The 144,179-nt window shown below is 40.1% G+C and overlaps 2 protein-coding genes across 14 annotated transcripts; one reads left to right on the top strand and one right to left on the bottom strand.

The window, feature by feature from the left end:
• Nucleotides 1-59,671: 59,671 nt before the first annotated feature.
• On the bottom strand, nt 59,672-67,511 carry Anapc13 (anaphase promoting complex subunit 13). 4 transcript variants are annotated; one of them, XM_046431426.2, is made up of 3 exons: nt 67,373-67,511; nt 63,963-64,088; nt 59,672-59,852 (listed from the first exon to the last, which is right to left on the bottom strand). In XM_046431426.2, the coding sequence occupies exons 2-3, from the start codon at nt 64,059-64,061 to the stop codon at nt 59,727-59,729; spliced, it is 225 nt and encodes a 74-aa protein (XP_046287382.1). In that variant the 5' UTR covers nt 64,062-64,088; nt 67,373-67,511; the 3' UTR covers nt 59,672-59,726. The 4 variants fall into 4 exon arrangements, with proteins under 4 accessions (XP_046287382.1, XP_058430785.1, XP_046287384.1 ...); XM_058574802.1 differs by lacking the exon at nt 67,373-67,511 and adding an exon at nt 66,531-66,678; XM_046431428.2 differs by lacking the exon at nt 67,373-67,511 and adding an exon at nt 66,296-66,490.
• On the top strand, nt 67,477-120,136 carry Cep63 (centrosomal protein 63). Of its 10 annotated transcripts, none has more exons than XM_046431416.2 (16): nt 67,481-67,610; nt 70,616-70,653; nt 75,767-75,835; nt 76,940-77,117; nt 91,637-91,732; nt 92,539-92,661; nt 96,980-97,093; nt 104,904-105,137; nt 105,378-105,517; nt 106,258-106,395; nt 109,173-109,287; nt 110,990-111,187; nt 112,788-112,874; nt 116,690-116,892; nt 117,627-117,897; nt 119,758-120,136. In XM_046431416.2, exons 2-16 carry the CDS (start codon nt 70,625-70,627, stop codon nt 119,914-119,916), a joined length of 2,154 nt encoding a protein of 717 aa, XP_046287372.1. In that variant the 5' UTR covers nt 67,481-67,610; nt 70,616-70,624; the 3' UTR covers nt 119,917-120,136. The 10 variants fall into 10 exon arrangements, with proteins under 10 accessions (XP_046287375.1, XP_046287372.1, XP_046287379.1 ...); XM_046431418.2 differs by lacking the exon at nt 67,481-67,610 and adding an exon at nt 67,684-67,895; XM_046431417.2 differs by lacking the exon at nt 67,481-67,610 and adding an exon at nt 67,782-67,917.
• Nucleotides 120,137-144,179: the final 24,043 nt, after the last annotated feature.

Genomic DNA, 144,179 nt, shown 5'->3' with positions numbered 1-144,179 from the left:
AAATAACAAATAAATAAAAAGACAAATGAAATGGATAAATCCTTTACAAACTTAATCCTTCAATCAAAGGGAGAGAGAATAGGCAAAAAACACGATTAGGAATGAGAAAGGAAACATAACTGCAAATGAAATTAGAATATTTGTAAAGAATACTAAACTCAAAAACTTAAAATGACTGATTCTCTACAAATATGAACTTTGGAAATTGGTCCTAGAAGAAATAGAACATTTGAAAGGAATCATTACCACAAATGACTGCAAAGGTGATGAAAGGTCTCCTGATATCAGATGGGTTAATATCTGAGTTTTCTTCTGACCTTTAAAGAAAATCAGGGGAAAAGATGGGATTTTTCTGATTAATCAAGTTAGCTATATGAGTGAGGTTCTGCTGCTATAATGCTGCATAGCAACTCAGAGCCAAACTAAATTTCAATGGCCTTCATGACAAGCTGGGGATCAGCTTTGGGTTGACAGGATTGGTTAAGATTGCCTGAAGGCTGTGTGTTGCTATGGGTGGGGGTTTGTTCTGTCCACATTTGCTACAATTCGGATCTTGAATGAACAGTCCCAAAGCAACAGAGCCAAGTGACCATGAACTCAAATCTCTGAAGCCATTAGACAAAATAAACCTTTCCCCTTTATAAGGTGATTATCTCAGGTGTTTTGTCATAGTGACAGAAAGTCAATCAACTCAACATGTCTTCTCTAGGGAAATGGATGCCACTGGATTAGGACAACAATGTAAAAAGTCAAGCCAAGCCTGAGTGAATGTGATATCTGATATGTTTGCTCACATTTCACTGGCCAAAGTAACTTACATGACCCAGAGTAAGTGGAATGGGGGCATATACTCCATCCTCAGTGAAGCCGTAGCAAGGCAGGGGTGGTGTGTGGAGTAATGAAGGAATTATAACTGTGCACAGATAATTGTATTTACTAACCTTTTAACTTGTATACCAAACTTTTTAATATAAATGCAAAACCCTAAAAATAATTAGCAAATAATAAAATATTCTCTACCTTGAACTGACTGATGGTTTCACAGTTCACTTATGATTTGTGTTTTTTCTGTGTTATATTCTTCCATTAAAAGCCTAAAAATGTATGCAAGAAAATTAAATGCAATTCCAGATAACCCACAGGTACCCTCAGACTTGTGAGCAAGAAAGACAATTTATGTTTTTTTGAAGTCATTTTTTTTGGCACTGGGGTTGAACTCGAGGGTACTCAAACACTGAGTCCTACCTCAGCCCCATTTTGTATTTATTTAGAGACAGGGTCTCACTGAATTGCTTAGCGCCTCGACATTGCTGAATCTGGCTTTGAACTTGCAATCCTCCTGCCTCAGCTTCCCCAGCTGCTGGGATTACAGGTGTGCGCCATCATGCCCTGCTCTAAAGTCACTTTATTTTTATTTATATTTATTTTTTGGTGGTGCTGGGGATTGAACCCCAGGGCCTTGTGCATGCAAGGCAAGCACTCTACCAATTGAGCTATATCCCCAGCCCTAAAGTCACTTTATTTTTTAATGGCTTGCTAAAAAGTAAGCTTCATGAGGTTAAAGACTTTGTACTTTTCATTCACTACTACGGATCTAAACAATGCCTATAACACAGTAAGCTGTGTATAAATATTTGTTTCTATTAAATAAAAAGATACCAAGCTGGGGATATAGCTCAGTTGGTAGAGGGCTTGCCTCCCATGCACAAGGCCATGGGTTCAATCCTCAGTTCCACCAAAAAAATAAATAGATAAAATTTAAAAAAATATTTATTTATTTTCATTTTATATATATATATATATATATATATATATATATATATACACACACACACACACAATGAAAATAAATAAATAAATAAAAAGATACCAAGTAGATCCCAGTAAAATATTAATAATAATAGCAACAACAACAGCAATAAAAATGTATTTTGAACAAGTAGATTTTTTTCTAGGAATAAATATCAGGAACTCCATTCAACATAATTTGCTAAATTTTTTTTAAGAGAGAGAGAGAGAGAGAGAGAGAGAGAGAGAGAGAGAGAGAATTTTTTTTTAATATTTATTTTTTAGTTTTTGGCAGACACCACATATTTGTTTGTATGTGGTGCTGAGGATTGAACCCCGGCCGCACGCGTGCCAGGTGAGCGCGCTACGGCTTGAGCCACATCCCCAGCCCTGCTAAATTTTTTTAATTAATTTTTTTATTTATATATGACAGCAGAATGCATTACAATTCTTATTACACATATAGAGCACAATTTTTCATATCTCTGGTTGTATACAAAGTATATTCACACCAATTCGTGTCTTCATACCTGTACTTTGGATAATAATGATCATCACATTCCACCTTCATTCATAATCCCATGCCCCTTCCCATCCCCTTCCACCCTTCTGCCCTGTCTAGAGTTTGTCTATTCCTCCCATGCTCCCCCCCACCCCACTATGAATCAGTCTCCTTATATCAGAATTTGTTACATTTTTAAGTTAAAGGTGGAAAATCACGTGATTATATTAATAGATTGCTATGATTTGAATGTGGCCCCCTAAAGCTCATGGAAATCAGGATGGAGGATATTCAAAAGACTACTCATGGAACCACCATATGACCCAACTATATCACTCCTCAGTATTTATCTAAAGAATTAAAGTCAGGAGCTGGGTTTGTGTCTCAGTGGTAGAGCACTTGCCTAGCATGTGTGAGACACTGGGTTCGATTCTCAGTACCACATATAAATAAATAATAAAGGTCCATTGACAACTAAAAAAATATATAAAAAAAAGAAGTAAAGTCATCGCACTACAGTGATATACGCATATACCCATATTTACATCAGCACAATTCACAATAGTCAAACTATGGAACCAACCTAGGTGTCTATCAACAGATAAATGGATAAGAAAATGTGGTGTATATACACAATGGAGTTTTGCTCAGCTATAAAGAAAAATGAAATTATGTTATTTTTTGGAAAATGGATAGGACTTGAGACCATTCAGTTAAGCGAAATAAGCCAGACTCAGAAAGTCAAGAGTTGTATGTTTTTTTCTCATATAGAAACTAGAGAGGAAAAGGAAAAGAAAGGTGGGAGGGGGGAATCTCATGAAAATCAAAGGGAGACCAGTAGAGGAAAGAGACCAGGGGGTAAAAAGATGGGAGGGAGGAGGGGGGAAGTGCTGGAGAGCCATATTGGCCAAATTATATTGCTATATTATGTGCATGTACTAATATGTAACCATAATGCCAGATTCGTGGGACCCCAATAGACCTCCAGGAGCCGAATCCCATGCAGTCACACAAGAGTCTATTGCAAGCTCGAGCCTGGACTCACAACCGTTTCCGACGCAGCGGTCCCAGGGAGTGAGTCCTGGTCCTTTGTTCAGTGAGATTTTATAGGTTTTGGGGGGATACTCTATGTGTCACAACATCACACAGCAAATCATTCCATACTGCGGGAAAGTCAAACAACAACTCTTAACATTGATTAGCACATTCACTGGCGGGAACAAGTTGGGTAGGGGTGATGGGTTAGTACAAGAGGGGGATTCCTTTGAACTGATTGGTTTAGGCCACGAGGAGTGTATGTGCTAAACTACATGGTTTCCGAACATATTACCAACCACCATAAACTACTGGGGGGTCATCTGGCATCCCAGGTATTTTCCCTGTCTCATGCTGATTGGTAGTTGCTAGGGGGTTGCTATGGGTCCTCACCTAGCCTAACTGAGTCAGGGACACCTGGGGCAGCAGATCTCTCCTGTTATTTGCAGACAAACAACTCAGCAGAGTGGGTATGTGCCTAGGAGTGCTCTGTGGGTCTTCCCAAGGACAAGGGTCATGCCTCCTTCCTTGGACAGGCTTTGAGGTAGAAGCTGTTTTCAAAAATGGAGTCACATCAGTTTCTCATAACAATAGATCCTACCATTATGTACAACTATAATGCACCAATAAAAAATGTGGAAAGAGATAAATCTAAATAAATTGATTAATATTCTGAAGCCTATACTCTTTTTTTTGAACCAGGGATTGAACCCAGGGGTGTTTAACCACTGAGCCACATCCCCAGCCCTTTTAATTTTTTCGTTTGAGACAGGGTCTCCCTAAGTCACTTAGGGCCTTTCTGAATTATAGAGGCTGGCCTTGAACTTGCAATGCTCCTGCCTCAGCATCCCAAATTGCTGGGATTACAGGTGTACGTCACCATGTCCAGGCCCAAGTCTATGCTCTTTATCATATATGACTATTGAGGTCTGTACTTAGTTTATTTGTAAAATAATAATTATTGTTATTAATAAAAATAAATAATTTTTTACACAAATGGAATCAATAAATTTCCTAATTTTTTCTTGGGAACAAGAAAAAGTTCATGTGTTGGCATCTTAATTCCCAATGTGACAGGGTTGGCAGTGCTCACTGAAGGTGTTTGGGTGATAAGGGCTCCACTCTCATGAACAGATTGAGGCCATTCTCTCTGGAGTGGGTTATTTATTCCAGGAGTGGCTTTGTTTTGAAAGCAAGTCACACTTATTTGGCTTTTTCTTTCTCTTGATCTCTTGCCATGTGATCCCTTCGACCTTTGGGTCAGGTTATGATGTGGCATGAGGCCCTTAGCAGAAGCCAAGCAGATGCAGGTGCCAGGCTGATGGGCTTTCCAGCTTCCAGAACCTTCAGCCAAAATAAATCTCCTGTCTTCATAAATAACCCAGTTTGTTGTATTTTGTTATAGCAACACAAAACAGTCTCAGAGATGGATACTGCAGACTTGCATTTCTGAAAGAATATTCCACAGTGAAGCCAGGTGCAGTGGCACATGCCTGTGATCCAGTGGCTCTGGAGACTGAGACAGGATTGAGAGTTCAAAGCCAGCCTCAGCAACATCGAGGCACTAAGCAACTCAGTGAGACCCTTTCTCTAAATAAAATACAAAATAGGGCTGGGGATGGGGCTCAGTGGCCAGGTGCCCCTGAGTTCAATCCCCCTGGTACCCCCCCCCAAAAAAAAAGAAGAAGAAAGAAAGAAATATTCCACAGTGAAACACAAGTAGAGAGAAAACCACTGAAACATTAAAAAACATGAAAAAATCCAATAGCAAAGAGCATTCTAAATAGTGAAACACTGAAGTAATTTCAATTAAAATTAGGAAATTGGAAAAAATGACTGCCCTCACTACTTCTATCTAACTCAAAAAATGCAATGATGCAAACAAACAAACCAACCTAAGTAATTGCTATAAACATTGAGAAGGATAATTAAAACTTTTAATTTTCTGATTATATCATAGTTCACCCATAAAATCCAAAAGACTTTAGGGAAAAAATCCTGCTGCAATTAATAAGGTAATTTAGAAGGTGGCTTGAGAGACGATACATATCTCCAAATAGTGTCTTCCTATTTTAGCAATGAGCATCTAGAAATAGAAGTAGGAAAAGTTTTTTTCATTACTAGGATGGCAAAAGTTACATGGTGCCTAGAATAAATTGACAATGAAAACCACAGGATCTATTTGTAGAAAACTATGAAGTCATATTGAAAGACATAACATATTCACATTTGGAATGGCAATACCATAAGCCATTAATTCTCCCCAAATTAATATATACATGCGATGCATTAAATTTCCTCAGGAATATTTGAATAGGATTAAATGATTGTAGTGATTATAGATAATGTTAAAAATGCATAAAAACTGGCAAGAAAACTATACATAGGAAAAAATAGGAATAGACAAAGAGAAAAGTGAAAGAGAGTCAGGATAGCACACATTTGTAATCCCAAACACTCAGAAGCTGGGGAGGAGAATGGCAAGTTCAAGGTCACTCTGGCCAACCTAGTGAGACCTTGACTCAGAATAAAATATAAACAAGGCAGGGACTATAGCCCAGTAGTTGAGAACTCCTAGGTTCAATCCCCAGTAAATTGTAAAACTTTAGTGTGGTTAAAGATGATTCCAATGGCCGGGTGTGGTGGTGTATGCCTGTAATCCCAGCAGCTTGGGAGGCTGAGGCAGGAGGATAGCGGGTTCAAAGCCAGCCCAGCAACTTAGCAAGGCACTAAGCAACCTGTCTCTAAATAAAATAAAACAATAGGGCTGGGGATGTGGCTCAGTGGCTGAGCGCCCGAGTTCAATCCCCAGTACCAAAAAAAAAAAAAAAAAAAAGATGCTTCCAATGACAGATTCCGCCAATGTATTTGTAAAAAACTTTTATAATATATTTGCCAAAGGGTATTATATGCTACAAATTAATAAGATGACCCTGTGGGAAGAAAAATGGGCAGGAGATATGAAGGTGAAATTTAAAATGGCCAAGAAACCAAAGGTATTCAAATACTCCATCCGTTAAGAAAATGAAAATTCAACCTAAAAAGTGAAACATCACTTTTTGCTTATTTAACTAGCAAAACTTAAAGAGATATGGCACCATATGCTAGAGAAGCGTTTGGAAAGAATTACTCTCATGTTGTCCTGGAGGAAATTTGACTTGCTTCAATTTTTCTGGTATGTAGTCTATGAACTTCTATTGAAATAGCAATTCAGTTCCCCTTGGACCAGTAATCCCATTCCCAAGAATCCTTCTAGAAATTAAACCATGAATGTGTAAAAATATGCATGTGGTCATGTTTATAGCAGTTTGGATTAGCAAGGGCAAGAATCAGAATGGGTGTGAATGATAGATCAGTAGGGGGATGATTAGACAAACTGAGACACATCCACACTATGGTATATAGCGGTATGGGTAGCATCTAAAGATGAATTAGAACAATAGCAGTGGACTTGGAAGAATTTCTGAGGTATTTTTGAATGACTAAAGCAAAACGTGAGACAGTGTGTCCAAAAAAATCATTCTATTTTTTTGTGGAGCAGTGCCAGAGCTCCCGTATGTAAAAAATTTCTTTTTATTTTATTTTATTTTATTTTTTTAAAGAGAGAGAGAGAGAGAATTTTAATATTTATTTTTTTTTAGTTTTTGGCGGACACAACATCTTTGTTTGTATGTGGTGCTGAGGATCGAACCCGGGCCGCACGCATGCCAGGCGAGCGCACTACCACTTGAGCCACATCCCCAGCCTCAATGTAAAAAATTTCTTTAAAAAAAAAGAAAAATCCATCAATTTTTCAAGTAAACCAAAACAGGAAAAAAAAGAAAAACATAAATAAAGAAAACCCTTTGAATCCCTGTTAATAGTTAGAGGTGTTTATTTGTACTTAAGGTTCTTTCCGCCAAGTATCTGGACAGATAACCAAGCAGTTGAAGTCCAAGTTCATTTGCAGGTGCCTGAGTTTTTCTTGGTCTGACTCCTCTCATATCTGGAACAGTTAATCTAGACCAGTGTACTTAAAGCTTTCTCCCACCCCAACTCCTACTTTTTGACCTCAATGCCAAAATGGAAGTCCTTTGTAATGAAAAACTAGATACTAAGAAAGAAACTACATTTTTTACCACCAACAGGAAACTAAGTATACATTAAATAAATAGAAGAAATAATAATAAGTCTATGTTTTGGTATTCAATTCCAGCTCCTGTGCCAGCAGATGGTGTGGACCTACGGCATGCTCTTTGATAAAGGGAGTCTGGACAATCATTAGAAAAGTGTTCAAGGCCCCCCCTGCGCCAAACTGACTTTCTCCCCTACAATACTAAAGGATGGAAAGCCATTTGCAAAAGAAATAGTTTTTCTTTTTTTGCCACCGCCCAGCCCCTGCTGGCAGAGCACTTGGGCAGATACCTGCTCGAGTCTAATCCTTATCTCTCTAGTTGGTCAACCACCTCCCGGAAAGGTGTGTTACCTCCTGTCAGGTCAAACATCTGGATGGTGACATGTTCTCTGCCACACCAAGGCTGGCTCTTCCTGAAAATGCTAAGTTCTCTTTAGACATTTTGAAGGAACCAAACCAGGCAATGCCACTTGGTTCTATTCTCGGCTGGCTGTGGAAAATATGTCCTTCCTCCTTTCTTTGAACTCCCTTAGAAAAATGATCTCACTTATAAGACAGTTAAAATAGGTGTCCCGGGGACAACATGAAATATGAAAGGTCCAGGGGAAGAGAAAACTGTCCATCAAGAAGCCATTTAAAGTGCTTTGTCTTCCTCTCAAGGCGGGGGAAGGAATGTAAGAATAGAACTCAGGGAAGTAAGAATTCCAAATGGAAGAGCGGGTGACGGGGGTAATCATAACGTGATGGGCGATTGCGGTTTTCCAGGAAGTGCCCAAATTACAGGGCAAATGTCATTTCCATGTTAGTTCCACCTGAGAAAAACAATGCAGGCATTTGACACCTGGACACATCTGGGCACCTCTTTCAAGATGAGGGCAGTTCTGTTGCATGGTCATCTTCCTTCAGCCCCTTGTCACCTGGTGTGAGGGTGGCCTTAGTCACTCATCTTTCCCTTCCCGTAGTGAAATGGCGCTGGTCACCAGTCTGTGCCTTCTCTCTGACTCCAAAGAGATGAAATGGTGGGAGCAAGTCAACGTGGACGAGGTCCTGGAGGACAGGCTGCCGTGAATAGCAGATCCTCATTCCCTCTCCTCCGTACAAAGGCGACCTTTCATTCCCTTGGAAAAACCCATCCCAGGGCCCTCACGAAGAAATGGTCGTCCCCAGGACTCCTGTTTACTTAGCTCTCGCCTGGGAGGCCAGGGCTGGCTAACATAAATGCCACCCTTTTAAAGCCACACTGACCTCAAGTTGGCAGTGGAGAAATAAGAGTTTGTGTGAGGGGCTCCTGCAGGGAAGGCCCATGGAATTTTCCTGCAGCCATTCTGACTGCAACCAGAGCCACTATTTCACACACGGTTGTTTTGATGTGGGGACAATTTGACTTAGCCTAAAACCCAACCATTAAACTTTAGGCTTAAAAAAAAAAAGAGCATGTACATAGAGAGAACCTTATCCTATTCCTGAGGCTCACTCCTGGAAAGGGTGAAAGTCAGGCATGGAGTAGGAGTTTTGAGAATCTGTTTTGTATATTAACTGATAGGCTTAAGAAACAGAATTCTTGGGGATGGGGATATATATAGCTCAGTTGGTAGAATGCTTGCCTCGTATGCACAAGGTCCTGGGTTCAATCCCCAGCACCCTAATGAAAAAACAAAACAACGACAAAAACAGAAACAATTCTTGCTGCGCCTGTAATCCCAGCAGCTCAGGAGGCTGAGGCAGGAGGATCCCAGCAGTACAAGATTGCTAAACGATTCATTGAGAATCTCTCTCTAAATAAAATACAAAATAGAGCTAGGGAGAGTCTGGGGTTCTGGCTCAGTAACAGAACGTTTGCCTCTCACATGTGAGGCACTGGGTTCGATCCTCAGCACCACATGAAAATAAATAATAGATATCCATGTAAATAAATAATTGTATCCATGTATAAATAAATAAAGATATTGTATCCATGTATAAATAAAAAAATATTAAAAATAGGGCTGGGGATGTGGCTCAGTGGTTGAGTGCCTGAATTCAATTCCCAGTACCAAAAAAGAAAGAAAGAAAGAAAGAAAGAAACAGAATTCTACATTTTGATGTAACCTGTCAACAGGCCATGAAGATGGTATCCAAATGGCCACATCAAAACATCCAGCCCTGGGCTGGGGCTGTAGCTCAGTGGCAGAACACTTTCCTAGCATGTGTGAGGCACTGGGTTTGATCCTCAGCACCACATAAAAATAAACAAATAAAATAAAGGCATTTTGTCCATCTACAACTACAAAATAAATAAATAAACAAACAAACAAAACCCAGGCATGCGCCACCGTGCCCAGCAACAATTACAATTTTATGCTTCCATATAACATGATGCAGCTATACTTATGACAACCAAAGATGCTCTCAGCCGCCATCAAAGTGAGGTTACAAAACATTCCCCTGATTCTGGTAGCCGTCTCTGGGCAATGATTGTGGGAAATGTTAGTTATTTCTGCCATTCAGTCCTTGTCCCATCTGATCATTTCGTAATCTTTAACCAAACCAAATTTTACAGGTAATTACCAACAGCAATCCTTACATAAAATAAAATGAGAAGAAGAATGGAGGAACACACACACACACACACACACACACAGAGCTATGGTACAAGCACAGCTGAACAGTCCTCATTTCCATAGCTGATGATGAGGTTGTACTTAATATGCAGTACTTCTCTCTTCTTTGATGAGCTGATGATTTCAGATGGCTGGCGTTCTGACTTTTTTTTTTCCTGGTTGCTGTAATTTTCCATGAACTTTTACTATTGAGCATAGGCATACTAATGGCACTCTAGAGAGTCCTCTGGATTCCACATGGGGAGCACTTCACCACCATTGTGTCCGATAACCCAGTCTCCCCTGGGTTCTCAGGATCAGTCATCCCCATCTGAAGAACAATCCCCCTTTGGTCCTGCTGGCTCAGTGGCACAGGACCCAGGTCGCAGTCCCACTGTTCATTTTGATGGAATCAGTGCTTATGCTCCCTGGTGAAGACATTCCCTCTTTGGGGGCTAAGACCTCCAAAGGATCAGAGCTCTAAGTTAATATGGGAAGCAACATTCCTGAGTAGGTTATTAGCTGTAATAGTGAGAGCAGCCACTCCCAATTCCACCCCTTGATTCCCAGATCTGTGTATCCTGGTTATGGGAAAAACAGCTTCATACATTGGTTGCTGAGTCAAAGCCTAGGTTGCATCTTGAAGGACACAACCCTGTCATTTAGGGTGTTGTCTCCCAATTGCAGTTGGAACTGGGTCTTCAGAAGGCTTTTCCACGGATCCATCAGGAATGTTGCTTCTGGGTTCTGGGGCATGTGGTTGCGTGTCTTTTGCTGTGAAATGGGTTTTTGCTATGCCTGCATTTCTCAAGAGGATGGGATAGAAAGGCTGAAGGGATGGGTGGGAGTCAGGAGGTCATGCCCCACTTCCAGAAAGAAGTCCACCCCACTACACCCCACATTTAAGGTCTTCTCCTCCCTCAGACAGGCCCTGCTTTCCAGCGCTGGCCTGTCTCTGTGCACTAACTAGCCTCCCTGTTAATTAGTTATCTGTGAACCCCTCCACTTTTAGGACCGTCTTCTCCTGGACCCTGCTGTCTCTGACTGTCTCCACCAACAGCAATCCTTACATAAAATAAAATGGGAAGAAGATTCCCAGATTGTGAGGGCCCCTCTCCTCCAGGGCAGCACATCTGAGGCTCTGCTGCGTCTTTCCAGCCAATGGGCCTCTCTTAAGCTCCAGAGCCCTGACCTGAACTATCCTCCAGAGTCTAGTTTCTGGAAGACTTGCGGCTGCCATTTGGATCTGGATGACCCCTGGGGAGACTGGACATCTAGTCACTTCAGGAAGGCTACTTGTAGCTCAGCATGGTTGTCCACGCTGAAAACCCCAGAGACTTGGGAGGCCAAGGTCGAGGATGGAGAGTTCAAGGCCATTCTGGGCAACTTAGCAAGACCCTGACTCAAAATAAAAAGAAACAAAAAGAACTGAGGATGTAGGTCAGTGGTAGAGTACCCCTGGGTTCAATCTCTGGTTCTAAAAAGAAGAACAAAAAGAAGAAAAAAAAGGGGGGGGATTTATTCTGGGCAGGGACAGAGCTGGCAGAGTGCCAACTATGTGAGTATGGGGTGTCCAATCTGGCTCTGCTTGCTGAAGATGAGGCCCATTGACCTGGCTGGGAGCTTGTCCCCATGGAGGGTGCCTTGTGTGGACGGAGAGGGGGAATGTCCACAGGCCAGGCTTGGAGCAGCATCTGACCTCCCACGGGGGTGTTCAGTGCTGGGTAACTGCCACAGCAGATGGTATTGGCTCAGCTCATGTGAACCCCAGAGCACAACGCAGGCCTCTGGACTCTGAGCAAAAATCCTGAGCTCATCAAGATGGTGAGGATGAGGCAAGGGTGAGGGGCAGCCAGGGTGCCAGCCTAGGTTGCACCCCCAGGGTGGGGGTGAGAGGGGAAGATGCCTTCACCTTGAGAACTCTAGCAAGGACAGTTTCTTCACACAGCCTTGTTGACAGGGGCCTTAGACACCAGGGACCCTGCTGAGGATATCCTTCCCTGCCACAAACCCTGACCTGAGGGGAGCCGTCAGACCCATTGGCAGAAGAATGTAGGAGGAAAGGGAGCTTGAAAGAAAAACGTAGAAGCCCGATGTGGTGGCACAAGCGCCTGCAATCCCTCCCAGCGGCTTGGGAGGCTGAAGTAGGAGGATCTCAAGTTCAAAGCCAGCCTCAGCAATTTAGTGAGGCCCTAAGCAACTCAGTGAGGCCCTGTCTCTTAATAAAATACCAAAAGGGGCTGGGGATGTGGTTCAGTGGTTAATTGCCCCTGGATTCAAACTCCAGTACCAAAAACAACAACAACAAAAAAAAAGTAGAAGCAACTCACTTCTGAAATGGAAAAGACAAACAGCCTTGTAAATAAAACCAAGAAGGGCTCTCAGCTCTTTATTCTGTCCAGTGCATGCATGGGAGAGACAGAGAACCGGAAAGGGAGGAAGGCACTACCTGTCGGGAGGCTGAGATGGGAGGATTGCAACCTGGGCAATGTAGCAAGACTCTCAGGAACTTTGTGAGGCCCTATCTCAAAATTAAAAATAAAAAAGGCTGGGGATGTGGTGGAGTACTCCCCCCACGCCCCGCCCTCCCACCTGCCTCCTTCAGTCAGTGATACTGCAACATAAATAAGTAAAAACAAGGGAAGAAAATTTAAGTCTAACCTGTGTTGTTTTTTTTTTTTTCACATGAAAATGTGTTCTCTGTCCCATTGTGCCCTCTCACTTAATCATGCAAAGCTCCAGGTGTGAGTTGCTTCTCCTGTCAAGTATTCAGGCTAGGAATGTGCTAATTAGCTCCTGCTCAGGGTTTCAAAGGAACACCTTACTTTATTCTGCAGTGCAGAGCCCAAACATCCTTCCTTCTTAGGGCAAAGCCTCCCCCTCTCCCTCTTCCTTCTGTGGAACTCGCATCTGGACCCTCTCAGGGCAAGGCACCTGTGACCTCTCCCACATACTTTTAGGCCTACTTTCCACAGCTCACCCTTTCACTGCCAGTGTGACTTCAGTTTCCCCCTCTGTGGGACGCAGGACTGGCTCAGATCAGCATTTCCCTGGGTACTATCCATGGACAATCCTATATGATGCTCTGGGGATAGTGATACTTTGGAGGAAGGGTTTTCAAGCTCCTGACACTTGTAGGAGCATCCTAGGTTGTGGGTTGCACACCCCACAGCCCAAAGCAGTGGCCACTCACCCTGTCTGGAACACACGGGTCCTTTCCCCCTGGGCCCCTCCAGGCAGCTTTAGGGGGAAGCTAGATTTGAAAGGCCTTCCCATTTTGAGTTGCCTGGGGTAGGAGGAAAACAAGACAGGGTTAGGAAAATGCCATCTTGGGGACGTGACAGATGGAACACACACTCTTTGACCCCAGACCTGGGGTCACTTCTCTGCCTGCACAGAGCTGCTCCTCCGGCTGCAGTGGCCCTGACTTCGCAGGCGGGGGGTTAAGTGGGCAGATCTGTCTGGACACATAGTCATGGTTCAGCCAACCTCAGCGATGAGCAAGCAGCTTTCCACTCTCAGGGGCTCAGCTGGGCCTTGCTCACGCCCTTGCTCAGTTTCCCCAAGGTTCCCCGGGGCAGTGAGACTCACAGTGAAGCTCAGCCTGTCCCATGGGGCTGCGGGGAGACCTGCCTGCCTGGTGGGTTTCCCTTCCTGTCAGGGTCACAGAGGGCCTCCACCAAAGAGGAGGGCTGGGGGTAGAGCTCAGTTGGTAGAGTTCTTGCCTTGCATGCACAAGGCCCTGGGTTCAATCCCCAGCACCACACACACACACACACACACACACAACCAAAGAGGAGCAGCCTGGTTAAAGTAGTCTCTCCCTCTCTGGGCAAGAGTTGCCGCCTCCAAGAAAGAGGTGACAAGCTAGGTGCATTGAGCCTCTGTAGTCCTAGCCCTCCAGAGGCTGAGGCAGGAGGATCAGTTAAGCCCAAGAGCTCAAGACCAGCCTGCAATATAGCAAGGCCCCATCTAAAAAAAAAAAAAAAAAAAGGGACAAATTAGCCATCTTGGTGAAGGAGAGAAAGTTCCCAGTGGCTGAGACTGAGGGCAGGACCGAGGTGCTGGCATGGAGATGGTGACCTCAGCCTTCCATGGATGCAGTACTGAGGCCTTGGAGCCCAGTTGGCACGGTGGCAGGAGACAGCGGGAGGTCTGGCTGGAGCATAGACTGAGTCATCTCAGCCGCCAGAGGCTGGGGTAGTCTCGCCTATGAGTGATGAGCAGCTTGACGGAGGACAACGTCACTGCCACGTCTGGAAGGTGAGTCAGGGGCCCACGGAATAAAAGTCTCTACATTCCTGGGAATGGCTTCCTTTTCCTGTGTTACCCCCAAGTGACCTCAAAGGAATGCCAGCTTTGGAATTGACAATTGCTATAGCAGAAGGAGCTGGCCCATGTGCTGGAGTGCAAAGGGCATGGTGGCCACTTCCAACCCCCAAACTCCCATGAGATGTCACAGAGTGATAAGCCCTCCCTCCCTCTCCCCATCCCATCAGGCCTGCATTCATCTTTCGCATACTTATTGAATACCTACTATGTGTCGGGCACCATGGGCTGGGGTCACAGTGATCACAGGACACACGATCCCTACTCTTAGGTGGGCGGACTCTACCCATTGACACAAACAATTACCTGCAACTTGCTATGAACTATGAACCAATAGTCCAGGGGCTCTGAAGGCATCTATCAGGGGACCCGTGGGACAGAGGGAGCTAGGGAGGGCTTCTCTGAAGAAGCACATGTATGAGGAGATGAACAGGGTGGAAAGTTCTCCAGGGAGGAGTGGACTATGCCAGGGTGCAGAGGGAGCGGAGAGCATCGTGAATTCATTTTCAGAAGCGGCACGGTGGGCGGGGCCAGGGAGAGTGGATGGGGTGAGGGGCACAGGACCCGGAATGAAAGCTGCACTGAGGGTTTGAGGTTAGCCCTCAAACATTTCATGGAAAACCTTTGATGTCCCCCCCGCCCAGGACCTCAGGAGGAAAGTTTTGAGATTCTGCTTGTGGAGCGCTTGGACTCGGATCTCCTAACCATCAGCTGTATTGACTGTACTGACTCAGGACATGGAGGCTCAGGACATGGAGGTTCTAAGAGTCTGGCTTCCAGGTATTGTCCCACTCAGGCCCTCTGCAGGGGATTGTGGGCAGGTGATTCAGTTTTCCTGTCTGTAAAACGGGTAGAATAAGTCTTGGATTAGTGTGTCGGGGGTTATAAATATTTACAATAATGGTGGGTAGAAGGGAGATTGTGCTTTTTAGTGGGCTACTCAGGCCCAGGTGGACACTGCTCATCTCTCCAAGCAAGCAAACCCTGGGATCACAGAAATATATTAGCCTTTCCACGGTGATAAAGCAAAAAATGCCAAAAAATGTCATCAAATAGCTCACAGATACTTTGATATTGTAGAAGGAGTCTGGGCTTTGGAGCCAGAAACACTTGAACCTATATTATGGATTTGTATAGCCTTGGGAAAGTCCCCTAAGCTCTCTGAGCCTCATTTCCTCATCTGTAGCCAGAGGACAATTGCAACAATCCACTTACTCAGCTGTTTGAAGGATCACAGATGGTGTTTGTAAGATGTTTGGTATAGTGGAAGTACTTGGAAGCTGTAGGAAAATATTCAAACCACCTGAGAGAGGTGGGCTTTCACCTGTGCTCTGAACAGGGCAAAGCCTCATCTTCCAGCAATGTCCTAGAGTAGTCTTTATCAGCCAACTTTTAGTACTGGGGAGTCCTGTCTTGTGTCTAACCTGCACGCCTTTCCTCATGGTAGCTGGAGCCCATCTCCCGGGCTCTGCCCTAAGTGGAGCATCTGAGAACACAGTGTAATGCCAAATTCGTGGGACCCCAGTAGACCTCCAGGAGCCGAATCCGATGCAGTCACAAAAGAGTCTTTATTGCAAGCTCGAGCCTGGACTCACAACCGTTCCCAACGTAGCAGTCCCAGGGAGTGAGTCCCGGTCCTTTGTCCAGTGAGATTTTATAGGTTTTTTTTTTTTTTTGGATACTCTATGTGTCACAACATCACACAGCAAATCATTCCATACCACGGGAAAGTCAAACAATAACTCTTAACATTGATTAGCACATTCACTGGAGAGAACAAGTTGGGTAGGGGTGATTGGTTAGTACAAGAGGGGGATTCGTTTGAACTGATTGGTTTAGGCCACGAGGGGAGTACTTGCTGAACTACATGGTTTCCCAACATGTTATCAACCACCATAAACTACTGGGGAGTCATCTGGCATCCCAGGTATTTTCTCTGTCTCATGCTGATTGGTGGTTGCTAGGGGGTTGCTAGGTCCTCACCTAGCCTAACTGAGTCAGGGACACCTGGCTCCCCAGATCTCTCCTGTCATTTGTAGACAAACAACTCAGCAGGATGGGTATGTGCTTAGGAGTGCTCTGTGGGTTTTTCCAAGGACAAGGGTCATGCCCCCTTCCTTAGGACAGGCTTTGCTCTGAGGTAGAGGCTGGTTTCTCAAAAATGGAGTCACAGCAGTTTCTCAACAGGAGAGATGGACTAAGCTCCAATACCTGTGGGAAGCCACCCATGAGCTACATGAGGGGTCTTTACTCCATACTGAGCCATGGAGACTTAGATTTCTTCTTTGAGAAGGATCCGACCTTTCCCGTGCATATCAGACCACCCAAGGCATGAGATCTCTCTCTGCTCTACTAGTGAGACAGCCCTAATAGCTCCAGAGTTGGGCGTAATCCACTGGGAACTGGACAGCCTACCCCCTATCTTATTTGGTAAAGAACATTTCATGGAAAACCTTTGATGTCCCCCCCCCATATAAATAAAGCAAGCGTGGGCTCCATCATCTGTCTCTCTTTCCAGTGTGGCAGCTCAGTCCCTAAGATCAGAGAGCCATCCACCCCACTCACCCCACTTTTAAAAAGTACTTCCTGTGTACTCTGTTTTTTTTGGGGGGGCATTTTCTCTTTATTAGTTTTTATTTTGCAGCCAGCCCACCTCATACAGAGGAACCCCAATTCCGTCGCCTGCATGGGATGTGGGTGAGAACCACCCACAGGGCTTCTCCCACCAACATCCACAGAAAAGTGGCCAGAAGACCTGGGACCTCAGTCCTCCTGGGACAGCATGAGCCGCCTGGCTTGATTGTGTCAGAAACACAGGTGCCAACAGCATCTTCCCCCATCACTGACTGGGGACCACGCACCAAGACCTATCCCCTTCGACACTGTACCTTCCTAGATGCAGGCAGAGAAGACCGTGAGGTGAGCAAGGGGCCAGGATGAGGAGGTGGGTGTCTGGTGCTGTAGACATGCACATGCACACAGGGGTCATGATGCATGTAATTAGGTAACACAAAGAGATGTGTGTGAGAGGCCAAATCCACAGCCACCAGGCACTGGGTACATGGTGAAGTTATTTAGTTTCTCCCCATCTCAGGTCTTTTTTTCTGTAAAATAGAGATATAAAGCCATGGAAATATTGTAAGGATTACATAAAAGGTACTTGGACACAGCCTGGCCCACCGTGGGCACTTGGAGTTTGTTTGCTAATGAACATCATTAGCCTGAAACCCTCACAGGACACTTACCAGGATACAGAAGCAAACACCAATCCGATGACTCAGCACAGCCCATCACAAGCACACATATGCCCAAATCTGACCACTGCAAAGTACAGGCACTCAAGCCGGGCCCAGCACCTGGCTGGGGGGGCTCATGTGCTGTGACCTTGGCCAGATTAGGCCTGCTCTATTTCAGTCAGTCTAACAAAGAGAATAAAATTGCTCTGCAAATCCTAATGGGCAGAATTTTTAAGATGGTGTTGTGGTTTAGATGTGAGGTGTCCCCCCAAAAGCTCATGGGGGAGACAATGCAAGAAAACTTAGATGTGAAAGGATTGGGTTATGAAAGCCTTAACTTAATCAGTGCATTGATCCTCTCATAGAGATTACTGGGTGGTACCTGGAGGCAGATTGGGTGTAGCTGGAGGAGGTGGGTCACTGGCACCATGTCTTTGGGTAAGGGTGATGTCCTGAGCTGGTTGCCTCCTCCACACCCTTCCGCCATCTCACCTAAGATCCAGAGCAAGGAGCCTGCCATCTGTGGACTGAGACCTCTGAAACCATGGACGCCAAAAATACCTTTTCTCTAAAGTTGTTCTTGACAGGTCTTTTGGTCTCAGCAGTGAAAAAGCTGATTAAAACAGATGGTGTGTGCAGAGAGGCCCTGGACAGGGAAAGGGGAATGGAACTGAAGGTTCAAAGCCTCTTTTTAAGCAGTCAGTCACTTTTAAGCTACCTAATGGCTGGTCCTGCATATGGCCCCCATTCCACCTGCTGAATAACCAACAGATGGTGCTTTGTTCCCAGTCTCTGATGTCACAAATACGTGGAGATGATCAAAGATAAGGGGCTGTGGTCCACATCTAAACTGGTCATGCTCGGAGGCAAGAGGGAAGAGATGTGGAACTCATTTGGAGCAGGAAATGAGAGCCAGCTGGCCAGGGAGAAGGGACGCACCCGGGGGCACTCCAAGATAGCATCATGGTGGACATGCTATTTACCCCTGATTTGAGCATTACACATTGTAAACTGGTAGGGAAGTGTCTCACTGTATCCTGACAATATGGTCAATGATGTGAATTTTTTAAAAGATAGTGTTGAGATGGGGAGGGAAGGCATAAAAATGTCTAGTTATAAAAAGAGCAGAAATATGAGCACAAACGTTCCCATTATCACCACCTGCTAAAAAAGACTAGAGGGTGGGTTTGGGACTCCTATAGCATTGGTCAGGCCTTGTGAAAATGGGTGGTGGGTAGAGGAAAAGCTGTGTTTGTCTGGTGATCAACCTGAAGCAGTGAGGGTTGTATCATGGACCTTCTCTAGGAACTTTCTCTGCAATTCATCCAGTTTTCGGTGGCCCCCACCCTGATTATTGGGAATGGCCCTGGGACAATTGGTCCCTATCACTTTTCTTTGCAGGATGAAACCTTCTCTACCTCTGTGATTAGCACTGGATGTCAGGGGAGATGAAAGGAGGGGATTGGGGAGCCTTTGAAGAAAAGGCGACCATCTGAATAGAGCAGGTGCAAGTGGGTAAGGCCAGAAGGTGGCAGACGGCTAGGAAAACAGAAAATGACAGATGGGCAGGTGCTGGGTCATTGTAAAAGGGATTTTCCCAGGTGAAACAAAGATTGCTGTTTTCTATTGAAGTTTGGGTTGAGCATGAGGATTTCATCACTCTTTATTAACTGCCTTTCAAACTTTGCCCACCAATGCCATAGGAATGTCTTTATGGCAGATGAGTTTGGGAAATAAGGTAAAACAGCTCTAACAACAGTTTTCCCAAAAATTTCCCCCAAAATTCCTTCGACACATTAAGGTGACCTGAACTGACCCGAAGATCTTTGTCTTCAGACCATCTGAGGCGGACATGTGGGTGTGTTTGTACTGCCCAGTCCACTGAGTTCTACAGAACCCAGGGAACAGGCTCTGTACTGCTCTTTTAAAATTAAAGAAATTCTGGCCCCTGTGGTTTGTGGCACATCCCACCTACCTCCAGGGACAGAGGGCCAGGAATGCTGAGCAGGCTGCCTGGAGACCTCAGCAAGGGGTGGGTAGTCAGGTGTCATGGAGTGGAAGAGACCCTTTCTTGTGGGGTGGGGGGTCAGGGGCTGGGTCGTACATGTTCAGGCCAGATTCACCTAAATCTGGATGTGAAATTAACAAAGGGAAAGAGAAAGACCTTAGGAAAGTCCTCTTCCTGGGTGAAATGGCTATTCATTCTGATATGATGCTAAGAAGTAAAACATTTTTATGGCATGAAAACAAAACAACCCCCCCCCCAAAAAAAAAAAACCATAAAAAACCAACAGCCAGGCGTGGTGGTGCACACCTGTAATCCTAACCACTCTGGCCTTACCTACTTGCACCTGTTCTATTCAGATGGTCACCTTTTCTTCAAAAGCTCCCCAATCCTCTTCTTTCATCTCCCCTGACACCCAGCCTCAGCAACTTAGCAAGGCCCTAAGCAACTTAGCAAGACCCTGTCTCTAAATAAAATATAAAAAGGGCTGGGGATGTGGCTCAGTGGTTGAGTGCCCCTAGTCCAATCCCTGATATCAAAAAAAAAAAAAAAAGCAAACAACCCTCCCCCCTCCAAAAACAAACAAACAAAAACAAACAAGCACACCCCAAACAGATCCCTTCAATGAGGCCCTCTCCTTTTAAAACACATTTCAGAAATCAGGGCTGTGAGTTTGCTGTCCCTGACTCTCCTTCCTCATCTCCACCCGGGGGGTCCCCAGTCCTGCAGCCCTGCTCTCTGCAGGCCTCACGAGGACCCAGAGGAGGGAAGCTGTGGGGGGAAGGGAAGGGAGCAGGAGGGTGACCATAAATGGACTCTGCCTTTCCCCATCCTAGTCAGAAAGCTGCTCCTGAGTTTCCCAAAACACCTGCAGCAGCATTGCCACTAGGGCCACAGAAACGCTGTTGTCACCAGGACACAGCATCAGGTAAAAGAAGGGAGGTGATTGAGAAATCAGAAATCTGGCTCTGAGTTTCAGAGTCCACCAGAGGAGAAAGGTGAGATAAGCAAATGAATATGTACCCAGAGAAAGTTCATAATGAAGGGGAAACATCAGTTTACTGGGCTATTTTAAAAAATAGAGCTTACTTTGCTAAAGTCTCCATATTTGGAAGACAGGTTTAGATTATAACCATATATCTATATGTACATTTTTGGTAAATTGTGTTTTTGTGCACAAAGTTCATACTTCATTTCACAATATCTAAGCTTTCTAGATGCTTGAGGTGACAGTGAATCATAAAAAGTAGTGCTAGTGAATTAGCCAACTTGTAAATATCTTTTTGTTATAATTGATAGAAAAGATGCATCTTGGACATGGAATTGTTTTATCTGTGGGCATTGTGTATCAGGACTTGTTCATTAGGCTGGCAGCAGAGGGGCACAGGGAAACACAGAAAGATGGAAGCAAGTGCTCAAAGATTTACATTTTGATGTAAGCCACTGGTGTGTGTGCATCTTCTGGCTGTACTATAGGAATATTTTAATTCACTGGGAACATGCATTATTGCTAATATTTTAGTAGTAGAAATCTGTTAATGAAACAAGCTTGGTGTATTCTGTTGCTGTTTCATTTTAAATTGAGCATTAAGGGAATGAATTGTTTTAGTTGTAACTCTGCCAATATGTCTATCTAGAGGCCTGTTGCCATTTCTGTCTTCAGTGAAATTTTTGTCCCCAAGAAAGGATAACAGATTGAGTTGGTGTAGTGTATTCTTGGTTATCAAAAAATACTCATGTAGCTTCGGGATTTTGAATTGGTGAATATTCATGATGTGTGGAAAAGCACACACCACAATCTCAATCACACAAAATGGGATATTGTGTATATATGCATACAACCTAGAGGGACACGTCCAACTAAGCTTCTTGTGACTGGATGACTTTGTTCTTTGCTTGTGTGTGTGTGTGTGTTTTTTTTTTCTGTAATGTACAATTTACTTTTAAAAAATAAAAATTATTTTAAAAACCAAAAAAATAAAAAATAAAAATAAAAAAATAAAAAATAGAGCTTAGTTTTAAAAAGAGATGCCTTCTGTGGAGTTTATCCTGCAGGGGTCATTTTTTTTAAATTTTTTTTATAATTTCTTTCACTGATGTCACTATCAATAGAAGACTTTAAAGGAGACTCCAAACCAGAGATTGACCACGATCATTCTCGTAGAAGCACTTCCTATTATGAAAGGGACAGGCTAGGAAGGCGTTCTGGGGTCTCCTACCTGGGACACAGGAAGAGATGCTGGTGGGGCGGGACTTACAGGTGAGAAAGGAAAAAGCTCAGGGAATAGGGTCATCAGAGAGCCAAGACCATTGGACGGGGTCTTCACTGTCACCTTCTGTCTTATTTTATTGAAGGAAGATTGCTACCCACTGGTGGATGGACCGGGGTGGGAAGTAATGCCTTCCTCAGCAACTCAGGTGGCTCAGAGGCTGGGAACTCTGTGCCAGGGACTCATGCATCAGATGGGGAAAGACACAGGAGAGAGTGTTTCTGAATCCTGGGGTGGAGGGAGGCAGCGATGACCTCCGTCTTTTGGAGCCACTGAATGCGCCCCTTCCTCAAATCTTGGCTAGCATGTCACGGCAGCTGGTGACCAAGCATTGGGCTCCTCAGGCTGTTGGGGAGGCGGGGTGAGGACCTCTGGGCTAATGTTCTCTCCTGGGGGTACCTGAAGCCACAAGTCCTTGGGGAACTGTAATGAACCAGAGAAAGACTCAGTAAGAGCGTCTAAGGAGGGTTGAGTCCAGAAAGGTGACTGAGCCCACGTTTGACTAAAGGCAGACTTTCCAAGGTTGATGGTTTCTTCCCACGCAGGCAGGACCTTGTACCGCATGGCATCCACCTGTCTGTCTGGCTTCTGGTTTAGAATGTGATGGTATATGAAAGACTTTGGTGTTGCCAAGTATTTAAAACCAGAAAATGGGGCTGGGGATGTGGCTCAAGTGGTAGCGCGCTTGCCTGGCATGCATGAGGCACTGGGTTTGATTCTCAGCACCACATAAAAATAAAATAAAGATGTTGTGTCCACCTAAAACACAAAAATAAACATTTTAAAAAATAAATAAAACCAGAAAATGTGTAGAACTAACTATCTCATTCAAGCATATCTCACACTGCCTGTGTCCAAACTGTGATGGAACTATTCTGGGCTCTCCAACATTCTAGTTGTGAGCCACCTGTGGCTATGGGGGTCTTGCAATGTGAATGAAGAACTGAAATTTTTGTATAATGCCATTTTTTTTGTGGACTTAAATGATACATAGCCAATTGTACCTAGCAGCTACCATGTTGGGCAACAGAGAGTTGAACTATTCCTTCTTCCAAAGTAGGAATTGTATTTTCTTTAAAAAATCCTTTGTATCTCAGATTCTTGTATAATGCCCATAAGTCGATATTCAGTGAATAAACAATGCATGACTGTGAGGATGCTCTGGGTATTTGCTGGAGAGGGGATGGAGGAAATCTGAAGGCAAGGGACTGTTCTAAGTAGGTTAACGGAGACTGCAAATGATCAGAGGTTGCTGGGCGGTGTGTCTGCAGTTTCATTCTCAAGAAGGAGGCCTAGGAGATTCTTCCTAGAAGAAGGCCTAGGAAGCCTGGCGTGATGACGCATGCCTGTAATCCCAATGGCTTGGGAGGCTGAGGCAGGAGGATCATAAGTTCAAAGCCAGCCTCAGCAAAAGCAAGGTGCTAAGCAACTCAGTGAGACTCCGTCTCTAAATGAAATACAAAATAGGGCTGAGGATGTGGCTCAGGGGTGGAGTGCCCCTGAGTTCAATCCCTGGTATCAAAAAAAAAAAAATGAAGGCGGCCTAGGAGATTCCTGCCATTCCAACCTTAGTTCCCTGTGTTTTTGACAAATGCGTAACCGCTCCTCAAATCAAGATATAGACCATTTCCATCACCACAAATATTTTCTTGTGCCCAGTGTGGGTTTCATGGATGTAACCTGTCTTCTCATACATGTTCAGAGGGCCCCGTGCTTGGTTTAATGCTATTACCACTGCTTTGACATTCTTTTTTGGGGAGGAGGGCAGGTACTGGGGATTGACCCCAGGGCACTTTACCACTGAGTTATATCCTTAACCCTTTTTTATTTTTTGTTTTGAGACAGGGTCTGGCTAAGTTGTTGTGGCTGGCTTTGAACTTGTAATCCTCCTGTCTCAGCCTCCCATACAACTGGGATTACAGGCCTGCGCCTCCGTGCCCAGCAATGCTTTGACGTTTTTAATGAGTTCTTAGCAAGGGACCTAGCATTTTCATTTTGTACTGGGCCCCACAAATTATGTAGCTGATACTTCTTGTACCCCTTAGCAGTTGACCTCCTTCCACCACCCCAGCCTTTGACAACTACCGATCTGCTTTTGTTACTATAGGTTAAACATCTTTTTTTTCTTTCTTTCTTTTGCAGTGATGGTGATGAACCCAGGGCCTTGAGCAAGCTAGGCAAGGGCTCCACCACTGAACTAGACCCCCCAGCAACCTCTCACCCATTTTTGAGATGAGTCTGTATTAGTCGCTCAGGCTGGCCTCAAACTTGTGATATTTATGCCTCAGTCTTCCAGGTAGTAGGAATTACAGGTATGCACCATCTCCCCAGCTCCAGTCCCCTTTTTTACAATTTCATATAAATGAAATCATAAAGTCTGTATTCCTTCATGTCTGGCTTCTTTTACTCAGAATAATGCTCTTGAGATTCATTTATTTGTATGTATGAGTGTGTGGTTAGCAATAGTCTATTCCTTTTTATTATTTAGTAGTATTCCACTATGTGGTACACCATGATGGGGTTATCCATTCATTTGTTGATGGACATTTGGGTTGCTTATAGTATTTATTGCTTCTAAATAAACTTGTCATAAGCTTTTGCATACAAGTGTTTGTGTGGATGCTGTTTCCATATCTTTGTGCAAATACCTGGGAATAGGTTTACTAAATTTTAAGATACATTGATTTATTTACTTCTCAGAAGTTGCAAAATTATTTCCCAAAGTGTTTGGATCACTTAACATTCCCTCAGCAGTGTCTGAGGGTTCCAGTTGTTCTGCCTTTTTTGCTAGCACTTTATGTTGTCTGTCTTAAATTTTAGCCATCCTAATGAGGAGGCTGTATACCTCATGATTTTACTTGACATTTCTCAGTTACTAAAGATGTTGAGTAACATTTCATGTGGTTTCCGTCATTTGTATATCTTCTTTTGTAGTGTCTGTTCAAATCTTTGCCCATATTTGTTTGTTTTCTTATTACTGAGTTCTTTATATAGTGTGGATACTAGTCTTTGGTCAGGTGTGTGTGTGTGTGCGTGTGTGTGTGTGAAACCAATATATGTTGTCCCATTCTGGCTTATCTTGGTCATTTTCTTAATAGTGTCTTTCAAAAAGTAGAAGTATTTTTTAACTTTGATGAAGTCTAATTTATTAATTTTATCATTAATATGTGCTTTTTGGTGTCTAAGATATTTTGCCAACTCCAAGGTTATAGATGTTGTATCAAATTTTGAAACACTTCAAACATTTCTTCAAGTATTTTTCTAACCTCTACCTTTTTATACATATGTTCAACCACTTGATATGTTTCTATAGCTCATAAACTCGATTAATTTTTTTTGCCTTTTTTTCCCCTTTTCATGTGTCAATTTGGAGAGTTTCTATTATGTTTTCAAATTCACTTGAATTCACTTGTTTTTTTTTTCTTCTGCATTATTTAAGTTGTAGGCAATTCTTCTAATTTTTTTTTCATTTTATATATCACATTTTTAATCCCGAGAGTTTCCATTTGTTCTTTTTATATATTCCCATTTTATAGCTATGTTAGCATATTTATAAGAGTGGTTTTAAATCCTTTTTTTGGCAAATCCAAAGTCTCTGTCTTTTATATTATGTTTCTCTTGACTGGTTTTTTTTTGTTTTTTGTTTTTTTTGGTACTGGGGATTGAACTGAGGGGCACTCGACCACTGAGCCACATCCCCAGCCCTATTTTGTATTTCATTTAGAGACAGGGTCTCACTGAGTTCCTTAGTGCCTTGCTTTTTGCGGAGGCTGGCTTTGAACTCTCGATCCTCCTGCCTCAGCTTCCCGAGCTGCTGGGATTACAGGTGTGTGCCACCATGCCCAGCTCTTGACTGTTTTTTTTTTTTTTCCTTTTTCTTCTAGTTATATGTCACATTTTCCTGCTTCCTTGAATGTCTTGTAGTTTTTATTGTGTTGGACATCATCAAAGTTACTTATTTGAGAGCTTTTTTTAGGTTCTGGCAGGAGAGCATAACTACCTGTATACCCTTGACTGAAGATTAGTTCTCCTTTAGAAGGGAGTATTTCCTTTTCCACCAAGCATTTGTCTTTGGGAGGACTGCACACCCACCAGCCAGACTAGCCCATAAACCCTGGAGATCAACGGGATGACAGATGTCACAGTCTGATGGCCCTCGCATCCAATTGTTGCCTATTTGATTGAATGACTTTCATTTTTAAAAAATTTGTTCTTTTTAGATATACATGACAGTAGAGTGTATTTTGACATATTATACATTCATGGAGTATAACTTATTCTAATTAGGACCCCATTCTTGTGGTTGTACATGATGTGGAGTTACATTTGTTGTGTATTCATATATGGACATAGGAAAATCATATCTGATTCAATCTACTGTCTTTCCTATTTCCATCCCTCCTTCCTTCCCTTCGTTCCCCTTTGTCTAATTCAGTGAACTTCTATTCTTCCCTCACCCACTGTTATTATGTGTTAGCATTCACATATCAGAGAGAACATTCGGCCTTTGGTTTTTTGGAATTGGCTTTTGCTTAGCATGATAGTCTCCAGTTCCATCCATTTACCGGCAAATGCCATAATTTCATTCTTCTTTAAGGTTGAGTAATATTCCGTAGTGTACATGTACCACATTTTCTTTATCCATTCATTTGTTGAATGTCACCAAGATGGTTCCATAGCTTAGCTACTGTGAATTGAGCTGCTACAAACACTGATGTGGTTGTGTCACTGTAGTATGCTGATTTAAGTCCTTTGGGTGTATATGGAGGAGTGGGATAACTGGGTCAAATGGTGGTTCTATTCCCAGTTTTCTAAGTAGTCTCCATACTGCTTTCCATAGTGGTTGCACCAATTTGCATTCCCATCAGCAATGTTTAAGTGAGCCTTTTCCCCCACATCCTCAACATTTATCGTTACTTATATTCTTGATAATTGCCATTCTGACCAGAGTGAGATGAAATCTCAGTGTAGTTTTAATTTGCATTTCTCTAATTGCTAGAGATGTTGAATTTTTAAAATATATTTGGTGACTAATCATATTTCTTCTTCTGCAAAGTGGCTGTTCAGTTCCTTTGCCCCATTTATTGATTGGGTTATTTTATTTTTTTTTATTTATTTTTTGGTGTTAAGCTTTTGAGTTCTTTGGGATGCTTGAGATGTAATGCTCTATCTGAGGTGCAGGTGGCAAAGATTTTCTCCCATTCTGTAGGCTCTCTCTTCACATTCTTGATTGTTTCCTTTGCTGTGAAGAAACTTTTTAGTTTGATACCATCCCATTTATTGATTTGACTTTACTTCTTATGCGTTAGGAGTCTTGTTGAGGAAGTCAGTTTCTATGCTGACATGATGGAGAGCTGGGCCTACATTTTCTTCTAGTAGGCACAGGGTCTCTGGTCTAATGCCTAGGTCCTTGATCCACTTTGAGTTGAGTTTTGTGCAGGGTGAGAGTTAGGGGTTAAATTTCATTCTGTTACATATGTATTTCCACCTTTCTCCCAGCACCATTTTTTCCAGTGTATGTTTATGGCACCTTTGTCTAGTATGAGATATCTGTATTTATATAGGTTTGTCTCTTGTGTCTTCTATTCTGTTCCTTTGGTCTTCTTGTCTGTTTTTGTGCCAATACCATGCTGTTTTTGTTACTGTAGCTCTGTAGTATAATTTAAACTCTGGTATTATGATGTCTCCTGTGAATCACTTTTATTTTTTATCTTAAAAGAGAACCAGCTTTCATTTTGACATGCATGTAAGAAACTTTGGATCAGCTCATTTTTTTCCCCCCAGTTTACTTTTAGGTTTAGCTAAGGTAGGTCTAGAGTAGCCTTTGCTACTTAGCTATTTTATTTAGTCTTCTAAGATGAAACACTTCTACAATCTCCACTGAGTCCCATGGGCATTCAATGACATCCCTTCTCTCTGACTGGATCTCTCCTATTCCACAGCCTATGTCAACTGTGAAGATGGTTCAGCACACAGACTCCAAGTGCATACAGATTCCAAGTACTTCTTTGCATAGATTTGTGGATTTTTCACTCTAAGTATTCACAGCTTAACTTTCAATAATACACTGGAGGGGAACTTGATGCAGATTCCTGGCTTTTTATCGACATAGTTTTATCTGTTCCATAAGCTCCAGCTTCTTTAGTCCCCTGAAACTCAGATCTCTGCTTAACTTGGCAAGACTGCAGGGGTGGGCTTCTCCCTCCCTCCCTCCCTCCCTCCCACCCTCCCTCCTTTCTTTCTCTCTCTCTCTCTTTTCTTTCTTTCTTTCTTTCTTTCTTTCTTTCTTTTCTTTTCTTTTCTTTTCTTTTCTTTTCCTTCTTCTTCTCTGCTACTATGTGAAAAGTAGCTCCTTGAAGAAATCCTGGCCAATTTAAGGATCAGTGTGTTGATTTCCTGACTCACCTTGACCATAGTCTTCCACTGTCCAGTATCTGGAATAACTGTTTCCTACATATTGATTGCTTTTCTCATCGTTTTAGAGCAGGATAACAAGTTTGGGAAAGATGGGCTTTAAAAGAGAACACCTGACAACAATGGTCATTCTAAATTGTTTTTACAGAGTCCCACACCAAGGACTCTATGGAGAGCTGGAAAGGACTTTGGAGAATCTGAGGTCTGGAGACTTGACAGTGGAAGCAGAGGTCCACGATGCCAGGGAAAGGATCACAACAGGAAATCGGACAGATCAGACTGGAACAATTGGGATTTCTGGCGTGTGGGCTGGGAATAGGATGGGAACAGTATTTGCCTATTTTTTTCTTAAACGAAACATGGTTTGCTTCTTATTGAAGCAGAAAACTCAATAGGAGATAAACTAGGGCCTCTTCTTAGAAGCGATGTCAACCTTGGCTAGATGAGAATCATCTATGGAGTTTTTATAAACCCTGATGCTTGGATTATACTGAAAAAAATAAACTAGACTGAGGGGCCAGGCCAGTCATTTGTATTTTAAAGCTCCTTGGGTCATCTCAGCTTGCCAACGAAGATGAGGACCCCCGTTCTGAGGTCCTCTATGGCCTGCCTGGGGACTATAGAGCTTTCTCCCTGAGGACCTGTGTCAGGTTCTCTGTGTATCTTACCTCCTTCCCCGAGCATCTTCTCACCCTGCCCTGTTCTCAGAAGGAGGCCCAGGTGACCCGACATTGAGGAAGGCCAGGCAGGAGGTGTTGTAGGGGGAAGAGGGGTGCATGGTTGCAGGAAGGGGAGGGTGGTGGGGACGGAGAGGGAATGCTGCAGAGGCCCAGGCTGGGGAGTCCCCATTGCCTTCTCTGTCTTCCTGCTCTCCCACTTCCTTCCTGCACCGCAGGCCCAAACACGTCTGGAGTTAGCCAGCTCAGCTGGGGACGGTCCAAGATCTCCTGCTCACATTTCCTGGCCACAATCCTCCTTTGGGGTGAAGAAAAGGTCCTGGAAGTCCCTTTCTATCTGTCAGGGATGCGTGGGCTTGTCTCCTGGGAACAGAGTCCACAGGTTTTCTGTGATGGAAAGTGCCACCGGCCACAGCTGACACTGTGCTGCTGACTTGCAGACTGACCCCAGGTGAAGATGCTTCTCTTCATCTTCCCCACCTGGAAAATGAGAGGATCGAACCCACGGCTTCCTGGACACCTCTGGGGTGTGTGTGTGTGTGTGTGTGTGTGTGCAGGCAGCAGGTATCCCTTTGAGTAGGGCTGCTGCAGTGGGCTTGGAGGACTCTTTTGTCCCCAGAAGCATGTGACATCTGGTGGATGTGGAGTCTGACCTCCCTCCTGAGCGAACCCAGCTATGACAGGTTGGAAATGGAGAAGGCTTTGGTAGCTGAGAAGATGGCAGATGGGTTGGTTGTAGCTGAGAAGATGGCGAAGGGTTCACAGTGCTCTTCTTTGCTTTTTTCCCCTAATGATGAGAAAAATGACCATTTCAAAAGGGTCGCGTTGGAGGCAGATGGCATGTTTTTTTTTTGGAAAGGTACCACTCAGCACTCCCCTGATGGTGTGGGAAGGGAAAGGACTGCCCTCCGTGGGCTCAGCATGTGCCATGGAGTTTCCTGGAGGCTGGGTGGGGTGAGGGTGGACAGCCGGATGGAGGAGGTCGGGGAGGAGCCTGTCGTGAGAGGATGTCTGGGAGCTGGGTGGACCTGGTATAGCAGGGGACTCTACAGTGTCCCGGAGGCTCTGTGAGGAGGTTCTTGGAGCAGCAGTGGGTGGGTAGGGGAATTTCTGTTTATGGACAGCAGGCCAAGTCCCCAGACTGGGCCCCAGAGCAGAGCCCAGTCTGTCACGAGCAGAGGTGTCCTCACAAGAACTCTGGGCAGCAGGGACAGTAGAAGAACCAGGGATAATCGTGGAGGCTGTCTGGGAGAGTGTTTGAGGCCTCCCTTTAGAGACCACATGGGATGGAGCCTGGAACCCTCTGGAAGCTTCTGAGAAGCAGACCTTCAGGGAGCTCAGCTTCTCTGAATTGGGATGGTGAGGGTTGGGGTAGAACAAGGAGTAGTTCTTCCTTTACAAGGAGGGCCGCTGAGGTCTGGGGCTTGGAAGCTGCTCTTCACTGTGCTTGGCCTGCAGCCCACAGAGGCTTTGCAAGGATCAGGGCAAAGGCAGATTACAAGAGCAAAGTGTGCAGGACCCAGTGCCTTCCCGGTGTGCTGCTGTGACTGTCATCATTGCTGAAGATCCAAAGGGGAATGCTTTCATGAACTGTGGCCTAATTGGCATTGAGCCTTTTATTGACTTCTGCTTGGTAACCAGGGTACTATGGTCCGGGCCCATCCCTAACATTTGTGGGGCTCAGGCCGAGAGTGCTGATGGAGGTCCATATTCTTTAACAGGATCAATTCAATTTACAACCAAATTTAAGAGCAATGTGTATGGGCTGGAGCCGCTGGCTCAGCGGTAGAGTGCTCACTTTGCATATGCGAGGCCCTGGGTTCGATCTTCAGCACCACATAAAAATACATAAATAAAATAAAGGTATTGTGTCCAACTACAACTAAAAAAATTTTTTTTTTTAAAAAGAGCAATGTGGCTTACTTACTATTGCAAAATATCACTTGGCCACCATATTCAAATGCAAAGAATATAGCACTAATGAATGAGAGCCTCTCAAAACACACACTGGAACAGAAAGAGAAACAAGAAGGTAGGTGCTTGGCAGGGTTGGGAGAGTCCATTCTGCTGGATAAGTTATGTAACTTATTCCACTCGTGCTATCAGTGTGGAAGGACTGGGCAAGTGCATTTGCTTTTTCTTGATTTAGACAGTTTTATCTCCAACTAAAAACACGGGTCCATTTCCAAACCGTCACCTTCCCAGCATTCACATAGGCACCTTCGTCTGGTTTCCTTGGTGCTAATCAAGAGGATGGATATTTCAGTTTTGCGTCTGTCATATGTGAGGTGCTTGAGAGCATGGGGCCCTTCTTGCCGGGTCATTATTATTTTATTTCATTTCCTCTTTGGACACTAGATACAGAAACGCTAGCTCAGCATATTCTTCAGTGCGTGACACAGTATGATCTTTGATATGTCCGAGGGCCTCTTAATAATGGATCTAGAATTCAGGATGAGATTTCGGAGCGATGAAGGGAACTATTCGATCAGACTAAATGTATTGCTACAATGATGTTCCTCGTCTATTTTGAGGAATGCAGCTTAAAACGAGTTTAAGTTAGTTTAGCTTAATATCTTGATTTTTCACGAAAGGTAATTTCTAGATCTTCTTTCTTTAACATCAGTTAATAACCTCTTGAAGATCAGAGGCATGAACATCATGGGGTGTAGATAAATGTTTGTAGAGACAGGTGTCTAGATTTTACATGAGGAGAATATAGGGAATTATATAGGTGTGCTATGGTTGGGATCCCTAACGCTCAGGTGCTGGGGGCTTTGTCCCCAGTGTGCTGGTGTTTGGGTGGCAGAATCATTAAGAGATGGGGCGCAGTGGAAGGTGCTCAGGTCACGGGGGCACTGACCTCAGAAGGGATTAATGTTGGTCTCACAGAGTGAATTAGATCTCCAAAGAGCAGGTTGATATAAAAAAAGTTAGCATGGCTCCTCCCTGGTCTCTTTCTTTCTGCCTTGCCATGTGATCTCTTTTGAATGAACTTCCACTATGGTGACACCATTCATCTGGCTCTCATCAGAGTGAAGCAAATGCTGGCACTGTGCTCTTGAACCGCTAGGACTATGAGCTAAATAAACTCCATTTCTTTAGAAAGTACCAGGGTTCAGGTATGTTGTTATAGTGACAGAAAACTGACTAAGACAAACTGCTAAACATGTAGGCAGGGCTGTCTATAAGTGATGAACAGGGGGTCCAGCTCAACCTACATCATCTTATCAACATTGCAGTCTTGTCCACTGAGGTGGTCCCTGGCAGTCAGTCCTTTTCTTTTTCCATGGTCAGCACTCTCTAGGTTGGGCTCACTGAGCTTCCAATCCCTGTGTTTCCTGCCCTCAGCTGTCCACTCAGCCATCGCTAGTGCTGCTGGAATCTTGTCAATGTTTCTCTTGTTTCTTCAACCTCACCCCTACTCACTTCTCAGAGGCCAGAGGCTGTGCTGCTGGACACCCTCAGCTTGGCGTAGGTCATGGTGATGGAGAAGACTGAGTGCATAAACACAAGTGGGCAGGTGTAGCAGCCATGGAAGTGTACCACTCTGCTCTCCCTCAGGAGGGCGCCAGTTAGCAAAAACTAATGAGCCCACAGCCTGCAGGATCTGCTCCCCCGTAGCCAATGGCTGCTTACAGCAGAGGTACCAGGGCCTGAGAGCTCCTGTCCTGTCCTGTGAAGGACTTCTCTAATGGGGGACCCTTGTTCTAGAGCTCCCTCTTGGATCGACAGAGATTTTCTTGGGGCTGCAATGCTTCGAGGCATTTTCTATCCATTCTTCCTTTTGCAGGTACAGTCTTGTGGTCAAGAAGGTTCTCCCGGCCTCCTCTTGCTCCTTCTTCCCCTCCTTCTTTCACCTCCACCTGGCCACCCCCCAGTAAAATCTGCACTTCTTATTCCATCTTGGTATCTGCTTCTTAAAGGATCTGGATACACACAACTTGTGGGAAAGTGTCAGATGCCTGTAATCCCAGCAACCTGGGAGGCCAAGGCAGGAGGATCTCAAGTTCAAGGCCAGACTCAGCATGGCTTGAGCAGGAAGTGGAATAAGACAAAGGTGTGGTCCCTTGGTGGCTGTGCTTCTCAGTCTGTAAAGAGTACAGCTAGCCTGGGAATCCATGCCCAGGGCTCATCTCCTTCCTTCAGCCATTCTTCACCCATGAGCCCCATCACTGGCAACAGGAAAACATGGAGGTGAGGTCTCTTTCCATTTGGCCTCTTTCCATTTTCTTACACTAAATTCACGACTGTTGTTAACCACTTGTACAAATATCTCTTCAATGTTTGTCTTCACCTCAAGAATATAAGTCCCATGAGTAAGAGGACCTTGTCTACCCAGGTCAAAGTTGATTCCCTGGAACTAAAATATGGTGTCTAAAACTTGACAGGTACTCAGTCTTAGGAGTTGGTGAATAATGAGCAAGGGAGAGAACATGCTGGACCACATTCTTATTCTCCCAGCAGCTATAAAAGCAAACCAAGAAATAAAAAAGCATTCCAACCATTCCGTGTTCCAGCCAGAAATATACTTCCCATGAGCCCTGTGGTCCCTGCCTTAGAGATGGCATTCCTGTACGCAGGATGATTTTTTCTCTTTTCACCGTAGGAAACCTGTTTCCACACCCCCTCACCCAGACTTCCCCAGCCCTATCTGTTTCCCCTAAATCCAGTTCTATCCATGTTGGGCAACATATTTATGGTGTCTGAGGTGGACTCCTAACTCCAGGAAAGCCTGTGAGATGACATTCCAAAGAGTATCCTCCCCTGTCTTCTTTTCATTTAAATAATTACAGGTTTCTTCCTGTCAGGTTCTGAAAGAACTTCCCCACGGGGCAAAGTCGTTTGGAAGGTGGTTCAAGCCCAACTTTAATGATACGCACTTGGAACTTAAAAGCCATCCTCTATCAATTATCTCAGGCACTGGGCAAGTTAGCAAGTTATTATTTGTCAATACTGGGAGGAAAAGCAATAGACATTACTGAGTCAAGTTCAACTCAGGATTTCAAGATTTGCTGGGCTTTCATAGATTGGAGCAGGCCACCCTTGGGCTGGTTGTCACTGAACCATGAGCCACAGCTTTCTGTTAATTAATTTAGTTTTTTTTTTTTTTTATTGGTGGTGCTGAGGATGGAACCCAGGGCCTTGGTCATGCTAGGCAGGCACTTTACCACCAAGCCACATTCCCAGCTCCCATTGCATGTTTAAAAAATTAGATTAGCTGTTCGTTGCAGAATATATTAGACGTGCTTACAAAGGGGGTTGGGCTCTGAATAAAATCCTGTGTTCCCTTCCTTGTTGGTTTCTTGAGGACACAGAGACCATTTAAGGGCAAGTTGCCAAACCAGGATGAATTTTCAACAAGAGTCTCTTTCTCCATCTCTGAGTTTCACTCATTTACTCATTTTCTGACTCCTCAAAAACATTATAGAAGAGTAAATTTTTCCAAGGTTATATATTCAATCAATTATCGATTCATTCACAAACACGCATGGCATACATCCCAAGTGCCATTTGAAGAACTGAGGATGTGACAATGGACAGAGCTTCTGTTTAATGAAGGAATGAGACAAGTATGATAAGTGACAAATAAATGGGAAAAATAATTTCTGACAGTGACGAGTTCCAGGAAGACAATAAGGCAGGAATGTGAATGTGGAGGATGGGTTCTTTTTGAGTGCAGACCTGGGTTGCTAATCCAGTTTGATAGTCAGGAAAGAACACGCCAAGGAAATATTTGAGCGAATGCCTGAGTAACACCAAGAATCCAGCCATGAAAAGAGGTAGGGGCAGAACTTTCTGGACAGCAGGATCCATCATTGTAAAAATTCCTCATTTATTAATGAGGTGAATTTGAGGAATCAAAAGAAGGTCCAAGTGACCGAAGTTCAAAGAACTGAGAGTGGGGAAAAGGACAAAGTCAAAGAAGGGACAGATGAAGAAAACTTTTCAGTTTATGGAATCACCTCTGCTCATTGTCCCTAGTGATTGTTTCTTCCGTTTTCTGTTGACTTTACATTCAGAAGCTTCATTCAGGATTCACACTTTCTACCCAGTTAAAGAATCTCAGATCTATGCCTGGAATCTTGAGGGCCACCATATTGGAATCTAGAATCTATTGAAATCTACTCTTTCCACCAAGGGGTGTTAACCATCTTCTGAATAAATTGGTTCCTTTGTTGGACACTTTAGTTATTAAAAAAAAAAAAAACACAACAGAGGGCTGGGGTTGCGGCTCAGTGACAGAGCGCTTGCCTCGATCATCCTCAGCACCACATAAAAATAAACAAAATACGAATATTATGTCTATGTATAACCAAAAAAATATTTTTTTAAAAAATTATTAGCTTATGGAGTTTATCTTCCAGTCTCATCCATCAAAATGATATTTGAAGAGAATCATGGTCTTAGCGTCTTCTCTTTCCCAGGACAACATCACCAGTTCCTAAGCTATTCTCCTTGGTCTCTAGATTCTTAGAAGGCCTCAGATACACTTGTATTAGTTAGAATTCTTTTGGTAAGAGATGATTGAAAGTCCAAAGTGAATTTCTATAAGCCAAAAAAGAAATACATTGGCTCATGTAATTGAAAAGTTCCAGGGAATCCTACAGAAGTCTTGATCCAGACGCGGGTTTCTCCGTGTCTTTTGTTCTTGCTTCGTTTGTGTTGGGTCCATTCTAGATTCCAATATGGTGGCCCTCAAGATTCCAGACTTGCATCAGAGTTTAACTGTGATGCTGTGATGAGTTCCAGGAAGACAATAAGATGGGAATGTGAATGTGGAGGATGGGCCCTGATGGTATTCCTACTGCTGGGGTTGGGAGAAGAGATTTACAGCATCAGGAACAGATATACTTAGCGTGGAAGAGAAGTGATTCCCTAATGGAAGAGTGGGGTACAGCTATTTGGAGAAAAAAACGAGCAAAACCTTTAGGAAGCCAAACAATAGCACTCTAAGTGAACCACACATTTGAAAGTGACCAGTATATCTCACTCACCTGCTCGGGGGTACAATCCAGGTCTATTTCTTCATGCAGTATTTTAATTTAAAGACTCCAACTCCCTGATCACAGCTCATCTTTTCTTTCTTTCTGGGTTCTACCCTGGAATCAAAGGAAGAACAAAGAAGTATCCAAAGCGTTCATTTACATTTATTTGTGGTTCATCTTTGGTGGAAACACTGCATGGTGTTTGGGGTGGAAATTGAACTTGGACCTGTTCTGGGACTATCCAGAGCCGATGGATGTCTCTAAGGTTCATGGAGGTTTTCAGTGTGGCTACTGGTATTGCTGCTGCAGGGTGTCACATCACTGCTCATGGGCAGAAACCTGTGACCACCTGTCACTGGGCCTTTTGTTTGGGTTGCTGCATCTGGCAGAGACAGGAGTTCCCCAGGTTGGGCTGGAGGTGGATTTCCTGCTCCGTCCCTTCCCCCATCTAGCACCATGGCTCAGCCACTGGGGTCCTAACAAAGCATAGCCCAGGCTCCTGGCATGTGTGTGAACAAATCTTTAAAGTTTGAGAGCTTTTTGAGGATGGAGGAGGATGACTCTTCTTGTACTCTGTTTAATGATTCACTCGTTAATGGTCTGAAGTTATCAAATGATTAACATTCTGTTAACTTTAAATGCGCCTTACCTCTCTACTTATTCACACAATTTACACAATCGTAAATCAAAACTTATTGACCTAAGTTTCTCCAATCGTTTTCCCATTATTGAAAATTATTTAATCTTCTAAACATTTATGATGTTCTAAAATTATGAATCTATCACATCAGGTTTTCTTAAATGCTTTAAATATTTTAAGAAACAAAACACCCCAAATATCACAGTGACTTTAAAGCTGATTATTCAATTTATATTGAAGCATTTGTGAAAGTACCAGCACCTGAATTTATTTTATCTGCTTTTTTCCTCATTTGTACTTTCATTCTAATTATCTCATTTAAGTTATTTTCCTAAAATTTCAGCCTCTAAAAGAAAAAAAAAAAGAGTGGCCAATATAGTGCAAAGTGAGCTGGGCGCAGTGGTGCACACCTTGTAATCCCAGTGGCTTGGGAGGTTGAGGCAGGAGGATCACGAGTTCAAGGCCAGCCTCAGCAAAGGCTAGGCGCTAAGCAACTCAGTGAGATCCTGTCTCTAAATAAAATACAAAATAGGGCTGGGGATGTGGCTCAGTGGTTGAGTGTCCCTGAGTTTAGTCCTCAATACCCCTCCCCCCCAAAAAAAAAAGATTGTGCAAAGTGAGCTGTGAATTCTCTCTCTCTCTCTCTGTGTGTGTGTGTGTGTGTGTGTGTTACAGGAGATTAAGCCAGTGCTTTACCACTGAGCTATATATCCAGATCGATTTATTTATTTATTTTAAAAAGATGTTCTTTTTAGAGACACATGACAGTAGAGTGTAGTTTGACATATTGCACATAGATAGAGTATAACTTATTCTAATTAGGATCCCATTCCTGTGGTTGTACATGAGGTTTTGATTTTGAAAAAGGATCATGCTGTGTTGCCCAGGCTGGCAACTCAGGATTTGAGAACCCATTGCCTCAGCCTCCCTGGGATCAAGGGCATGCCCAACCACACCTGGATGTGACCTGTGAATTCTTAAACAGGATTAGGAATCGGGCCACAAATCCCAGCCCCTGAGGGTCAGACTGAAGCTCTGTGATGATTGACTTTTGATTTGAATTCCCTGGAATTGAGGCTTATTTTTACTTTCTGAAGGAAGGTGTCTTTTTCCAGAAGTGACGGAGCCTGAAATAATTTTGCTCACTGGCTCACCTGATCCTCTGCTCTGCCCCCCACCCCCCACCACCCATTGTCTGATTGGGTTAGAATCCCTACAGATATGTCCTTATGGTAAACTCTGCCACCTGAGGGAAGAGGTCGAGTCTGGGCAGGGAGCATCACCTTCGGGACACTTGGTTCCATTGTTATATTGGAATCCACAGTGACCTCTTTGCAAATAGTCACTGTGAATGATCCTCAAGCCTGGTGAATTTCAGGTGGTGTCTGGTCCTGGTGAGCTGGTCCTGCTCTTGATATAGCAACTTCTTTTTTGTCCAGCTTTACTTGGCTTAATCACAGTTTCTGTTTTAAAAATTTGTACATAAACATCTGTTTAGTAAAAGTAGGGAAATAACCCCATGCGTGTTTGTGTATGCATCCGTATATGTGGCTGTGCATATGTGTGTGCATAGGTTCTCTCTCTTTCATAGCTGTTAAATCATTAAAAACACAATCCATTACATAACTTTCATTTTAAAAATTTGATGATTCTATTTGTGCACTCTATAGTAACTTTTTCTTGGGTATAATTTCATCCTGGCCTTTCACGAGTCCAAACTGATCCCATCAGCTGTATTTATCCCTTTGCATTTGGTGCTCAGAGTCACAGCTCCGCCCACTGTGCACCTGTCAAGCCAGCTCCTGTTCTCCCAGCACTACCTCCAACATCTGTGAAAGTATCCTTGCTTTCTGGCAGCAGCTAGAGGATGTTCTAGATCCTTCCTGATTTTCTTTTTTTAAGAGAGAGAGAGAGAATATTAATATATATATATATATATATATATATATATATATATATGTATATATATATATTTTTTTTTGTAGATGGACACAACACAATACCTTTATTTTTATGTGGTGCTGAGAATCGAACCCAGGTCCTGCCTGTCCTAGGCGAGCGCTCTACCGCTGAGGCACAATTCCAGCCCCCTGATTTATCCTCATTGTTCAGGATGGAAGTCTGGGCTCAGGGAATACATAGAAGATTTGGGAAATGGCAAAAATGTGGCTGTTATTTCATTTTTGGAAAAAAGTTTTTTTTTATTATTTTAAAGAATGTGCCTGTACTGGTTTTCCCAGTATGACATGTCATGTTATATTCTTGTCATAGTTCGTGTTCTCTTGTCATTGCCTGTGGTCTTGTCAGACACTAACTTGACAGGTTATAGCTCCTTTGGTTCAATCCTCCACCCACTGCCCCGTGACATAGGCCTGTGCCTGCAAGGACTAGACCAGGACATACACCAGCATCCCTCACACTGCAGAACTCCGACTCCCTCCCTCTTTGGCCAGTTAACCCACTGCAGAAACCAGGCTACAGGTCCCATCTCTACCCATCTACAATGAGGGCAGTTTGGTTTCTTGATTCTGCATCATTAGAAATGTGCTCCATAGACATGTCATCTTTTATTTTATTATCTAAAAAAAATGCCATGTTTGGTGTAAGTAATTTGGAAAAGTCATTAAGTTACATACAGAAAACAAGAACCAAGTATGTTTCTAGCTTTCTCTTTAGAGACTACCTGAAACAAAGGATGCCTCAGGCTGGGTGTGGTGGTGCATGCCCAGGATCCCAGTGAATGCAGAGGGTGAGGCAGGAGGATTGAGCAATTTAGCAAGGCCCTAAGCAACTCAGTGAGGCCCTGTCTCTAAATAAAATAGGAAAAAGGGCTGGAGATGTGGCTCAGTGGTTAAGTGCCCCTGGATTCAAACTCCAGTGCCAACAACAACAACAACAACAACAACAAAACACAGGGTGCCAGAAAATTCAGCTTCAAACCTGGTAAAGTCTGAATTATTTCACAACATTAATAGAGGATATATCTGGGGACTGGCACTGGAAGTGAGAGAGGAGAAACTTTTTTTTTTTAATATGCATTGTTTTTTTTTAGTTGTAGATGGACCCAATACTTTTTTAAAAATTATGTGTTTATTTTTATGTGGTGCTGGGAACGAACCCAGTGCCTCACGCGTACTAGGCAAGCACTGGGCCACAACCTTGAGCCACAACCTTGGCCCAAGAGAAGAGAAACTTTGATTCTTACTGTTTATATTTGTGTATTGTTGGAGTTTTTAAAACCAAGCATTTAACTTCCTTTGTAATAATAAATAATATAATTTTAAATACTTTAAATAATAAAAAAAAATAAACTACCTCCGTAAGCATGGTTAAAACACTTTGTGCTTCCTGTTAGTCTTATGTTTCCTCCTAGCACCTTTCTTTTTGCATATTCAGTGTCATAGCTGTACTTAATTCCCCCCCCACACACACATGCACTTTTTATTTTAACTTACATCATGTAGCAAGTGCTTTGTCATATTATCAAGTATTCTTGGGAAACACAGGACTTGTAACAGCTGCATGATATTTTATCATCAGGATGCCCCTTAATTTATTGGATCCTGCTATTGTTGACAAAAAAATATATTGTTTTAAATCTGGAAAGTACATGGAAAGATCATTTCTGGAAGAAAAAATGGCAGTCCAACGATACTAGTCATTTGTTCAAGTGTGGCCAGCTGGCCGGAGGCTTGGCTGGGCGGGAACCTCATTCTCCCCAGACCCAGGCTTGGGCTCTCTTGACTACTGCCACAATCTGCCTTCCGGGCCTCTGCAAGGGCACCTTTGGAATCCAACTGTAGGGCACTGCCTACATTCTTTCTAAATTACATTTTGTAATTTGGGGCACATTACTCCTGCCTGTCAAGATTTTTTTTTTTTTATCTTCTGCCATTAACCATTAGCTAATGAAAGACAACACAGCCAACGTGTCAGAAGTCGTGACTTTTTCCTCTATCAAGATGTGCATCCTAAATCATCTATGTGCCGAGGAAGGGGAAATGTCATAACTTTGATCAGATAATTCCAATTGTCACCAGCAATTACAGGGAAAGGTGCTAATTAGCAGATCTCAGTCCTTGGGTCTCAGGGATCCCCTGGGTTCTGACATTCTGTTATCAGCACTCCAGCAGGATGCCTGCTCTCTGCCCAAGGGCCGGTGCTCACAGGATGGAAGAGGAATAATTATTGGGTGGGGAAATGAAGGAGAGGAAGGAACTAGCACTTGTGGCTAACTCTGTGCCCGGCTCAGGGTGCCAGGGCACGGATGCCAGAGCTCTGTAGGAGGTGGATCTTGGAGAATAGGATTGATGTGTTTTTGAGAGAAAGCAGGAAGTTCAGGGGAATGTCCCTTTTACTTGGGTCATAGAACATCGTCTTGCCCTGAAGCTGTATTCAACTCTAAGCAGATATGGAGGAATTTTTATGATCACTCTCAAAAACTCGTTTATGGAGTTTTTTTTTCTTTTTAACCAATGAGTCTTTAACATCTGTGTCTGTCATCACTACAACCACTTTTTTTTTTGAGTCATCTAATGTCATTTTTTCCCAGAGTATGTCATGTTTGCCCCCACCTAAGTTATGTGAAGTATAATCCCCTTTAAAATCTGGTCTTTAAAAATATTGTGGCTCAGGTTTACTCTGCATTGACTTTTTTCATGTATGGACTTTCAGAAACTACCTCATTCCTATGGATGTGATAGGCAGGCACCAGAGAATGTGATGGTTTCTATTTATGGTGAATGTTAATCCATCCACCATATGGTAGTGTAAATTTCTAGTACAAATTCCATTTGCGTGATGTTACAGCTCATTCTTGGACGGCTATAATTGTGTAATTTATCATTGTGAAGAATGAACTTTGAAATGTAATAGTCCAGAGCTAAGATGGCCAGCAGCCTAAGTGTGTTTGGAGAGCACCTGTTTCCATGGGAACTAAATCTTTCAAGGAAGGCCCCTGGATCCCTGGCTGTGTGGGTGTGTGAGTCAAGCGTCCAGGTGATGCAGCCTGGGTTCCAAAGGCTCAGCTCAGACATGACTTGCCAGGTGCCATGGGCAGGTCCCCCAACCTCTTTGAGACTTGGCACTCTTCTCTACAAATTGAAGAAATCAGACTGGTTCTCTGGTTAGTAGAGTTTGAAGTATCAACGATCAGTAATGTATTAAAATGTGTTTTTTAAAAATTTTAGACTCACAGAGTTGGATAGGTAACTTCCCCTAATATTATACTTCACTAAGTTTCCCCTACATCTTGCAGAGGCATCGTGTATTTGTCAAAACTAAGAAATTCGTGCAGACTTTATTTGGATTTCACCAGTTTTTTTCATTAAGATCCTTTTTCTATTCCAGGATCTAAACCAAGGAACATTTAGTTATCCTGTCTCTTTAGTTTCCTTCAGTCTTTCTTTCCTTCCTTATTATGATCTCAATTAGTTTTAAAGAGTACTGGTCAGGTATATTGTAAAATGTCCCAATCGGAATTGGTGCAGAGGTGCATGCTTGTAATCCTTGCAACTCAGAAGGCTAAAGCAGGAGGCTTGCAAGTTTGAGGTCAGCCTCACTTAGTGAGTCCTTTAGCAAAACTTAGTGAGACCCCTATATCTGTCTCAAAAAAATAAAAAGGGTAGAGATACAGCACAGTGGTGAAGTGCCCCTGGGTACTAGAAGAAGAAGAAGGAGGAGGAGGAGGAGAAGGAAGAAAAGAAAAAAGTCCTAATTAGTATTTTTTTCTAAAAAAAAAAAAAGCAAACAAGTAAATAAAATTGGATTCTACGGTTGGAAAATTTTTATTTTGACAAGTAAAGAGTATGAGTAAATTCCCAGGATTGCACATGATAGAAAACATGTTCAAAGAGGAAATTTATTAGCTCATGTCAATAAAATGTCTAGAGGCAGTTGTGGGTTCAGGATGCCATTCGTGTTTTTGGCTTGGTTCTTATTTCTTCGAAACAGCTGGATCCTTGGATATGCATTCACCACAGAGTCACAAGATGGCAGCCAACAGCCCATAAGGCTGTATCCACCCTGGTGTGTGTGTGTGTGTGTGTGTGTGTGTACACATGCTTGCCTCTGTTTCCTTGGCCCAACTAAGCTTTCATTAGTTCTGGCTCAGCTGTTTGCCCAAACCCGAACCAAAGGGGAATGATGACCCCTTTTCTCCTGCGATGTTGCCCAGAGATATGGCTTCCATCCTGTTCCCGTGAAGGGAGCCAGCCCAGTGCTGGGAAGAATGCACGAGCCTTAAAGAGGACAAGAACCTGGATGCTGAATGCTGTCAGTCAGCTGCTGGACTAACCAGCCCTGGAGCTGGGTCATCACACAAAATAGCAATGTTCGTATTGTTTCAGCTACTTTTAGTTGGGCTTCATGTTACTTGCCACCAAAGCACTCTAAGGGATACAACAATATCATATTGCCCTTGTACCACATATTATACTGTTACTGTATACAGTTATTATACTGAGCCCGTTTCCTTGGCAGAGGCTTCTTTGTTGGGCATCTAGAATGGATGGCAGGACAGAGCGGAACTCCACAGATTCTGGTTCATGGATTTCATCCGACTGCTCGTTGAAAACTCCAGCTCTGCCCAGGCATTTTTGGAAGCGAGACTCTTCAGTTTCATGCAACATGGAACAACCGAGCAATAGTGCCACTCTTTCCAATTGCTTCTTCTCATGACAGAAGAAAGCCACGGGGGTGAGCCAGCAAGGGGACGTGAAGGGGTCTCACCCAGAATGTATGTGCCCAGGCTTCTGCTCAACAGTTCTGGGATTGTTCAGAAAGGGACACCCGTGCCTGGAGAACACTTTCTCAAAGACATGCATGTGGGCACCCTGGGCTGAGGTGATCTGGTCTCCATGGCCTCTTTCATCTTAGGCCAGTATTGCATGACGGACAGATTTGGTGATCCCCAGCAGTAGGGACCTTCCTCAGCCCAGTGACCAGCCTGTGGCTTCCCATCAAGGAGCAACTCTTATAAGGACTAAAGGAAAGACAATTTGAAAATACATTGCCTTCATCCCTCCTTACACCTGTCCACTCCCTTCTCCATGATGTATGTGATAGTTGGTGCTTATGCTTCCAACTTTTTAAAATGAAAACAGTCTTCTCCTCTATCCTTCCCTCCCACACACACTTTCTCACGAGCAGATACATACTTACACGAATATTCTCAGACCTCTTGCAGAACCACATATTTTGGGCATGTGCATAAAGCCATTTATAGGGATTTAATCATGAATCATAGACAGAAGATTCTCATTAGGCCTAAGCAGTGGCCTCTTGAAGCTTGTACAGTGCTTACAGCATCTCAAGGTGGGAAACTGAACCTCCTAAGGGAGACCTACATTCATAGCACACTCTCTGCATCTTAGTACTAAAAACTCAGAATCTCAAGCCCAATAATCTGATACAATAGCAGCATTCTGTTTAGGGCCTGGCAAATTGTGGGTTGTCAAAAAACATTTGTTGAGAAAATGAATGACACTCTCCCACCCTTGGGGTTTTCAGGATAAAAATGTACAAAGGAGGACTTTAGGGAAAAATCAGTTATTTCAGGATGACTACTAGCAAGTATTCCTGGATCGCTAAGTGCTGAAACAAATTGAAAAATTTTCCACAGTTAAACTTCAACAGGGCTGCGGACAATCGCTTGCCGATTTGCTATTTTTCTGTGACCCAAGTTGGGTCGTTAGTGTAAAATTGGCTCCACTTCTTGAACCAGTTTTTAGGGGTTGGTATTTGTCTTCTGCAGCCCACACAAAGCCCTCAGGGCCTGGGCACTCACACCACTACTTTTCCAAGGTCGCTCTTGGTCTCAAATTAGTTTTTACTGAAACTCTATCTTTATGTGGGTCAGGGCTTCCTTTTTCCTTAAAAAACGTTTCCCCCCCCCCCCCACCACCACCAATTTTAGAAACAAACAAGGACAGCATCAACAACAAAAAAAACCCCATCCTCCGGTTTCCAGAAATTCCTGCATTTCTTATTTCCGGTTGGCTTATTTAGAAGCTTTTTTTTTTTTTTTTGCTAATGAAGTTACAAGATGATTTCTTGAAATCACTGTATGCTTATATAACTTTGCTGATTTAAAACTATCTCCTTTGCTAAATTCTTAACCGTCAAGTCTCTTTCTCCCTCCAGAACAGTGGCTTCTTAACTATGGAGGGTCATGGTGGTGAAGTTGGAGTGGATTTTACACCAAGTTGATTGCAGGTTCAAAGAATGCCAATCCACTTTGCATTTTTGTTTTCATCCTCTGACCCCAAATTTAACAATCTTCTGCTTTGTAGCAGTTGTTACTACCTCCAATTTTGATCCTTTGGATTCACACTATATCTTCTAGATCAACTCTTAGACTCCAAGGCATGGACCTATGGACTTGTTTCTGGGCTCCTGGGACACCCTGTCAAGAAAAGCACCTTGTTGGGGCTGGGGATGTGGCTCAAGCGGTAGCGCGCTCGCCTGGCATGCGTGCGGCCCGGGTTCGATCCTCAGCACCACATACAAACAAAGATGTTGTGTCCGCCGAGAAATAAAAAAAAAATAAAATATAAAAAAAAAAAAAAGAAAAGCACCTTGTACCAGTGGCTGCAACTTGAGGTTCCAGTCCACTCTCTGCCCTGTCTCCCCATCTGCAGAACTAGGAGCCTCCAGGTTCCTTTAAGTCTCTTTCAAGTCCCAGACCCTGGTCTGTTCTGACATCCAAACAGATGATGCCTCCTTCACTAGGTTGTGGAGAAGAAAATTCTGAAGTCTATGCCTCTTTCTCTTAATATTTCTGCTAGTAACTGTGGGAAAAAAATTTCCTTCTATCACTATAGTCTTTCCCATTCATTCAAGGCTATGTCCCTGATATGGGGACACATGCCTAATTCTGCAGCCATGTGGATGTCGGCATTTGTGTGGTGATCAGTGTAGAATGTTTTGCTCTTCTTCAATCTCGGCTGCCTTATTATTCAGTTATTTCCTCCAGAGTAAAGATCGCAGGTCTGATGACATGTTTTGAGGAGGCCTCAGGCTTTACTTTTTCTTGGTACTCCCTGGCTCTCTGAATTTTCTTCACCCGCTCTGTGGCGTGGGGACCTGGCCACCTGGGCTGCAGGGCTGTGGCCAGGATGAATTGAGATGATGTTCTGAAGTCCTGTGTAGAGTGGCTGTCACAGTAAGTGACTCTGTAGCATTTTGTTGCAGGTCTGAGGACAGGGATTTGGGTCTTACTACAGAACACCCCCAGGATTGGTCTTAGACCCCCATGGAATCTTGGACGGATTGTGATGGACTATGAATAAATGAAGAAAATAAAATGATGATAGAAACTTCTAGAGGTTGCTTCCTGGGACTGGGTTGAGGTACTGGGCAGAGAGCACTTATTCAGAACTTTGAGGTTCTCTCCTTATACCTTCTCCTGTTTCCGAGGAGGTGGGGGGCGGTTAAAAAAGAAAAGAAAGAACTTTCCCCGAACTTTCCCATTCCTCCGTGGCCAGGCTGCAAAAGCTGAAATTCCATCCTGTGTTTGTTGTTGCCCTCAGGCCTGTTTCCATAGTTACCCGGATTCCAGGCACTGGCCCTGGGCCCACCACAACCCATCCCTCAAAGTCTCCCTGGCAGAGGAGAAGCGTTCCTTCTCCTTGTGACGTGTCAGAGCCAAGGGTGGGGGACTGCTCTCCTTCCCTCAAAGCCCCTGCCCCAGCCCCACTCACGAGGGACCTGCTTGGTCTAGGTGGTTCTGTTTGGTCTCATCTTGGAGGGTAAACACAATATCACAGTCTCTCTTACTTCTCCTGTCCTCATTGGAGCTGAGGAATTGCTTTCTTGTACCAAACATTACACCCTTGGAAAACACTCCAGATGGTTCTCATTAAAATTCCACTTTTTTTTTTCTCTCCCAGTTCCATTCTCCTCAAACTGTTATCTCAGAAGTCAATCCCAATGAATAGGGTCTTTCAGAGACCCTGATGTGGCCCTCCAGGTCCAAGTCCTCTTGCCAGTGGCCACCTGGTCCTTTGCAGGGCTGCTGGAGGGGGCAGTCCCATGAGATGCTTTCTGTGTACAGGAGAATTCAAACACACCTGGGGAACTTCAAGGGGCAGAAGTCCCTTCCTAAAGGGTCCTGGCCCTGATGGTGCCTGCAGAGGGACTGTCCCCAGGGTGTCAGTGCACATTATAGCCTCTGCAGGTACTGAAGACACTGGCTGCTGCTGGAGGAGGTACTTACTCCAAGAAGCTGGGTGGGGGTGGGGAGGAGGACTGCCATGCCTTTGGCCATAATTGCAGCTGAGCGAGCCACAGACTCTGCTCCCACATCTGGAAAAATCTGCTTGTGCAGGAAAAGCATGCGTGTCCCAGGATGCGTCTTTAATGTGCTTTTATTTTCAACTTCATATTATGAAAAGAGAGTTTTAATGCAGAAAGGTTGGAATAAGACACAGTGAATAGTTTTACCCAGCTACCTGGATTCAATAAGTGTCACATTTTTGTCATGTGTGCCTTCTCCCCCTGACACCTTTGTGTTTCTCTTTCTAGACTGATACTTGCATATCTTTTCTTAGGTATTTGAAAGTTGGAATCTTGCTTCTATAATGTCCTCTAAATATTTTATATATATATATATATATATATATATATATATGTGTGTGTGTGTGTGATAATATATATATCATTATACTATAATGCTGTTTTGTAATTTGCTTTCCACTTGGAAGTACATCTAAGATCTTTCCATACTATTACTAGCTCTGCCTCATTCTTTGATTACTGCAGAGTATTCCAAAGAATGGCTGTAGAATAATTAATTATACCCTCTTGATGAACATTTCAGCACTTTATTATTATTTTTCCATTACTCACAGTAGTGCAATTAATATCCTTGGGAAATATTTCCTTGAGGACATTGTACCAGTAATTCTCTTTGACAGAAATCTTGGAATGGAATTGCTGGGTTGGATGTGATACACATTTTACATTTGGGTAGATATTGCCAAATTGCTTTTTTTTTTTTTTTTTTTTGGTTTGTTTTTCTTTTTCCTTGGTACTGGGGATTGAACCCAGGGGCACTTTACCACTGATCTATATCCCCAGCCCTTTTTGTTTTATTTTGAGACAGGATCTCATGAAGTTCGTAGGCTGGCCTCAAACTTGTGATTCTCCTGCTCAGCCTCCTGAGCCACTGTAATTACAGGTGTGTGCCACCACGTTAGGCTCCAACTGCCCCTAAAAATGGCAGTTATGAGATATATTACCTCCAAAACAGCATTTTCTCTCACCCTCACCAATGCCAAATGTTTTCCCCTTTTTTAGGTGTTAACATTCTGATGAATGAGAAATAATAACATTGATGCTGTAATTTGCATTTCTTTGATTAGTAATAATGTGTCAGAATTTAGCTACAGATGACAGAAGCTACTCCAGTTTGTTTAAGTAGAAAGAAATTTACTGTAGGGACTTGTGTTTTTAAAATTTTGCCAGATGAGGTGGAATGGAGTCAGGTGCTGTGACACTTGCCTCTAATTCCAGCAACTAGGGAGGCTGAGGCAGGAGAATCACAAATTCAAGGCCAGCTTCAGCATCAGCAAAGCCCTAAGCAAAGTAAAAAAAATAAAGGGGCTGGGGATGTAGCTCAGTGGTAAAGCACCTCTGGGTTCTATCCCCAGTACAAAAAAAAAAAAAGTGGAATGGAAGATTCCAGGTCTGACTCCTAGAACTCCAGCTTAGAACTGATCCACCAAGAAAGCTCCTCCTCCCCAGCAGCAGGACCTGGAATCTGGGGAGGAAGCTGGGACCCAGTTATAGACTTGGCAGCCAGGAAGTCTCAGTCATACCTGGTTTCCAGAACCACAGTGTCTCAGCTGCAGAATGGTTTCCCACATCCTGTCCATGACACCCACAAAGCTGGAGACAAGCTAGACACTGAGATCATTGCTATTGTTGGTGGAGGGAAAAGAGCTAAACCAAAACACTAATCAAGGACCCTCTCAATCCTGTTTGCCAACAGAGTTGTAGACCTTTGGAGAGTACGTCTAACTAGAAGCCAGGTCGCACGCAAAAACTCAGCTCAAAGGGAACTTGGAAATTCTAGGCTTTGGCTTACCAGGCTCCAGCAGGCATCAAGGTCAAGTACAAGGTCAGCATGGAGCTTAGGAAGTCAGTCCGAAACCCAAACCATAATCATGTCTTTATGCTTTGAATCTTTTTTTTTGGCATGAACTTTCTGATTATCTCCATTGCCTATTTTTCTATTGGGTTATATTTTTTCTTGTTAATTGATAGAAATTTGCATGGGTTACTTGAAGAATAATGTTTTTGTTGTCTTCTATATATATATTACGATGACCTTCTATTTTAATTTTATATATTTTTTGTCATGTACAAATTTATAATTTATTTTTATACTTTTGGGTTTTGTAGCTTACTTAAGAATTCTTTTCTACCTGAATTTTCTAAAGCACTCAACTACTTTTTCTTATAACGTTCTTCTAAATTTTTTTATGGTTAATTCTTGAAACCATTTCTAATGTTTGGTGTGAGGTAGGGATCCAACTTTGTTTCCCACCACACAAATGGAAAACCATTCATCTCAGTACAACCAGGCAGTGTTTTTTTTTTTAACATATTTTAAATTTGGAAAATTTAAAAAATATATAGAATGATCTCTTTCCTTTTTCTGAAGCAAACACAGGATTAAACTTAGAAAAATGTTATTTCACTTTTTTTTTTTTGCTATCTAAAACCTTCAGAAAATAGGTGCTTGGCATTTCTCGCAGCACACATACAATATAATCCCTAATCACAAACTTTGACTGGGTTCCCTTCCCCTTGAGACCAAGGTTCAATTGCTGACTAGCTCTCTGCTCAGCACTCTGCCCCCCAAGTCCCCTCCCGGGTTTGTGCAATCTTACTTCCCTTTGCTTAGAAGGGAGGTCACATCATTAGAATTAGCTGACAAAAGCAGAAAACGTATGCAGATGTCTGTGTCAGCAATTTCTTTATGACACTGTAAATCTATTTATGATGCTTCTCTCACCTACTGGTATTTCTCCATGTGGTCACTATTAGTATTTGGATAGAATAATGCTTTGTTGCAGTGTATTTAATGATGTTGGCCAGGATCCCACTAAATGCAGCAGTGTTCTCTGTCACCCACCCCCTATTCTAGTCATTGTGACGACCAAAATAAATAAATAAATAAAAGAAAAAAGAAAAGAAAAGCTTCCACTTATTTCCAAACATACCAGCCCTCCATCCCCATCATTAGTTGAGTGGAAGAAAGAGATCAAAGCAAAAACTGGAATTGAATCACAAGTGCCACAATGCTGTCAACTTAAGCACCTTCTCAATTCCCCTTCTAATCTCTAGATGTCCAAATCTAGCCTTTCAAAGGCTACTGTTTCCACAAGGCTTTCCTAAATTCCCTCAGCTGTAGTAGATCCATTTCTTTTCTGACTCTGTCTTCCATCGATCCATCCATCGATCCATCCATCCAGTGGTCTATTTATCCAGTACACATTTGTTGAGCATTTATTGTGCATTAGACACACTGACTGCTTTCTTACAGCTTTTTACATGAGCATTCTATCTGCCTTCACACCTTGTGGTCTCAGGCAGACTCCCATGTCTGATTCCACCTTCTCACCTCCCAAAGTGCTTTGCCCAGAGCTGGTGCTCACTGCTTAATAGTAGTGGAATGAAAATTATTGAAGGCAGGGGCCATCATTGATTGCAGTGCACCATGGCACTGTAATCCCTGCAGTTTGGGAGGCTGAGACAGGATGATCATGAATTCAAAGCCAACTTCAGCAATTTGGCAACACCCTAAGCAACTCAGCCAGACCTGATCTCTAATAAAATATAAAATGGGCTGGGGATGTGGCTCATTGGTTCAGTCTCCCTGGGTTCCATCCTTGGTATCAAAAAAAGAAAAAAAAGTTACTGGATGCAAACATAGGTTTTGACACACATCCCAGATCTTTATTCAAAGGGCATAGAAGCTGGGTACAGTGGTGCATACCTGTAATCCCAGGTACTCAGGAGGCTGAGGTAGGAGGATCATAAATTCAAGGCCAGCCTTGGCAACTTAGTAAGACCCTGTGTCAAAATAAAAAAATAAAAATGGCTGTGGCTGTGGCCCAGTGGTAGAGCTCCCTGGGTTCAAGCCCAGTACAAAAAAGAAAGAAAGAAAGAAAGAAAAAGATAATGAGAATGTTTCTTTTACAACAATGGCTGGGCATGGTGGCACATGTTTACAATCCCAGCGATTCTGGAAGCTGAGGCAGGAGGATCACAAGTTCAAGTCCAGCTTCGGTAAGTTAGGGAGGCCCTAAACAATTTAGTCAGAACTGTCTCAAAATAAAAAATAAAAAGGGATGGGGAGGTAGCACAGTGATATAGTGCCTCTGGGTTCAATCCCCAGTACCAAAGGAATAGATAATAATAATAAACAGCAGGTGTGGTGGTGCATGCCTGTAATCCCAGCAACTTGGGAGGCTGAGGCAGGAGGATCGTGAGTTCAAGGCCAGACTCAGTAAAAGCGAGGCTCTAAATAAAATACAAAATAGGGCTGGGGATCTTACTCAGTGGTCGAGTGTCCCTGAGTTCATTCCTTGGTAACCCTCCAAAATAATAATAATAAACAATGTTTTTTTGACTTTCACAATATTTACATTATTATCTGAAAAGATTACCCACAATCTCACCACCTTTTTAGGATCTAAAGTAAAAGGTGACATTTCTTTCCTCAGTCAGTCAAATCTTGTCCCTAGAGAGAATTACTGCCAACAATTTGTTGTCTTTCTTTGTAGACTTCATAAAACATGTTTATGCAAATTATGCCCACATATATTTACCTAATTAGCACACATGCTAAAAACCATATGAAACATGAATTTAAGAATAAATTTATTAATTTATGAAGTAAATATACTATGACATTTAACTAAAATTCATGTAGTCTTTAAAACTACAAAACATTTTTTTCACACATTTTTATCCCCCAACACTGGCAGGAAGGCTCAGAGAAGTTGGCTGACAGTTTCCTGGTCCCACAGTCATTCAGGGGTGGAACAGAACTTGAACCAAGGTCTTCTGTTTCTGAATTCAATGCTGTTTCTACCGTGAAAAGTAATTCTTGAAGGTTATTTGGGAATGTTTATTTAAATAATGAAATTATTCTTTGTTTGACTTCAGCATGTCAATGCAGAATTCCTTTGAAACACTTAAATATTTTATTTGATAACAAACAATAACTAATCTTTATAAAGTGCTTATGATGAGATAGATTTTGAACCCAGGCCTTACTGCCTTCAAGGTCCCTATACTTAACCATTGTACTTTTCAGCAGTTAAAAAATATATGTGTGTGTGTACATGTATGTATATGTGTGTATACATATATATACACAGACACATATATACATATGCACATATCATATATATGAATATATGTATATATTACATGCAACATGTAATTTTAAATAAATGACTATTATGTGAAACAAAACAAGGTGTGAATTTGACATGAATTCTACTTTAAAGATGTTTGTGATGGGAAAGGGAAACAAGTGTGATGTGTAGACTGATATTTAGATAAATGCTTGAATGAGAACAAGAAAGGGAAAAAAACCTTCAAGCAAGACAAATAAGAAGGTTCATTAAATTGATTGAGAGAAAGAGAGAACAAGAACAGAGTCAGTGGGGAAGAGAGCGACCAGAGCTTTGGCCTTCTCCACTTCTTTTCTCTCCCCCGGTACCAGGGATTGAATTTAGGGGTACTTTAGGGGCACTCGGCCATTGAACCACATCCCCAGCCCATTTTGCATTTTATTTAGAGACAGGGTCTCACTGAGTTGCTTAGCACCTCGCCATTGGTGAGGCTGGCTTTGAACTTGTGAACCTCCTGCCTCAGCCTCCCCAGCGGCTGGGATTACAGGAGTGCGCCATCCTGGCCGGCCGGCCTTCTCGGGGACTCTCTAAACCAGACCGGGTCTCTTTTTTCTTGTCCTCTCCTAGGCTAAGAACTCAGATTCCTGAGCCCGTCACCTCTGCAGTCAGAGGGCAACCCTGGGCCAGCAGGAGCGCACGTGGAGACACGCGGAGGCTCTGTGAACAGCCACACAGCCCTGAGCGGTGGGGCTGGATGGAGGGAGCCGGGATGCAAAAGCCAGGAAGAAATCCTCCCAGTGAGACTGGGCACCATTCGGTGGGCTTGGGGGTGGGGGCGGGGGCGGGGACCACTGGAGACCAGGGCAACAGCGGAGGGAGCATGGGCAGAGACCTGGGAAGCAGACCCCAGCGCGGGCCAGGGAGACCTCTCTGCCCTTGGGTGGAAGCATCATTAGGAAGGGGGTCTGAGTAGTCACCAGAGAGGGTCAGGAAGAGCTGGGATGGATTTGTACATCAACCTCTCTCACTTCCTCTGGAGTCATTTGGATGTTTTCAGATTCTCCACCCTTGGCCTTCTTCCCCTCTCCCCAACAACGAATCTGGTCCACCGTGTATTGTGTTCGTGCGTATTTATGTGTATATATGCACCATTGACCCTAGGTGAGAATCAGCTGAAAACACAGGAAATTGCAATTACCTGGCTATTTTTGACCTACAAAACCAGGCTTTTTTGGGTGTGTGTGTGTGTGTGTGTGTGTGGTTCGACACAATTGGGTACACTAGAATAAAAACCCAGGTAGAATCCTTTAAACTAACGAATAGGACTAATGATATGAGTTGACCATTGTTCCCAGTTCTGCAACTGTGCTTCTTAACACTTTCTTTCCATCAGAGGCTCTATTCTGAGACAGGGAGGTACAAATGTTGACTAAGAGCCAGATGAAATTGAGGCGAGGACATGCCCTGGGGCTGGGTAATAATCTTGCCTCAAGGACTCTTAGCTGTAGAAAAGCCTGTCTCAATGCACTTCCTGCATCTCTGCCCCTCGCCCTATGGTCAGTTAGGCCAGCTTCCAGGCGGCGAGAACAATAGAGAGCCCCGGTCAAGGAGAGAAAAGGACCCAGCCGCTGCCCTGGGAGAGCTTGTCAGGAACTGGAACCCCCTGTCCAGACGCCCAGGCTTTCTCTTGCTGCATGCCCAGGCCCTGTCTGTCTTCTATCACCCTGAAGGCAGACACTCAGTGCCTTGAGCTGTGTCACTGGAGTTAGTCACTGGCCAACGTGGAATCCCGACAGATGGCTGCCATAGATTTGGGAGGATTGGCTGCATAATTCATGGGGCCCCATGCAAAATGAACATGTGGGCCCTTTGTTCAAAAATTCCTAAGGGTCTTGAGGCAGCAGCAGCAGAGCATTGTACCAAATGTGGCGCCTGTGTGCGTGTCATGCACTCACCAAGGCAGCCCTGGTGGGCGAGCGGCACGGGCCAGGGCCATCCATCATCTGGGCAGAGAAGGTTACAAGATATGGCTGTCGCCAGCCCTTTCAGTCCAGACCCTGCACACCTTGCTGTTTCCCACAGAGCTCACTGATGGCACAGCGGGAGACTGGGGCAGGAATTTTAACTGTGGCTGAAACAGGATTAAAGAAAAGAAGCTTTAGAACATAGTCTTTCTAGAGCCTGATAGATTCTTTCAAGATGATGCCTAAATTATTCAAATGATTTCACCCAAAAAGCTGGAAAACAGCTAAATGAAAGCACCCCAGGTGTGAGTATGAGTTGGGGTCACAAGCAGGCAAATAAGGTGATCCTAATTGTAACCATCTTTTTCTGCATCCAGAGTTCTGACCCCATGGGCCCTTACCTGGTTCTCCTCAGGGCATGAATGATGGGCCCACAAGGTGGGCTGCCCAGTCCTAGTGTGAATGACCAGAATCCCAGGGAGACAGCACTTTCTTCACATAAACCCTCACCCAACACTCGGAGTCACCCAGATATGCAGAATCTCTTGCAAGCAAAAAACTGTGTTGATTGAGGTTTTTAGAGCTGACCAAAGATCCACTCGCGAGTCAACTTTCTAAAAGGAATCGAGCGCCCCCTGCTGGGAATTTATTGGCATTGTCATTAAACTCTTCCAATGTACCAAAACATACTTTAGGGATTTAATCTTGCATAAAAACCAGTGACAACAATATGAGTCGTGTCGACGGAGTTCTATGACTTTGGTAATAGGTTGAACTTTTGAATGATTCATGTCTCCCAATTTCCTAATAAAAATTCTTTGGGTTCTCTGTCTCCATTATAGAGACAAATATTTGGAAATTCTGAGTGTTCTGATAGGATTTTCTTCCCATTTCAGAAAGAGGTATCCACAGAGTCTTGCTAGAGGAGGTGACGTGGTACTGGGAGAGAGCACAGATTTTGAGATCCAACAGCCTACATTGGAATGCATTTGTGGTTTGAGTGACTTGAAATAAATAAGTCCTTTAACTTGAACAAGCCATTTAAGTCACATCTCCTGATCCAGGAGGACAATGATATTCACCTCACAAGTGAATTCAAGGGCTTAGAGATCCTCAGCACTTAGAGGTGCCAGATTAATCATGGCACCTGTGCTATGTGTGGGTCTAAGTTGGGCTTCAAAAAATGGGCAGCTCCTGGACTCAGAATCAGTCTGGAGAACACGGGTTGTATCTATTGTCCTATGTTCAGCTCAGCAAATCCAGCCCTGGGTCATGAGGAGCATATGAGTCTCTTCAGAGCTATACAGCCATGCCCCAGGGTACTGGCTTCATGAAACACCTTGCAATGCAAAATGGTCATGTCTACCACTAAGGGACAACTCAAGTCCTTCTATACCCACCTCCATCTAGCTGGTCCAAGCTATCATCATCTCCCACTTAAACCAATGCAAAGCTCTTTGTTTCCTGCCCAAATCCATCTTCCAGAGTGATACACACATATAGAAATGTGTATATACATGTATGTGTGTGTGTGTATTTCCTGTATACTGGGAACTTAAACCAGGTCCTTGCACATGCTAGGCAAGCACTCTGCCCCTGAGCTGCATCCCCAACCCTTTTAAAAAATTTTTATTTTGAGACAGTGTCTAAAAAAGTTACCAAGACTGGCCTCAATCTTAAAATCATCCTGTTTTGGCCTCCAGAACAGCTGAGATCATAGGCATGTGTTACCATGTCCAGCTAGAGTGACTTATACTTTTTAAAAAATTTGATTGGGCCATTCACCCATCACGGGTTAAACTCTTTTGATGACTAAGGAAAAGTTTTAACAAGATCCTTGTCTCCTCAGTCACCTTTCTTGTGATGCCAGTCCCACTTCTGGACTTCATGGGACTTTTCTTTCTGTGTAATCAATTCTCACATCCTGACACTTCTCCTGTCTACCCTTACTCATCTGTTACGCACACTAGAAGGGTGCAAAGAATATCACATTTTTCAGCTGGGCTCGTGGCGTGTGCCTATAATCCCAGCCGCTCTGGAGGCTGAGACAGGAGAATCATGAATTCAAAGCCAGCCTCAGTAAAGGTGAGGTGCTAAGCAACTCAGTGAGACCCTGTCTCTAAATAGAATACAAAGTAGGGTTGGGGATGTAGCTCAGTGGTCAAGTGCCCTGAGTTCAATCCCCAGTATTAAAATATATATATATATATATATATATATAATTTTTCTATTTTCTTCAAAGCAAATAAATCTATTTGGTGCTACTTTGCTACACTGAGGATTTAGGAGACATTGTCAAGGGAAAGAGTGTGTCTTTCAGAGAGAAGGATGGCATGTTCCTTGTGCCCTCCAGTTTTATTGGGGCTCCAGAGAAGTTTCCAGAGAGTCCCTCCCAAGTTCACCTCTTGACTTTTGAGTGACATCAAACTTTTGAGCCCCCCCCCCGCCCCCCACCGCTGTACAGAACAACTGTAGGTCATTTTAACCCACACTGACCAGTTCTATTTGGAACTTGTTCTTACAGATTTTATGGTTACGGAGAATTATCCTTATCTCTCTGAGTTCTGGAATCTGGTCTGTGTAAGGATCACAAAAATCTCCCTACATCCCCCGGGGTAACTTGTGTTGTTCTTACAGGCATCTTAGGCCTGCATTTCTTCTGTAGATAACAGGTTGCTTGCTGAGGAATGTAATATTTTCTATAGAGTTAAGCCAGGCAGGGCTCTTGCTAAATTGCTTTTTTAATGAAAGCATGTGGTGGTCAGTATAGTGGGCCCGGTTTACAGAGTTACCCCCTTAACCTCATGCTCCCACAGCTCACCTCTGACTCCTATCTACCCCAACCAGCAAGGGGGCACACCTGGTGCTACTCCTGGCTTCAGACCCCCTTCCCTCCTACTCTCCCCTGCTTCCCAAACAAGATGTGGGGGTGTGTTCGACCATCTCTGCTTCCTGCTCTGCATAGGAAGCATAAAGGACTTGACCACTTCTTTGGAGAGTGGAACAAATTCAGAAACTAAATTAGTATATTAAATTTATGTGCAAAGCTACCTATCATCAGGTCTCCCCTTGATTATAAATCAATATAAGTATAAATCAGGTTCCCCTGGTCATACACTCCATACACTCAGCAGTGGGCACTGTTGGTACCCATTCCCCAGCTATTGTGTTGGCTGCCAGAAGACACCTTGCTCTATGTCCTCTACAGAGGACAAAGAGTTATGCTGTTTCCTGGGGATGGCAGGAAGGGTGGAGCGAATGGCTGAGCATTCATATGATGAGTGCACTTGGCTTGTTTCCTCAATGTGGGGAAAACCTTGAGCTGAAACCACTTCTTTGCTCAGCATTTTTCCCACCTCCATCCTGCATTCTTCACATGGTCCTCCAGAGAGCACAACTTCACCTGCACAAGAAAGCCCACCTTAGGCTTTACCTCTAGGAATCCAAACAAAGTCACATCCTCTATTTCTCTTTCTTAGCATGTCACGATTTGAAATCACAAATTCGTCTGGCTATTGGTTTAATACTTATGTCTCCCCACTGAAGAAAATCTAGATCTAGAATTGCAGAGGGTAGTTTATTGGGGAACTTATTGACAGAAGTGTGGTCCTAGCAACAGCAAGACCAGCTGGATTCCTACAATTCCAATCAGAAAGAGGCCTCATGCTTACAGGTTAGGACAGAAGTGACTTTGTCCTGGAGGGAATAGACCTGGTTTACCTTAGGATAATATCAGTCAGGTGCATGCCAGGAGCCAGGGGCTGGTTGTAAAGCTCCACACAGGACTCTGTTTTTTTTTTTTTTTTTTTTTAAATCTATTTACAGTTTGCTGGGGAATGTGTGGGGAAGACCAGCTAAGGTTATTCAGTGGCAATCACAGTGGTTATGCTCAGGATGGCTCAGTCATGTCAAGCTGAATTCATACAACAAGCTGTTAACTGGGAAGCTGGCAGGAACCAGGTGCCTACATAGCCCTTTGACCTCCCTCTGCACCCACTTTCCTCTGGGTGTTTTGGTAAGCACAGTTGAAGAAAGCCACTCTATACCACAAGCTGGGCCTCTTGTGAGTCCATCATCCTCAAGCCAGTCCTGTATGGACAGACTCCAAAGCTCCAGTTGACAGAATCTGAGTGGCCCAAGCTTGGGTCACTGAATTCCTGATACAGTGAGCCACCCTTTTGATGCCACATTGCAGGTTACCACCTTGGATTATGTAATCATTCCTGGGTAGGGTGGCAATTTTAAGATCAGGGTCTTAAGCAGAAAAAACAAGCGCTGTCTTACAGGCCTCATAATCCATTTCAGATTCGGTCAAGACAGCTTTGTTTATCTGTTCCAAGGAAAGGCTTGGCTGGACTCATAATTCGCCAAATTCCTAGATGTTAGTATGTTAACTATTACCACAGAGAAGTTGGAGAAAAGGTATCATTTAATGAGAATGTGAAAGAACTGTGGCTTTCTGTGTACTTTCATTTTTTGAAAAGCTTAGTTTTCTCTTGGTATAAAATCTCTTCCCTATTATACTTCCCTTCCCTATGAGGTTGCATTTTTTCAGTTATTGAGGGAACTGGTGTCTTGAGAGGTCTTTCTTCTGAAGATAAGTGGCTTCTAGGTTGGGCTATGAATGGAGCAGACCAACCTGCTGTGTGGGTTGGTGGAGAGCTGCTAGGACCATGTTTCTGGTTGAAATCCTACAAGCAACTCATTGTGATGTTCTTCTTCCTCTTAAAAGCTGGGTAAAGCGGGGCTCAGGATGTAGGTCAGTGACAGAGGGCTTGTCTAGCATGCATGATGAGGCCCCGGGGTTCAATCCCTAGCACCACACACACACACACACACACACACACACACACAAGGACACACAAAAAAATGAAATGAAATTGGGTAAACAAAAAGGACAAGATGAGCTAATCCCAGGAGACAAACATATATCAATGTGTTTTGCAAATTATATCTTCTTTATAAAAATATATGGCTAAATACTGACTTTGTGGTGTTTTGGTTATATATGAAAGGGCTTTGAGAAAATAAGAAATGCCACTATTGGATAAAACTAGTGGCCTATCTAGCCAGATGGTTTCCAGTTGTACCAAAGGCAGCTATAGGAGAGCAGAGGTAATGATCAGATAACTTTTTAATCTGTAAATTTATTTATAGTTTGAAAATGGCATGGAAAATCCCAGGAATCTCAGTAATGAGTAAATAGCACAGCCTCTGTGGAGCATATGCGCCCACAGGCCCAAAGCTCAGAAGGCTTCTCAAGGTGGGGAACTACGAGAAGGCATGGATCCTATGTCTGGCTTCCTGTTTCTTTGCCTTTCCCTCTCATATTTTCAACCACTTAAGTCACAGAACATATGTAAGTAGTTTCAAAGTGTTAAACTTTGATAGTAAAGCAAAACTGGAGTTAAAAGCAAATGTTTAACCAGTCATGCTCAAACACAAGTGAGTGAATGAAGAATTTAAGGTTTAAAGAGCCAAATATTCTGCATTCCTGAGAAATCTGTTTCCCATTCTGAATATTTTCTTTTTCTTTTTTAATTGTTGATAGATCTTTATTTTACTTATTTATTAATATGTGGTGCTGAGAATCGAACCCAGTGCCTCACACATGCCAGGCAAGTGCGCTACCTCTGAGCCACAGCCACAGCCCCCATTCTGAATATTTTCACATTGCTCTTTGCTGCCTCACATTAAGAGGGTATACACTTTGTTGATTTATTACTCAAAGATCTGAATAAAGAGACTAAAAGAAAACATTTTATCTCTCTATATTTTTGAAAATCCATCCATGAGACAGGAGCCAAGAGTCAGTTTCCAACAGGGGGCACATTCTCATGGAGGTACTGCAAGGCCAGGTCTGTCCACTTCATTTCTTGTTCTTTCACAGATTCTGTGGTGCCACCGTTGTCTTGTTCAGGTTCAGGAAGTTCATTCTGAAAAGGTACAGTGACATTCAGAACAATACTCTGCATTAATATCTTAAAACTCAAGAGTACTTAGAATTAAAACCTATGAGTTCCTAGGAATGTGTGGCACAATTGCTAGGTATATTCTAAGGAAAGAGCCAAAATAAATAGATTGGAGGAAAACATCGGAAACACTGCTCAAACGTGGCCCAGTCCATGGGAACAATGGAGGGAACAGCAGGCACCGGGACTCTGGCATTTATGCAGGAGGCAGTGTGGCAAGGGGTGAGGGCAGAAGCTTCTAGAAGTCAACCAGGACCTAAGCCAGGATGCTACCATTTGCTGGGTTACCTGGGCAAGGTATTCAAACCTTCAGGGCCTTTGCCTCCTTTCTGGAAAATGGGAGGAAAAGGTCACCATAATGTCCTAGGACTTGGGTAAGTTAAATGAGATAATTTAGATCAAGTGCTCAGCACTGTTCAGGGCCTCCAGTGCTCCAGAGCCTTCGCTTGTATTACGAGTGGAAAGGACCACTGAAAGAGGAACACTAATCTTTTTTGGGAGGAGTATGTTTTAAAAGAACACTGGATTGGGCTGGGGATATAGCTCAGTTGGTAAAGTGCTTGCCATGCATGCACAAGGCCCTGAGTTCAATCCCCAGCACCACACACACACACACACACAAAGAATACTGATACTGGATTTGCTGGCATAGTCTGTAAATATAGGAAATTATCCCCAAACTATGCTGTTCTGAACATCTTATGTTAAAATGATGGCAGAGGCAGTGATGAGGGACACTGAAAATGTAACAGGATGCCTTGGTTCAGTCCCCAGTGACTCAGGAGGCTGAGGCAGGAGGATAGTAAGTTTGAGAACCAGCCTGAGCAACTCAGGGAGACCCTGTTTCAAATAAAAAATTAAAAGTGCTGGGGATGTGGCTCACTGGTAGAGTGCCCTGAGTTCAATCTCTCTCATTGCAAAAAAAAAGAAAAAATAACAAAAAATGCCTCGCAGAGATCTCCCCCTAGTGGTGAAGTTGGGCAACATAAAACACAGAAAGACAACAGTGAGCCATGGTGGGGTAGGTTTAGAGAAAAATCTAGAATTACTTCCTTAGACTTTATAGTTAAATTTATAGAGGTCACTGATAACAATGTATTTCTTTTTCTTTTCCCCTCTTTGGTACCGTGGGCATTTAACCACTGAGCCACATCCCCAGTTCTTTTAATTTCTTTAAGTCATAGTTTCGCCAAGTTTCTGAGGCTATTTTGAACTGTTGATCCTCTTGCCTCAGCTTCCCAAGTTTTTGGGATTACAGGCCATGTACCACTGCACATGGAAACATATTTCTTTGTAATTACCTGAATTTACGCTGTTTTAGGGTCAGCAAACTATCATGTACTATTCACACTTAACAATTTCTTGCTGAATTCCAATTTGTAATGCATATGTTTTTCCCCCATTAAGATTACATTTGATGTTTATTAAATATTTACTTATAATGTATACAAGTGTTTTGGAATCACATCCATCTTGCTCTACAAATATAAGACTGAGATTCAAACATACTTGCACAGATTGGAAAGTACGTAAGATTAAGAGACTAGATTAAGAATATTTGGCCCTACTAACTAATAGCTGACAAAGAATAAAAAGGTCCTTGGTCCTTGAAGTACTTAAGTCAGAGGCAGTTAATTCTGCTTAATTTCATCCCATCTGATACGCTTGTGTCTCATTTGGTGACTATTGTCTCTGGTAATGAACACCAACACATAAAATTGCACAATTGCCTAGAAAACAGAAAGTATCGTAAAAACAGCCATCCATGATGGTACACTGGAAAAATGGCTGGAGCTATTTTGCAACTACTCCTATCAAAAGGTGGTGTTTATTTCCCTAATCCGGTACTTGGACTGGCCATGTGACTTGCTTTGGCCAGCAGAATGCAGCTGTGGAGCCTGTGGGTAAGTTCTTGGCCTAAGCTCTATAAGGCTCTGCAGTTCCCTCTGATGCTGCTCTTGGAACCTGAGTCTGAGGTATCTGGGCTGGCCTGCTGAATCATTGAGAGACCAAGGCCCAGGTGCCCATCATCCAGGGACATCCTGCTAACTGCTGGATGTGTAAGACTGTCCTAGATTATTCAGTCTACTGGCTGTCAGTCTACTGGCTGACCGTGCAGCATAAGGAAGCCTAGCATTGATGAGCTGAGCTGGTGCAGCCAGAAGATCAGCCCAAATGAGTTTTAAAGCCATGAGATAAATAGTTGTTTTAAGTCACTAAATTTTGGGGTGATATGTTACGTAGCAAAAGCCAACTATACACACTGCTTTAGAATCACAGGACAAGGGGAAACATATCAATTAGCAACAGTGCAGGCTGTGACCTGCGAGATGGCAGGGAAATTTCCCTTTCCTTCATCCCTTTCACATAAGATGGTCCCCAAATCTTGTCATTAACAAGTCCAAAATTTGAGAAGTCTCCAATATTTTCATGGTATACCAGGGACTAAATCCGGGGGCCAGCCTTTTAAAATATTTTATTCTGAGATAGGGTCTCACTAAATTGCTTCAATGGGCAATCTTTCTGCCTCAGTCTCCCCAAACAGCTAGGATTACAGGTGTGCTCCGTTGCACCTGGCTCTGCCATTTTCTTCACTCTGCTCCAGCCTGCCTCCCTTATTTACGTCACTGCAGTAGCTTCCTAATTGGTCTTGCCTGTCCTCTTCTTTGTATGGGGCCATCTCTAACAATGCGCTGTACTGATTTTCTGAAACTCAAATCTGAGCATGGCGTGGAATGAAGACCATTCATTCCTAGGTCTCCACAGTGGAAGACTTCAGTGTGGCAAGAGATAATCTGTCAAAATTGATGTCCAGCTTTTCTGCCTACTTAAATGACAAGTGTAGTCTCCATGCACCCTGCACGTCTAGCACGGAGTCTTTCAAGACTCTGGGCCTGCACACTTCTCTCCCCTCTGCTGCAGGGCCTTTGCCCACTCTCAGTAAAATTCTGTTCTTTCCTAATGATCCAGCTTAATCATGACAGCCCCTTTGACATCTTTCTGCTGCCTGCCAGGCAATCAGCCTTCTCTATGCTACATGGCTAGTCATGTGCCTACTTAGAACACTTATAACACTATTTACCTGCTGCCTCTCTAGCCCTCCCAGGGGTATGAACTGTATCCTACATTCAGAGTCTTAGGGCACAGAGTAGGCACAAAGAAATGCTTGTTGAATGAATGAATGAACAAAATTTACAGGCCAGGATTTGGAGCTTTACAGACCAAGGTATGAAGTCCAACTTATCAGCTGCCAGATTCTGGACAAGTTCCCTTCTCTGATTCTACTCTTTCCTGCAAAATGAAGATGTTGTAAGAAGTTCCTTTCAGGGGAATTTTCCAGAGATCAGGAAAGGACAGTATTCTAGGAACTTATTGGCCTAAATGCAAATGAAGAAAAAGAAGAAAAGCCAGGTATCACCTGAATATTTTCCAGGGAACCTAGGGTAGGTATGTGTTCCAAGAACATGAGTTTCTCAAAATGTCAGCCAACTGACAAGCCCAAGGCAGGGAAGGAAGGAGCACCGTGCTGCGGCTCCTATTCCTGCCTCAGACCCTAAACTCTTAGCTTAGTTCACATCTGGCTTTGGTGTGGTGGACAAAGGATGGTCCAGAAAAATCTGGATTCCTGTTTTGGTATGACCCCTAACAGAGCAGGGCATGTCAGCTCTCTGAACCACATTTCTCCTCAAATAAAGAGTTGGGCTACGGTGTGGTGATGCATGCCTGCAATCCCAGCGACTCAGGAGGCTGAGACAGGAGGGATTGCAAGTCCAAGGCTAGCCTTAGAAATTTAATGAGACCCTAAGCAATTTTGCAAGACCCTGTTTTGAAATAAAATTTTTAAAAAAAGGGGCTGGGGATGTGACCCAGTGGTAAAATCCCTTTGGGTTCAATCCCCATTTTTTCCCAAACAACAATAATAACTACAATGAGTTGGGCTAGATACTCTCCAGAGGCTTTGAGAGTTGAGAGAATGCTGATTTTCTGTCCTACTAGTTAATTTTAATATCTCACGGTCGCTAAGTTTTGCCAGCTAACTTTAACCCATCATGCTCAGCGCACATCACAACCTACCAGTGGTATTGCAACATCTTCATAAGGCAGCTTGTCTTCTCGCCAAGCATCGTCAATCAAATCCAAGATCCTTCCATCTCTCTGGACCTCACTGTCCATTTTCCCGTAGCTTTGATTTTGTCAGATCTATAAACCAAAGAGATTATTTCTTCAACATGAAGACTGAGGCGCTGGTATAATTCAGTACTAGAATTCGTCAGGCTTTTTAGCCTGGACCTGTTTCTGGGCATGACATCACCCCAAGAAAGGCTCATTTTGTATGGATCAGGTGACAACTTATTTATAAGATCACGGTTCTTTCCCCACCTTAGCTGACAATTGTTTTATGGTGAATATAGGGCGGACATAGCCCAGTGTCCCAGAGTCTGGCAGGAGGCCAACACATCTCTAGAGAAAGCCCTTACATACAATGCACCCAAATATAGCTTTTCTTTAACTTTCACATTCATCTTTCCCTGTTCGTGATGCCTTTGACGAGTCCCTGATTCCTGCCTGCCACTCCTCTCAGCAGCTCTAGCTCTTCCTGTACTGTTTTTACACAAGTCCCTACCAGCCTTGGCTCAAACCCTGGCATTCTTGAGCACAGAGGCTAAATAAACATGAGTTAACACTGAGCTGGGCTCAGCAAAGTGACCAGCCAGAGGCCTGACAAAATTCCTCATAAGAACAATGAGGGTAGATGAGTTTGAAAAGAAAAGTGCACCTAGGCTGAGTTCCTGGTGAATAACAGTGGTCAAACCCCATGATGCTCCAGTTTCTGTTTCCCTTTAGCATTCCTTATCTGATTCTTTTTTTTTGGTACTGGGGATTTAACCCAGTCGTGCTTTACCACTGAGTTATAACCCTAGCTCCTTTTTTTTTAGTTGTCAATGGATCTTTTGTTTCATTTATTTATATGTGGTGCTGAGGATCAAACCCAGGCTTCACACATGCCAGGTAAGTGCTCTACCACTGAGCCACAATTTCAGCCCATAACCCCAGCCCTTTTAATTTTTATACAGGGGTCTCACCAAGTTGCTTAGGGCTTCACTAAGTTCTCAGGCTGGACTCAAACTTGTGATCCTCTGCTTCCGCTTTCCTGAGTTGCTGGGATTATAGATGTGCACATCCGCAACTGTGCCTGGCCCAACTGACTCTTAATGCTGCACTCCCTTTGATTCCTGGATGGAGGGGTCAAGATGCTCCTTGACCATGGCTGATTCTTCATTTTTTTTCTCTGGAACAGTTGTGACCTAATAGGCCGGGGGAGGGGGGGGGGTTGGGTAGTATTTCTAGGTTCCCTATTTCTAAGTCTGGGCCCTGCCTCCCTATCAAAGCCATCACCCTACTGTGCTCCCAGCTACAAAATGTCAATCTTGAGATACTGGAAACCCTTTGCACCAACAGCACCCTCAGTTACTCTTAGTTTCTGAGACTATGAACTCATGTGAAAAACAATCTTTTTAAAAAAATATTTATTTTTTTAATTTTAGTTTTAGGTGGACACAATATCTTTATTTTACATTTATGTGGTGCTGAGGATTGAACCCAGTGCCTTGTGCATGTTAGGCAAGTGCTCTATCACTGAGCGCCACCCCCAGCCCTACTCTTTGTGAGTAGAATTCAACTATGTCACACATATCTGTACTTCTCTCCAATAGTACAATTGTAAGATGGTTCTAATGCCTGGTAATAACTATACCCAAGTTAGGGTGGGGAAGGGTTTTTACTCTCAAGATAAGGATTCAGGTAAAATTCAAGCAAAAGATACCCACTACTTCTGCCACCAGTGAACCAAATGAGATCTTAATACTTCTCAGAATTAACCCAGAGTCCCAAGTTTTCAATTCCACAAGTATTTCAACAAAACTGGCACAGGAGCATTAAAATGGGTTGGAAATCATAATCTAGAGCTTGTATATTTATATGTATACAAATCTCCTATATATTCCATATTTATTTTCTAATGCTCTAATCATTCACCTATTACTTTATCAAAAGAACAGAACTCTAAAGACATATTATTTCAAAAGTCACCCAAAGTGTTGTATTTTTTTGTGCAATTTAAATTTTTATAGGTATCCTATATCTGGGATTATGGCATTTAATGGGTTAACCCACTACTACCCAGTGACTATTTCAATAGTAGCTGAGGGATCCTTTGTGTAGGAAACTTACAAACAGTCTCTACCTGTCAGCTTAGTTATCCTTTTGGAGTCTCTGTTCTATGAAAGCTCTCCATTACCTAATCTACTCCTATGTCCTTTCTGCTTTGTACCCCGGGATCCCCTTCACACTTTCCTCTGCTGATCCTTCCTGGTCCAGCAGGAATATCACCTTTATTTAAATATCACCTTTATTTAAAATGTGTTCTCCAATCGCTCCAGCTTCAGCAGGGTTTCTGTCCTGAATGGGATCCATTAAAGAAGTCAGCTCCGTGGCCAAGTAGTTTCACCTCTTGATTGTCATGTCTGTTTCAAACAGATGATTCCCTAACAGATATTCCCACAATTTGGCCTCAATCCCTTTTCACCTGTTCCTCTTCATAACACCTCCAACCTTGTCACTATTTCCAGCTTCTGCACTTACCCCTACCCCCGCGCTCCGCCCTTCCATCTCTTCCAAATTCAACGCAGGCATAAGCTCTTTGGGGGTTAGGCCCATTTCCAGGGTCAGACACCAAAATGCTTTTGCCTTTAACGGGCTGGAAAAGCAGGAAGCAATAAACAGGCAATGCCCGGCTCACGGCAGCTGTCCCAAGCACTTGCCATTCCCAGTTTTCTGAACAAACTTTTATTACACATGTGAGTCTCAACGTCTGCCATAATACCCCCCGCCCCGTGTTTCCGGCTAACATCAGTGTAGAAATCATTTCCGAGGTTGCCTTCTTCAGGGGGCGTTCTCCAAACCTCAGGGTGAGCGGGGTGCCAGAACCTAGTTCTCCACTGGTCCCACAGATCCCTGGGCGCAATGCATGGTACCAATTGGGGAAATAGTCACACTGTTCAGACGTCTTTCCAAACATGCAATGGGAGCGTTCCCAGGAACAGGGGCTCACTTTGTCCTGCTCTGTGTTTTACATGATTGTAAACATGTATTTCTACGACCCAAACATGCAAAGCCGTTCCGTTTCTAGAATTGACCTTCGCAGGTTACCACCGTCCGTATGAGCGCGTAAAGCCGCCCACCACCGCCACCACCCCTTCCGGTCCGGGGACTGGATATACCAAATGTGGAAGCAAAAAGGGGGAGGCTAGCATCGCCACTGGAAGTCTCTTTCCACCCGACACAGCGTGCAGCAAGGAAAATGGCTCAAAGGGTGAATGAGGGCCTCGGCCTCATCCACTGGGACTGAGGAAAAGTCCGAAGCTAAGGAACAAAGGCGTTCCTGCTTCTCCAAGTAACAGGCTGGGGACGCGACGATCCCTTACCGTAGGCGGGCCGCGGCAGCACCCTCTACTTCCAGACCACGCCCTCTGACCACGTGATCCACGAGCTCTTCTCTTAGATCCCCGGATGTGGGTGAACCCATTTGCTGGCGCGGAGGGAAAGTCAGGAAGAAGACATTTTTTTAATTACAAGTGAGGAGGCAGTGGGCGGAACGAACGTACCGACGCCGAGGCTGGACGTAAGGTTGGCGGCGACGCACGTGCGCGCCTCCGGCCCGAGGTAACGGCGGGAAGGCTCGGGGGCGAGCTTCCTGAGGCCCTGTAACCGCTTGTGTGCACCGAGGGCCAGCGAGGGGCGGGCGACTCCTGGTCCGTAGGCGACGGCCACGCTGGGCGCCGTGGTGCCGCTGACCTCCCTACAGCATGGCTCGCTGCTGGATCCCGCAGCAGCCCGCAAGCCGCCAGGCTCGCTGCTGCTGGCCCGAATCCACGCCGGCGCTCCGCCCCTTGGCCTCTCCGCCGCCTCTGCTCCGCGGCTCCATCTAGACGGGCCTGGCCCCGCGCGGTGCGCCGCTCGGTCCCGCCAGGTGCCGGGCGGGCCAGCACAGGGTGCGGGGTGGGAGAGCTGCTTCTAGGCCCCCTCGTCCCCATCAGAGCCAGCCCCTAAAGGGTCGGGGCCTGCTGCAACCCCATTGCCTAGGCTGCAGGCAGCGTCTAGCTAGATCTCTGGCTCTCTGGGGACTTTTTCCATTTACCGCAAGTGATATTGGCTCCTTTCTGATGGGGCTTTAAAGTTAATAATTTTTTAAAAAAAGAATGGAGTGGCTTAAGCGTAAATAATTAGTACAGAAGATGCGGAAATATGGCAGAATTGAAGAGCTTTGATACCTCCTTGCATACAAAATGAGGGATGGGAAAAAATGATAAGTGAAGGTTTAAAGGGCAGTTTCTTGATAAACCGTGAATCATGAAGATGCTTGAGGACAGTTAATATAGGCTCAGAATCTAGTTTTTCTTACATCCCTTACAGCATCAGGGGAGTAAAGATGAGTCTGATAGTCTAGCTTTCTTTTATAGTTGCATTATAGTATTTAAAAAAAAAAAATATATATATATATATATATATATATTTAGTTGTTGATGAACACATTTCCTTTATTTTTTTATGTGGTTCTGAAGATTGAACTCAGTGCTTCTTCACATGTGTGAAGGAGGCGCTTTACCACTGAGCCACAGCCCCAGCTTGCGTTACAATACACTTATTTACAGATTTTCCTGAGCCTTGTCTGATTACTTCTACCGACAACCTACCAACCCCCCCGCCAGGGTTGATACCAGGAGTGCTTTCCCACAGAACTACATATCCAGCCCTCCACTTTTTTTTTTGGTGGTGGTGGTTTGCTTTGTTTTGAGACAGGGTCTTGTTAAGTTGCCCCGGCTGGCATCCAACCTGGGATCCTCCTGCCTTAGCCTCCTGAATTCGCTGGAATCACTGCAAGGGACCACATTTTTTTTTTTTTAAATTGGTTGTTCAAAACATTACAAAGCTCTTGACATATCATATTTCATACATTTGATTCAAATGGGTTATGAACTCCCATAAGGCACCACATTTTATGTCTTTAATAGAGCAGTATACGATGCCCTATATTTATAGTTAGATGCCCTGTATGTATACAGTTGCTTATATACTTTTGTTTTATTTTTATATGAAGAGGAGACCAAGGATCATCACTTCACATTGCCTTCAGATATTTACATTTATATTTAAGCTGTAGCTTAATGACACAATAAAGCGTATATTTCCTTATTTGGAATGAAGTACCATCTTTAGACTGATTTTTATCCTGAACTCCTTGCCTTTTGACTCTCATTATCAGTAATCAGTTTGATAAAAGAGACTGTGAAACTTAAGTGGGTTAGATAGTTATAAACATTCAGTCACAGTGTCCTTCACAAGATATGTAGATTCAAGTTTTAAAAATTGCTTGTAAAAATTGTACTGATGTCATTTTCTTCCTATTGAAAAGACCTTTGCTTAGTTGTCATTCCTGTCCTCATGCATGTTGTGGCAGGTGAGGACAACATCTGTGGTCCATTCTATCATAGCCAAGTTTCTCCTGCTTCCAGCTAGGTTTGAATTTTTTTTTTTCAATTTTTTAAAATCACCATAGTACTATCATTATACAAATTAGTGAACATTCTGTCAATATCCAGTCACGGGACAGATTTTCTCAAGTGGCTGAAAGTGCTTTTACATTAGCTTGTTCTAAACAAAATCCATCTGCTGTGTTAGGGTTGATACAACCTTTACCTGGGCATGGTGGCACAGGCCTGTAATTCCAGCAGTTTGGGAGGCCTCTGAGGCAGGGGGGGATTGCAAGGTCAAAGCCAGCTTCAGCAATTTAGGGAGGCCCTAAGCAACTAAGGGAGACCCTGTCTCAAAAAATAAAGGGCTGGGGATGTGGCTCAGTAGTTAAGCACCCCGGGTTCAGTCCCTGGTTATAGAACAAAACAAAAACACCCTTTAAATCTTTCAATCTGCAGCAGTTTCTTCAGCTCCCTTTTTCCCCCTTACCATTTAAAATTTAACTGATTGTACCACATAATATTTTTTAATATGTAACTATTCCCTTTGTGTCCTCTCTGCCAGTGGTTAGATCTAGAATTGCACTGTTCAATGTTGTAGCCATCAGCTAGTTGTAACTATTTAAGTTTAATAAAATGAAACAGAAGTTTGGCTTTCTAATTACATTACTCACATTTGTTAGTTTGTCTAGTGGTTTACTGTTTGGACTGTGCAGATATAAAATAATTCTATGATTTCAGAAAGTTCTGTTGAACCACTGTAATTAGAATCTTGATTAGATCCAACTTTGATTTTTTTTTTTTTTTGATGGGGCAGTGTAGGAACATTTCATATTATGAAAATTACTATCTTTTGCATTATCAGGGAGGCACAATAATGTCTGAGTTTTCTCCTCTTGTAATGTTAAGATTTGAGCTGTGTAGTGGGTTCTGGTATTGCAAGCCAAATCTATCCACCATGAAATTATCCAAGAGGCTGTCACTTAATGGGAAAATTCTTTCATTGATTTAGATTCCCTGAATCCATTATTGTATTAGGAGTGGCAAAGTGGTGATCTTCTCATTCTGTCGTTCCCTCAAAATCTATTAGCTGGGAATCTTTTATGAAGAACTTGCCCTCATTAGCAATTTGCCTGAAATGTAGTTTGTTTAGGAAAGGCCAGAAAAAATTCTTAATTTTTTTCCATCTATTTTCAGACTACAGTAATGAGTTGGTGGCCTAGCAACCTCCAAAGGTAACCATGCCTTCTTAAATTATTATCATGAACTTATAGACTAATAAAATAATATATTTTATTTCAGTATATTGTTTTTTTTAATACTCACATTGTTTCCTTATTGACTAATGGGAGCACTTTTAAGTTGGCTCCTATTCCTTTTGGTATGACCAGTAGTTTTTATGATTTGCTTTTTGGTAAAATGTGTTTCTGTCTCATAAATCTCTGGCTTCCTGAAAGCACTGAAATAGGAAATATATTTTTTTAAAAAGGAGAAATATATGGAGTTCACATAATTTTCAACTTAACTTTAATTTGTGGATTCTTAAAACATTTTGTAATTTTTTTTCCTCTTTTGTTGAGAATCTTGATGCCTAATGCCATTAGTATAATCACTTTTTTTCCTTATCCTATATATAATGATTTAAAATGAATGATACCATTTTTATTATTAATAATGATTCCTAATAGTACTTAGAATTTCTTTGCAGTTCCTTTTTATCCTTAATGTATATGCCACTAGGGATATATATGTAGTAAAATTATTGTACTTTAAAGGCATATGAAGTTATTCATTATGTGGTTTAACTGTCAACTTGATTATCTAGTTGATTTAGTTTTTCAGTACTACTTTTTAATTTTTGTTTTATTATGTGTAAAATATCAGCATAGCAGTTCCTATAAAACAAGTACCTAAAACAAAGTTTATGCAGAGAAGTTCAGTTTTCATCCTAGTTTTTCTACCTCAACCACTTTCTCTCTTTATAGGTCTCATTTTTACTATCCTTCCATTAAAAAAAAAATGTACATAAGAGCAAAATGTGCGTGTGCACACACACACACGCGTGTGCAAACAATTTATCCTTCCTTAGTTACAAGGTACTATTTATTTATTTACACTGTTTTGTGTCTTGCTTTTCCTACCTAATAGCATTGTAGCTCACTTCATAGAAGTATTATCCCTTTTTTCACTTTCATAATATTTTATTAATGGGATGGATATTCATTTGGTCTCTCTTGATAAGCATGTGTATTTCCTATTACAAATAGTAGTGCATGGATATCCTTCTCTGCATGTTAATTTGGATTTTGCCAGTGTATCTTTGGGATATATTTCTAGAGGCAGTATTGTTGGATCATAGGGTAAATATATATCAGTTAATATTGCCAAAATCTGCCCTGTAGTAATTATGCAATTTGCTTTCCTCCCTACAATATATGCAAGTACCTGTTTTCCTTATTAACGTATATAGTCAAACTTGTAATTTTCGGTTAATTCAATCTGAAGAAAAATAAGTTAGTAAAGTTTTAATTTATATTTCACTTATATATTTATATATTTAAGGCCATTTTTATGTACTATTTCTTCATATCTCTTGCCCATTTTTCTGTAAATTTATAGGTAACCACGTTATAATTTCATGTTAGTGGTATAAATTTTTTCCATACATTTTTATAAGCTATTTATATAATTGGGTAATTAATCCTTTGTGATAAAAATTTTAAATACTGTTATCATTTCTTTTTTAACTTTGCTTATTTTTTCCATGTAGAAGTTTATTTTTATGTATTTCTATTTTTAAAACTTAATTCTTTTTTTTTTTTGGTGAGAAATTTCTCTGACATCTTAGCTACCATTTTTTTCCCACTTCATTTTAAGTAGGAACCTTTCTGGGAAATGGTAGATACTAATGATTGTTCATTGGAGCAGCTATAGTTTATTAGCAATAGTCTATCTGACATAGCCATAGGTCTTAGTAATTCAAGGGACACCAAGGCAGATAAGGATAGAGCCTCCTTTAAGCTAGGCTATGTCCTTTCTCTTTGTATACTCATAATTCTAGCCATAGCTTTTTCTTCCTGTGTTCCATTTTTGTAAGTAATTTGATTTTAGGCATACTCTGGATGTTTTTTTCTGATTTGTAAAATGAAGAGGTTAAATTAGAGGCCTGAAGTGCTTTCTGGTTCCTAAATTCCAGTATGTTAATGAGTTTCAAAGATCTGCTTATTATCAGACATCCTATTTATATCTTATTTCTCTAAGATTTAAAGTGTTTTTCCTCCTGCCTAGACTTGATTTAAAAAAAAAAATCTGTATTTCCTTAAAAACATTCAATTCCAGGTTTTACTGATTTATAATAGCCTTCATTCCAAAGGCAAGTTCAAATTAATAAATTCTGCTTGTTTGTATCCTGTTCTAACAGCAGGCATAAGTATAGTTGTATCAGTTGTAGTGCAACACAGTTTCTATTTTACTACATCAGCATTTCAGGCTACTAGCAAGGAGTAGCAAATTAGGAAACAGTTTTTACTTAAATTTGTATTTAGTATTATGAACACAGAATATATAGTTTTACATAATTCTATATCACATGGCATAGGCAAAGAAGAAATCAGTGTGTAGAGTTTAATGAGGTTAGATTGGTTAGGAAATCAGCTATGGAAACTTAGATCATAAAGGTCTGCAGAAAATCTGAGTCCTTGCTGTTTTACCTGACCCTAAGGATGAGAACCAGTCATGTTTGATGGTGTCTCAAGTAGATGTTGAAGGTATTGACAAGGAGACACATCACACATTAGCAAGTTTATTTTCTTCAGAGGATGTTGTTGGTTCCCTGTCTCCTTTCTTTAAAACAGGGATGTCTTTGTCCATTTCTTAGGCCATTTATTTTCATTTCTGCAGTGGCGGTTTTCCTTATGTGTACTGTTACTTGATTGTACTGCTGCCACCTGGTGATCATGAGGTGATGTCATGCCTAAGTTTAATTTGATTTTTCGCCAAGAAGACACCATTAAAGTAAAAGAAGATATGTTGATGTATTCTAAAATCTGGAATATTGTAAAATAAAAAAGATTGTACATGAGTTGAGACATGAGAGTCTATTGTCCAGGACTAGAATTCGCAGTTTTATCATGCTCAGGTTATCTAACCCTCCAAGCCTCAGTTTCCTCAAAGTAATAGTATCTATCTGAGTAATGTGAGGATTGAATTAGACAAAGTGTAGAAGGCTGCTAGGATGTGAGCATTCAGTTACTTTAAGTATCTATTATTATTAAGTAATAATGTTATCCATAAAACATATTAATGTATAATTATATTGCTAAATATATTACTGTTTAACATGACTTGAGAAAGTATAATTTTAGTAGCAATAGTTTAATAGCTGTAGTAGCACCTCCCTTAGGAATAACACTTTTCCTATATATTTACTAAATATCCATGTGTGGTTGTTAGAAGCATGCTCCTTACAGTGAACATTTAATTGGCTTTTAGATTCTCCATGATGCAGCTGGAAGAAACCTTGAAGATTATTGTTCATGCCTTTCATTTCACTGATGTAAAAACTGAATTCTCATTTCACAAAGCTAGTTGCAGAACTCTGTAATGCCTCCTAGTTCTCTTAGAATAGACCAAGGGGGCATCTGAGTTGCACTGTAATTTGACTCTTACCATAGTTTGAAAGTAGAATAGAACATGGGAACTTTCTCTTTGAGTTTTTTTTTTTTTTTTTTTTTGTGTGTGTGTGTGTAATGTTGGTGAAATGTTTAATAAACCAACTAGAAGAAAAAAACTCCCATGTCATATTTGTGTATGAATAGTTAATTTCCTTTGTTAGTACCTTTAGAAATAGATGCAAATAAGGTACAGTGGTTATATTTTCCAATTTTCTCATCCCTTCTGTGTCTCTGGTACACTGGTGCATCCTTCTGCTACTACATATATCATAGTGGGGAACATTTTTGGTTACTTTTTTTTGGTCCCATACTGAACTATTAATTCCTTGGGAAGGTCCTTGTCTTTAATTACTATATATAGAGTACTTGGTATAACACTGAATTATTTGTTGAATAAAGGAATCTACTTCTTGAAGCAGTATAATTTTTAGGTGAGGCATTAGGACAAAGGGCAGAACTTCCATATCACAGCATTTGGTCATTGTCTAATGGCTATAATTTAGGGTCGAGGTTTTGAAGGCTTAAGGAAAGAAAATAGCTTCTAAGGAGTAAAAAGTGATTTGACTTTGACCCTTCTAAAGATTTGTGATAAGAGATGAGAAAGGTACAGCACATTAGCACTTCTGAATTTAAGGATCCTTCCTTTTTTGCTCTTAACTATCTTTTTTTTTTTTCCTTTTTTTTTTTTTTTTTGGTACCAGCCATTGAACTCAGGGGCACTCGACCACTGAGCCACATCCCCAGCCCTATTTTGTACTTTATTTAGAGGCAGGGTCTCACTGAATTGCTTAGTGGCTTGCTGAATTGCTGAGGCTTGCTTTGAACTCACAATCCTTCTGCCTCAGCCTCCTGAGCTGCTGGGATTACAGGTGTGTACCACCATGTGGCTTCACCTATCTTTTTCATGTTATGATTTCCCTTTTTACAGCAATCTCTTCTGCCTCCCTTTTCTGTAGTCCTCCAGCTAAGGCCTCTAGTTTGCATGAGGTAGGTAGGAAAAGGGAAAGGAGATCAGCCTTATACCAGCATATATACTATGTGGAAATGCTACCCTGGACTTGAGCTGCATAATAAAACTAGTTTTCTGCCCTTAACGGATGGTCTAGCAAGGAAAAAGGACATGCAAAACATTTATTTTCAGCTTTTCTATAATTTGTAACTCTTGTGGGAAAAAACTCGTAAGGCCAAGAAGAAATGCGAAGGAAGGAGAGCCCCTGAGGTTGTTTTCAGGGGAGGTGCTCTGGGCCTGTCTTCTCCAGAGTAAGGCTCTCAAAGGTGGACTGGGAGTTTCACCTCAGTGTGTTTCACCTTTTTAGTGATTTTTTTTTAAAGAAAAACTATACTTTTCCTCTGATGCATATGACCCCACTTATTTTATAAGGTGGTTTGTGACAGTGTCCTGCTGGAAAGACTTTCCTCTTATGATTAGAACCTGGCATAGAACAATGAGGGAGAGTATCAACAGCAATTAGGATAAGTTTTTTTTTTTTTAATCAATAGTGTGTTTATTCCTAAAAAATAAAAGCGTGATGTTCTTTGCTTCTACAGTCATTTTAAAAGGTACTGAATTTTCTCATCATGCTGTCAATTCACATTCTTAAGTTGAAGTTGGAATGTTAGAACTTAAAATGATGAATTTTCTCATCACTTTCTTTTTTTTTTTTTGCCTTTCCAGTTGCCAGAACAAAGGGGATTTAGCGATGGAGGCTTTGTTGGAAGGAATACAAAATCGGGGACATGGTGGGTAAGTTTGCTTTTGACCTTGAGCTTCTCACTACAGTTTAGAAAGCATACTAAGCTGTACTGTGTCTTGGGTACAAAAGCAAAAGTGTTTGGCACAAGCTAAGCTGATCCATGTCGTATTCGCCTCATATCTCTTTAGGAGGTTTGTCTCATCTCAGCCATGTGAAGCTAGGCTCTTGCTTTCATTCCAGCAAAAGTAGGAAGTACAGAGGTTTTGGGACCCTAAGATCATATGCTTTTTAAAAAAGCATCAAACACTTAGTGGTTAGAGCTCTCAGTGAACCTTCCTGGAAATATCTTTGAATCTAATATATTTATGTCTACTACCTCTGTTTCACCTCTGCAATGTCTGTCATTTCTTGAAATTTGGAAGGATATCAATGAGTTTACAATAATAAGGTAGGTTTCAGTAAGTTTCTAAATAATAAGGTGGGAAGAAATAGTTGAAATAAATCTGGCTCAATGATGAATTTCTTGAAATAGCTCTTAAACTCATATTATCACTTTCCTGCACAATAGCCTGCTTACTTCAAAAGCTTTTTATTTGGTTAGATGAGAATGTGGATAGACTAGTCTGGGTTCTTCCTGAAAGCTTCCCTAAAATATCACAAAATAGTTGTGGAAGTTTCATTTCACAGCCTAAATTAAAACAGCAATCTTTTGTTTGGCCAAATGATTTAGGCTTTAGGTTGCTTATTAGAGGAAGGCAAACTGTTTTATGGAATAAACCATCCTAAAATGAACACTAAAAGCAAAAGCTCAGAAATCCTGTTCTTCTGGTAGTTTTGCTGAGTGACATTCTTCTACCTCAGGTAGATTTAATCTGTGTGTGTGTGTGTGTGTGTGTGTGTGTATATATATATATAATTTTTTTTTTAAAAGAGAGAGAGAGAGAGAATTTTAATATTTATTTTTTAGTTTTCGGCGGACACAACATCTTTGTTTGTATGTGGTGCTGAGGATCGAACCCAGGCTGCACGCATGCCAGGCGAGCGCGCTACCGCTTGAGCCACATCCCCAGCCCTCTGTTGTATTTTTATACGTGGAAAGAAGGAAAAGCACTTGAACATATGTCTGTGTTCTTAATGTTTTTTCTTATTTAAAGGGCATTCTTGACATCCTGTGAAGCAGAACTACAAGAGCTCATGAAACAGATTGACATAATGGTGGCTCATAAAAAATCTGAATGGGAGGGGCAGACACATGCTCTAGAAACTTGCTTGGACATCCGTGAACAGGAACTTAAGACTCTCAGGAGTCAGTTGGATATAAAACAAAAAGAGGTAAAACAATTGATTCTCTTATTTTGATAATTTGACTTTGCTTTGTTTATTAAACTATTTTTTTTATTTAACTATTTCTTAAAGAAAGCATTTGTGTATCAAGTTAAGTTTTTTATTCTAATTCTGATGGTATGTTTTAAAAGAAAAACTCATTGTGAAATTGTATAAGAATATTAATAGTTATTTCAAGGATCAGTTTTATCCTGTTTACATTTATATTTAATATGTATATAATTTATTTAAGAAAATATAAAAGAGTATCACATGATCATTGTATAATTGTCATCATTAAAATTATTACATGTTCATATTAACATTCACTGAATTGAGTGAAGTTGTTTTGGACTTCATTGTATGGCTAGTTAAAAAAAAAAAAAAATTAAAGTTGATCCCAGGTTCACTAGTTTGCTCTTGTAGTCTTAAAAAAAAATTCTTTAAAAAATTATGCTTACCTTTTTTTTTTTTTTAGCTGTAGGTGGACTCAATACCTTTATTTATTTATTTATTTTTATGTGATGCTGAAGATTGAACTCAGTGCCTCACATATGCTAGCAAGCGCCCCACTATTGAGCCATGACTCCAGCCCCCCAAAATTATATTTATCTTTTTTGGAAATTAAGAGAAAAGAAGGAAAATAGGAAAACAAAAATTACTTACAGTCCTACTATCTACTGATACTGGTAATTTTGGGGAAAAGTTTAATAATATTTGCTGATTTATTTCTCATAATTTAATAGGTACAATAGGAAGAAGTACACTGAGTATTGGAAGGAAAACCAGAAGCATTTATAAGTCCAAATATTATCTCTGAGTTTCTGGCATGAATGTCAGTCTCAAAATGACTGAGGGAGTCAATGTCAGTCTCAAAATGACTGAAGCAAGCAGTAATCCCAAGCCCCATTCTGTTGATCTATGTTAGCTACTATAGGGTCACTACTCGTCAAGGCTGTTGTCAGCTTACTCAGGTACACTTCCATGAATGGCACACATTGAGTTGTGATTTGGGTGATGACTCTTACCAAGAGGGGCTAGGGTTGTGGCTCTGTGGTAGAGTGCTTGCCTAGCATATGTGAGGCAATGGGTTCAATTCTCAGCACCACATATAAATTTAAAAAAAGTCCATTGACAACTAAAAAATTTTTTTAAAAAAGTAATTTAGAAATGCTTCATGTAAAATGGAAAGGGCTATGCTTGATAAAAATATTTCATACTTTTCAAGAGAATCTTTAATAGTTGGCTGGCACTTTGGTTCAAAGCAATACATAAGTTGTTTATTTTGTTAGAAACCCATTAAAGAAATTCCTGTATTTGAGATTATGAGACTATTTAGTCACTCTAGGCCAGGTTTGAACTTGTTCATCTAGCTTGGTTTGATGGATATTAGTGTCATTGTTTACTGATTTGTAGAGAAGTTAAAGGACTGTATAGATAGATTAGATGGTAAGGATTTAAAGATTACAAATTTGGCATGGGGACATATTAAGAAATTTAGAATTGCAGCTTGGTCAATTTCTTCATTGATTGGAATGCTTAAAATTGATAAAATTTCTAGAAGTAATGTACTGTTATCAAATGCTAATAACAATGGACATCTATTCTGTGGAGTTTGTGAAATTGTGTTGTGTTAAAACAATTCTTTCAAGTGTATCATAAACTGATTTGAGCAGTACATGATATAAGAACTACAAATTAAAACTTAAGTTTTTGTCATTTCATTTGCTGTCCAACCAGCTCCAGCCACCTACAGAACATACTTGGAAGAGCATTTAGTACAGGCAATTGAAAGTGAATGCTTTATGAGTTTTATGATTATGGTGTTGGGATTGGGTTGGTTTTAAAGGATGTTTTTGCTGCTGTTTTCTTCTAACTTCCTACAGAACAAATTAAGGAATTTGGAGTTCTGGCTCTGCCTCTTTTTAGCTGACTGGTTTTAGACAAGTCATTTAAACCTTTTTGAGCCTGTTTTATTGTGTGCAAAATTTGGATTTAATCCTTACATTACAGTATTGTTGTAAAGATTGAGTTATTGTATATGAAATGGCTTTGAAAAATATGAATCATATAAATAAAATGATCAGTTAGGATTGAAGATCGAGGATGTAGCTCAGTGATAGAATGAATGCTTGCCTAGCACATGTGATACCTGAGTTTGATCTCAAGCATTGTCCCCATGTGTGTGCACGCACACACACACACACACATAATTTGTTATTTAGCCCCTTTTCCTATCATCTATGCAAAACTTGACTCCCATTTCTCTAAATTCTTCCTCTAACAGCATTTAACTTTTTCCCCCTCCTCCTTTTTTTAAATTTACTATAAATGTAAACATTAAATGTGAAGATTTAATTTTATTTATATAGCAGTGTCTGATTGATAATGGCCACTCAAAAGTATTTAAATTTTTTGATGTATCGTGGTGGCTCTGAACCCTTCCGTAGTTTAGTTATGGGCCCAGAATGGACCAGATACAGAATAGATCCTTTTGAAAATACCATTCAGCTTCAGACATTTAAATCACTGAAATCAATTTAAGGTGATCTTAGAGTGCTGTTCTCCCTGGGCATCTCTAAAGTGCTGGGGCTTCCAGGAACCTGGAAGAAACAAACTCAAATTTTTCTCCAAAGAAGAAAACACCATTCTAGGTTTCAACGTAATTCTTCAAATAATTGTGCAAATACAATGCATAGTACACACTCAGAAATTAACTCCAGATGCACAAGGACACAAGACAACAAGAATGACAAACAGTAGAAACAATAGAAAATAGAAACAGACCTATGACAAATCTAGATATTGGCATTATCCTGCTCAGAGTTTATAGTGTTACTAAAATTGAGGGTTTCAAGAAAGAATTGAAAACTATACAAAAAGTGAAATGAGGCCTTAAAGATTGAGATCATGATGAACTGGAAGCTACGACAAGAAGAAAATGTCTGGAATGAAGCACAAAACATAGAAAGTGTATATGAAAGCATAAGAGAAAGAGGATGCTATGAGAAGGTGTAACATAAGTATTTTTAGAATCCTTGAAGGAGAAAGAAGAATGTGAATGGGCACAAGTGATATTTGAAGAGATATTGGCCAATTTTGCCAAAAGTGAATGTTTTGATTGGGTGTGGAATGTTCCCCAAAGTTTTGTGTTTGAAGGCGTGGTTCCCCATACAGCAGTGTTCGGAGATAGGGCTTTCTGGATATGATTGGATCACGAGGACTCTTGGTTTCAGAGTTCTCTGGTCTAGTGAATTAATTCATTTTATGGATTAACAATTTGAACAGACTACTGGGAGGTGGTGAGAACTGTGGGCAGATGGAGCATCACTGGAGTCATGCCCTTGGGACTACCTCTCGTCCCTGGCCCCTTCTTGGCTCTCTCTGTGCTTTGTGGCTACTTTGAGTTGAGCAGCTTTCCTCTGCCAGGCCCTTTTGCCATGAAGGTCTGCCTCACCTCAGGTCCAGAGCACCAAAGCTGGCCAGCCATGGACTGAAATTGCTAAAACCGTGAGCCAAAATAAATCTCTTCTCCTTTAAGTTGTTTTTCTCTTGGTGTATGTCACAGCGATGAAAAGCTGACTAACCCACCACACAAGAAGGCCAAGCATCTTAAGCAAGATAAATAAAAAGAAAGGTTTATTTGTGTTGAAAATTAAAGACAAAGATAAAATCTGAAAAGCAATGAAAGAAAAATGATCTATAAACAATCTGAACAGCTGACTTGTCAGCCAAAACAGTGAAACCTGAACCCAATGGAATAATATCAAAAAGGAGAGAAAATGACCTTTCCTCCCTGCCAAATCAGAATTCTATATCCAAAATAAAGATGAAACAGACATTTTCAGAATTTGTCACAAAGCATATATCAGGAGATATTAAAGAATGTTCTTCGGGTAGAAGGAGAATATCCCTTATGGAAGGTCAGAGTTGTAGGAAGAAAGAGAAAACAACAGTAAACATATGGGTAAATTTAAATGAATATTGACTTTATTCAACAGCGTTAGACTTTTGAGTTTAACGTATATGTGGAATTATGGTGGCAGTGATGGCATATTTGATTCAAGTTAGGAACAAATGAATTTAAGTCTTTCTGTAGTACTTGGATTGCCTGGGAATTGGTAAAACTGCTAATTAACATTCGGATTGTGTTATGGTTCAGACACGAGGTGTACCCCAAAAGCTCCTGTCAATGCAGGAACATTCAGAGGTAAAATGATTCCAGCGTGAGAGCTGCAATCTAATCAGTCTATCCTAGTTTGAATGGATTGACTGTAGGCAGGTGTGGCGAGGCTGGAAGAGGTGGTTCACTGGGGGCATGCCCTGCATCCCATCTCGCTCCTCTCTGCTTTCTGAATCCGCCAGGAGCTGGGCAACTTTCCTCTTCTAGGCCCCTCTGCTGTGATGTGCTGCCTCATCTTGGGCTCAGAGCAGTGGAGTTGGCCATCTATGGACCAGAGACCTCTGAAACCATGAGTCCTAAATAAACTTCCTTTTCTAACTTGGTCTTGTCTGGTGTTTTCTTCACATTGATGAAAAGGCTAATAACTGAAACAACTTGTTATATGATAAAACCATGTTTTAACTTTGTGTAAACCATTGAAAGTATGTACTATGTAGAGTATATCTTCCAAATTAATAGAAGGAGAAAAATGGAATGATAAAAAGTAATTAGTCTCAAAGAAGGTACATCAGGAGGGAGGAAAGTACACAGCTTATTAAGTACAAATTTAAATGTACTAAGATGATAGATTTAATTCTAAACAGGTCTGCTAAATATAAATGCTGTAGCTGGCCTTATTAAAAGATAAAATGGGTAAACTGAGTTAAAATAATTAATTACTATTTTTGATAATTATAAAGGCATAAGAAGGTTGGAAGTAAGAGGTAAAATAAAATTATATCCCTTGAAAACACTTGATGTAGAAAGGTGGTGTAGTGATATTCAAATCAGAAAAAGGATATTTGAAGCAGAAGCAAAGAATATTATTACAGGTGAAGAGAAGCACTTCATAATGACAAATTTTGAAATTTCAGGGTGTGTAATTATTATGGACATTCTTCGTGCCCCGTATCACATCCTTTTTGCTCCTGCTTTTATTTTAGCTGCTGTGTGCAGCTTCCTGTGCATAGCCAGCATTCCACCACACTATGCTTCTCTCTCTGGGTCCTTGGAAACTGCTCAGGTGAAATCCAGAAGTATAGGGAAGTTAGCACTTCAGGGCAAGCCAAGGAGTGGAGGCACTGAAATAAGTGGATAAAATCTCCAGCTTTCCATCCCTCAGAGGGACAGTTCTGAAACATTCTGTAAGTATGTATAAATAGTTTTAAAATAAAATTCTTTCTTTTCCTCTATCCCTCATATGTATACAGAAAGTGTCATAACTACAAGGGGAAATAGATAAAGCTACAATCTTAGTTGGGATTTTGACATTTTTCTTAGTGACTGATGGAAGAAGAGACAAACATCAGTAAGAATACAGATTTGAGCAGCATGATCAACAAACTTGACCCAATTTATAGAATATTACACAACAGAACTGCAGAGCACACATTCTTTTCTAACACAAACAGATCTCTTAACAAAATTGACCATATCCTGGGCCAAAAAGTAAATTTCAATGCAATTCAAAGCCTTGAAATTATAGATATGTTTCCTTTGAACATAGCAGAGACAAGTTAGAAAAAGATAACTTGAGAGATCTGTATATATTTGAAAATTAAGACAAAGTTCTGAATAATTCATGGATCAAAGAAGCAGTCACAATGGAAATTAGAAAATACTTTTAATGGAAAGATAATGAAAATACAGCAAACTTGTAGGATGCGGTTGAAATGTCTCAGAGGGAAATTTATACCCATAAAAAGCATATATGAAAAAATAGGGAAGGCTGTGAAAGTCAGCGAGATAATGTTTCATCTAGAGAGATTAGGGAAAGAGCTTGCTAAGACTAAAGAATTTAGGAAGAAGGAAATTAAAAACAACAACGTTTGAAAATAAAAATTTGGAAATGATGTTCCATGAAAGAATTCCAAAAGAAAATTGAGCATGAGACAAAGTAAACATTAGGGCCTATAGCAAGGCTAGAGATCTAGGGACATTTTAAAATCATGAAGGAATCAGTTCATTTGGTTTGGTTGTTTCAATTTTATAAGACTTAATAACATAGCCTTAAAATATACAAAGTAAAAATGGACAGAATTTAGGGAATAATTAAATTCATGGTGATAATCTATAATCTATGATTATAGAAGACTTTAATACAACTCTCAATAATTGATGGAACAAGTAGACAAAAATAGATGTAATCAAGATTAATAAACTTGACCTAATTAGTCTAAATGGAGGATTGTACCTAATTGCTGCCAAGTGCACATTCTTTTCAAGAAAATATTTACCACTACAACCATAAAGCAGTTCACAACATATTTCAAAGAATTGACTTATATTTTTGAACAACAAAAAAAATCAAAACAACAAAACACAACCAGAAAATTCTCAAGTGTTTGATTATTCATGAGTCAAGAAGACATCACAGTGAAAATTAGAAAATAATTTTAGATTGAATGAAAGCCAACTTTCTGTGTATCAAAACTTATGGAGGCTGGGAGTGTATGTATTTCACTGGTAGAGCATATGCTTAGCATCGCAATGCCCTGGGTTCAATCTCCAGTTCCAGCAACACAAAAACAAAAGTGTGTGTTTGTGTATGTGTATGTATACACACGTTACATATAGAGAGATTAGAAATATTGAAAAGCAGTGATCTAAAATTAGAAAAAATTGGCTGGGGGTATAACTCAGTGATAGAGCGCTTGTCTAGTATGCACAAAGCCCTGTGTTCAGGCTGGGGGTGGGGTGGGGCAGTTAGAGAGATAGAAATAGATATTAGGGAAAAAAATAACAGCAAATAAAGGCCAAGAAAGAAGAAGAAAAGATACAGTGGAGATAGGAATAGAAACTAATGAAATAGAAATGTATAAGAGAGGATGAACAAAGCCGTGATTGGTTCTTAGGAAACAATTTAATAAAAGTGATAAACTTGATAAGACTAATGAAGAAAGAAAATGATAACTAATGTTTGCATTTAAAAAGAAAACCACTATAGAGCCTATTTAGTGTAAATGCTATAAGAGGATAATGTGAATGACAATATGCCCCCAATAGAAAATTTAGATGTAATAGAAAAATTCCTAGAAAAGTATAGCACACAAGAAAAGTTGAAACATGTGAATAGTATCCCACTTACTAAATCTGTCATTGAAAACTCTGATGGAGAAATTTTTCAGTCCCAATTGGCTTCAGTGGTGAATTCTACTAGACATTATAAGGATTAAGTATCACTAGTTGTTATGGTTTAGATGTGACGTGTCCTTCAAAAGCTCATGTCTGAGAAAGAAAATGCAAGAAAATTTAGAGGTAAAATGCTTGGGTTAAAATTTCTTTAACATAATCAGCACATTAATCCTCTGATAGGTATTAAATAGGTGATAACTTTAGGCAGTACAGTGTGGCTGGAAGAAGTGAGCCATTGGGGTGTGCCTTTTGGGAATATATTTTGTGAGCTAAGAATAGATTTTGTGAGCTGAAGTCTCTCTCTACTTCTTGGTGGCCGAGTTCTGAGCTGCTTTCCTCCTCATGCCCTTCCACCATGATATCCTGCCTCACCTTGGGTCTAGAGCTTGAGTGTTGACTGCCTGTGGATTGAGACCTCTGTAAGTGTGAGCCTTAAATAAGCATTTACTCCTCTAAATGTTGTTCTTGTCAGATCTTTTGGTTGCAGCAGTGAAAAAAGCTGACTGAGACACTGGTTGTATAAAAAATTTTTCAGAGGGCTGAAAAAAGGAAAGATTTTCCTAACTCCTTTTATAAAACAGCATAATCTTGGTTTCAAAACCTAATAAGGACAGAACAGGAAAAGAAAATTATGGGCCAATTTCATATGAACGTGGGTTTAAAACTGAAAGAAAATATTAGCAAACTTAATGTAGCAATATATGAGAAGGGTATCATATTGTGATCAAGTTAGGTTTGGCCTAGAAATTCAAGGTTGGTTTACCATTTGTAATCAGTATAACTCAGCAAACTAGAACTAAAACTTCCTTAATCTGATAAAAGATTATAAAAGAAACATGTAGCAAGTAACTTTAAAATATCAAAAGCTTTATTTCAGAGATTGTATATGAATCAGGGATGCCCAGTATCACTGCTTTGTTTTTCCATCATTGTAATTAGTGGAGGTTTAGACAGTGCAGTAAGCCAGAAAAAATAAATAAAAACTATAAGGATTAGGGAGGAAGAAATGCCATTGTTATAATTAGTACCTAACTTATTTGTATACATAGAAAATCCAAAGAATCTACAAACTTTTAGAATAAATGAATATAGCAGATTGCTTAATTCAAGGTTACTCTATAAAAATTAATTGAATTCTCTTTATCAGCAAAAAGCAGTTAGAAAAGATGTTTAAAATGATATCATTGATAAGAGTAACAGAAAAAGCACCAAATATAGTAAATCTGAGAGATAAAAGTCATATAGAAGTTTGGCACTGTGGTATCTGCCTGTAATCCCAGAAGCTGGGAGGCTGAGGCAGGAGGACCACAAGTTCAAAGCCAGCCTTAGGAAAAGCGAGGCACAAAGCAACTCAGTGAGACCATGTCTATAAATAAAATACAAAATAGGGCTGGGGATGTGGCTCAGTGGTTGAGTGCTCCCAAGTTCATCCTGGTCAATGGCCCCCCCCTCCAAAAAAAAAAAAGTCATAAAGAAAACTCTAAATTATGGGGAGAAGCTAAAGCTGAAATAAATGAAAGGACTAGAGTATATTCTTGAACTCAGTATTTTAAAGGTATTGGTTTTACCAAAATTGATATATAGAGATATTTAGTTGTTATTCTAATCAAATCCCAATGTATTTTCAAATGAAAACTGACAAGGGTAATTCCAAAATGTGTATAGAAGTAACCAAGACATTTTGATGAGGAATTAAGTTGGAAGACTTAGTATGAGACAGTATGATTATTTAGATGAATATTTAACATATTTAGTGCATTATCCTAATAGTAGGGTTCATTTTGACATTCATAAATGCATGTAACATAGTTTTCTCCGTTTCAGCCCCCAGTAGTACCCCTTTCCCTCCCTCTTCCTTCCCCCTCCCCCTCTTCCTTTACTCTCTTGGTCTTCCTTCTTTCTATCTATATTTATTTTAAATTAATGCATTATAGTTTTATTTAAAGTTAGAATGTATTGTGGTATATTTATGATATGTACCTAGTATAATTTGGTCAACTTCATTCCCTAGTTCTTCCCCCTTTTCTCCACCCCCTCATTGATCCCCTGCTTCTACTCTACTGATCTCCCTTTTGTTTTCACGAAATCTAAGTTCCTTTTTTCTCTTTAGCTTTCACTTTTGAGAAAAACCCTTGACTTTCTGAGTCTGGTTTATTTTACTTAGCATAATGTTCTCCAGTTCCATTCATTTACCAGCAAATGACATAATTTCATTCTTCTTTATGCCTGTGTAGAACTCCATTGTGTATACACAATATGTACCACAGTTCCCTTATTCATTCAGCCTTATTCACCTAGGCTGGTTCCATATCTTGGCTATTGTGAGTTGTGCTGCTGTAAACATTGGTATGCATGTATGCTGATTTTAGTTCTTCTGGATAAATACTAAGGAGTGGGTTTGAGATCAGTCTGGGTAACTTAGCAATACTCAAACTGGCTCATATGGTGGTTCCTTTCTAGTATAATATTGTGTTATTATTGCAAGGATAGAAAAACACACAGTTTGACAGAATCGGGTTCCATAATAGAGAGACCTCACATGTGAACATTTGATTAATGACAATACTGAAGGGTAGTGGGATTCTTTTCCATAAATGGCACAACAATAGTAAAATGGGGTACAAAAGAAAGATTTTTTACTTTTACTTTGTATCATACACCAAATTCAGTTGTAGATGGATTATAGATTTTAATATGAAATGCTTAAAAATATTCTGGAAGATGATTTTAGAAAATATGTTAGAAATATGTGATGAGGGGATAGGGAAAAGATTTTTTAAACAATAATTGTAAAGGAAAAGGTTAATGGTTTGATTTTGGACTATGTTAAAATCACAAACCTTTTTACAATGCATAGCAACAAAGAATAGATAAAGTTATTATTATTATTATTATTATTATTATTATTATTATTATTATTATTATTATTTTGTGGTACTGGGGATGGAACCAAAGGTACCTTGAGCTACATCCCCGGCCCTTTTGAAATTATTTTTTATTTTGAGACAGGGTCTTGCTAAGTTACCCAGACTGATCTCAAACTTGTGATCCTCCAGCTTCAGCCTCCCTAGTGACTGGAATTCCAGGCATGTGTCAAGGTGCCCAGCTAACCCAGCTAAAACTTCTTTAGTTTAATAAGAGGTTAACTGTATGGCAGAATAGGCAAAAAAATTTTCATAGCCATTTCATAATTACCTGGAGAAAACATTGAAATGGCTAATAAGCATGTAAAAAAGTGCTCCATTTCACTGGTTATGAGAAAAATGCAAATTAAAACTTCTAGATACCACTAGATATTCACCAGAATGACTAAAAGTTAAAAAACTATGAATAGTGAGTTATCATAAGAACATGAAGTAGCTGGAATTTACATTATTGGTGGTAATATAAATTAGTATAATCCCTTTTGAAAACTGCCAGTTATCTACTGAAGTTACACTACAATGTGGCAGTTCTACTCCTAATACAAATATGTGGTACTTCTGTTCCTAACAGCACTATTCTTAGTAACTCGAAGCTGAATATAGCTCACATGTCCACGAATGATAAAAAAGATTTTTTAAGTTATGTATCCATACAGTAGAAGACAATATAGCATTAAAAAGAATGAGCTTTTGCTCCAGGCAGCAGTATGGATGACTCTTAAAAACATCATGTTGAGTGAAAGCACCAGCCCCGGAGAACATACCGTATGTATGGAATCATTATTCTGTGTGTATGATAGCATCATTTATATAAAGTAAGAAAAGAGACAAAGCAAAACTGACTGAGAATATTCAAAGTCAGAGTAGTGGTTACCTGTGGAGAAAGAGGCAGTGACTATTGCAGAGGAAGAGGCAGTCTGCTTGGAATGGTGGCCAAAATTGAGAGGATTATTCTCTGCTGAACTTTTCTGTGTATTTATTTCTTTCAGTTAAAGTTTATTTAAAAATAAACCAGTAGCCAGTTCCTATTTGAGTGGTTGAAAACATGCATTTTTCCCCCTCCATTTGGGCCTGGAAAAGTTTGGAAATTACTAATAGCAATGGTAACTTCTGAGAATTACATGATTTATCATGCTTCCTTTCCCCCTTACATACTAAAATTCTTGCCAATTTTTGCATTTATCTTTATATTTATACAAAGTATGTTTGTCCTTGTTTACTTAGTTAATTGTTTTTTTATATTAATAAATTTTATAAATTTTTTTAACTTCTTTTACTCTAGAAAGTAGTAAAAACAGAGTAATGTGAAGGACTAGAAGTTCTGTGACTATCTTGGTCATGTTAACTTCATTAACAGTTGATATTCTCACTTCTGTTATTGATCAATGATTTAGTGTTACATTATAATTAATAATACAATGAACTGGAAATTGAAGGTCTCAATTTTTCCTTTCCAGTGTCAATATGATTTTCTGGAAGAGGGGAGCAAATTCTACATGTTGCTTTTGGTGTGTTTTTTCAGAATAAATTTTCCAGATTTCACACAAACACACACATTCTCTCTCTCTCTCTCTCTCTCTCTCTCTCTCTCTCTCTCTCTCTCTCATACTCATACTCTCTAGTACAGTTTTGGGATGGACTTGCTATTAACTTTAACTGTATAGTGTATTGAAAAGAGATTTCAGTTGGAGTTGGAGGGTTTGTTCTGGCATTTTAGTTTGCAAATCTAATATGCACTCATTGGTTAGTATCTTTGTATTTTTTCTCTGAGTTTCTTTAGACTTTGTCACTCTGTCATCTGCATTTCCTTATTTATTAGGATAATTACCTGGAGATTCTCTGTTGCTGTTTTGTCTTGAAAATATTTTGTCTTTCTGCCTCTCTTTATTTGATAGGTAGGCTATGTGTAATTTGGGTATTTATTTAACCTGTTAGTGGTGGATGAAGAGATCCAATTGCTAAGAGGTCAGAGAAACTTAGATTGAACTAGAACCTCTTCTGTGCTCTTCAGGGAATCCACATGTCACATTATGACAAGAATCTGAGGAAGGAGAGACTATCAAGGGCAGGCATCTTCAAATGGGTTGTAAGGTCATGCCAGCAAACCCTCTCTTTGGGATCTGAGTTCTTTTGGGACATAGATGAAGAGCCAAATAAGAGGGATCGTGAAATATTGTAGAGTGGAAAGTGATGGGTTATTTGTTTTGTTTTGTTTTGTTTTCTCCCTTCGCCTTTGACTTTAAAAACCTTGGTCAAAGAATTTTTGCTGGGTTTGAGGATTCCATGGTCAGTTAATAGGTCTTATAAAATCACTCAAAGCTTTGAAGGTTCTGTACGCCTGTCCTATCTTAAATGTGACAGAGGGCCAAAGGGTCATAGCTATTGAAAGTCTAAGGAAGTTTGTGTGTGTGTGTGTGGTTCTTTTGGTGGTGAGTTATGTGTTTTAGTAGATAGATACCACAGGTCTACTATAATGGTAATCTGATTCTTTCCTTTCTTCTGTTTGTGCTGAAAAATCTTGTACGTTTCTACTGATCATTGTACTTACCTCTTGTTCCTTCACTTGCTAATTTTGTATCCTCAAGCAGATATGAGCTAGGAAATATGAATAATTAAGGCTTTTCAATTTGTGTTGAACAGATGAATGCTTACTATTTCTATGAGTATTAATATAGAAAGGTTTCTAGAAAGGTTATTGTACTTTGCATTTTTCTAAACACTCTGTGGGTACTTGATTCTAAATAACTGGCTTATGTAAATCATATTTTATGAGATCTTTACAATTTGATAGACATAAAATGCCCAATGGCATTTTTTAAACATTTTAAAAAATTATTAGCACATATTGTTTATACAAATTAATGGGTTTCATTGTGACATTTCCATACATGAATATAATGTGCTTTGATTGTATCCATTGATTTTTATAATTTTCTTTTGGTTACTGGTCATTTAGGTTTTGTAGGAATCATTTTTCTTATGTTATTACTCTATTGAAAGCTTAGTAATTTCCTGAATTTGATTTGTAAAAGTTTACTTATATATTAAAAGTTTAAAGCCCTTTGATTAGTATATAAGAGTAAGTTTAACTTACTCTCTTAATTTTGTTACTTGGATTTTTTAAAATGTGGAAGTTTTACATTTTTACACAGTCATATCCATCATTTTAAAATTACTTTTACATTTGCTTTAAGCTAGAAAGTTTCCTCTTATCCAGAAATTTGGTAAATATTCACTTAGTAGTTTTTTCTTCCATTTTTATTGAGTACATTTAATATTCTTTAGTTTGAATTTTAGAATACTTTCTCAAGTTCAAAAAAAATACTAGGATTTTTTTTATTGAAATTGTGTTAACTTCTTAGTCTTATAAGTTTATTTTTAGTTTTTTGTTTGTTTGTTTGGTTTTGAATTACTATTCTGTATTGTGATTGAGATTACTATCTCCAGGCCCCTGTTCTCCAGCTCCTTTTGTCTGTAACTGAAATTCTAATTGGTTGTGAAGAGAAGTACTGCTGGATACACCATAGTGAATCTCCACATCATGTACATACATAAGACTGGGATCCTAATTAGAATATGATGCATTTCATGTTTGTATAGATATGTCAAAATTGACTCTACTGTCATGTGTCACTAAAAAGAACAAAAACAACAAAAGAAATCAACTAATCTAACTTATTTACTAATAAAGCTGAGGAAAAAGTCTTGTTATCATCTCCATAGATGCTGAAAGGATATTTATTAAAATCTTTGATCTGTTTTTGATTAAATTCTCTTCATTAAAGAGGACCTGATTTATTTATTTAGTTGTAGTTGGACATAATACGTTTATTTTATTTATTTATCTTTATGTGGTGCTGAGGATTGAACTCAGGGCCTTGCATGTATGAGGCGAGTGCTCTACCACTGAGCCATAACCCCAGACCCTTATAGACTTTTTTAATGTAAAGCATTCTTGGTTTCTAAAATTTAAAAAACTTTATATTTTTAAATTGTTTTCATCAGTTTTTCTTATGAAAAAGATTGGGGAGAATAAATCAAATAGACAATGTGAATTTTCATCTAAACCTGGAAATTCTAGAACAGTTGTTTGTTCTCCATTTTTGGGGGAGTGTGTTATGAATTATTGAATATAGCTAGATATTTGAAAATATATACAATATATATAAACATACATGGAGCGTATGTACGTTCTATACATTTGAAACTTGTTTAAAAGTAAGTACAAAGGTTATTTCCTACTTTTATGTTCAGGGCTATTGTTTCAAAGCTAATAATGAAAAGTACTATCATCTATCTCCTTTTAGGTTGGATTGTTGAAGCAGCAGATAGAAGACCATGAAAAAATCAAGCAAGAGATGGCCATGGAGTACAAGCAAGAGTTAAAGAAACTACACGAAGAAGTGAGATTTTAGTTCTAATATATGTTGTTTAGTTGTCTCTTTAGTCCTTGAGAATTTTGTTAATGAGAGTCAGTTTCTACCGTAAAATTGAAAGTACTTATTCCATGGGAAGTACAGGGCTAGAGATCTATTTCCCTGTTCTTAAATCCAGGCAAAAAATCCTGCCTGATTATTTGTTCAATACTGCCTAGAACAAGAATTATAAAATATGTTTCTTGTTTGAGTATATGAAGATAATAGAATATTTTTATATAATTCTGTGAAATATTGCAAAAAATTTTAATATTTTGATTTTTTGAGTTAAATCACTTGATAGATTTTAAATAATGGAGGATCAAAAGCAGAATTTTAGGAATAAGAAAATTCTATCCATTAATTCAATTTTACTTAGATTTGGGAAAAACTGCTTTTATTCTGGTTTAATTATTACTGATTATCAGTGCCCCACAGCACTTTGGCTTGAGAACCATAGACCTAGAGAAAAGAAAAATAATTTTTATTTGCTGTTTTTATGGTGGAAGTGGGTGGTAGGGTCTTTAAGTGCAAGCTTAATGTTATAAAACCTAATATTTTCTTTAAAATTATTTTTCTCTTATTTTTCTATTTTTATTAGAGTTTATTTTTCATATGTAAGTTTCAGTTTTGTATTTCAATTGCAAATCTAATATGTTCTCAGTCTATTTTCAGTAGTATTGGTTAGCACTGCTCTTGCTTTCATAATACCAATTTGTGGCCTTGCCACTGTATACTAATTCTTAAATTTTAAATAAATTTGAATAAATAATTTTAAATAACTATGTCTACAGTTAGGCAGACTGAAAAGAAGCTATGAGAAGCTGCAGAAAAAACAAATAAGGGAATTCAGAGGAAATACCAAAAATCACAGGGAGGATCGGACTGAGATTGAGAGGTTAACTGGAAAAATAGAGGTATGTAATAATCACAATAGTGACTTCAGCCTTCATGTAGGAAAATGCTGTTTCTAATGGTGCTGTTTCCTGAAACCAATTTTCTGCCATCTCCAGGACTGCCACTGAGCTATTTCAATGGTGGGAGGGTGAACCACTCTACCTCCTATCATCACCTGGTTCCCTGTGGTTAATGGGGTTACTGGTGATCAGTAATACTCAACAGCGCAGTAGTACCCTTACAGGGCTTTTGGAATGTATAGAGACATTTTTTTGTTTGGTTGTCAAAATGATGGAGCATGAAACTAGCATTTAAGCAACAGGGACCAGAGATCGCAACCATGTCTGAGACTATATCCTAGAAAGGAGTATTGTACCCAGTATCTCCAGTATCTGGCGGTCCTCCATTAGCAGCATCCTTGTCTCACTGTATCTCAAGCAGCTGGTAGAGAAGGGGCTTAGTAAATACTGAAAGTACGTTTTTGTTTTTTTTTTTTCTGCATAGTGCTCTGTATATCAGATTGTTTATTCTCAGTTCCCATTTAGATAGAGCAAGGTATTCATCTCCACTTTTCCTGATTTTGTTTTTACTGAGTAACTCCATGGCTATTGTGTTTGTTGGCTCCAGAGGACCTAAGAGGGGGTGGTGAGTCAACACTGCTGAGAATGGAAGGAGCAGCACAGGACTGCCCCTCTTTGTACATCTGTCTTCTCATTAGTTCTTCACTGTACCTAAGAATCACTCAGTCTTTCAGGCTTTCTAAAATTCCCTTCTAGGAGTATGGCACGGGATCTAGGGATCTGCATTTTGTCCAGCTTCCCTAGCTGATTCTAATTTTAGAACAGTTCAACACAAATATTGCTTTCCCCTGGCCCTTTTCATTGATACTTTCTCCCCCGAATTCCTATATCCTTCTTGTTCCTCGTTGCTACTTCCTGACCTTTCTGTTCTTTTTCTACCTCCGAAACCCCACTTTTAATGTTCATGTCTTCAACCCATACCACCCACCAGTGTACGTATAATATAACCTATCATAGCTCTTGAGGATTTCACTGTCTACAAGGATGATGCTTCTAATACCCTGATCTTGGGTTTCTTGGCATCCTATTCTTTCTTTCTTGTTTCCTTTTTTGTAACTGGGGATTGAACCCAGTATCTCTCTCTTTCTCTCTCTTTTTTCCAGACAGGGTCTCATTAAGTTGCTAAAGGTCTCTTTTAAGTTGCTGAGGCTGGCCTTGAACTTGTGATCCTCCTGCTTCAATCTTCCAAGTTTCTTAGATTCTAAGTGTTCACCATTGCTCCCAGCCTTCATACATATATTGATATCTTCCTTGTCTCATTCATTTTTTCCTCTTGTCATTCCTTGTCTTTACCAGTGTTTGCAATCTCTTTAGAATCTCATTTTTAGCCACCATTTCTATCCTTTCAACTCATTTCCTTTAATCCTTTGATACTTAATAATCATTACCCATTCCTTAAAATGATTGAATTGTGGTATATTTCACTGCTCCGTGTCTACTGTGCTCTCACTTAAGAGTCCTTATCCAGTGTGAAGTTCATGGTTATATTCCTTATATTCCCCTCCATCTTCTATGACCCTCTCTCACTTCATTCCTTTTGCTTGTCAAAACCACAGCTCTAGTTAATTCTGCCTTTCTGCCCACTCTGCTTGCCACAAGTGGCTGAACCTAACCATGCTGGAGGACCTTATTTTAAATTCATAGTCGGGGCTGGGGATGTGGCTCAAGCGGTAGCGCGCTCGCCTGGTGTGCATGCAGCGCGGGTTCGATCCTCAGCACCACATATAAAGATGTTGTGTCCGCCGAAAACTAGAAAATAAATATTTTTTAAACATTCTCATTCTCTCTCTCTCTCTCTCAAAAAAAAAAAGGTTTAAATTCATAGTCATTTAACTGAAATGACTCCTACTACTACCTGGAATCATACTGTATTTCCTCTTTGTCTCCCAAGTTTCCACAGTGACTCTTTCATACTTCTTTTCTCTTCAGTCTTTCCACACTTGTTCCCATGTCCTCACCTTCAAGTGATAGCTTCCTTTCTGTTCAGACTTCTGCGCTGTGTCTACCCACCTACTTGTGTCAGTGCCCAGGTGCCCTGCCTTCCCTCCCTACTGGAGGAACTGGCTGTGCCTTCCCTCTCCTCAACCCAAGACGTCCTGTAGCAATTTTCCTTCTCTCTTCTGAATCTGCCTTATTGGATCTTTTCCACGAGCATCCAGATTTCTCTCAAATAACCTCTCTTGACCCCTCCCTCCCTCCTCTGTCTCATCTTTCTTTTTCATTTTACAGCTAAATCACTTCAGGCACCTAATCTTGTCTCCAGTTCTTTTCTCCCAGTTTTTCTTTCTTTTCTCCCAGTTTTTCTTTCTTTTTTTTGGAGGCGGGGGGTATTTTAAAGTTATATTCCAAATATGTATATGTTAAAATACACCTTACTGTCATGTATATATAAAAAGAACAAATAAAAAATAATAATCTGCCAACTTTCTTGCACATACTCAGTAAAGCTTTTTTCTCCTTGTGTTTTAGAAGCTATTTGCATGGAGGCCTCCACATTCCTAAAGCCTATGGCCACTCCTCAGCATCCTCATTATCTTTGCAGCATTAGACTCAGCTGGTCTTTCCCTCTTCCTCAAAACACTTTCTTGACTTGGCTTTGAGAAACATCACATTTTCTTCTGTATGTCACACTCATCTTCTGACACACTCATCTGTCTGTCTGTCTATATCTATGTTCACTCCCCTGATGGTCTCCTTCAGTCTTATAGCTTTAACATCGTGTATGTTGACAATTCCCAAATACCTGGCTGTGATCTCTCCTCGTTGTTACAGAGTAACATTAAACTACCTGTTTTACATATCCACTACAATGTCTAGAACTGTGTCAATCTTAGCATGTCCAAAGTAAAGGTCTTGACTTTTTTCTTCATCTCCCCAACACCATTTGCCATTTCAGGTGATGGTAGCTCCATTTCTCAGTTTCCCAGTTCTTTCTTTTGTAGCTTTCTTGACCTTTCTTTTCTCAGCACAATAACCAGAGTGATTCTGTTGTAGTGAAAGTCAAATCATGTCCTATACAAAAACCTTCGAGTAGCTTCTCTTAAAAGCCAGTTATAATTCTGTACATGCCTCATTTCCTGTTAATTCTCTGATCTTGTCTGCTACTTTCTCTTTCAGTCATTCCTTTCCAACCATACCAGCCTCCTTAAACACATCAGGATGTTCCCACTTCAAGGCTGTTCCCTCTGCCTGGAATAGTACAGCTTCTTCTTCATGGCCCTAGATGTTTACTTAAATATTATTTACTCAGTTTGGCTAGCCCCTTTAAAAAATTACAACCCCCATCTCTGAACATTTTATGCTCTGTTTTCTCCAAAAAACAAATTGCCATATAATGTACTGTATGAAGAATGTGTTATATGTTGCCCTTCAATTGAGTTGACTAGGATTTTGTTTATTAAACATTGTATCCCCAGCACCCACATGAGTACTGGTATGTATAATAGAATGATTGCGAGGATATAAAAAATCTGATTATCAATAATTATCCTAAGGAGTATGAGATGTCTAGAGTTGAGGTCCTAAAGGACCCTCATAGAAGGGACCCTGATAGTTTTTTTTTCCCTTTGATGTACCCCATTTAATAAAGATTGGGTTTATTTTTCTTGATCATGCAATCTGGAGTTGCTGCTGATCCAGCATTAATTTTGAACTCTTCAGTTTTGGGTTATAAATAAAATTTTAGTCAGAATTCCCATGTTATTCAAGATCTTCTGTTGAGGTAATAAAGATTTGTCTATTAAGGATATTGTGTTATCTGAATCTACTTGGTTCCTAAGACTTAAATACTGAGAAGGATTGGGCTACCAATGGACTTACCCATACATGTACTTGAATCTGTTCAGTTCCTGGGTTTGGAAATCAAGAATTTGAATAAGGAGGGTGTATGTAGTCATATTTTGAAATTTTAGTTATCTTAGTAACAGTCTTCTGAAAAATCACTAGAAAATGATAACAACCCTTAGGTGGCAGCAAATCTGTGAAGATGGTTATGGACCCTCTGTTCAACATCTGTGTTTCATACTTTTCACCATTAGGGTGTTAAATTTAGAAAGACAGATATCCAAAGGCACAGTATGAGAGGAATTCAGTATTGCTCTGCAGTTCTGTCAGCTAAGTGAGTAATGGGGCTCCTGCTGTGGAGAAAGGTGCAAGTGTATCCAGGGAAGTGGGGAAAAATTAAAGCAAAAGTGAATCTGGAAAGTAGTGACAGCAAGGGGAAGCACTTAAAAGTTAAGTACCTTAATTGGCTCCTCAGGAATTTCGTCAGAAATCACTGGACTGGGAGAAGCAGCGCTTGATTTATCAGCAACAGGTATCTTCTCTGGAGGCACAAAGGAAGGCTCTAGCTGAACAATCAGAGATAATTCAGGTAAGTTAAGACATTTTAACATAATGAGAGGCAGATAGGTTTTGATTAAATCTGACCTATGGTAATGCAACTTCCTTCTTTCTCAGCTTCTCTCTGCTAAGCCCGCTTTCTTTCTTGTGTAGTAAATCCACTCTCCTCTCCTTATGGGCCTATCCTTTTCAACAATTAAACATGCTCAGGACACCTTCCCCTCCCTCCTGCAGAGCAGCAGTCACACCTCCAGGCTCACTCTTCTAACCAAACTGCCTGCTCCTTTGCTCTCTCAGGTGCACTCTCCTAATCTTGGTCTCTCTGTCCTTCCCTTCTCTCTTCCACTCTTCTCTCTTTTCTCCTTTTCATTGGTCTCCTGGCTCTCTCTACTTCTGTCTATGCCTGGATTTCTCTCTCTGATAATTAGATACCTCCACTGAGGTGCCTAAGCTCAGCTGGTCTGCTTGTTTGGAAACAAAAGCTGAGAGAGTCACACTGCATTGCTGTGTACGTAACTAAAAGTAGTATCTTTTTGGTTGCAGAAACACTTGGAACAGTGGTAGAAATTTTTATGAAGAACTAGTAGCTTAAACAAAAATAATGGCCTGCCCTGTAATCCTAGTGACTTGAAAGGCTAAGGCAGGAGGATTTCAAGTTCAAAGCCAGCCTCAGCACTTAGTGAGATCCTATCTCAAAATGAAAAATAAAAAAGGGCTGGGGATGTGGCTGAGTGCTTAACTGCCTCTGGGTTCAACCTCTGGCATCAATAAACAAATAAACAGACACACACCCATATAGATACCTAATTTAGGTATTTGTCTTTTTAGGATATTTGTAGCTCCTTTTTTTCGGGGGTAGGGGAGGTACCAGGGATTGAACCTAAGAGTGCTTAATACACATCCTAGCCCCCCACCCCTTGTTTTTTTGACACAGGACCTCAGTAGGTTGCTTTCAGTCTTGCTAAATTGCTGAGGCTGGCTTTGAACCTATGATACTCTTGTCTCAGCCTCCTAAGCCACTGGGACTACAAGCATGCACCACCACACCTGACTTACTTTTTTAATTAAAAAATGAGAACATAGAGGGAAATGAATATTTGTGACCATCTGTTATGTTCTAGACACCACCTCTGCTTCTCTGCTTCCTATATGCAGTTTATATGTTATTTGTTTAATATGACAATCTGTCAAGGTTAGTAGTTATTTCAGTTTATAGAATGAGAGGAGACTGGTTAAGAGAGCTAGACAGAAGTTTTGTTTTTGTTTTTAAACAGGCTATTTGTTGTTTTAAGTCTTCATACTATATTAACATTTTGTTCATTTTCCTGAAATGTCAGCTGTCAGGTAAACTATCAAGAATAGCTCTGCTGTATGGGACTCTACTCAGAATGACAGGAGAGGACCCATAGCAATTCCAAGGGAAAAAAATATATATATTTTAAGGTACAGGAAGCTACTGAGCCTGTACAGGACAACAAAATTCAACAGGATTTTTTGATCTGAGTGCTAAAGTACTATGCAAACTTAATTGCTATAAGATATTGTTCTGGGGCTGGGGATGTGGCTCAAGCGGTAGCGTGCTCGCCTGGCATGGGTGCGGCCCGGGTTCGATCCTCAGCACCACATACAAAGATGTTGTGTCCGCAGAGAACTAAAAAAATAAATAAATAAATACTAAAAAAAAAAAAAAAAGATAGTGTTCTATTCTAAATATAGCCTTCAGATTGCAAAAAAAGCAATCTTAATTTTTTCAGTTTGCGATTATTTATCCATGGTGTTATTACTGATTGTAGATCCTTTTTTAAAATTGCTGTTTTCCAATTTCAAATTATTATTGTGATTATTAGCTGTCTAATTAAAACTTCATTGTTAGTAAAATGGGATTTTTATTTACCATAATTCAACTAGAGCTAGAATAAGCAGCCTTCAGAGAGCCAACATCTGTTTTCCCTACTAAGAATATGTGAACTATTCTTCTGATAGTTTTGTTTAAACTAAAACTGAATGTTTAACTAAATTGTCACTTATAAATGTGTGTCTCTGTCTCTTTTGGCAAACTAAACAAAATTAAACCTTTCTGTGACTCACTATGTACGATGATGTATATTAAGTTTATTTAGGGGCTGGGGATGTGGCTCAAGCGGTAGCGCGCTCGCCTGGCATGCGTGCGGCCCGGGTTCGATCCTCAGCACCACATACAAACAAAGATGTTGTGTCCGCCGAAAACTGAAAAATAAATATTAAAAAAAAAGTTTATTTAAACATTTAAATAAACATCTGTGTACTTGTTACCCAGCACTAATATCTACCATCATGTTGCCAGTTTTTTTGTTTTTGTTTTTAAATTGTGATTAAAACATAACAAAATTTGCCACCTAAGCAGTTTTTAAGTGTACACTGCATTCATATTAACTGTATGCACATGGTTGTACCATAGATCTCTAGGACTTTTTCATCTTGCAAAACTAAAACTGTGTACTCTTCCTCACATTTTATGTTTGGCTAGGATGTAACAAAGCAAATCATAGACATTATCATCTTTCCCAACAGATAAGGACTTAAAAAAAACCTACAGTAATTACAGTATTACAATAACAAAATAATATCTTTTTAATATAATTTTAATGTCCAGTTTGTTCAAATTCTCCAGTATCTAAAAACTCCTTTCATTGTTGGATGTAACTTTTATAGTCAGGAGTCTAGTCAAGATTGATTCATTACACTTGGTTGATGTATAGGTCACCATTGAACAATAACAGTAGAAAAGCCAGGAATTTCCGTGGGTAGATATTAACACATCACCACTCCCATTTAAAAAAATTCTTGGTATAATTTATTTCTTGCATATTGTTAGCATCTAAAAATAGAGTTCAGAAGTAGCTTCTTTTTGTGTTACATATTTCCTTGAATTCTTTTTAGTCAGCTATTAAAATTACATATATGTTCATTTTATAAGAATGAGGAAATATAGATAAAATGAGAAATAATATCATCCATCATTTCATCCTAGAGATTCATTATGATTAATATTTTGATGCAAATTTTTTCTGTGCTTATATAATGCAGACTGTTACATTCCTGCACATTTGTTAGAAATTAAGTTGAATGCTCGGATTTGGGATGGGAGGAGTCGTTTTATACTTAAAAAAAAAATAACAATAGCAAATTGTTGTAAGTTTTGAAGGTAAGTGATGAGTATATGGAGGATCATCATCTTATATCTCTGTATCTTTGTATGTTTGAACTTTTCCATGAAACATAATTTAAAACTGTATAGAGTGTTTATTTTGACAGTCACTATGCTAAGTACTTTATAATACAGTGTTGTAATTTTCAGTGCTTTAAGGTGTTTTCTATTTAAAGATGACATGTGAGCAAATGTGAAGTTATCATGATTGCATGGAAGTTCATTTTCCCATTAAATGTATTATAATTTGTGTAACCAATTCCTTATTATAGAAATTTAGTTTAAAATTTTTCAGTCTTATAAATTGTGCTTCGATGAGCATCCTTCTATGAACATTTAGGAGTATCTGCCCATTTGTCTTTTTAATGGCCCTAGAATGAAATTGCTGCATCAGAGTAGTTGTACATTCTTAAAGATTTTAATGTATCTTTCCAAAGTGCTCTGCAAGATGGATTGATAGGGATGTCTTTCAGCAATGTGTGAGAATGACCATTTCCTTACACTTCCCCCAAACAGGGCACTATTATTATATATTTTTTTAGTTATTCCACCTTTAGGCTTATCTTTTCTAATCTTAAAAGTAAAAAAAATACTATATAATTTTTTAAACGTTTTTACATTTTTTAATTGGTTTTTATTCGTTGTACATGATAGTGGAATGCACTTTGACATATTGTACACAAATTGTGTACATTGATCTGGCTGTACATGGTGCAGAGTTACACTGGTAGTGTAATCATACATGTATATAGGGTGATAATGTCTGTCTCATTCTACCATCCTTCCCATCCTCATCCCACCGTACCACACCCCCAGCCTCCTCTCATTCCCCTATACACAATCCAAAGTTCCTTCATTCCTTTCTACCCCCACCCCACCATTATGGATCAGTATCTGCTTATCAGAGAAAACATTGGGGTTTTTGAGTTTGCCTTATTTCACTTAGCATGATATTCTCTAGCTCCATCCATTTACCTACACGTGCCATAATTTCATTCTTCTGTAAGGCTGAGTAATATCCCATTGTCCATTCATCTGTCAGAGGGCATCTAGGTTGGCTCCATAGTTTAGCTATTGTGAATTGAGCTACTCTAAATATTGATGTGGCTGTGTCACTGTAGTATGCTACTTTTAAGTCTTTTGTATATAAACCAAGGAGTGGGATAGCTGGGTCAAATGATAGTTCCATTCCAAGTTCTCTGAGGAATCTCCATACTGCTTTCCACAGTGGTTGCACCAATTTGCAGTCCCACCAGCAATATATGAGTGTACTTTTTCCCCACATCCTTGCCAACAACCATTGTATTCTTGATAATTGCCATTCTGACTGGAATGAGATAAAATCTTAGCGTAGTTTTGGTTTGTATTTCTCTAATTGCTAAAGATGATGAACATTTTTTTCATGTTTATTAATTGATTGTGTTTCTTCTTCTATGAAGTGTCTGTTCAGTTCCTTATTCCATTTATTTATTGGGTTATTTGTTCTTTTTGGTGTTAAGTTTTTTGAGTTCTTTATATATCCTGGAGATTAGTGCTCTATCTGAAGTGTGTGTGGTAAAGATTTTCTCCCAATCTGTAGGCTCTCTCTTCACATTATTATTGTTTCCTTTGCTGAGAAGAAGCTTTTTAGTTTGAATCCAGCCCATTTCTTTAAAAAAAATTTTTTTTTGGTTGTAGATGGACACAGTACCTTTATTTTTATTTATTTTTATGTGATGCTGAGGATTGAACCCAGCGTCTTTCACATGCTAGGCGAATACTCTACCACTGAGCCACAACCCCAGCCCTTCCATCTCATTTCTTGATTCTTGATTTTGCTTCTTGTGCTTTAGGAGTCTTGTTAAAGAAGTCAGGTTCCAAGCCACCATCGTGGAGATTTGGGCCTATTTTTTTTTGTATTAGGTGCAGGTTCTCTGTTCTAGTGCCTAAGTCTTTGATCCACTTTGGGTTGTTTTTTGTGCAGGGTGGGAGTTTTAATTTCATTTTGCTACATATGGATTTCCAGTTTTCCCAACATTCAGTTTTCCAGCCTATTTGTTGAATAGGCTATTTCTTCCAAAAATACCATCCAATTATTTCTATTGCTTATCATTTTTTAATTATGAGTGAAGTTGAGCAGGATATATAAAGAACTCAAAAAACTTTCCATGTTTCTGTTTTCATGATTTTCCAAATTATTTGCATGTTTTACTCATTTTTTTCTTTTAGGATGTGTGTGTTTTACTATTTTGAAAGAGTTTTTCATACATTAAGTATGAAGTATAAGCCTTTTGCTATTACATTTAGGTTGTGTGTGCTTTACCCAGTTTACTTTTAATTTTGCCAACTAGTCTTTTTTTTTTTTACAGAAATATAGTTGTTTTATAAGCAATATTAGAATTGCTTACCACTCATTTTCTTCTTTAGGGTTTCTTTCATGTCATAAAATCTTCCCAAGGACAAGATTTCTTCTAATGATTTCTGATTTTTTTAAATACATATAATATAAAATTTATTGTGGTATCAGTTATTTGATAGAGGTCTCAGTTTTTTCAAATGTTTGTCTATATCATAAGGATTTGACAGAATTATTCTAAAATTCAGGGAATGATAACTGTTATTAGAGTGGGCAGCTAAAGTGAGAGAGACAGTAGGGGAGGGCTTGGGATGGGGGTTGAATTGAAATCTTTTTCTGATTTGTGATAATATTTCCTGGTTCAAGAAAACTTCTCCAGATTGTGAGATTGCTGAGAACAACATGTTAAAGAGCAACAAGAGCTTTTTATTTTTTAGGGAGTCCTAGTATGAAGGCATTACCATTGTAGACATCAGACTCTTAGCAAACTCCCCATCGTGTCAATTCCAGATGTATCAGTGCAGGCTCAGCTCTGCAGCAGCACACCATGCTGCAGCCTGAGGAGCCTGGGAAACTTCCAGCACTGCTGTGTCTGTCACCATAAACTTGGCTCTTTCCTCGTTAGTTATTTTCACTGTGATTCATGTTGTTGAAATAACTCCACTCACTTAAGTAGACTAGTTAAAGAACTGAATCTTAGAACACTAAGAGATGTTTCTGGTTTCTGGTTAATTAGTGGCAGTACTCAGTGCAAAAAAAAAAAAATCTAAAAATATATTAACCTTAAAATGTGTCTCAAAAGGCAGATATTTAAGAAATAAATGATCATTGTTTTATAAGTGGCTTACTTGATTTTTTCTGACTTTTCTTAGTATTGGAAGAGGTATTCTTGAGATTAGTACAATGCAGTGCTAATTGAAATATGTAATTTAAAAATTTCTAGTGGTCACATTAAACTTGAAATTAATTTTAATAATATCTTATTTAATCTGGTATGTCAATAATATTATCATCATATTTACATTCTTTTAAAAATGTTTTCCTAGGGGGTACTTTACCACTGAGCTATATCCACAAGCCTTTTGATTTTTTTTTTTTTTTTTTTTTGAGACAGGGTTTCCCTAAGTTGCCTTGGGCCTCATCAAGTTGCTGATGCTGGCTTGAACTTGGGATCCTCCTGTCTCAGTCTCCTGAGTTGCTGGGACTATAGGTGTGTATCACCACACCTGACTCCAGTCTTTGTTTTTTTTTTTTTTTAAACCGAGCCTTTGAAATTCCATGTATATTTTACATCTGAAACATATATCAGTTCAAACTAGCCACAAATTTAGATGCTTAATAGCCACATATAACGAGTGACTACCATATTAGACAGTATAAGCCTAGTATATTAATTCTAGTTAATGAAAATTTAGAATTTTTACTTAAGATGATGTATTTTTCACTGTGCTTTTAAAAAACCTATGTATTTTTGCACAACTGAAACAGTAAATCAATAAAAGAATGCTATTTACTATGTTGATTTTTCAAAACTAGAAAGTTGTTTAGATTTGAAGTTGCCAATCTAGATGAACTGGTTTGCTTAGATAAGTTAGCCATAACTTCAGCAATGTAGTGAGACTCTAAACAAACTTATCAAGACCCTATCTCAAAATAAAATAAAAATTAATAGGATTTGAGATGTAGCTCATTAATAAAGTGCCCCTGGGTATAATTTCCAGTACTAATAAGAAAGAAAGAAACTAATTTCAAATATGTTATGTTTTGGTTAAATCTTCTAGCTTAGGAAATGTCCAAAAACTGATGATAGATATAATCTCCCCTTTCCTTCAAGTACTTTTCCTCAGTAAATACAATTCTTCAGTCTCCCTACCAGATTTAGATAGCATTATCTGGTCATTTTGAATAATCTGAATCCAAGTCTTTGTATGTATCTGAAAAGAATGTTAAAACAGAATATTTAAACTACATACAACGTAAACATACTTTGGGGGTGGGTAGAGAGTGAAAATTTAAGAAGTTTGGTGATTTTTACAATTTTAATATCTGAATTTCTATCGGAAATAGGATAATGTATTATAGTTCTAATTTCCTATGTGTAGGTGGAATAATGCAACTGTGGTCTTTTTAGATAGTTGGGCAGCCTCTCTTCTGAAGAATCCCCTTATTTTCTCAATTTTTTTCTACACCTTCCTAAGGTACTTATATTTTTTAGTGAGCTAATGCTTTCTATTTTTCAGTTTTATTTTATTCTTCCTTATTCATTGTTTGTTCTTTCATCATTTCCCTTTTACCCATTGATAATCTGTGTGTTTGTAGGCTCAGCTCAGCAATCGGAAACAGAAATTAGAGTCTGTAGAGCTGTCCAGCCAATCGGAAATTCAGCACCTGAGCAGTAAACTTGAGCGAGCCAAGGACACAATCTGTGCCAATGAGTTGGAAATTGAGCGCCTTAACATGAGGGTTAATGACTTGGTTGGAACCAATATGACTATTCTGCAGGAGCAGCGACAAAAAGAAGAAAAACTGAGGGAATCTGAGAAACTATTAGAGGTGTGTTTTAAAATTACTAGACTTGAGGGAAACGTGTGTATGAGTATTCTAAGAGAATAATTAACCTAGAACTGGGTTCCAAAATCTATGGTTCTTCCCTACTCTATAACTGATGGCTCAGATATAGATGGCTGTAATAGTGCCTGTTATGTACAGTTTGATTCCTTGGCTTCCTTTTCTGATGAAATAGAAGAATTGTAATACTGTATAATTTCCCCCTCCCCCCTGAGTACTTTGCAGGCTCTGCAGGATGAAAAGAGAGAATTGAAGGCAAATCTTCAGACTCAAGAAAATTTCATCCGTGAGGCAAAAATGCAAAAGGAGAAGCTACAAGCAAAATTAAAAGTAACTGGCACTCAACACACACCAGAGGCCATAAGGTGTGTTTAATCTTAACTATTATTCATTTTACCTACTTGGTGGTTTGACTTTAAGCATTGATACTGCATGTTCACAATTTTGTGTTTGATTATATTGTGGATTTTCTTATTCAGTTTTGATTTCTAAGTTAGATTTTTGTAGGGTTATAAAACTGTGAATGGTTAGTTTTTTATGCTTTCATTTTGGGTTCCTAACCAAGGCTGACATTTAGAAAGTTAGAAATCCTTATTCCACACTCTTGGTAAAATCCAGATCCGAAGGGAATTGTAGTCCCTTCCTGGAAGACCTCCCTTCCTTGGTGTAGAGTAGGTAATGATCAAGCTAACCCTTTTAAAAATATTCCTAAAACTAATTTTAGTTTTTCATATGCATTAGGGTTTTTAGTGGAAAGTAATAGAGTGAGCTATTTTCCTTTTGTTTAACTTAACTCTAGAATACTTTTATTCTTTCCAGAACTGTCCTGTATCTTATCTTTGATGTATGTGTCAAGAAGGTGATTTTGCCATTTAATCTGGCTTTTCTCCAGGCCAAATCCCAGTTAAGAAGGGAGTAAATTGCTGCTGACTCTTGGGAAGTAGCATTTCTTGACTCTGCTCTCCCAGTATTTTTTTCATAAAGCAGGAGACAAACTGATGAATTCTTAAGAGCTTAACTACCCAAAACAGTTGGGAATAGACTGTGCATTGTTTTTGTTTGGAACGATTAAAGGCTTGTAACAATCATTTGTGTCCTTCCATAGGCCACTGGAGGAGTCCCAGGCAGAAAGGAAGTACACCCCTCAAGGGCAGGAGGACATAGATAGTATGCTTTCCCATCTGGATTTCACCCATGCAAGTGAAGAACTTCTGCAGGCAGAGGTGACTCGTCTTGAAGGCAGGTAGATAATTATATACACGTTTCAAAAACTGAAAATTTTTTTTTGGTACTGGGGATTGAACTGAGCCCCACCCCCAGCCCTATTTTGTATCTTATTTAGAGACAGGGTCTCACTGAGTTCCTTAGCACCTCGCCATTGGTAAGGCTAGCTATGAACTTGTGATCCTCCTGCTTCAGCCTCCTGAGCTGCTGCAATTACAGGTGTGTGCCACTGCACCCAGCTCAAAAACCTAATTTTTAAGGTGAATTTTTGATCACCGTATTTATCCAGTATGGTAATATAATAGTCTCAGTGAAAAGTTTTTTTTTTCCCTCTAGCATCCACAGATGACTTTTTTATATCTTTGAGAAAACGTAAGCAATTAATTTTTCTGTCTAATCTTTCTACCACCAGATCTACTGGTCTGCTACATCTGTGCCCATAATCTGTGGATGAACAGATAGATGTACTTCTGTGCTCCTAAGATTTACCCATCCATTTGTATCCTGTTTCTGAAGCTATTTCCTTTTTTCTTCTACTTCATGAAGTTCTTCGTCTCTGTTAGATCTTTTCCACTGATATAAAATAATCAGTGTAATATCTCTCATTTTGGAAAAAATTAGAACCCTCCTTTAATCCTATATCATCATCAAATTACTTTCACATTTTCCTGCTCTCTTTAAAAATAACATTCTTTAAGGAGTTGTCTGTACTGTTTCTACTTCTTTATCCTTAACTTGTTTAGAACCCCTTTAGTTTGGCTTGGAGAGTTCACAGAACACGTAGTGCTCCTCCTTTTTGTTCTGCCGCCATGTTGAGATTTCCTTGGATGTTAATTGAATCCTCACCAATGCCACACTATACCCAACTAACTCCTGTTGTCCTGCTTCCAACTTTTTTGACTGGGAAATAAGTTTATGTTTGTTGTGACCATATTAATCACAATCATTAATATACTAACATTGTCTGTATGTAGAAGATCAGAAATACTATTATCTTTCAGGGAAACAAAGAACATCAACAAAAAGTGCCATTCTACACTTTTTAGGTTAACTTTAAGTAATACATTTTTTTGTCTTCAGTTTTATTTCTGAATTTGGAAACCACTCAGTATTTTCTGAGTGTTTTCTCTCCATGTTAAATACTACAGCCCACCACCACACGCACATATTTTTGTTTCTTTTGGTGTACTCAACATATTCTTTGTGTGCATTCTTTGCATGTATACATGCTTTAGGTTAAATAAAATAAAGTTCATCATATTTTTTATATTGGAACTGAAGTTTATTACATTTTTTTATTGATGGACTTTTTTGTTAATCTTTTATATGTATATTTATTTTACTATCCTTTTCAGGCATTGAAGCTGTCAGTGTTTCTGACCGGTAGCATTACTTTGGGCACTTGAGCCTCTGTAGGCCCTGATTTTCCCATCAGCAGAGAGTACAAGATGGTTTCTGATTTTTCTTCTCTCTGAACTTCAGTATTTGGCACATTGTAATCATGTACCAAGTACTAAACAAATGAACATTTTAGGATTTTTAGAAATAGGTAAAATTAGAATAAATGGATACAAACACCAGTGTTCAGTAATAAACCAGTGGCTTAAATTTTTTTTCTTTCAAAAAAAAAAAATAGAGTACTATTTTAAATGGTTTGTATTGTTTAGTTCGAACAAAAATATTTCCTAAAACAAGAAATGGGGAAATTTAATTAAGTCTTTTTTGTGCTCTTATATTACAAAAATGATATTTTCAAATGATAGTTTATTTGGTAAGTTGGTTATGTTGATGAAAGAATGTAGATGAATATTAAGTGTTCATGAAACAGTTGAGAACCATATGATGTAAGGGCTGAGGGGATAATGGCTAAATTTGTAGGGAGATAAGCAGTGAAAGACTTATTCTAAGAGGAATTCAAACAAGCAAATTTGAGGCGGAAAATCCAAGAAGAGTTTTACATTCAAACTATAAGAATTGAAAATAAATTGTATTTAAGGTCATTAGGGGAGTGAGGGTTAGGGTCCCTTTAATCTGGGAAATGCTGATTTGATTCTTGAAAGGGTGTTGGCCGTCCATTGCCAGGTGGGAGGGGAAGGAGGTACTTTGTAGTCCAGGAGGTGATACACTCTTAAGAGACAAGAAGCCAGCATAGCAAATGATAAACCATGAGGTTTATCATCTTAGGAGCAAAAAGATCATATTAATAGAAATGAGCGTGAGGTAAGAGAGACACTATACCTCTCTTCTTAGGTTTTTATATCTGATGAAGTATTGATTCTTGAGTAAGGGTAATGAGTCAGGAACTCTCGAAAAGTTATCCTTGTGGCTATGCATAGGATTATATGTAATTATGTGTTGTGAAAAGTGACTCTATGGTAACAGCTCTGTGTTGGTGCTCTCTGGTATATTAGAGATAAAAAAATTAAATTTTTGTTAACTTTATGATTTTTTTGTAGCTAGTTTAATTTTAAGCAGAGAGAAGTATAGGTAAATACAGAAATCAAAAGTATTGCCAAACATTTGGACGGTCCTAAAGACATTGGAATAAGATTTAATTTGGGCTGTAGACTAATGTTTTAACATAGTAGCTGGATATTTTCTGGTCATCAAGAAGGATAATTGGAAGACTGAAGTGTAGCTTAGTGGTAAGTGCTTGCCTAGCATGTGTGAGGCCCTGGGTTCCATCCTCTGCACTGGGTGATTAAAAAAAAAAAAAAAGTAAATTAGATAATTTAACTTGTGGGTTTCAGGACTTTTATTTTGTTTTAAATATGTGACTGTGTCTGTGTAATACAGTTTGGAATCTGTGAGTGCAACATGTAAACAGCTGAGCCAAGAGCTAATGGAGAAATATGAAGAACTAAAGAAGATGGAAGGACATAACAATGAGTACAGGGCAGAGATTAAGAAGGTAAAAACCTATATGCCTGGGATCACAAAACTGGACATATTTTTAGACTGAGGTATGGGTTGGGAGGTTAGAAAGGTCTTTATTTATTTTTTCAGAATTGTGAAGGGTTATGAAATGGATCTTGTGGATCATTTTTTTATTTTTATTTTTTTTAAGAGCATACTAGTTTGGTTCATTTTGACAAAATCTTACATGCATGGAATTTGATTTACTCTATTTCAGTCCCTGCTCTCCACATTCCCTTTCCTCCTCCCTCCTCCTATTCCACTTTTCTACTCTACTGAACTTCCTTTCACTAGGTTTTTTATTTTTGATTTATTTTCTACATATACATAAAGGTAGAATTTTCTGTGGTAGATTTATATATGCACATAGCTTTATTTCATTAAATTCATTCCCTCTCCTGTTTTTCCTTCCCTCCCTCCCAGGCTTCTCCTCTGCTCCACTGATATTTTTATGATATTGGATTCTCCCTTTATCCCCTTATTTTGCTCTGGATTCTGCATATGAAAGAACACATGACCTTTGATTTTCTGAAGCTGGCTTATTTCACTTAGCATGATGTTCTCTATTCCATCTATTTACTGGCAAATGCCATAATTTCATTCTTCTTTATGGCTGAGTAAAACTCCATTGTGTAATATAGACCACATTTTCTTGATCCATTCCTATATTGACAGGCATTTGGGGGGGTGGTTCCATAATTTGGCTATGTAAAGTGTGCTGCTATAAACATCGACTGTATCACTAGTAGTATGCCAGTTTTAGTGTTTTATTTTTGTTTTTTTGATTAAAAACTGAGGAGTGGGATAGTTAGGTCAGATGATGGTTTCAGTTCTATTTTGGGGGGGGGGATTTTCTATATTGGTTTCTAGAGTGGTAGTATTAATTTTTAGTCCCACCAAAAGTGTATGAGTGTACCTTTTCCCCCACATCCTCACCACATTTATTATTTGTATTCTTGGTAATTGCTATTCTGACTAGAGCGAGATGAAACTTGGTGTAGTTTTTTTTTTGTTTGTTTGGTGCTGGGGATTGAACCCAGGGCCTTGTGCATGTGAGGCAAGCACTCTACCAACTGAGCTATATCCCCAGCCCAAAATCTTAATGTAGTTTTGATTCGCATTTCCCTGATTGCTAGAGATGCTGAACATTTTATTTTCATATATTTGTTGGTCTTTTGTGTTTCTTCTTTTGAGAAATGTATTTTAGGGTTTTTTTGTTTGTTTGTTTTTTTAACCTGTTTATTGATTGGAGTTAGTGTTAAGTTTTTTGAATTCTTTATATATTCTGAATATAAATCTATAGGGGTTATTTTCAGTGGGAGAAAAAAATGTAGTCCAAAGAACCACTTAATATTTAGGAGTAGAATGTGCTCAGGGCAAGTGCCTTCTTTCTTTCGGTATTTAATTATTGTCAAGATAATCAAAGCCTGCTCATTCTGAACTCTAAATGTTATTTTAAACATGTCTCAATGAAAGCTTTCTCTTTTTGAGAAATAATAAATGATGATGAGTATAACCTCCTGACCTTCAGTGTAGATATGGAAATTGGTAAATTGCTAATTTTCTGCAGAGTTAATCCAGGAAAGATGTTGTCCTGAGATAAGGTAATGATACCTTTGTTTATTAACCATTAATATATTTTTCTGTCTAAATGATTTCTCTTAACTTTTGGTGTTTTACTTTCTCCTGTTTTATAGTTGAAAGAACAGATTTTACAGGCTGACCAGAGTTATAGCTCTGCACTAGAAGGAATGAAGGTAGAAATCTCTCAGTTAACTCGGGAGCTGCATCAGCGAGATATCACTATTGCCTCTGCCAAGTGTTCTTCCTCAGACATGGAGAAGCAACTCAAAGCAGAGATGCAGAAGGCAGAAGAAAAAGCAGTGGAGCACAAGGTTGAGCCTGAACAAAAATTCTATGTGATGTTCGTTTTTGAAGGTTGAATTTATTAAAGATGTAATTTCCATGGTATTTAGTAAATTTTTATTAGATACCTACTTTGGTCTCAGGGTATGCTAGTTAGCAAGCAGCCTAGTAAGAATTTTGGGGAGGTGACAGTGGGTGCAGACTTTTGTTAGTGGTGTATGCAAAGTGTTAGGAATACCTAGGGATCGTGGATCTAGATCACTCAATGAGGCTTCCCAGAGGGTATGGTGCCTAAGTTAAGACCTGAGGACTGAATAGGGATGAGCTGGGTGAGAGGGGAGGAGGAGTGTGTCAGACAAGGGAAGTGAGCACAAAGAGGTCTCTAAGAGAATATAATATGCTGGCTGTGCTTGAAACTGGAATACAAGTGGGTTGAGTGGATGGGATGAGGCTAGAAATCAGGGACAGGCCCTGAAAGTTCCAGTGAGCTCTGTGAAGGCTTTCTAGTGTGATCTTTAGGTCAGTAGAGAATGCTGTAGGCAGGAGTACAAGGTCCTATGGTCTCAAGTGGAAAAGGAACAAGGAAGCAAAGAGAGCACTCCTGTGCTGGAATAGCAGCAATATACAAAAATAAAATGGTCTGAGCAGTGGATACAGGATGTAGAGGGAAATGGATGCGTTCTGGAGTTGGTAAAATTGCCTGGGCTTTGTATTTGATTGGACAAAGTAGATGAGATAGATAGATTTAAGGAAAGATGCCATTCAGGATTTAAACTTAAACAACTGGAAAGTGGTGCTCTATAATGAAATTTGGATAAGGATAATGAATTTGTGTGAGCAGTATACTTAGTAGGGAAGTTGGTGGAGGCAATTGATTTGGCTTGTTGAATTTGAGAGAAAGGCTGGATTTTTTGTGAAAATGTCTAATAATCAATGCCACAGAAAGCCTGGAGTTCAAGGTTAAAATCTGGGTTAGCTATGGTAGTCCTTCCTTACATGAAGCTGATGTTTGAAAACTTCTGAGAATCTTAGAGATTATAATGAAAAAGCATAGAATATATAGGGCAGTGACTTGTACCAATCTTAGGATACTTATTACTTAAAGTAAAAATGATATTGGAATGGAGCTTAAAAAAAATTGTAGCATTGAGGAAGCTACCAGATAGTTTTTGGTAAGGAAGAAGGAAGCCAAAGAAGGCACGGATCTTTTCAAGAGGAATAGTCAAGCAGAAAAACTAGGAGAGTTAGGATTGAAAACCAGTTAGTATGTTGTTAAAGAAGTGCAATTGGATGTGATGTTGGAGGTGGAAGTCAAGTTGGAGAAGACTAATGCAGGAAAGTGGTTAGAGGTTGGCCTGTGAACTGAAGCTTTGCTGCTTCATACCTTGTTCATCTTCATGGAATGATAATCACATATATGTTAATTCACCCAGTAAATGCCTTCAACACATCCTTTTGAAAAGCATGTGTGCTTGTTCATATTGTATGGATATGTGTATATGATCAAAGAATGCAACTTAGCGTGGTAAAAATGGCATGTGCAAAATTTTGTATAATGCATTTGATTATATATGTGTATTTATATGAATATATACACATACACACACATATTTTTTTTTCCTTTGTCAGGAGATTTTGAATCAGGTGGAATCATTAAAGTTAGAAAATCGTCAACTTTCTGAAATGGTGATGAAGTTGGAATTGGGTTTACATGAGGTAAAAAATAGAAGTTTTTCTTTTTTTTTAAAGCCTTTAAAAATCACTTTGTAAATGCTGATGGTATAAAGAATAAGTTAAGATTAAACTAGTGGATGCTCCTTCAGAAATTTTTTAAAATGAGATGAAAACAGTGATGGAAGTGAACAAAATGTGACTTTCCACTCCAGCAGTAGGAAGGTATTATTTTATAACATGTATATGATGATAAACATGTACAGCCTGTGTTCTTAGTAGGGAGCAAGTATATAAAGGACTTGGCATAGTACTTGGCATTGAGTAAATATACAATAAATGCTAAATGATGATTTTATTATTTATTATTTATTATGTTCACAATATCTTTTCATTACAAGGTATATCATCTTTCAAGCAATTTAGTTTTAATTACTTTCTATAAGACATAATTCATTTAATCAAATGTTTTAGAATCTTTTATACTTAAAATATTTTAGTAGGTGCTGTGAAGAATACAGGGATGACTATAATAGGAGTCTTTAAGACATCAGAAGAATTTGGTAGGGAGAATAAAAAATGCATAAAATCTTCTGTGAAACCCCAGAGCACACCATTAGCAACAGTGAGTTATAAACAGTGTGATGCTCTTTTAACTATATTGTTACAAATTCCTGTACTTTTCAAATGATACCTCTGTTCTGATCCATCTTTTCTTTGATGTAGGTCAGATACCCACAGATTGTGGAAATAGAGAAAAAAAGAATTTCTACAGAGTATCAGGCTTCCACAGTGCTCCGCATTTGCTCCCAAGTATTGCTAATTTCACAATCAGGAGGCTAAGATGGAAAAAAGTGAAAAAAGCTAGAAGAATACTTTATTTCAACTAGAAAAATGGGGGATTATTTTTTATAGTCTTTCATATGGTAAAATTCTCTAAGCATCAGGAAGTCACAAAGGATTTTAAAACATAAAAATGTAAAATTTTGGGGTTAGGAACAGCTCAGTGGTAAAAGGCCTGCTTCATTATGTGTGAGGCCCTGGGTTCAATCCCTAGTGCCACCAAAAAAATAAAATAAAATTTTTAGATGACAAAAAGATTCCATAAAAAGACTAATAGAAAAAAATCTGTAAATAGATGAAAGGTTAAGATAAAACATTAATATATAAGAATTTCCTACAAGGGTAATAAGAAAAAGATAATCAAATAGAAAAATTGGCAAGTTGATATAAACAGATAATTCATGGAAACAATATAAATATCAAGTGAAAAAGGAGAACTTTTCAACCTACCTAATAAGAATAAAAAAAAAAAATATTCCTTTGGTAATTGGCTTTATGGTGATTTTTAAAAACTATAGTCACCATTAGCAAATATATAGGGAAATAGGCTTTCTTGTGCACTATTAATGAAAAAGAGAATTGATATGGCCGTTCAGAAGGACAATTTAGCAATCGCCGTCAAGCTTATAAGTATACATAGTCTCTAAACTTCTGGGTCATGTACATTTTTGATTTTCATAGTCATTGCTGAATTGCTTTTCAGTGTGTTATCAATGTATCCCCAAAGAACCCATCCTATAGGAGCACATGTGCAAAATGGTCATGTCAGTGTTGTGTGCAATATCCAGAATTTCAAAATCTACCAGAAGTATTTATTTAAATGGTTAGTTTGTGGCTGTCTATACTATAAAATATTATGCTGTCATTTAAAATGGCAAATGAAAACATTCATTTAAATCTTGTTTCCTTCTCAAATCTCTAATACTGTAATGAAAAGTTTGTGGGTTTTTTTGCTTTTGTTTTTTTTAAAGGACACACACACAAGGATGGGAGAAATAGAAGAGACAATAGCTAAACGTTTTGTCAGGTGGCTGGCTGAGTGGATGGGTAGTTTATGATGTTGGATGCCCTGATAAAGTCAATACTAAGCTAGTCATAAAGAAATCCAGGAATGAATCTGGTTTACACTATAGAATCCTCAAAAGACTCAGACGTTGGCAGTATTTGATTGAGAGTACCTTATCTTATACAGTCATAAGGTATAAGTATACCTTACAAAGGATAAGGTTATACTTACACCTTACTTTCAAATTTAAGAGTTGAGAACACTAATGAGAACTCGAGTCAGACTATGACCAGAGATTCTGTTCAGCTGAATTTTTCCTGACGCCTCCACTTAACTGGTCATACTTGTTTTTTCTTTGTAGTTAGGTGTGTGCTTGCTATTCTGTTTTTATATTATCTTTCACATTCATTTATCTATATTTGTTTTTAATAAAGTAATAACTGAGAAATTTATGAAAGGTGCCAGGAAAAGACAAGTTTTATCTTTTTTTTTTTTTTTAAAGTATGCTTAATGATATCTGACATCAAACTCTGGGTGTTAAAATCCTGTCAGCAGTTTAAGCTTTATCTAGTTTTGAAGTTATACAGTATAAACATGTTATAAATGCCCTTAGAAATAATTGTTACAAAGTCCCCTTTTGTATTTCAACTTGTAAGAAGGCAGAATTAATTTTATAAATGAATGTTTGGGCTAAAAACATCTAATAAATTATCTCATTATCATTATTATCTTTTTGAACCCAGGGGCACATTTACCACTGAGCTATATGAGTTATATCCTTAGTCCTTTTTATTTTTATATTTTTAAAGTTTTGAGAGCATCTTCCTAAGTTGCTGAGACTGGCTTTAAACTTTTGATCCTGCCTCAGTCTCCCAAGTGGCTGGGATTACAGGCATGCACCTCCATTCTCAGTTCTAATCATCCTTAAAAAATAGCAGCTAGTAAAATATTTCCATGTTTTTAAAAACTGGCAGTAGTTTGCAGTTTAGCTTCTCTGTCCTGCAAATATTCTTCTCTAAGATTTTATCTTGCATGAAAAACTTGTTGAAAGATCTCGTAGCTCATTGTCACTGGAACAGAGGTAGTTACAGATATATTTTAAAGTTTATGTTTCTGTTAGGTAATTTCAGAAAATCTTTTATAGAAAAGACCAAGGTGTAGGGCCGGGGTTATGGCTCAGTGATAGAGCACTTACCTAGCATGTATGAGGCACTGGGTTCGATCCCCAGCACCACATAAAAATAAAAACAAATAAATAAAGGTATTGTGTCCATCTACAACTCAAAAACTATTTAAAAAATAAAGAACAAGGTATAATCATTATTAGTAATGATTTTCTCCAAAGATCACTATAATTTTGCAAAATGCTAATTAAAATGTTGTTCTTAGAAAAAAAATGGTTCTGTATTACCAAGAAACATACAGAAGTGAAGAGAGAGAAAACTTATGATCAAGTGCTACTATGATCCCACCATTCTCACATCCTGCCTTGTCCTGTCCAAGAGTACAAACCTAGATGCTAGTTAAGTAAAGATATTTAGGATGTGAGAATATTTGCTCAAAATTTGTCCTTGTAGAATTCTTTCATAGTACCTTATGTTTAAATTTCTTTCCTTGAACTAGGTCTGTAGATTTTCTTCCCTAGGTGTAATGGGGCTGTGCAGACTTTTCCTTCTTGCAGAACAAGATGGCTGCTGTTATTTACTTTTTTCATCACTGTTTTTGGCTCTCACAGCTTTCCTGCATCCTGCTTCCATCCTTTCCCCAGCTCCTCTGATATTCCTGTCACATGAGGAATCCCATTGTGCTCTTTCTTTCCACTCCCATTTACTCTAAGAAACAGAATGCTTTTTCTCGTTAGTCTTAACTAAAGACAAACCTTTACTTTTTCTGAAGAAAGCCACAACTTAACTAGTTACAACAATAAAAAATTTTATTTTTCAGCCAGCAGTGACATAGGTCACAAGTATTCTTGTACAAATTAAGTGACTTTAGTATTCTTTTTTATTAGGCAAAAGAGATTTCACTAACAGACCTTCAGGAGAATTATATTGAGGCATTAAATAAATTAGTGTCTGAAAATCAACAACTACAGAAAGATTTGATGGATACCAAATCTCAACTGGAGATCGCTACTCAGATATGCCAAAAAAAAGACAATATCTTTAAGCCGACACTCTGCAGAACGACTGAGTTCAGGAATACAGAGTTTAAGTAAAGTTCCTTAAAAGATTATTTTAAATGTGTATCATGGAAATATAATTCTCATTTCTTTGAGAATTTATGACTTAGAGAAATTAAATCAAAGGGCTCTGTGTTTAATTCTGAAGTACAGCATACACAAGCAAAGCCACAGTCAGGTTAAAAAATGGAGGGGAAGTTGTATGGCACTTTTATGAGAGCTTTAGTTTTCTGCTCTCTGGAAAGTCTTCAGGTTTACTCCCTTGAGCCTTTTCATGCTACCTCCAGCCTCCTCACTCCACCTGTCCTGTAAGAAGCATTTTATAAAAACTTCCTTTCTGTTTTTGATCAATTAATTTTAGGCTGTTACCATAAGGAATAAGCATTCAAGGACAAGCTGCCTGGCTTCAGCTCGTACAATATGGCTTATGTGTTTCCCTAACAAAAGCCTTTGTTGACACCCTCACCCCATTCTACTTCCCCTATCCTAGTGGGAACCACTCTAGGATACTCTACAGCTTGTTTGTCTTCCTGGCCCTTGTATAAAAAGTAGGTGAGGGCCGTGGCCTGGAGTAGGGGTTGGGTATTTGGGCTCTGAATGAGTAAAAGGGCACCTTATCTGAGTAGGCTGCTCCTTTGGTAAACTATAGAGCCTTACTGATTGGCTTCTTTGTTTATGTCTAAGTGAACTTCCTACAGCATTTCTGTTGGAAAAAGAAGAGTTGGAACAGTTTTTCATTTGTTTTGTTTTCTAATCTGCTCTCCAGGCCAGCCCTTGGCCAGCACAGACCTGATGGAATAAAGACTGAGCACTACAAAACAGGTTTCCACCCTGTGAGAGGAAAAGCATCGGATGGTGTGGACCCCACCAGGGTCCTCACCCCTTTGAGTCCTCAAGTCAGCCCCTGCAGCTCTGCAGTTTCTTTGCCTTCTTACTTTCTGTGTCAGACTAACTGTTCAGTGCTAGATGCGAATAATGCCAATTTTTCTGACACTACATCTGACAGTCTGAATGACCAAGAAGAATTTGTATCTTCGGTATGGAAACTTTCTGATCTTACTAGCTCATTAGTTTATTCAGTTTGATTTCATTTTTTATTTTAAAGGTGAAGAGGGTGATTGTTTTTCTTATGGATTCTCTATCATAACTACCCTTTTCTATGTTCATGTATTTCTTAGAGTTTTGCTTGTGAAGACATTCAGCCAAGATTACTTTTCAGAATATATCCTAGTTCTGAAATATTAATTATAGGTATTCATTCATTTTTAACCCAAATTAGAAACTCCCTTCCTGTCTTTTTCAGAGAGGGCTAGTTCTGTACTGGAATGGTTGTTTCTAGAAGCGTCTGTGAGCATCCCCACAGTCCTGCAGCACAGGCAATGAAGAAGGAAGAGGAGCTGTAGGAAAGGGGTGGGTGGCAGCGGTGGAGGAAGGTTGTGCATCTCAAGTGTGCAGAGGGTGGTTTGGGCACTGTGCAAGGGCCCTGGTGGCAGAGGCTGCCTTTGATCTGTCCCCTTATTCCCTCCCCTGCTATGCAGACTGCACAGTCTTTTTGTTTCTGCACAGAAGCCTGTGCATTGGGTTCTTCTTTCCCCACTACCTTATGATTGTATACATGTAAAGTTGAGTTTTTTGACTTTGCAGGGTTGCAATAAATCTGGGGAAAGGTTTTCTTTTAGTGTTAAAATAAGTCCACATTTCCCTTATGTGTAATCATGAAATCCAAAAAGCCCTAAGTTTGGCAGCAAAACTTGATACCAAAGACTTCCCTGACTTAAATGGGATCTGCGTAGACTGTTTATTCTATATTAGTGTGAGTATCCATGCATTTCGTTTCAGAAATATCAGTGTATTTAGTTGTGGGACATAACCTCAGACTGTGGCAGGTACCCATCAAAGATGGTGTGTTTGCCTTCTTTCTACACTCTGTTGTGGCACTTCCGCAGTCATCTGTGGACATGCACAGTGGTGAGAAGTTGGAGTCATTGACTTCATGTTCCCAGCTGAGGTCACACAAGGCAGCACTCGGCCTTCCTGCCTCGGTGCTCTGGCAGAGATGGCCAGTGGGTGGCAGTGGGGGGTGGGACAGCACAGCATAGTCCTGGAAGCACAGCTCTGGGCCAGCTGCACAGGTTTGAGTCCCAGTTCCACCAGTGTATATGGGGGGCAACTTGGGAGAGTCATTTAATACCTCCAAGCCTTGTTTCTCTTTCATAAGTAGAGACTATATAGAATCTACCAGCCTGAGTTGTGTCTAGAGTTTAGGATTGTGATCTCTGTGAGGGGTGTATGTGTTTTCCCCAGGGGCAGTGGTTCTGTGTTCACTAATCCAGTGTTCAGGGTGATTTCATAGAACATAACTACTGCAAATGAGGGTGGACTGCATATGGCATATTTCCTGTATTACCTTTCTAAACTCTGAACTCTGAAATATTGCTAGAATCATGAGCTTCATATAAGAGACTGTGGAGTAGAATTTTAGGGGTGGGGTAAAATATTGATTTCAACTGGCAGATTTTTGTTACTTTAAAATGAAAATAGCATTCAGAATTTTAAAGTGAGTTTGAAATAGTAGACATTTACTATATTCTCTTCTGGGGAACAGAAGGATATATAAGTCGAAATTGATTTATTCTTCAGACCAGTGGCCAGTAATTTATTCTATTTATTCCATATTTTACACTGATACAACTTGAGTTAGAAGGGAGGGATCTGTGTTAATTTTTGTAAAACTTACCAATTTTTACTTTTAGTGCTTTTGTCATTAGAATGAAAACAAATATCTTTTCAGGGGAAATCACTTTTTAATATTGTTAGTTAGAAAATATCATGAATTGTGCATTTTAGGAATGTAAGTTGCTACTTACTCATACATATCACAATTTGTCCTCTCCTAGTGTTCCATACCTGTGTCTCCCCTGGGTTCCATAGCTACCAGGTTTTTGGAAGAGGAGGAACTGAGGTCTCATCATATTCTGGAACGCCTAGATGCCCACATTGAAGAGTTGAAAAGAGAGAGTGAAAAGACAGTGAGACAGTTCACAACCCTAATGTAGCCACTTATAACATCACAAACTTGGAAATAAAAGTAAACATCGAAGAGTTATTGTCATCTGAAGGAGCAGTTTAAAAACATGAACATTATCAAGATGATGCTTACTAAAGCAGTAGTAAAGAAACCTGAAAAATTGGTGCTTCTCTTAGACACTTTTACTGCACTGGTTTGTTTGAAGAACTTTCAGCAATAACTGAGAATAAATCACTTTGCAGACTTTCTCTCATATGAATATTTATTGTCATAAAGTGACTTTTTTCTTGCTAACTTCAATGTGAATAGCTGTGCACTAATTAAAATAAAGATTTCATGATACATTTTGAAAATAAAGTAGCTTGAGGAACTTCCCTTAAGGGGAGTGTGTGGTAGAAGCATGGTTATTATTTGAATATGAGGTGTCCCCAAAACTCAGTAGAGAGTATAGCAGTAGGTGAAATGCTTAGATTATGAGAACTATAATCAGTGGGATGATCTAGCTGATGGATCAGTAATTCGAAAGAAAAAAAGACTAGTCTTTTGTGTCCTACAGCATCAGAAAATACACACACACACACACACACACACAATAATTGGAAGGACTACTGTATTGGGTGGTATGTGTTGGCAGGTGGGACATGACTGGAAGAAGAAGGTCACAGGGGAATGTGTATTTGGGGTTTATGTTTGTCCCGGGCACCTACGCTGTGACTGTTCTCTCTGCCTCCTGGCTGTCATCACCTTACATCATGATGTGCTGTCTCACCTTAGGCCCAGGGCAATGGAGTTGGCCGACCATGGACTGAACTCTGAAACCATGAGCCAAAATAAACTTTTCTTCCTCTAAGTTATTCTTGCCAGGTATTTTGGTCACAGGGATAAAAAGCTCACTAATACACAGTGGTTACAGAGTCACTGGATCTGGATCAATAGATCACTTTGCCATGTGTATACAGAGTCTGGCTGGAAAAGTGTGAAGGGACTATAGCAAAGACCTTGGCAGGGAGCCAAGCTTCTTGCTGCACCCTGAAACAGAAGAGAGGTAGGGGCAGGGGCAGGGGCTGCCTCTGCTGTGTGGAGCTCCCTGGGACAGCCAGTGGGAACGTTCAGCATCTACAGGCTGAGGAAAGGTTCAGGTGAGAGGCAGAGGCCTGGATATCAACACAGGAGCATCTGAAACCTTGAGGGTTGATAGGAACCACCAAGGAGGGCACGGGGAGAGAAGAGCAGGGTCGGGGGAGGGCCCCCGAAGAGGCCAACAGTTGAGGATCACAGGAACTTCATCCAGCACAGGAACTTACAGTCAGGGATGAGGAGAAGGGAAAGTGTGGTGTCCTTGCCGGCTTAAGGGCATAGCTCCTGCCATTCTCCCCTCTCCAGTGAATCTTTCCCATCAGACTACAATCCTGGTATGTTTCCTCCCTTTAAAAACAAAACTAAAAACCTCCATTACATGTGCTACTCTGAAGATTTGCTCCTCTTTTTGCAGACTGTCTCAGTGACTGTCCAGTTCTTCTCCATTCTCTCCTTGACCCTCTCCAATTCATGTCCATGCCAACCATGAAGCTACCTTCTTACCCTTCAGTCACTGGTGACCTAATGAGTGTGAGCATCATTCCACACCATGGCCTCTGCTGGCTTCTATACCACCTGGTGCTGTGACCCCTTTCCCTCCCTGGCCACTCCCAACTAGCTCTACTTCCCTGCCTTTTCCTTTTCTAGCCTGAATGTCAGAGGACCCCCTAGGGCTTTGATAGGGGTTTTCTCACTCACCATACTCTTCTCTAGATTTTCCACTTTATTCTAAGTTCTTAATACCACCTATAGGCCAGTGACCCCAACATTCATAACTAATCTTGGTCTCTCCTCAGAGCTGCCCTCATAGCTACCCACTTAAGAAATATCTTCTCTTGGATGTCTGACAAGCGCCATATATTTTACATCTTGCCCAAAGAGCTCTGGACTCTCTTTGCTAAAATTCTACCTGAGGACATAGCCTCAAGTTTTCCAGTTCCTACAAGTTATCCATAATTCCTTCCTTACCAACATCTCTAAATCCAATTTATTGGGAGCGCCTGGTGACTCTGTCTCCAAATATATCTCAGATCCCACCATTTCCCTCCTCCACTGTCATGACCCTGACCCCAACTACTCCTTGCTCTTGCCTAGATTCTGGCAGAAGCCTCCTAACTGGTGTTAGCTCTAACACCTGACCCCAGTAATTCTTCCCAGAGCCCCCAGAGCTATCCTTTAGTAATATAAATGAAACATTGGCCCTGCTACAGAACTCCCTGGAAACCCAAGGCTTCTTTGGACTCAGAATTTATTCAAATTATGGTGTCCAGGGCCTCAATAAACCGGACCTGCTTACATCACTCCCTGCATCCCCTCCAATGTGCTCCGCTACACCGGCCTCCTGTTTCTTCAGACAGCAAGTCTCAATATGTTCAGGTCTTTGACCCTCTTTATCTGGAAGCTTTTCCTCTCTCCACACCCCTGACCAGCACTTCTTCCTCAGGCCTGTGAGCTAACGTCTCCTCTTGAGCAAACCTTCCCCAACTGCTGCTCCCCAAACCTACTTCTTCTGTTCTTTAGCTAGCTGCCCTGTTATTTGCTCCACAATACTCTCAGTTATCTGAAATGCTTTTGTGACTTCACTTAAACTCCTTGAGGGCAGGGTCTTTGCCTGCCTGGTTCCTGGTGTGATCCTCTTCGCCCGCAGAAGCCCAGCACTCAGGAGGCAGGTGAGTATTCCTCCTCAGGTGCTCCTCAGCTTCCTTCATGCTGTTGACAGGCTGTCCTTTGTTTTTTTTTTTTTTTTAATTTTTTATTGTTGGTTGTTCAAAACATTACATAGTTCTTGACAAATCATATTTCACACTTTGATTCAAGTGGGTTATGAACTCCCATTTTTACCCCGTATACAGATTGCAGAATCACATCAGTTACACATCCACTGTTTTACATATTGCTATACTAGTGTCTGTTGTATTCTGCTGCCTTTCCTATCCTCTACTATCCCCCATCCCCTCCCCTCCCATCTTCTCTCTCTACCCCATCTACTGTCATTCATTTCTCCCCCTTGTTTTTTTTCCCCCTTTCCCCTCACTTCCTCTTGTATGTAATTTTGTATAACCATGAGGGTCTCCTTCCATTTCCATGCAATTTCCCTTCTCTTTCCTTTTCCCTCCCACCTCTCACCCCTGTTTAATGTTAATCTTCTTCTCATGCTCTTCCTCCCAATTTCTGTTCTTAGTTACTCTCCTTATATCAAAGAAGACATTTGGCATTTGTTTTTTAGGGATTGGCTAGCGTCACTTAGCATAATCTGTTCTAATGCCATCCATTTCCCTGCAAATTCTATGATTTTGTCATTTTTTAATGCAGAGTAATACTCCATTGTGTATAACTGCCACATTTTTTTTATCCACTCGTCTATTGAAGGGCATCTAGGTTGGTTCCACAGTCTTGCTATTGTGAATTGTGCTGCTATGAACATCGATGTGGCAGTGTCCCTGTAGCATGCTCTTTTTAGGTCTTTAGGGAATAGACCGAGAAGGGGAATAGCTGGGTCAAATGGTGGTTCCATTCCCAGCTTTCCAAGAAATCTCCATACTGCTTTCCAAATTGGCTGCACCAATCTGCAGTCCCACCAGCAATGTACAAGTGTACCCTTTTCCCCACATCCTCGCCAGCACTTGTTGTTGTTTGACTTCATAATGGCTGCCAATCTTACTGGAGTGAGATGGTATCTTAGGGTGGTTTTGATTTGCATTTCTCTGACAGCTAGAGATGGTGAGCATTTTTTCATGTACTTGTTGATTGACTGTATGTCCTCCTCTGAGAAGTGTCTGTTCAGGTCCTTGGCGACAGGCGGTCCTTTGGACTGCCTTTCCCCACACCCTGTCACCTCACCCTCCAAACACCCTGTTCACTTGGTTCCTTTTTCTTGCTTGGCAAAGCTTTCCCACATCCCCTGGTCAGAGGCCAGGCGAGTTTCTCCACCTTGCTCTCATGCCCTGTGCGTGCTCCTCCCAAAGCACCAACCGTACTGTATTGTCCTCCTCCATTTCTGTCTCTCAGGGGGTTGCTCAGTTTCAATAGACATTAGACAAATGGTGCATGAAAACTACTATCATTCTGGGCCTCATTGTACTTACCCGTAAAATGGGAATAATAGCTGATGGGGTTGAGGGTTTACTGAAAATATATTTCTGAAAGGGCTTGGCAGACTGTACCTGTATGGATTGGTTTGAGGGGATTTCTAATTTTCAGATTGTCCCAAGCATCAGCTTAAAATCTGTAGGGTATAATCTCTACTTCTCAAATTTTCACACCCAGGTCTTAACTAGGAGGAGCAATAGCAGACTCCACAGTCATCGAAAATACTTAAAACATGAGGCACTGTATGTTTCCTTATGTTTATACTGTGTTTTAAAAAGTTGTTAATTGATGATCAAAATTTGTCAGAATACTTTATTGTAATTGAATCTCTCAATTTCATGTTTCAAAAAGATTTGCCAAATATTAAAATGTTTCAAAATTAAGTTTGAGTTAGTTTCTTAACACATTTTACAAACTCAGTGTCCGGGTACTCAAATGAGATGAAGAGATTAGAGGCCGGGAGTCTGTTTTTCGGTGTTTACAGACAAGGTTTTGTTGAGAGCCTCCTCCTCTCTAGATTCCCAAGGAATTCTTGTCTGGGTTCTTAGGCAGATTCTGGCTGAAAAGGACGAAGTGGAGTTCCTGTTGTGAGCTGGACACAGCCCTACCATGGAGCCTCCTTTGGTCACAGGTCTAGGAAGCAGTGGGCGTCACTGTTCCACGTGACAAGGATGCTTGTGAAGGGTCCCAGAGCCCTGGCTCTATCCAAGCCGACAGGCAGAGGGTGAGCTCCACAGGCAGATGTCTCTCGGTTCCTAATCCTAGCTCTGCCACCTAACTGGCCTTGTGAGCTTGGGCAAGCTTATTAATTTTTCTTTAGCTTTCTCATCTGTAAAATGGGAGTGATAAAAATAATTCCTACCTCCCAGGGTTTTGTGAAGATTAACTTAGTTAATCTTCACAAATTAATCAAATTAATTTGAAAGGCACTTAGTGTGCTGCCTGGCATGGAGGGTCTATGAAAGTGTTGCTGAGTGGGGAAAAAAAAAAAAAAAAAAACCTCCCTCCTCATAGTCATGCAAAACACCCTTGAATCCAGTACCTAGAAGTACTGGAGAGTACCATGAGACTCGCTGAAGTGCAGAGGGACAAAGATTAGAAAGGGGAGTTAGTTAGCCAGGCATGGTGGCACACACCTGTAATCCCAGTGGCTGGGGAGGCTGAGGCAGGAGGGTTGTGAATTCAAAGCCAGTCTCAGGAAAAGCAAGGCACTAAGCAACTCAGTGAGACTCTGTCTCTAAATAAAATACAAAATAGGGCTGGGGATGTGGCTCAGTGGTTGAGTGTCCCTGAGTTCAATCCCCAGCACCCCGCCCCTGCCCCCAAAAGGGAATTTTTTGGGTAGCTCCAGAAACAGTTTAAAATTACACACAGACATGCATCAAGAAGAACAGGAAGTTCAATCAGGGCACAGGGGAAATGAGACTGTCAATACAATCCAGTTATCTAGTCTCATTCCTAGATGTTAGCAGCAAAATCACCTCTGACATTCTTAGGGCAAAAGCAGAGGAGATAATATTATTAAAAGTCTTCTGGTGTCCACAAGACTTAAACAGACCATGGGGTCAAGAGAAGCACAGATTTCTTTGGTGTGTGTAAATGTGTGGCTAAGTGTATGAGCATCAGGGAGGCCCTGCAAAACCGAAGATAAAAGAATCTAGAAGGTTTTCCTACAAGGTGGGCTGAATGTGATGCAGAGGGACCCTTTCTAAGAAGGTCCTAAACGTGGGTAAGTACAGCTCTCTTTTCTTGGCTTGATCAAAGGGAAAATTGAGAGGAATGATGGAAGGCAGTCCTTTAAAGCAACCCTTTGTAAAATCTCCTTCTCCAAGGGCAATTTTGATAATTCAAACAATTCACACATTTTTTTCCCTTGTGGAAACCTAAAATGTGGGAATTTATGTTGCCCATTAGAACTAGATTCAGTGATTTGATAATTATCCAATCAGAAAGTAGGTTTATAGTTTCATGAAAACACGTAATCAAGGTGATGATTGAATGTCAGAAGGTCCAGAAACTCCCTAAATTTTAAATGAAAAAAATAGATAAATGTGCATGTGTACATTTTTCTGGGGGCAGAGATCATAGTTTTCTCTTGAAGGTGTATATGAGGTATAAAGAGATTATTGAGAACTACAATTTAGGGACTGGAGTTCTCCCAGAATGGCTTGGTTCCTAGAGGAAGACATAAAATTGAAATCCAACTCTCCTTGCTGGATTTGAGTTTTGAAGTGTAGTTGAAAAATCATTCAGAATCCAAACTTTTCACCAATGAAAAGACAACCTGACTGAAAAATGGGCAAAGGATCTGAATAGACACTTCTTAAAAGCCATACAAAGGGCTAATAAAGCACGTGAAAAGATGGCCCATCTCATTAGTTATCAGGAAAATGCAGACTAAAACCACAATTAATTGGAGTAGATAAGGGGGAAAAAAGAGAAGGGACTGGGGTGGGAAAAGGAAAGACAGTAGATTGAATCAGACGTAAGTTTTCTATGTGCATATATGAATACATGACCCGTGAAACTCGTCAACATGTTTCAACAGCAAGTATAGGATCCTAATTAGAATAAGTTATACTCCATGAATATATAATATGTCAAAATACACTCTACTGTCATGTATATCTAAAAAGAGCAAATTTTTTAAAAACCCACAATCATATACCACTACACACCCACTGTAACGAAAATGGGCAATAACAAGTGTTGAGGAGGATGTGAAGAAGTTGGACCACTCAAATGTTGCTGAAGGGAATATAAAATAGTACAGTGACTTTAGAAAACAGATGGGCAGTTCTACCCAAGCAAAATGAAAATACATGTTCCCACGAAAAGTTGCTCACAAATGTTCATAGCAGCATTATTCATAATAGCTTCCCAGTGGAAGCAACCTACGGGTCCATAACTGGTGTGGTAGATCCACATAAAGGAATGTTATTTGGGGATAAGGTACTGATGCATCAATACAGATGAACCTTGAAAACACCATGCTAAGTGAAAGAAGCCAGTCACAGAAAATCACATTCTGTGATTCCGTTTATATGAAATACCCAGGGCAGGCATATCCACAAAGACAGAAAGTAGACTGGTAGTTGTTAGGGGCTGATGGTGGCAGAGGTTGGAGAAGAATGGGGGCTGAAAAGGGAGGACTGACTAACAGGTATGGGGTTTATTTTTGAAGTTATGAAAATGTTCTGAAACTGATTGAGGTGACGGTTGCCCAGCTCCAAATACAACACAACTAGAACCCATGGAATTCTATACTTTTGATAGTGAATTTTATGGCATGTGAATGATATCTTAAAAAAAAAAATATATATATATATATATATATATATATATATTTAGTTGTAGGTGGACACACAATATTTTTATTTCATTTTTACATGGTGTTAAGGATCGAACCCAGTGCCTCACACATGCTAGGTGAGTGCTCTACCACTGAGCCACAAACCCAGCCCAATGATATCTTAATATGTCTGGTAAATCTCCCCTCCCAAATGCCTCTGATGCATGGAAACACCTAAGAAACATTAATTTTATATTCAGAAGGCTCCATAGCACACATTCTAGGAGTTGTGGTGGTACTGCTTTGTGAGCGAGGGGTTGGTCCAGCTCCACATGAGTGGCTGTGGGGGTGTGGGGGTGGTTTTGTGAAGGAGATAAAGTGGCTCAGAGGGCTTTGCCAGGAGTGCCCTGCAGTTGTCATGCAGTCCTAGCATTGCTGAGACTGAGGTAGAAATTTCCAGGATTCCTGAGAAACTGATCAACTGAACTGCAAAGGCCATAATCACCAGTCAGGAAGTTTCTTGTCTGCATGGGTAGGACACTAAGCTCAGTGGTTAGAGAAGGAGTGTTGACGCTTTAGAGAGGGTTACATAGCAATCAATGATATGGGAATGCAGAGTCCTCTTCCTCAGTCTGCTTAGTAAGTCCCTCAAGATCTCTCTAAGCATGAATAAAAAAGTTAGAGAAAGAAAAGCCAGGTACAGTACCCAAACCTGCTTCCTTTCTTCACTGGAAAACAGGTCAGCTAAGATGCCCTTCAACACTAGTCTGCCCAGTCATTTTGTGGAACGGTCACTCCTTTGAGAGGAATTCAGTGAGATGGGCCAATTACCACTTTCCAGGACTGTCCTGATTCCCATGGCCCTGACTTTGGAAAACAATGGGGGGTGGATCTTTTGAATTTTCCTTGCCCCTGACATCCAGGAGAAACCAAAACAACCTACCATCCTTGAATCTTTCTGTAATATAGGATTTTTATTTCAGGTTCCCAGCCTAAAATGGAATACCACAAATGAGGCACTTAGTGTTATGTAACTATGAGTCACTGTTGAGCTTAGCCCTTATTCCCGTCAGGAGCCTGGACTTCAAACATGCAGGTCTTCATGCAACTCAGGGGAGCAGCAGCTGGGGCCGGAGCACCCCGGCTTCCCCCCTGGGATGATGCCCCCTCCTGGTAACGGGCCCCTCAGTACAACATGGACCCCAGTAGCAGCTAGTTCATGAGCAAAGGATGGGAAAGGTTCTATACTGCTGACATTTTTTTTAATATTTATTTTTTGTAGCTGGACACAATAACTTTATTTATTTATATGTGGTGCTGAGGATTGAACATAGGGACTTGAACGTGCGAGGTGAGCGCTCTACTGCTGAGCCATAACCCCCAGCCCCAACTGCTGGCATTTTTAATCCACTACCACCTGAATGAGCTGTGACTTGTACACTAAGGACTCACCTGATTTTGATTATTTTTTCTCCAAATAGGTTTAACATGAACATATTACTTTATACCACCAATTTCAGTATTTTCCTAGGCTAAGTCATTCCTTAAGTTCACATTGCTTAAATGTTTTCTAGAGATCTGAAATGTTTAAAGTATTAACAAGTGCTCTTTAATAATGTGCCAAAGCAGAAAGGGAAACGCTGCCCATCATATTCCCCAGGGCTGCTTCAGCCCCTGGATGGAACCGGGGGAGTCCTCTCTTTCTCTCACTGACCAGGATCCCTCTCTGGCCTCCCCTGTGGCTTCTCCAGTGGACTGAGGCCTGGTGGCCTTAGATACTTACAGGCTGTTAACATTCCATGTCAGGAATGCCTCTGGAAGAGTGGGGAAGCCGAAGGATTCATAAAATAATGACTGAGTACAAAATAAAACACATAGCATTAAAGGGAAAACCAATCATGTTGACATTCAGCTATCAAAACCCAAGGAAAACAAATTTTGATAGAGTATTATGTGTGCTTCTTTATTAACTCATTAAATAACAAGGCTGAGAAACATTTCTATCACTACCATGCTTTTGAAGCAGTGATGCATGAAAACAATATTTTGAGATGTCTACATCAATTCTGACGAGCTATGAAAATATCTGTGATTTCTATTGGAATAGAGCCATAGGTACTGCTAGTACTACTGCAAATCAGGGCCTATATCCGTAATGGAAGAAAAGCTAAATTTCAGTTAAAGGGAATATGAGGATGTCAGTTTTTTTCTAAGTTCATGGACTTTCTTAGACTAGACTGTGTTCTTAGACTCCTTGGGTTATAGTCTGTGGACTGCAGGTTAAGAATTCATACCTGTCTGATGCAGTGGCACACACCTGTAATCCCAGATCTCTCAGCACAGGAGGCTGGGGCAGGAGGATAGCAAGTTCAAAGCCAGCCTCAGCAACTTAGCAAGGCCCTAAGCAATTCAGTGAGACCGTGTATCTAAATAAAATATTTAAAAAAGGCTGGGATGTGGCTCAATGGTTAAGTGCACCTAGAATCAAACCCCAGTACCAAAAAAAAAAAAAAAAAAAAAAAAGAATCATACCTGATCACTCGTTGTCTGGGAACTCTCAGTTGTTTAGAGAGAGCAGTACTTGTATTTAATACAAACTGTGAATCTGTTAAGAACATGGTCTTTAAATGGGTAAAGATAATAAATCAACTTACCCAAACAAGAGAATCTTCTTTTTTGAAAATTCATGGTAGCTTTGGGTATTTTGGAGAATTATTGTTCAGCATCTGACTGATCTTAGCATTCTACCTGGGTTATAGGTGACCCTGAGGTCTTGGAAGCCCTGGGCATCTGGGGCACCAGGCTGAGACTGGGATAACGAGAGCTCCTCTCCTGAGTCTCCTCAGAGGAAAGTCAGGTTCAGCCAGGCAGCTCACAGACGCTGTAGGTCACAAGACCAATGAATGACATCTTGAACTGGCTGCAAGTGACCAAGGAGAAGCTAGACCACAGGGACATCTTTTTTGATGGAGCTGTCTATTGTGGACAAAGGGCCTGTGGCGATATTGGAGGAGCTGGTGCTCTTTGGACCCCAACTCTAGTGTAGCCCCTGAGGTGGGGAGACATGGGGAAGGGTCAGTAGGAGGGGGCCAGGCAAACTCGGTGGGTGCTACTCTAGGTGACAGTCCCAAATCTATCCTCATGAAATGAGCCACGAGTTTTTGAATCTTTATGCAATCTCAGGATTTGGGATGCCTGGTCTAAAATTAAATACTACACACAGGCTAAAAGTATTATTTAACAATGCACCAGATAATTCTGTCTGCCACTGGCATCCTCTGTCATCTCTCACCCCAAGCCACCTACACACTGGTTAGAGGGTACTCATTCCAACAAGAATCAGAGGTTCTCTAAATTAATGTTTCTCATTACTTTTTTAACTCTGGGGCTAAAAATGTTTGATTGGATTTAATATTTCTCCATGTATTACTAAAAATTTCAACTATAAGTTTGTTAATGAAAGAAGAGGAACTTCAGTCTTTATATGCAACCTGTACTATTGTGATTTCTGTTGTAAAGAAAACTTACACCATTTTAAAAATCTCATCAATGTGGCTATGAAGAATTTATAGACATTGTCACTAAATATTGGATCAAGAACTGTATATACTCATTTCAAACATAAATCCTAACATAAAAAGTTAAGATCATTCAAGAAGGCTGAGGATATTTTTATTAAAAGTTCTTTTTTTTTTTTTTGCAAATAGTGTATTAGAAGTTTCATATAAATTTAGTATGCTGGGTTTGATCTTTAGCACCGCATAAAAAAATAAAATAAAGATGTGTGTCCACCGAAAACTAAAAAATAAATATTTTAAAAATTCTCTCTCTCTCTACAAAAAATTAATATCTTTCATGATACCTGCATTTGATTTTGCCTCATAATTACATGTTGATGAGAAACTGTAATGAATTTTTTCTTCTATGATCTTAGTCCATTTTCTGTTGATATAACAGAATACCAGACACTAGGGAATTTATAAAGGAATGAAGTTTATGTAGCACACAGTTCTGGAGGCTGGAAGTCCAAGATTGGGTGACCGTACTGGGCAAGGGTCTTGGGCTACCTACCATCATAACATGTTAGAAAAGCAAAAGCGGGTGTGAGCCTGCGTGGGAGGACAGAAAAAATAAAGAATCCAGTGCTGTGAGAGATAGAATTCACTCACTCCCAGGAGAAATAGCCCAACCCCCAAGAAAGCACCATTAATCGCTCTCCACTTCCTGACACTTCCAATAATGGCAATCAAATTTCAACCTGAGTGTCCGAGGGACAAACCATATTTAAACTGTGGCTCATATAATCACCCTTAAATTAATAAATTCTCTCCAAAGGATTTATCCCAGAGATTGTGCAAATGTACCATCTATGTTTTTCGTGGGAAATCTTCCCTTCAATGAACAGCCTTCGGCTGTAAGACCCATGGTGACCAGGGCTCTGCACGGGCCCTGGTGCAGTGTCGGCCCGCTCTCCTCTTCCTTTAAAATATTTCTGCAATTAAAGTCTATTTTGATGAAATGCTAGACGTCAACCATTGCTCAGATGACAGTTCATCCATTTATTAATTGGTACATCACCATTTAATCAAGCAAACCCCTTACCTTAGATCTCCTGCTCATCCCTGAAGATGACAGCACAGGTGCCTAGTGCCAGCTTCTTTCCTACTCCCAGAACCTCAACTATGTGCACTGGGGCCGTGTGCACCTGTGCCCTTAGCTGTATGCATAGTGGAAGATTGAGGAAAGCCCAGGGCCCAGGGCAAAGGGCCCAGGGAAATGACTCTGAGGGCAGAGAGGTAGCTCTCCACTTAGCAGCTGTATGCCCTTGGGCAGTGCCTTCTTAGGCAGAATGTAGACTATGATCCTAACTCATCAAGGCTGTCACAAGGCCAGGGGAGATGCTGGACAGGGAAGAGAATCAGAGACCGTGGATCCTCCCATCCCTGCCTCCCAGCAGTAGGAAAGTATCCATTCTGGGCAGCCTATCCTGGCCTCAGGGTCTGGGAGACAAATGGAGGGCAGGTGTGGGTGACCTGGAGGGCCATCCCCACAAAGTGGGAAGCTGCAATCGGGTTTTTGGTGGAGGTATTCACAGGCTCCTTAGGAAAAGATGAGGGGGCAGATTTTAATCTGTTTTTTCCTGATTTTTAATTTTGTTTAACTTAAACAAAAAGACATTGTACAGGCTGAACAGTAAAGTTGGCAACCTCTGCCCATACTGAGTCGGGGCCATGAGCTGTACCACAAGCAAGGCCCTCCAGGAAAGGGGCAGCTGAGGGCAGCCACAGAGGCCATTTCCTTTCCTCACAGGGCTCCAAGGGACACTGAAGCCACAGGAGCTGGCCACTCGGGATGAGTTCATCTAATCCTTCAGGGAGAATCAGGCTAATTTGGCAACACTCTGACCTCCTTTAAGAACTAAAGCTATCAAACTTCTAGAAAAATCATAGGAGAAAAGCTTTGCCACTCTGAGTTAGCCAAAGATTCTTCTTTAAAAAGAAAGAAAGAAAGAAACAATCTGTGAGGTGAACAGAGAGCCTACATCCTGGGAGCAAATCTTTACCCCCTCACACATCAGACAGAGCACTAATCTCAAAAAGCTAAGCTCCAAAGAACAAACAAACAATCCAATCAATAAATGGGCCAAAAACCTGAACAAACACTTCTCAGAAGATGATGTACAATCAATCAACAAATATATGAAAACATGTTCATCATCTCTAGCAAATAGAGAAATGCAGATCAAAATTACTCTAAGATTTCATCTCACTCCAGTCAGAATGGCAGCTATTATGAAGACAAACAATAAGTATTGGTGAGGATGTGGGGAAAAAGGCACACTCATATACTGTAAATTGGTGCAGCCAATATGGAAAGTAGTGTGGAGATTTCTTGGAAAATAGGGAATGGAACCACCACTTGACCCAGCTATCCCTCTCCTTGGTCTATACCCAAAGGACTTAAAAACAACATACTACAGGGACACAGCCACATCAATGCTTACAATTCACAATAGCTAAACTGTAGAACCAACCTAGAAGCCCTTCAGTAGATGAATGGATTTTAAAAATGTGGCATATATACACAAGGGAATATTACTCAGCAAAAAAAGAGAATAAAATCATGGCATTTACAGGTAAATGGATGGAGTTAGAGAAGATAATGCTACGTGAAGTTAGCCAATCCCCCCCAAAACAAATGTCAATTGTTTTCTCTGATATAAGGAGGCTGATTCACAGCAGGGTAGGGAGAGGGAGCATGGGAGGAATAGATGAACTCTAGGTAGGGCAGAGGGGTGGATGGGGAAGGGAGGGGGCATGGGGTTAGAAATGATGGTGGAATGTGATGGACATCATTATCCAAAGTACATGTATGAAGACACAAATGGTGTGAATATACTTTGTATACAACCAGAGATATGAAAAAAATGTGCTTTATATGTGTAATAAGAATTGTGATGCATTACACTGTCATATATAAATAAAAAAATAAATAAAAATACTTGTATGGATGTATTTTCCTCTGAATTTGGCAAATGTCCATTTCATCACATATATTTCAAGACTTGTATAGAACTAAAGATTACCAAAAAGTTCTTCGTGACCTTTTCTAATTCTACAGCATTTCTTCTATCCCTAGAAGTAACTGCTATTCTGGCAACAGCAATAACACTTCTCCACCACATTTTTGTATGTGTACACATCCCCGAGCAACGCGTTGCATGATTTCATGTATTGTGAGAGGTGTTTGGCAACACCATATATAAAGCCTGCAGCCTGCAAATGAGCACCTGGCCAGCTACTTATAGGTCCTGAGAACAGATTTGGTTTATACAGATTTGGTTTTTGCACTTTTCCTAGAATGAGACATTGAATTTCTGGGTTTATGCTTAACTTTTTAAAATACCAAGCTGTTTTCCAAAATGACAAAGCCACTTTACATTCACACCAGTGACATCCGAGGCTTCCAGTTTTAAGCACATCCTTACCAATGCTTGACAGGCACCAGTCTTTTAGATGATAGCCAATTTAGTAGGTGTGTGGCAGGAACTCATCATGGGATTAATTTGCATTTCCCTAAAGCCTAAATATACTGAACACATTTTTGTGTGCTTATTAGCCATTCACATGCTGCATTTTTCTTTGGTGAAATGTACATTCAAAACCTCAGCAATTTTTTTTTATTGGTTGTTCAAAACATTACAAAGCTCTTGACATATCATATTTCATACATTTGATTCAGGTGGGTTTTGAACTCCCAATTTTACCCCAAATACAGATTGCAGAATCACGTCGGTTACACATCTACATTTTTACATAATGCCCTATTAGTAACTGTTGTATTCTGCTACCTTTCCTATCCTCTACTATCTCCCCTCCCCTCCCCTCCCATCTTCTCTCTCTACCCCATCTACTGTAATTCATTTCTCTCCTTATTTATTTTCCCATTCCCCTCACAACCTCTTATATGTAATTTTGTATAACAATGAGGATCTCCCTCCATTACCATGCAATTTCCCTTTTCTCTCCCTTTCTCTCCCACCTCATGTATCTGTTTAATGTTAATCTTTTCTTCCTGCTCTTCCTCCCTGCTTTGTTCTTAGTTGCTCTCATTATATCAAAGAAGACATTTGGTATTTGTTTTTTAGGGATTGGCTAGCTTCACTAAGCATAATCTGCTCTAGTGCCATCCATTTCCCTGCAAATTCCATGATTTTGTCATTTTTTAGTGCTGTATAATACTCCATTGTGTATAAATGCCACATTTTTTTTTATCCATTCATCTATTGAAGGGCATCTGGGTTGGTTCCACAGTCTAGCGATTGTGAATTGTGCTGCTATGGAACATCGATGTAGCAGTATCCCTGTAGTACGCTCTTTTAAGGTCTTCAGGGAATAGTCCGAGAAGGGCAATAGCTGGGTCAAATGGTGGTTCCATTCCCAGCTTTCCCAGGAATCTCCATACTGCTTTCCAAATTGGCCGCACCAGTTTTCAGTCCCACCAGCAATGTACAAGAGTACCCTTTTCCCCACATCCTCTCCAGCACTTGTTGTTTGACTTCATAATGGCTGCCAATCTTACTGGAGTGAGATGGTATCTTAGGGTGGTTTTGATTTGCATTTCTCTGACTGCTAGAGATGGTGAGCATTTTTTCATGTACTTGTTGATTGATTGTATGTCCTCCTCTGAGAAGTGTCTGTTCAGGTCCTTGGCCCATTTGTTGACTGGGTTATTTGTTTTCTTATTGTTGAATTTTTTGAGTTCTTTGTATACTCTGGATATTAGGGCTCTATCTGAAGTGTGAGGAGTAAAAATTTGTTCCCATGATGTAGGCTCCCTATTTACCTCTCTTATTGTTTCTCTTGCTGAGAAAAAAACTTTTCAGTTTAAGTAGGTCCCATTGGTTGATTCTTGTTATTAACTTTTGTGCTATGGGTGTCCTATTAAGGAATTTGGAGCCCGACCCCACAATATGTAGATCGGAGCCAACTTTTTCTTCTATCAGACGTAGAGTCTCTGATTTGATATCTAGCTCCTTGATCCACTTTGAGTTAACTTTTGTGCATGGCGAGAGGAGGGGATTCAGTTTCATTTTGTTGCATATGGATTTCCAGTTTTCCCAACACCATTTGTTGAAGATGCTATCCTTCCTCCATTGCATGCTTTTAGCCCCTTTATCAAATATAAGATAGCTGTAGCTTTGTGGATTAGTCTCTGTGTCCTCTATTCTGTACCATTGGTCCACCCGCCTGTTTTGGTACCAGTACCATGGTGTTTTTGTTACTATTGCTCTGTAATATAGTTTTAAATCCGGTATCGCTATACCACCTGATTCACACTTCCTGCTTAGAATTGCTTTTGCTATTCTTGGTCTTTTATTTTTCCATATGAATTTCATGATTGCTTTATCTATTTCTACAAGAAATGCCATTGGGATTTTGATTGGCATTGCATTAAACCTATAGAGAACTTTTGGTAATATCGCCATCTTGATGATGTTAGTTCTGCCTATCCATGAACAGGGTATATTTTTCCATCTTCTAAGATCTTCTTCTACTTCTCTTTTTAGGGTTTTGTAGTTTTCATTGTATAAGTCCTTCACCTCTTTTGTTAGGTTGATTCCCAAGTATTTTATTTTTTTTGAGGATATTGTGAATGGAGTGTTTTTCCTCATTTCCGTTTCAGAAGTTTTGTCACTGATATACAGAAATGCCTTTGATTTATGCGTGTTGATTTTATATCCTGCCACTTTGCTGAATTCATTTATTAGTTCTAGTAGTTTTTTTGTAGACCCTTTTGGGTCTTTTAGGTATAGAATCATGTCATCTACAAATAGTGATAATTTAAGTTCTTCCTTTCCTATTTTTATGCCTTTAATTTCTTTCGTCTGTCTAATTGCTCTGGCCAGTGTTTCGAGAACTATATTGAATAGAAGTGGTGATAGAGGGCATCCCTGTCTTGTTCCAGATTTTAGGGGGAATGCCTTCAATTTTTCTCCATTGAGAATGATGCTAGCCTGAGGCTTAGCATATATAGCTTTTACTATGTCTAGGTAAGTTCCTGTTATTCCTAGTTTTTCTAATGTTTTGAACATAAAGGGATGATGTACTTTGTCAAATGCTTTTTCTGCGTCTATTGAGATGATCATATGGTTCTTATCTTTAAGTCTATTGATGTGGTGAATAACATTATTGATTTCCGTATATTGAACCAGCCTTGCATCCCAGGGATGAATCCTACTTGATCATGGTGCACAATTTTTTTGATGTACCTTTGTATCCGATTCGCCAGAATTTTATTGAGGATTTTTGCATCTAGGTTCATCAGAGATATTGGTCTGTAGTTTTCTTTCTTTGAGGTGTCTTTGTCTGGTTTCGGAATCAGGGTGATGTTGGCCTCATAGAATGAATTTGGCAGAGCTCCCTCTTTTTCTATTTCCTGAAATAGCTTGAAAAGTATTGGTATTAATTCTTCCTTAAAGGTTTTGTAAAACTCCCCTGTATACCCATCCGGTCCTGGGCTTTTCTTGGTTGGAAGTCTTTTGATTGCTTCTTCTATTTCATCTATTGATATTGGTCTGTTTAAGTTGTGAGTATCCTCCTGATTCAGTCTGGGCAAATCATATGACTTAAGGAATTTATCGATGTCTTCACTATCTTCTATTTTATTGGAATATAGGTTTTCAAAATAATTTCTAATTGTCTTCTGTATTTCTGTAGCGTCTGTTGTGATATTGCCTTTTTCATCTCGTATGTTAGTAATTTGAGTTCTCTCTCTTCTTCTCTTCGTTAGCATGGCTAAGGGTCTGTCGATCTTATTTATTTTTTCAAAGAACCAACTTTTAGTTTTGTTAATTTTTTCAATAGTTTCTTTTGTTTCAATTTCGTTGATTTCCGCTCTGATTTTAATTATTTCTTGCCTTCTGCTACGTTTGCTGTTGTTTTGCTCTTCCTTTTCTAGGGCTTTGAGATGAAGTGTGAGCTCTTTTATTTGTTGGTTTTTCCTTTTTTTGAGGAATGACCTCCAGGCGATGAATTTCCCTCTTAAAACTGCTTTCATTGTGTCCCATAGATTCCGATATGTTGTGTCTGTATTTTCATTTATCTCTAAGAATTTTTTGATTTCCTCCTTTATGTCTTCTGTAACCCATTGATCATTCAGTAACATATTGTTCATTTTCCATGTGATGTAGGATTTTTCCTTCCTTCTTTTATCATTGATTTCCAGTTTCATTCCATTATGATCAGATAAAATGCATGGGATTATCTCCACCCCTGTATATTTACTGAGGGTTGCCCTATGGCATAATATATGGTCTATTTTTGAGAAGGATCCATGTGCTGCTGAGAAAAAAGTATATCCACTTGATGATGGTTGATATATTCTATATATGTCAGTTAAGTCTAGGTTGTTGATTGTGATATTGAGTTCTATAGTTTCTTTATTCAACTTTTGTTTGGAGGATCTGTCCAATGGTGAGAGAGGTGTGTTGAAGTCACCCATAATTATTGTGTTGTGGTCTATTTGATTCTTGAACTTGAGGAGAATTTGTTTTATGAACGTCGCAGCACCATTATTTGGTGCATAAATATTGATAATTGTTATGTCTTGTTGGTGAATGGTTCCTTTTAACAATATATAATGTCCTTCCTTATCCCTTTTGATTAACTTAGTCTTGAAGTCGATTTTATTCGATATGAGGATGGCCACCCCTGCTTGCTTACGAGGACCGTGTGCGTGGTATATTTTTTCCCAACCTTTCACCTTCAGCCTGTGTATGTCTTTTGCAATCAGATGTGTCTCCTGGAGGCAGCATATTGTTGGATTTGTTTTTTTAATCCATGTTACCAGCCTATGTCGCTTTATTGGAGAGTTTAAGCCATTAACGTTTAGAGTTACTATTGATATATGGTTTGTACTTCCAGCCATGTTTGATTATTTATCTTCTTTTTTTTTTTTTATTTAATTTAGTTTGTTTCTCCATGGTTAGCTTTCCCCCCACCCTCTGTTTTTATAGAGGCACTTCCCACTGATGGTTTTGGTTATTGTTTTTCATTTCTTCCTCGTGTAGTGTTTTGCTCAAGATGCTTTGCAATGCTGGTTTTCTGGCTGCAAATTCTTTCAGCTTTTGTTTGTCATGAAAGATTTTTATTTCGTTGTCATACCTGAAGCTTAATTTTGCTGGATACAGAATTCTTGGTTGGCATCCATTGTCTTTCAGTGTTTGAAATACATTGTTCCAGGATCTTCTCGCTTTCAGTGTCTGTGATGAAAAATCTGTTGTTAACCTTATTGGTTTACCCCCTGAATGTAATCTGCCTCCTTTCTCTTGTAGCTTTTAATATTTTCTCTTTGTTCTGTATATTGGATATCTTCATAACAATGTGTCTTGGCATTGGTCTACTGTGATTTTGTGTGCTCGGTGTCCTGTATGCATCTAAAATTTGTATATCCGTTCCCTTTTTTATTTCTGGAAAGTTTTCTGTAATTATTTCATTCAGCAGGCTACTCATTCCCTTGGTTTGAATCTCTGTACCTTCTTCTATCCCGATGACTCGTAGGTTTGGTTTCTTTATGTTATCCCATATCTCTTGGATGTTTCTCTCATGATTTTTATCCAGCCTTTCTGAGTTGGCCAGGCTCTTTTCAAGATGATATATTTTGTCTTCATTATCTGACGTTCTGGCTTCTACTTGCTCCACTCTGTTAGTGATACTCTCAATTGAGTTTTTAATTTGGTTTATCGTTTCCTTCATTTCTAGAATTATTGTTTGATTTTTTTTTATAATCTCTATCTCCTGATAAAGATGCTTAACTTCTTCTTTTATCTGTTTATGTAATTGATTTTCAAAGTGTTCTTTCACTGTTTGGATTTGCTGTCTCGTATCCTCTTTAAGGTTCCATTCCATCTGTCTAAGGTATTCCTTGAGTTCTTTATATGACCATTTTTCTGCTGACTCTAGGTCCTCCTGAATATTTAGGCTGTCCTTCATTGTTTGTACTCCTTTTCTTCCTTGCTTTTTTATGTTGCTCATGTTACTTCTTGTTCTGTTTGACTGCTGAGTTACTGTTTACTCTTATAAATTTATTTGATGCTTGGGAGGAAAGATATTAGAAGGGAAGGGAAGAAGTCACTAAAGAGAATGAGAGTAGGCAGGTAGAATTCAAGGAAGGGGGAATAAGAAAATTGAAAAGAAATGAAAAGACAAAAGAAACAAAAACAAAACACACAAAAAAAAGTTAGAAAATAAAGAAAGAAAAAAAAGAAAAAAAATTTTTTTACAAAAATAATAATGATAATAAAAATAATGAAAATTAAAATTGAAAAAATTATAATAATAATAAAAAAAATTAAAAAAAAATTAGAAACATTAAAAAAAGTTAAAGAACAACAACAATAAAAAATTGAAAATGAAAGAAAAAAAAGAAAAAGAAAAAAATGATAATAATAATAATAATAAATGCAGTCATAGAGTTCGATTAATTTCTCTTCCAGTAGGTGGAGCTGTGCCCACTGGATCAAGCTTCTCCTCTCACTAAGTGGGAACCAATCACTGTGTAGCAGCTCTTCCTCACAGACTGGGCGGGTCTCCAATCCTGAGTGCCTAGGGCCTTCTCTTGTGTTTCCTCAAGCCAGGCCGCGCTCACCTGTGATGCTCACCACAATGCTGGCTACACGCCATGTCTGCTGCTCCTGGGAGCCCTGTTGCGCTGGTTTCAATGCAGTTATCTCCTCCGCCCATGACCTCAGTTCTCTGCCAAGGTGGTATCACATGTAAATGGTGACCGTTCATTCCCTTTGCTGGGTGACCAGTGCAACGGGTGGGTCCTGACTGTCTCTCCCAATCCCCGTTTCAATCCTGTGGCCACTGCCTATGAAGGCTCGGTTGGTTTTTACCTCTGAAAGTTCCTAAGGGCCAACCAGTTATTTCAGCGGGATTGTTAGTGCTGAGTCACAAGAAGCAGGCGAACCGGAGCTTGGATGCAGCCGATCCGGGCTCGGTGTGTGTGTTCTGAGGGGCCCAGACTGTACACCCCAGATCCACGTCAGCTCAGCATTGCCTAGTGATCCTGGGAAAACAGAATTTATACAGTTTACAGCTCCCTATGCCCGCGCAGTTGAAGAGGTCAGAGACTTGATCTCTCCCCGCCCACTGCCATGTTAGATCTCCTCAATGATATTCATGTTGCCCTTACAGCTTCCTGGCATAAGCAAGTTCTTGGGATTACACAAACTGCTGCTTCTGTTTCCAGTTCAGATTTCTAGAAATGAAACCCTGCCGCCGTCGCCTCTTCCCCGGGGCTACGCTCAGGGGCGCCGCTCTCGTCCGCGACCGCAGCTGCGCCAAAGAACCGGTGCCCAGCCCCCAGGGCCCAAGTGGCTGCCGGCGCGGCTCTCCGGCTCCTTCCTCTGAAGCACGGGTCCCCTCGCAGGGGCATGCAGAACGACCCCAGAGCAGACTCTGCCCGAGGGTGCAGCGGCGAACAGGCGACCCAGGCGCTCAAGGCTGCGGTCCAGCCTTTGGAGAACAGGGCTCGGCACGCAGCCCAGCTCCAACCTCTAGGTGCGGCTGCCGGACAATGTAGCCATAGCCATCAAGACAGCAAGCAGAGAGCAAATGGCGGCTCCCGCGGAGTGGAATTTCGGCACAGAAACCGCAGCCCAGCCAACGATCCCAATCCACAAACTCTCCCTGTATAAAAAATATTCAAAAAAAAAAAAAAAAGGCGGGGCGCACTGAGCTTTCTTTGCCTCGGGTACTTACAATCAACTGCTGATTACACATTCACCTTTTCTGCCCGGAGCGAAGCGAAAGAGGAAGCAGATGGGAGCAAAGCGCCCGCGGCTTTGGGCGGCAAAGCGTCCGGGAGCCAAGCGTCTCTTTTTCGATCTCTTTGTTCTTCCTGCTGCTTGGCAAAGTGGTCAGCTACAGATTAACGGTGAAAGGGGTTCTTACACGCTGTGCGAAATCTCGATTAAAGCCACTGCTCTGAGCACCCCGCTCAGCACTTCAGCAACCCCTGTGCGCAGCGGCCATCTTCCTGCCCTCAGCAATTTTTTAAAACACTTTGAGATAGTTTTAAATACTCTAGTTGCACACATTATCTTTATTTTATTTATTTACTTTTATGTGGTGCTGAGGATCGAACCCAGGGCCTCGAATATACTAGGCGAGTGCTCTACCGCTGAGCCAAAACCCCAGCCCTCAGCAATTTTTAATTAGGTTGTTTTCTTATTATGAAGGTGGTAAGAGTTCTTTGTATATTCAACACAGCAATTCTGCTCCTCGGTGCCTATGTGATAGAAATAAAACATGTATTCATATATGTAGTTGATGTGAAGACCTTATGTGAATATCCATAGTATTCATAATAGCCTAAATCCAGAAATGATCTGAATGTCCATCAACTGCTAAATGAATAAAATATGGTGTATCCATAATGCAATACTATGTGGCAATACCAAGGGATAAGGTATTGAAACATTTTATAATATGGATGAACCTCAAAAACATGCTAAGTGAAAGAAGCCAAAAGATTAAACACTATGAATCCCTTTATGTGAAATTCAGAAAGACAAGTCTACAGACCAGTGGTTACCTGGGGCTGGGAGTGGGCATGAGGGAGCTTTTTGGGGTAAGTGACATGTTATTAAACTGAATTGTGGGTGGTGGCTGAACAACCCTAAGAATTTATAAAGATTATCAGTGAATATGCTTCTATAGAGTGAATTCTATGGCCTGTAACTTATAGCTCAATAAAGCTGTTTAAAACACAAACACACAAACAGAAAGAAATGATACCAATCATAATTAAACCCTTTCAGAAAATAGAAAGGAATCCTTTTCAACTTTTTCTATTAGGCTAACATAACCCTGATACTAAAACCCAACAAAGACTTTAGAAGGAAAGAAATTTATGGACAAACATCCCCCATGAGTGTAAATGCAAAAACCATCAGCGAAATGCTAGCGAATGAGATCCATCAGTAAAGAACAAGGGTGGCACATCACAGCCATGTGAGGCTTGTCTCGTGTGATCCCAGTGGTATCCAACAATTGAAAAACAAGTGGTGTTCACTACCTGTCATAGGCAGAACGACAGTCCTCCAAAGATGTCCGTGTTCTAACCCTTGGAATCTGTGATTACCTTTCATAACAAAGGGAAATGAAAGTATCAAATGGAACAATGCCATCAGCTAGCATTAAAATTGATTCCTGGATTATCCAAGTAGGTCTAATGTTATCACAGGGACTTTAAATGTGGAACAGGGAGAAGAAAGCAGTGATGTGATATAATTAACTCTATTGACCAATGGTAGTTTTGAAGATGAATGGGGGTCATGGTATAAGGAACGCAGGAAGACTTTAGAAGTTGGAAAAGACATAGACGCTTCCAGAAAAGAACAGTCCTGCTGACTCCCAGTGAAACACTTTATGGATTTTGACCCATAGAATCATGGGATAATACATTTGTGTTGTCTTAAGTCATTAACTCTGGCAATTTGTAATAGCAGCAACAGGAAACCAATGTACCACATTAACAGAGTCAAGAAAATAATCATGTAATCATCTTAGCAAAAGCATATGACAAAACCCAAAATAAAACATTTCATTTTATACTTGAAATAAAATAGACTTTATGTCAAAAAGCGTGTTCCAAAAAAAGGAGAGATTTAACAATGGTCAATGTGTCTGAATTCACTGGAAGATATTTTAAAAAATATCCCCAAACTTTGAAAATTAGGCATGAAATTTGTAAATACACATGGGTGAAAAAAGAAACCACGACTAAAATGAGAGAGTATTTAGAATTGAAAATACCACATATGAAAACATTTGGTGTGCCGCCCACGTTATGCTTGAAGGGAAATTTAGCTTGGTCACAGTGTATTATCCTTTTTCTATATCGCAGAACTTGATTTATTAGTATTTTGTTTAGAACTTTTATAATTTTCAGTGCTTATTGTAGAAAAGAAAAAGGTTGAGAAAATAAATGAACTTCCTATTCACCTTAAAAAAATTCAGAAAGAGCAAGGAGATTAAACTCAAAGAAAGTGGAAAGAAGAAAGATCTAAAAAATGTGAATAAATGAATTAGAAGACAACTCCACAATAGAGAAAAAAAAGTCAAAGTTGGTTTCTTTGAAAACACTAATACAGTTGATTAAACTTTGGTTAGATAGATCAAGGGAAAAAATGAAAGAAAAGGTTCAAATTGCCAATATTAAGAAGAAAGAGCAGACCAGTATAGATCTGAAAGACACTAAGAAAAAGCACAAACAACTCTTTGCCAATAAATATAAAAATTTAAGTACAATGGCTAAATTCC

Source organism: Marmota monax, unplaced genomic scaffold, assembly GCF_021218885.2.
Source record: "Marmota monax isolate L192 unplaced genomic scaffold, Marmota_monax_Labrador192_F-V1.1 WCK01_AAM20220418_F8-fsc00022, whole genome shotgun sequence".
NCBI lineage: Eukaryota > Metazoa > Chordata > Mammalia > Rodentia > Sciuridae > Marmota > Marmota monax.
Note: the sequence above shows the minus strand (reverse complement) of the source record. Positions and strands in the feature narration are given on the sequence as shown.

Coding starts and splice junctions, on each gene's coding strand:
- Anapc13 (XM_046431426.2), bottom strand. CDS start 64,061: ATGGACAGTGAGGTCCAGAGAGATGGAAGGATCTTGGATTTGATTGAC. Junction 59,853..63,962: donor AAGATGTTGCAATACCACTG/GTAGGTTGTGAT, acceptor GTACCTTTTCAG/AATGAACTTCCTGAACCTGA.
- Cep63 (XM_046431416.2), top strand. CDS start 70,625: ATGAGTTGGTGGCCTAGCAACCTCCAAAG. Junction 97,094..104,903: donor AACAATCAGAGATAATTCAG/GTAAGTTAAGAC, acceptor GTGTGTTTGTAG/GCTCAGCTCAGCAATCGGAA. Junction 105,518..106,257: donor CACACACCAGAGGCCATAAG/GTGTGTTTAATC, acceptor GTCCTTCCATAG/GCCACTGGAGGAGTCCCAGG.